Below are 139,266 nucleotides of genomic sequence, written 5' to 3' on the forward strand. Positions count from 1 at the left end.
ATCAATGAGGTTCCCACTTGTAATATCCGCAAAATCTCTTGTATTTATTACTATATTTTACTGACTAATTTATAATATTTTTATATTAAATTATTAACTTAATTTTACTATATATATATATACACAACATTTTATAGAATCATTAACAGAAAATAAAGTATTGATTTCTCAAATGAGATATTATTTTATTTTTAAGTGAAATCATATTATAAATTATAATCTTATCTAAATTCAATTCTTTCATTCAAAAATATATGATAATAGTATTTTTAAGGTTTAGTTCAAATGATTATGAAAAATCAGAATATTTTTTCAACCAGGGCGGAATATATGAAAAAGAATAGTTACACGTATTTGGTTAAATCGTTTCAGAACTCCACAAACAGATTATATAATCCCATCTTGCCTTTTTTAAATTTTGATTACCAAAATTATTGAGAAAACTTAGATGAATAATGTGCACGGAGATGCATTGTAAATTAGGTAATCAATAAGTCAAGATTCTTTCTTAAATTGGAGTTTAATTGTAATAAAGGATAATAAATTGTTATTGATTATATGTATTTTTTTTACAGAAATACCGCCAACATCACTAGATTTGATTGATTTTGTAAAGATATTATATCAGAATACAGATTTTTAATCAACGGTCGGTTCTCTTGATAGTATGAGGTCTCTCAGGATCTTACTCCTATATATATATATATATATATATAAATCAAAAATCAAATATTAGAGTGATACCTGAAGGGTCCGCAAGTCAAGAGCAAGAATCTTGATGCTACCCAATTGTGAGAGCATAACTTTAAACCGGACTTGATATTCTTTTAACGTCCTCCATAGTGTAATATAGTCGTTATCCCAAAGTTTGATGGTTACATTCTCCAACTCACAACTTTCAAATCTTGCCAAGAAAAAACCAATAGCATAGAAATTACGGAGTTTGGGTGCCAACTGCCAACACCACAACTTTTCCCTTAGTTAAATTTACAGAGTACAAGGAAACCCTGATTTTGAGGTTCAACAATAAGGGACTAGATATAACACAACAACCTAATTTCTTCCGCCAAAAATCAATGGTAAGATTCTGTAAACTTGTAAGTGCAAGGAAGTAGTCACTCATATTCTCGGGAAACACCATCAATCAATTCTAAAGTTAATAAAGCAGGAAAATCCCAAACCCGTTTGGGCAAAGTGCACCATTCTAGGTAGAGTGTCTTCAAGGTAGGCAAGCCGAAAATTTCACGCAACTCAAACCGGTGACGTCTCAGAGTTGTCAAGGCAGGCACAAATAAAAAAAATGATTCTGCAAATTTGGGGATTTTCCTAAAATTGTTGTAGTTCAACTCTAGAGTTGTCAAGTTAGGCAGTTTTACGCAATCGGATGTCATAATTTTACGAAATTCATATTTCATTGTAAGATTAAGTTCCTTTAAAGAACTAGAGCTGAATGTAGATAATAATGAACAACAGCGATCTAACTTGACATGCAGACGTTCAAGATTGTGTGAAATAGCGTGCCTAAGAGCAAGTCCAAGAGATGCCCTATCTCATGTCCTAAGTTATCATTTAGGGCATTTGATGGAAAAAGTTACTCCAACAATGTCCTAGTGATGCCTTATATCACTAGGACAACATGCTCAAGCCTTATTTTTGAGGCATCTCTCTCCTTGCCCTATAACATATTTTATTATAAAATCTCATCAACACTCATTTTCTCTTTCCATTTTTATATTATGCTTTAGTGATGAAAGAGAGTTTTTAATAATAAAATATTAAACATCTTGTAAGAATAAGGCACATTGTTGGAGTTCAAGTGGGTAAAATATGTCCTAAAATACTAGGACATGATATTTTATATTATATTTAGGGCATCAACTAAGACACTCTTGGACTTGCTCTAACATACTTTTTCATTGAATGTAGATTCAGGCCATTACCAGGACAGAGTTTGAGTTTTATTACCGGAGATTTATGGTTTCGTCCGGGGAAGAAATTTGGAAATATTGTTGTAATGTTGCTCATTGCCATCGAAATTGAGAAAGGGAACAGTAGTCCAAATAAGCTTCCATCGTTTCGAAAGAACGCAGGTTGGGACTGCGAGATGAGTGTCCATAAATAGCATTATTAGATGGATGAGATCATCTGGTAGCTTGCTGATTCGATCTTCATCTTCCACTCTCACCTTCTTGTGTCTATCCGGTCTACTTATTTTCTTTGGGTCTACTTATTTTCTTTGCAAGTCAAGGAGTGGACTTCCTAGATAAACTTTGGAAATAAATATTTGAAACTTGAACGCTGAGATATTTTTGTTTTAATTCTCTCATTCTTTTTTTGTTCAAAGAAAAAATCTCTCATTTTTGTTCATTTGACGTTTTTATTTTCACACCCATTTTTAGATTTTTTTATTATAAAATGTAGTAAAATGAATTATTTATGATTTTTTACCCAATATTTAGATTATATATTATCAATGAGAAAAACTCTAAAAATTAGGAATTTTGACTATATATTAATCAAATTCAAAAATATGTATCCAAAATTAAAATTATCAATATAAATATATTATGAAAATTTTATCATTATTTATTTGTTTCCTTTATTCTATAACACATTTTACCCCCAACATTGTCTAGACGAAGACGAAGGTAATATATGATAAATATTTTTTTTCTTATTAGTCAAGATATATAAAATATGAAATACCTTATTTAAATTAATCTTCAAACATATCATCATATATCAATATATAAAAATATCTATAGATGTACCCATATAACTCCACACATGAACATGAGATAGACTTTTTTCTCTTTAAATAATATCGAGGCAGAATAATTAAAAAAAAAGAATAAAAAGTTGGTTGATTTTAGCTCTAATCTCCTATATATATGCTCACAAATTCTTGCTCGGGGATTTTGGACTGCATATTCTGTCTTCAGACTTTAGACTGTTATGGTCTGTTTGCAGCTCCGTGCCTTATCTTTTGTAAGGGAGATATAATGGTGTTGCGTATTTTCATATCAGGAACCCAGTTCGCCAAGAAAAGTCTAAATCAAAGCTGCCATAATCAAGTTTGGGTGCTAGATTTATGGGACTTGATGGCTTGAAATTCAAGCAGCCAATTCACAGGCAACATAAGACCTTCGTGGAAAACAATTTACACAAGACTTCGCCTGTAGCCCCGCAAGGAGATCCTCACTTGGTTGACGGGGGATCACACATAAAATGAGGTTCAACGAGCAGTCAGAGTGCAAAGACATTTTTGGAAGACATGTCAGGCTCCAATAGGGATGCAATTCAGGACGTGCAAGAGTCATCTTCTAGATCTGTTTGCAGTCACCTGACTATTCCAAAGCAATCAGCCCCTGAGAATTATCAAGCTATAAAGATCAAAACTTTCCGAGAAGTACTTCAAAAAAACATTACACTGGCCTTGAGCAGACATATGAGAATACCGTTCGGACACGATCTTCTATCCCTGCAAGTACTCAGAATCGTCCCAAGCCATCAAAATTTGGCGGGGACGAGAAAGATACTTCAAGATTTGTAATTTTGAAACCAGACTACAGAATGGCACAGGATGCTGGTCACTGCTTTTCATCACATGATCCTTTTGGTGCTAATATCTAGCTCTCATAGTAGGAAATCAGAAGGGAAACCGAGTGATTGAACAAATGATGAAGACATTCTCGAAACATCAGATTTTATTGATGCCCTATCATTCTCAGCATCTCAAGTTAGAGAGACTAAAACAACTGGCAAAAAAGTGGTCAAGGAATTAGGAGAGCCTACAAAAATTATTAAGGCAATAGAATCTAAAGAAGCTGCTAAAAGGTTCAGTGGAGAATTGCAAGAGGTCTTTAGTCGCATTAGAACTGATTTTCCATAATATGTTAAAGAGATACTCCTTCTGGTCCTTATTATAAGTCACTAAGACTTTTTACACACAATTCTAAGTGCTTTGACCACAAACTTAAAATTATTATTTTTTTAATTTTTTTTACTGAATTAAAATATGTGATATATAGTTTAATTCAGAAAAAGAAACTTTTAAAAAAAATAATTTTAACTAGGTGGTCAAAGCACCTAAAATTGTGTGCAAAAAATTTTGGTGCCTTATAATAAGGACCGGAGGGAGTACATGGTACGCAATGTTATTCATAAGTTTGATACAAAAGAATATTTTGATAAATATAGTTATAGAGACCTTTAATTTTGAAATATTTGTTAAGTCAAATTTTACAAACAACAAAAAAAAAAAGAATTTTACAAACCCATATGGCTTGTTTAAACCAATGACTTCCTCCATTTCAAACCTCATATTCTTCTCTTATAATATTATGTCATAATAATTGTTAATTATGAACAATTCGCACAAGTTTACCATTCAAAAAATAAGAGTTCAAATCCATTAGATTAATTTGCCTCTAAACATACAACAAAATGAAGCTTTTATCTTGCAACATGTGCAAACGATTTAACATTAGTCAGTCCATATAAATTTTACTTTATATTTTCCAATGAGAAAAAAAGAGGACCAAAAAAATATTTAATATGATTATTTATAAGTTTTCGTATGTTAATGTTAGGTACATTATCGTTTTAAAAAGATAATATTTTTATTTTTGTTATACATTTATTTATATGTGGCAAAAGATTCTACCGAGTTTCACTCTCGAGAAGTTTCTCAACATTTCCAGACACTTCTAAACACTCTATATATTCTTCACTCCATTATTACATGGTATATCAAATATCTTCCTATAATTTTCTTCGCCCAAGTCTAATCCCATTCATTACAAAACCAATAATTTTTGGCCTTCAACCCGGCCAGTTCGCACTCGACATAATCTTTGACAATCGGGAGTCAGGAGGGTCAGCCCAGAAAGAGACTAGTGGGTCGGGGTTTGTCTCCGGCTTTTAGACTTAGAAAGAAGCGAAATCCCGCCGTCTTTTCTTAATTCATCTTGTGTCGGCTAGATCTTGGATGACTTTACCTATCTTTGGTCAGATTTGCACTGTCATACTCGTCTCCTTAACTTTTCTTGAGTTAATCAGGTAAAGCCTCATCTATATTTTTCATTCTTCATAGTTGTATACACAATCAGGCCTCGGGATTAATTCAAATAGTTGTCAATTTAACGTGTTTTCATCTTAGTAGTTATCTTTCTATTTCTATTCCAAATTTGATCAAATATTACATTTTATGAAATATTTTGATGATAAACTTATGTTTATATTTCCATTTAATTTATTTCATGCAGACCTTCCCTAAACAATGAAGAAAATGCTCCAACAAGAATTTGGGTCTTAACATTCCGGGCACAATTCTTTGTAGCATCTAAGGGTAATTTCTTGTATTTATTCTTTTATGTAGATGTAGATGTAGATAATAAGTTGTAATGTTTGTTATTAATTGGTAATTCACAATATATCAAAATATATATTATACCACGTAATATTTATCACTATATTCACATTAACCTAATTCTGCATCCCTCTCTCAATTGGGGAAACCTCTGTTGACCTTGGCTATCACCCCATTACAAAGGTTGTATATTAAAGAGGACCTGTTTAAAAGAAAATGGCGGCATTATTTTTATATAATGTGTTACAACGTTTATATGTGCGGCCCAGTTTAGCTAGTATGTTAAGGTAGCTGCGCTATATAGATCAGAAAACAAAGTATACAGAGCTTCAAATGCATTGGCATAACTATATAGATCGATGAGGAAATTAAATGAAGGACTAAAATGTATTGGCATAACTATGTCTCACTTAAGAGTGCCTCAATATTTACACTAATTTTATCATGCCAAGTTCAAATGGTGTGAATCCCTCTTGGGTCTTTGCAATATTGGTAGCTTCAGTTAAGTTATGGGATGTTGTATTCAATACTCAGAAACTAAATATTGCATATAAGGATATAAGTAATGAAGCAAATTTTATATTGGTTAAATACCCTTTTTCTGTTGTCACATAGGACACACCACTAAGCATTCATTATATTCAGTGCTTTAAAAGAAGAAGCGCCAACCCTTCAGACGATTTTCAGGAAGCATTGAAACAGGTACAACAGCTCTGCTAATGTGCATTTGATTTATATTTAAAACAATTTATATATAGGTTTTATCTTTATCTCATATTCTCTATTTATTCTACTTGGTGTAGGCAATGCAGGCAATAAAAAAGAAGGAAACCAAACAAGGGACAGATTCTTCTTAAAGGCGGTAAAATCTTAGAAATACCTGACTATTAGGATCTTTATACATGTTCAAGGCAAAAGTAAGAATTCCATAGCATTGTTCCTGAAACTAGAGTTTCATGCATTCTTAATTATGTACTGCTATGATCTTAACATTAGATCGGCAGTCACCTCTGATGCTTGAAGTGCCAATGTGTTCCAGATTTTACTGTATATATAGGAAGGCTTGTAAACTTTAGATGTAATGTCTACTTATCAAAAATATGATTTGACGTGGAAATTTTTAGAATTAAAATATTTTAAACGCTAAACAAATAATATAATCGATATATTTGGACTGGTTTTTTTATACGTCTAAAGTTATTTGTCGGAAACTTAGTTTCCATCAAATATTTTTCCTGTCATAGAAAAAGTACGATGTGTTGTCCAGAAAAGATAAATGTAGATAGACTATTTTTATACTAGAAAATTAATGAGCCAAAGAAGACACTTTCGTTATGAAGCCTAGATTTTAAAGGAAAAAAAAACTGCAAGAAAGAACACCACCTCTGACAATATTTTGAATTCTATTATTTCTGAAGCAAATAAACAAAAACTTCAAAGAATATCAACACCAGGATGAAATGAATCACACCATATGATCAAATTCATCAACTTACCAGAATCAAAACCCCAACACTTTACAAGCCTCCCCATATGTCTAAACTAACATCTGGACCCTTTTTCTCAAACTATCTATTCACTATCAAAAATTAATATCTCACTATATCTGTTGTCAATATATACTCCAACCAATGACTCACACTATTCATCCAACTGCAATTCGGTTACAAGCTCCATCAGCAGGTCATTTGTTAGCGACCTCTCAATTATTTTAGCTATCATGTCAATAGAGTTTTTCAGATCCCCCCAAGATGTCACCTTATCAATTACCTTTCCAGAGATTAACTCGATGACTTCTGCGTCCTGGATTGCCAGCAACTTAAGCAGCTCATCCCTCAGCTTACATTTCGGAGACTTTAAACCCAATTCAGCTGACACTTTCACCCATGGACATAATTGATTCATGCATGACTGTGAAATCTCCAAAACTGCTGAACGTATACGATCAAAAAGAAGCATCCTCTCGTATTTCGGTGCAGATGGCTCATCACAGTACGTTGTCTCAAGTTTGTGAAAGACCCACGGCCCAAGAGGATGATTAGGACCATTTAAACTCGGAATTAATGCATCGGTGTCCATATCATAAAGATCACATTCAGTTAACACATCAGCAATGTAGAAAGATTCCCAGCATTCAGAACCACCTAGCTCGTTGGCATCCAATGCTAGTCTTGATCTTTCCCCGGGAGAGTCATCACAGCCTGACTTTGATTCCCTGCTGAGCAGAGAGAGCTGCTCACCGAGATCTACCAAAAGCAAAATAGATGAAGACTAATCAGAATGGAAACACAAGTCTCTAAAATCAGAAAAATATAATTAGCTCACAACTTAAACAGAGCAGACAAAAAGATTGATGTTCTACAACTAAAAAACCTTCCCCAAGACCTTATATATAATCAATTCATATGATTGAAATTCATAATTTTTAGTATTTAGTCCCCCAAAAAGTCATCATTTTGTGTATCTGGTCCCCTCAGAAGGCCACAACTCAATATAATTATATAATTCTCCCAATTATTCTTGGAATTTTACATATCATTCACTTTTTTTATTTAAATATCTATATAATTCATTATTTGTTTCATAAACTTCGTCCTTAAAATTTTTGTGGTAAAATTTCACCCCCCCCCCCCGGATACATAGTTAATGCAGACAATACATGTAACAAAAGTAAGAAAATTTGGAGAGGAAACTTCTGATCACAATGACACTCTTTCAAGCATAATAGACAGAGGATGGAGATTGCCATCATACATGTTTTTTTCATGAAAGTGCTGATGCAGTATGCAATTATATGTGTTGATGCTTGTTCGTGGTGTTGGTAAGAATGCTTTACCTTCCTTTCCAGGCCATTTATTTTACAAAATAGAACAAATTTCATAACTAACAAAAATAAAATCTGCGAGGGTAAGAGTTCAATTGTTACCAAGAAGGTCAGTGGTAACTTGTATAGAGCATTCAGGACCCGATGACACATCTTCTCTGGAAGGAACTTCCAGAGCTAAAATTGGATTGGGGTCAGCCTCCTTTGAGCTTCCTGAGGATCCGGCTAAGAGCTGCAAAATAGAAACTTTTTTAGCAGGACCATATAGTGATCTTTTGTTAATATAAATTAGAGTAAATGCAAAACACAATGAAACATACACAACCAAAAAGTTATAATCCAAAAGCAAAGAAATAGATAGAGAAAATAAATGCTCCACATTTAAAACGCTAATATTGCCGGTTTTACATTTCCTTGTGAATGTAAGTTCTATGGATTCTAAAATTTTTGGGGGAGAAGGTTATGCGGCACAAAATCCCCAATAATATATAAATTAAATGCTAAACGATCTCTCTTGACACCTATAAGGAACGTATTCTTATGATCATAGGGTGTCCACGCATTGCGCGCGCCTATATAAAACTTAAGACTATTCTAATATGCATAAGATCGTAATCTTTTGTCCTTTTTTGTTGCTCAAAAAAGATTGAGATTTTCTAATGTCCCTTTTTATGTTTAATTGTTTCTTCAAACTATAATACGGAACAATTACCCATGTATTATGTTCATAGGGTGCCTGCGCAATGTGTTTGTTTATCTAAAACCAAAACCTTTTTTGTTATGCATAAATTCTTATTGTTTTGTCCATTATTTGTCCACCGCCCATTTAACTTCTAGATAGTCGGGTGGAAGAGTACATTGAATACAGTATGGAGCCCTCTAAATCCTTAAAGTCCAGCAATATAACGCAGAAACTCCCACCCCTATGGTTGTAATCTTCATGTGTATATTTATGCATGTAATCTTCATTGAGTTCATCCATGTAACAGCCTTCTCGTACATTGTCTTACTCTTTAAATTGCGAGCAAACTTCTAAAAACTGTTGTTACCAAATTTCTCTGACAAAAATCCTCATGTGGCTCCTTCCAGGATTCCAGAATAGTACATGCTCTAGGAATGAATGATTCTATATATGACTAGTGGTAAGAAAATATCTAATGTTTCTTTGAACAACTGAAAGATCACATTTGAGAAACACTTTGATGTAAATGAAAATATCTTTGAAGGAAAGAAAAGAATGGAGAACAATAAAAAATGCAACTTTAGTATTAATAAGAGTGATCCAATATGATAGGTCCAAGAAACCATCTATAGTTTTCAAAGTCATTTATAAATCCTATTTAATTTAAGTATCGTGTTTAAGAATTAATGTAAATACATGCCATTCCCGTTAAAAATTTAAGTATGTTATCAATTGTGGACATGTGAAAATAGAAAGTGTTCATTGTTATATGCATAATGTTTTAAGAATGGCAGTAAATATTGTCCTGTATATTTTCTATATGAGATTTAATAGAATATATAGCACACACAAGTTTGAATCCATAAAAGATCAGCAGAGATATAGTATTGACAAAATGAAGTATTAACATAGAGATAAACACAAATGCAATGCTGTGCAAAGGTCCTTTAGAGGATTATAGTTCTATTTATTAAAACATATCCCACATAATTAAAAGATGTCTGTCGCAGTTCAATTGTTGGCCAGAGGTCTAACATAATAATTAAAAACAAATATCATTCGGGGAAGTATAATAATCAAACCTTTGAATTTGAATGCTTTTGTGCACCATGAAAGGAAACACATTGTTTTAGCACGCTTCTGGAGGAATCTGAGTAACATTTATTAGAAGATGGAGATACAGCAGTTAAGTACTCAGGTATGGTGCTTGCTCCTGTACCAATAGTTCTGGTAGCAGTTGTAGTCGGAGGAGCCATAGTCTTCTCTTCTAGAGAATCTTTCTTCAGAAGATCCACCTCATCAATATGGTTTTCCAGTAAAGCATGGGAATTAGAGGCACTTCTGTGCCATGACTTCGAATTTATGTTGCTGGATCTTGAAGTTTTGAATGACAATTCTTGTTTCTCATTAAAACTCCCATGTACTTTACTTTGCCTCCGGTACCTGTCTTCTTTAAAAGTTAGCAACTTGTTGCCAGTGCGGTGTTCGCATTCTGCATTTAGTTTCACATTTCTGGTGCCAGGAGGAGGAAGTGATATTGATCTTGGTTTAATATCCAAACACTCCTTCCTGCCATCTGCACTGCTAATAACAAGAGGACCATCCAACCTTGCACTTGCAGCTTTCAAATTCTTCATTTCGCCGAATGTGCTCCCCATGCCACCTGTTCTCCCATGTTGATACCTCTGAGCCCTTCTCCGCCTCTCCAGGAGTCTTTTCTTGGCCTGCCTGCGAATGAAGGATTCTGTTGAATTATAATATGTCATCCTTATTACTTCTGCTGGACTTGTTATATCAATTCCTGACAAGTTATGAAGTCTCCCTGTACCAGGTATCTCCTTAACACAAGATGGAAAATCAGTTCTAATGGGACTAAAGGCCTCTTGCACTTCTCCACTGAACCTTTTAGCAGCTACTTTAGATTCTATTCCCTTCATAGTTTGTGAAGGCTCTCTTAATTCCTTAACAACTTTTTTGCCAGTTTTTTTAGTCCCTCTAACTCGAGATGCTGAGGCTGCTACACCATCAACTAAATCTAATGTTTCCAAGAAGTCTTCATTATTTCTCCAATCGCTCATTTTCACTTCAGATTTCCTACTGCGAGAGATATTAGCACCTAATGTATCATGTGACGAAAAGCAGTTGTTAGCATCCTGTGCCATTCTGTAGTCTGGTTTCCAAATTACAATTCCTGAAGTATCTTTCTCCTCCCCTCGTATTTTTGATAGCTTCGGACAGTTCTGAGTACTTGCAAGTATAGAAGACCGAGCCAGAATGGATTTCTCATATGCTTGCTTAAGGTCAATGTTATGTCTCTTGGAAGTGCTTCCGTGAACGTTTTGTTCTTTAGCTTGATACTTTTCAGGCTTTGATTGCTTTGAAATGATCAGGTGACGGCAAACACATCTAGGGTTTGACTCTTGCACATCCTTCAGATGCTTCACAAACAGTGGATTGGGATTCTTCATAAGCTCCAGAATTGCATCCCTATTGGGGCTTGACTTGGCTTCAAAAATGCTCCTGTGCTCAGATGGCTCTGTGTACCTCTTTTTATATGATTTACGGTCAACCAAGTGAGGTTCTTCTTGCCGGGCTACAGGCAAAGTCTTCTGTAAATTGTGTTCCACGAAACTCCTATGTTGGCTGTGAATTGGCTGCTTAGATTTCAAGCCATCAAACCCCATAGATCTAGTGACCAAACTTGATGATGGCATCTTTGATTTATACTTTTCTTGGCGAACATGCTGGTCTCCTGATATGAAAATACACAGCTCCATTAGACCTCCCTTACCAAAGATATTGCGACAACATAAACACACGGAGCAGCAAACAGTCCATAATTACTTGGTAATTAACCAACAACACTTACCAATCAGAAGCTCATACACAGTCTAAGTTCTAAAGACAGAATAATATGCAATTTAAAATCCCTTTACAAGAATATGTCACTAAAAGCTAAGGTAAGAAGTAACAATTACAATAACACTGGGATTCGAGAACATATAGGAAATTAAAACTACAATTGAACAGGCTCTTCTTCTTCTCTATTTTTTTTTTTGCTTCAAAAGTCTCTATCTGTTGTATTCTATAATATTAAGAGGCGTATTTCAGGTTCATGTGGAGTTGTGGGTACATCAAAATCTAGTATTAATCGAAAAGACAAACAACACAAACTCACTCTTCTGTAGTTTCATTTCTGAGACCGAATGAAGAAAATCAGAAAAAAGTACAGTTCACCAGTCCGTAAGTTCAGAAAAATATCTATTCTATACTATGTTATTAAAGATAAACATGCAAAACTTTGGTCGTTGATTTGTAATAAGGTACAGTATATTATAACTGTTGGATTACTTAAACAAAAACAAAACCGTTAGCTTGAATTTTCTATTCTAAAACAAATTATTAATTTGAACACACTTAAAAATCATCGTGCATCGCACATGTTAAGATGCACATGTTATAGGCTAGTAAGACATGCATATAAGAAAACTCATTCTCGTGTACACAAACAATTAAATCAGACAAGAACAATCATATTTGCACACATATTAACAAGAAAGAAAGGAAGAAACTGCTCACCTTGATCGTATTTTCCTGAACTCTCGGGGTTTTTTCTGAACTCATGGGATTTGAAGCTTGACATGGCTTCAAAAATGTCCCAGTACTCTGACGGCTTGGTGTACCTCTTTCTATATGATTTGCGGTCAACCAAGTGAAGTTCTTCTTGCCGGGCTAGAGGCAAAGTATTCTGTAAATCTACTTCCACGAAACTCTTATGTTGCCTGTAAATTGGCTGCTTAAATTTCAAGCCTTCAGACCCCATAGATCTAGCAACCAAACTTGAGGATGGCATCTTTGATTTCAACTTTTCCTGGCGAACATGCTGGTCTCCTGATAGATAAAAACACAACAAATAATTCCATGGAGCAGCAAAAATCCGAGACAAACATGTTCTTGTTAAGGGGAAACCTCTTTAGCATTTAATCATATAGTTGAAATATAATCAAAAAACACTTACACTAGATCTTTATAATTCTATGCAATTAAGTATACAGAAAAAGTTTATAATTCTATGCAATTAAGTATACAGAAAAAATTACAGTTCACCCCTCACTCAGTAAGTTCAAAAAAAAAATCATCTTCATATATGCAAACAATTAAATCACACAAGAACAATCATTTACACACACATGTTAACAAGAAAGTAAGAAACTGATCACCTTGATCGTTTAAGTCGAAGCTCTGCGATTTTCTGAGACGTCGAAGTCTGTCCATTTTCAAAGCAGGATCAAATGCAAGCACCTACATAAAATCACATGTGCACATCGATTTTATTAGTAGAAAACAAGATAAAGAACTATACATAAAACAAAATCTACATGCAATCTGCATTTATAACACGTACTTGTACAGTAAGAAGGAGCAGCACGAGAGAGATGAAACACAGAGAGAATGGATGTATAGAAAGGCAACTGAGAGTGAGATAATTGTGAGAGATGAGAAGGAAAAGTGTTGTGCAATTGTGCTGCTATCTAGGCTGGCAAGAGGTAAGGATCCCATTCATTTCTTACTTTTTCTTTTTGGAATATTCAATTCAGTTGTATATATTCTAAAAATAGTAAAATTTTATATTATATAAAATTTAAACTACACCAAATACTTTTTTCCAATGTACCAGCTTAAATATATTATATATTAGTTGGTCCCACAACTTTACTCAAATTACACATCCATTATATATTAGTTGGTGTCACTATTTTACCCATTCTTACGTTTCTTCATTAAATTATATTTTTTCTTAACTTTCGTATCGCAATATGTTTCCTGGCCCCACAAGGGGCCTACACTTTATACGTATACTACTTTAAAGTATTGTCCTATGTAATTATGATTTCTTGTATTTTTGATCGTGTACGGCCAGCTTTTCTATGCCGTTATGGTGTGTGTAAGCTACTGATATGTCCTCTTTTAATTTTTACATTAGATATATACACTAAAAATTTAGTGGAAGTAAATATGCATGCTCCTCATGTGGAGGTCTCATCAAATTTCTTAGAGCAAGGAGTTTCTCTAGATATATGACAAACAATACAATTATTTAAAATTACGAACTCTATATTGATTGACAACTCCAACGATAATCTCTATTTCTGTTCTCTATTATTATTTTTAAAATTCAAATTTTTTAACAAAAAAATATGAAAAAGAATGTGCAAAAGGGAGAGTTGAATATTTAATCATTAAAAATCAAATGAGGAATGGGTTAGGGATTACCTATCTATGAGGAATGGAAAATGGATCCTAATGTTTAGAGAATTATTAGGGACGCTTGTGGAGTGAATTTTTGTACATATTCCTCAAAATTATAGCTGAGGACCTTGTATAACCAATCAGCTGAAGATGCTCTTATAATTTAAATATTAATTCTTTAATATATATTACGTCTCATCTTATTTCTTATAACTCTATAAGAGTAATTTACACTTTGCACCTCATAAGTTTAAGCATTTTTTATATTTTTGGTTTTAAACAAAAAATTTTGTCGATACGCACCCTAATGTTTAAAAAGCGCTTCGATATGCACCCTTTTGACCATATTCCGTCAAGTTGACCGTTAAAATTCACAGCTTCAAAGATAACAAAATAATTTTGTACAGAAAGAATTAGTAGAAGGAAGTCTCCAAAATTACTGTTTAGAAAGGCAACTGAGAGTGAGATAGTTGTGAGAGATGAGAAGGAAAAGTGTTGTGCAATTGTGCTGCTATCTAGGCTGTCAAGAGGTAAGGATCCCATTACTTTTTTCTTTTTGCAATATTCAATTCAGTTGTATATATTCTAAAAATAGTAAAATTTTATATTATATAAAATTTTAACTACACCAAATACTTTTTTCCACTGTACCAGCTTAAATATATTATATATTAGTTGGTCCCACAACTTTACTCAAATTACAAATCCTTTATATATTAAATATTAGTTGGTGCCACTATTTTACCCATTTTTCTTACGTTTCTTTATTGAATTATACTTTTTCTTAACTTTCGCATCGCAATATGTTTCCTGGCCCCACAAGGGGCCTACACTTTACACGTGTACTACTTTAAAGTATTGTCCTATGTAATTATGATTTCTTGTATTTTTAATCGTGTACGGTCAGCTTTTCTATGTCATTATGATGTGTGTAAGCTACTGATATGTCCTCTTTCAATTTTTACATTAGATATATAAGCTTAAAAATGGAAGTAAATATGCATTCTCCTGATGTGGAGATCTCATCCAATTTCTTAGAGCAAGGACTTTCTCTAGATATATGACAAACAATTCAATTATTTAAAATTAGGAACTCTATATTGATTGACAACTCCAATGATAATCTCTATTTGTGTTCTCTATTATTATTTTTAAAATTCAAATTTTTTTTAACAAAAAAATATGAGAAAGAATGTGCAAAAGGTGAGAGTTATATATTTAATCATTAAAAATCAAATGAGGAATGGGTTAGGGACTACCTATTTATGAGGAATGGAAAATGGAATTTAATGTTTAGAGAATTAGTAGGGACGCCGGTGGAATGAATTTTTGTACATATTCCTCAAAATTATAGCTTAGGACCTTGTATAACCAATCTGCTGAAGATGCTCTTATAATTATTCAACTATTAATTCTTTAATATATATATATTACGTCTCATCTTATTTCTTATAACTTTGTAAGAGTAATTTACACTTTGCACCTCATAAGTTTAAGCGTTTTTTGGATTTGGTTTTAAACAAAATTTCTTGTCAATACGCACCCTAATGTTTAAAAAGCGCTTCGATATGCACCCTTTTGACCATATTCCGTCAAGTTGACCGTTAAAATTCACAGCTCCAAAGATAACAAAATAATTTTGTATAGAAAGAATTAGTAGAAGGAAGTCTCCAAAATTACTGTTTAGAAAGGCAACTGAGAGTGAGATAGTTGTGAGAGATGAGAAGGGAAAGTGTTGTGCAATTGTGCTACTATCTAGGCTGGCAAGAGGTAAGGATCCCATTCATTTCTGTACTTTTTTCTTTTTTGAATATTCAATTCAGTTGTATATATTCTAAAAATAGTAAAATTTTATATTATATAAAATTTTAACTACACTAAATACTTTTTTCCACTATACCAGGTTAAATATATTATATATTAGTTGGTCCCACAACTTTACTCAAATTACACATCTTTTATATATTAAATATTAGTTGGTGCCACTATTTTACCCATTTTTCTTACGTTTCTTTATTAAATTATACTTTTTCTTAACTTTCGCATCGCAATATGTTTCCTGGCCCCACAAGGGGCCTACACTTTACACGTATACTACTTTAAAGTATTATCCTATGTAATTATGATTTCTTGTATTTTTGATCGTGTACAGCCAGCTTTTCTATGTCGTTATGGTGTGTGTAAGCTACTGATATGTCCTCTTTCAATTTTTACATTAAATATATAAGCTTAAAAATGGAAGTAAATATGCATTCTCCTGATGTGGACGTCTCATCCAATTTCTTAGAGCAAGGAGTTTCTCTAGATATATGACAAACAATTCAATTATTTAAAATTAGGAACTCTATATTGATTGACAACTCCAATGATAATCTCTATTTATGTTCTCTATTATTATTTTTAAAATTCAAATTTTTTTTAACAAAAAAATATGAGAAAGAATGTGCAAAAGGTGAGAGTTATATATTTAATCATTAAAAATCAAATGAGGAATGGGTTAGGGACTACCTATTTATGAGGAATGGAAAATGGAATTTGATGTTTAGAGAATTAGTAGGGACGCCGGTGGAATGAATTTTTGTACATATTCCTCAAAATTATAGCTTAGGACCTTGTATAACCAATCTGCTGAAGATGCTCTTATAATTATTGTTAGGTCCAGATATGATTGTAGAAGGGGGGGTTGAATACAATCAATACCAAATTATCGCGGAAGTGAATCTGATTGAATATGATTTGTTAATTAGATTATAATTAATTAATATAACAATGTTTGAAGTCGTTATATAATTAAAATGGTTCAGTTTTAATGTCCACTAAAGTTCGTAGAATAAATTCGACAGGGTATATTCTAGATTTAGTGATTAAAACAACCGGGTTATCAAAGCACAGAAAACTGTGGATATAACGATCAAGCAAGTTACGAACAACATTCCCTAGCTGCTCCTCTTCATCACTATCTGTATCATCCCAGCTTTTCCCTTCTGCCAGATAAGACTTGCTTTTGTAATTTTGATTTCCAGAAGTACCCTGATGCTTTCTCACAAGTGCATCATACTTCTGCTTCAGCTCGTCGTAGGAATCTTTTCTCTTTCCTTGAACCTTGGGCTGTTTGCATTCAGTTGCAAAGTGTCCTGGTTCACCACAGTTGAAGCATTTGAACTTGCTTCTATCCACCATCCCAGTCTTGTATCCTCCTTTGCTCGTAGAAGATGAATAACCTCCTTTCTGAAACCTGTTCATAGTAGGTTTGTACTTATAGGAGGGATTCTTCCTGAATCTCATGTTTCCAAACTTCTTGGCAAACAGAGATAGAGATTGATCTTCTAATTGTTCTAGCTCTTCCATTGTATAGAACTCTTCGTCACCACTGGAAGAGGCAGTCTGACCCATCTCAGGTACAACAAATTCCTGAGTGGTTTTAGAAGGAACAACAACATCCTTCTTCTCTTACGGTACAGGTGACTCAACAACTAGAGCTCTCGAATGGTTCAGTGTTTTACCCCAGCCATATCTCTGTTTACTTTGAACTTGTTCAAGTTCATAAGTTTTCAACACTCCGTAGAGTCTCTCCAGAGATATCTCATTCAGATCTCTGCTTTCCCTGATGGCAGTGATTCTATGTTCCAGATGTTCAGGAAGTGTTAAGAGGAATTTCATGTTGACCTCTTTCTTGTCGTAGTATTTCCCATTTAAATTTAGATTATTAATCAGATTATTAAGTCTGATAAACACTTCTGAAATCCCTTCTCCGGGATTGGAACCAAACTGTTCATACTGAGCCATCAGTATCTCTTTCTTGTTTTCTCTAACTTCATCTGAGCCTTCATTGATGATCTCTAATGTATCCCAGATTTGTTTGGCGTTCGTACAATTAACAACAGCATTGTACATTACTGGATCTAGAGATTCCACCAAAATTAGTTGAAGAGCGTCATCTAAGTTCATCTGTTCACCCTCTTCATCTGTGTACTCATGAAGTTCTTTCGGAATGGTCTGATGAGGTATTAACACACCTTCTTCTTCGTGTGCTAATATGACTTTCATCGGAATAGAAACACCCTCGTTTAATATCCCGATATATTTTCTGTTGGTTGTGCGGAGGAATAATAACATGTGCCTCTTCCATAGGCCAAAGTGTTCCTTGCTGAACGGTGGGATTTTAATGCTACTGATCTTTTGTGTACTCATGTTTTAAAAGTTTAAAGTGAATAGTGTTTGGATGAGATTTGGATTACTGAAAGAAAAATATTTTAAATCAAAATTAATTTAAAAAAAAAATTAATTCGAATTAAAATATTTAGATTTGAAGTGAATAGTGTTTGGATGAGATTTGGATTTTTGAATGAAAAATATTTTTAATCAAAATTAATTTTTGGATAAAAATTAATTCGAATAAAAAATATTTGAACGTTACAGAGTGTGTAAAGGATCTGATACGGAAAAATGGTATCAACCGCTCTGATGCCAATTGTTAGGTCCAGATATGATTGTAGCAGGGGGGTTGAATACAATCAATACCAAATTATCGCGGAAGTGAATCTGATTGAATATGATTTGTTAATCAGATTATAATTAATTAATATAACAATGTTTGAAGTCGTTATATAATTAAAATGGTTCAGTTTTAATGTCCACTAAAGTTCGTAGAATAAATTCGACAGGGTATATTCTAGATTTAGTGATTAAAACAACCGGGTTATCAAAGCACAGAAAACTGTGGATATAACGATCAAGCAAGTTACGAACAACTTGAAAGCTTTACAAATGCTTTGAATATCAAAGTGATGAACACTTTCTAATGAAGAAACTAAGCCATATTTATAGGCAAAGCTTTGTACATGCAAGACAAACACTAGACAAGACAATTATAAAGAGGGTATGACAATCTAGGCTTGGGCAAGACAAACCAAGGCAAGGAAAGACAATCACAGATTGTCTACCAAGCTTTAACCAAGTCAGAAAGACAATTAGAAGGGAAGGTATGACAATCTCATTGACGGAAAGACAAACACTACAATCGGCAAGACAATTGAGGATTGTCTTGCACACCTTCAAGCATTCGGCAAGACAAGACAACAGGATTGTCTTGCTGGATGTGTGACTCTCGGCAAGACAAGACAAATGGATTGTCTTGCTGCCACACAAGTCCTTCGGCAAGATAATTCAGTTGAATTGTCTTGCACACCATTGAAACACTCGGCAAGACAAGACAATTGAATTGTCTTGCACCCTGTCTTCATCCCTTGTGACCAGTTCGGTAAGACAATCACAGATTGTCTTGCTGGGCGGTTTTGGTGATAAAAAATGCAATAATGTAGTAAATATAAAATAGAAAATTATTCACTTAATTAAGTTAATCATCATGTAAATTCATAAATTAAATTAATTCGAGAGTGAATTAATTTAATAAATAAATTACATAATTAATATAACTATTTGAGAAGTGAAATAATAGTCTATTAAATATTTAATCACCCAATCTTCAGTAGAACTGCTTCCTGTCTTCTTTAAACTTTAATAACTTCTTCTTGATTTGTCGAACGAACGAACTACCACTTCTGCTTGACTTCAAATATTTAATTTGAATAACTGATACACAGATGTACTGTCTGGTTCATCTGTATCTAGTTAAATCAAATATTCTTCGTCATATAAACAATAAGAATTTGGTTAGTTCGTCGAGTCTTCGTCTTGTACGTACATCTTCATTAAATGGAATCTTCTGATGAAATAAAGTATAGAAACTTTATGTCTTCTGAACTCCTGGACGTGCCACAAAAGATTATTTGTGCACTGAGGCTTGAACATATTAATGAACTTCTTTCAGTGGCGTGCAGCAGCATCCTGGAATTTATCTGACATATAATTCCCATAAATCATTTGACGTTCTTCGTACGGATTCCGATGAATTGCTATTTACGGAGCTTTCTTATCTGAGTTGAGTTGTAGCTCTTTAAATACAAATAGGCTGAACATATGCCTTTCAATCTCCCCCTATTTGTTTGTTAACATAACATGCAAATTTCCTAGAGGATAACTCAACTAACAGATAAGACAAAGATTTAAACATTGGAAAGTAAATAGCAAAAGTTTGTGGTTTTGCATTAAACATTAAACCATGATCATTAATAGATTACAAAAGGATGTTCCTTGAACATATCTAACAAATATCCTAATCAATCTATTTCACTCAGAACGAGTGACTTCTCCTTCTTCTAAATCTGACACATGAATGATTGGAGTAGAAGGCTCATTCTGAGTAGGCTCTTCAGCTGGAGTGGATTCTCCACGCTTCTTTCTTTCACGAGCCAGAGCTAGCTGGTGAAGTACTTCCAGTTCCACAGGGTCTTCACGGAAGTCAGATAGCTGAGATTTTGTTACACCCTTCATCCTCCGAAAGTATTGAGAAATATTTCTTCGAGTGCAGTAGGATGAGATTACATCATCAGCATCAGACTTGGCTTTAGAAGCAAAGCCCTTGGTTCTTAGTAAGGTGGATGCTAGAGCCAGACGTTTGGCAGGGTACTTTGGCAAAGCCTCTTCGTTTAGATAGACAGTGCAGAGGATTTCCTGGTGAACGAACTTGACACAGTATGGGTTCTTAACAACCTGAGGACTGTTGAAAACAGCACAATCCAACAGTTTTTCACGAAGAAGTTCATTCAAGTTGGAGCAACGCTTGACTTTGTTGCGAAGTACCCAGAGCTCAGATACAGAGAATGATTTGAGAAATTCGACAGATAGTCTGAATGAACCATTCCTCTGTGTGTAGACAATCAGCTCCCACTCTTCTAGCAATCCCCTAACAGCAACAGTTACATATTCCAGTTCTAAGGCAAAGGCATGCATAAAGACATCCTCATCAGGGTTCACCTCTCGAAGATCATAGATCAGAGATAAGAACTTCCTATCATCGTAAGTTTCCCTTTGAGGTCCATTGAATATTCTTCTTGCAATGTCCCAGCCTTTTCCTTCTTTTCTTTTAATCTCAAGATTCTTCTGCTTGATCGCAGCATCATAGATTTTCTGCTTTTCAATCTTGATTTGTTCCTCTGTGATCAACTTGTCTTCCAGAAGTTTCTGATAATCACGAAGCTTACGCTTCCTGGCTTCATTTTCTGCTTTGAACTTCCGGACATTCTCCTCGTGTTCAAGATCAAAAGGTTCTTCCTGAAACAAATAGCTTTCGTCAAATTTACCTTCTTCTTCAGCCTGACGATAGGTAGCATCGAATACGTCATCATCATCCATGTCTTTGGGATAATCATCATAATTGTCAGTGTTGAAGACATTTTCAGATTGATGTAATGGTTCTTTGCCTTTAGACCTTTTATAGCTTTTATCAGCTTCAGAAGATTCTTTGCCACTTGCTCTTTCTCCACCCTTGTCACTCCTGTCAGCATCATCCTTATCACTCTTATCATCAGCATCAGCATTGCTGTGATCATCTTTGTCATCCTTATCTTCCTTATCCTTCTCCCCCTTAGTTGAGGGATCCTCTGGAGTAGACTGAGCTGTTGACGGATTAAGCTTTAAGTGATGAATAACTTGAGCCAGAGTTTGCTCCAAGTTGCCAAGCTTTGTCAGACAGAGCTCCTGAGATTTATCAAACTTGTCCATCCTAGAGTGAATATCCTTGACATGAGCATCTAATTCCTGTTTGAGAGAAGAAAATGAAGGATCAAAAACTTTTTCCTGTAGAGTCACCAACTCTCCACTTCTGAATCTGGCATTCTCAGCATTCAACCTTGAAATCTCAGCTTTCAGAGCAGCCAATTGTTCCTGTAACAGATCAGTGTTGGTGTGTGCACTCACCTCACGAACACTCAAAGATTTATCACTATCCTCTCGTGCATGTGTTTCGCTCGGTGTTTGCCTGATTTCACTCGTGTTTGTCACACCGTCACCAGTACCTGTATTTACAACCATAGTTCCCTGAGATGGAACTGTAGGTTGTGAAGGAACAAATTGTCCTTCAGATGCCTGTGAAGGCTGATGTACTTGCAGGTTGCCAAGTAGAGCCTGATCCAAAAAGAAAGAGTGATCAGAAAGTTTTTCATATGACAATTTTTGAACATCTGTGCTCTCTTTAAGTGAAGAATTAAAAGACAAAGGTTCTACTAGCGTGAGTGCTAGTTGTGTGCTTGACTCATTACAGGATACCGCGGTCGGACGGCCAAATTCAATAAATGCATTCTGTGGAGAGAATGAATCTAGAGACTGTATATTTACCATTTCAGTGTCCAAATCCTTTTGGGAGGAAATGGATGCGGCTGCAGTTGTCTCCGGTTCTGCCACCCTTTGCTTCTTATGAGACAGAGCTGCGGGTTCTCTCAGAATTGCACTCCCACTCCATTTCCGGGCTACCTTTCGAACAACTGGTGTATGAGTAGTGTCGGTTGATGTGTTTGACGAAGAATCAGTTGTTGAAATGAAAACGTCAGCTTGGTTATGAACCTGGGTGTTTACAGGTTCATTGCTGGGAGTCTGGAAATCAAATCCAATGTCACAATCAAAATCTGTAATATCAATATTAAAATTATCATTGAGATTAGAAAGTACCTGAGCTACCTGTATTTCTGTCCTGAATTCCTGTAGCTCTGGATTGATAGCAGAATCAGCAGGCAGAGGCTGAGAGGTGGATTGTGGTTGAGGAATGGTATGTAGATGTGTAGGTGAAGGTGTTGGTTCAGACTGAGAAGGAATGATGGAGGCTTGTTGGTCTGGGAAGAAGTTGTAATGTGGAGTGGATTGGTTTGGAGATAAGTGAGGAGAGTTGTAGGATGATTGGTGAGGTGATTGTTGTGGTGAGTTGTAAGGAGGGTTGTATGGAGAGTATTGTGAGGATTGGCTGGAGGATTGGTAATCTTGTAGAAGTTGAAGTGGTTGGAAGTGTTGAGGAGGAGAGTGTTCTTGAGGTTGTTCTTCTTGAAGTTCAGGTTGAGCTGGTTGTTGTTGATCAGGTTGATATTGTTGCTGTTGTAGAGGCTGAGGAACTTGGACAGGTTGAAAGGGAACATTAAACTGTTCCAACATGTAAGGAGTCACAACAAGAGGCACATTCTCATGCTTCTTTTGATTAGCAAGTCTTGATTGAATCTTGGTGCAAGTTCTTAGAATGGGCACCACTGCAGAATCAACGTACATGGCTCTATCTGCATCATTCATTTTGTCACTTAAGAATAGCATTAAGAATCTTGGAAAGTGACACTCAACCTTGTCATTGTCATGAATGGATCTCTGAGAGACAGAACCCATTTTTCTGATAATCTCCTTGAGTAATATCTTCCCGAAGTTAATTCGACGATTATAAGCTACAGAGAATCCAAAGATTTGTAGCATGGAAGATATATTGTGAAAATTATGTCTTGTAGTTGGAGCAAATACCTTTGCCAAGGTATCGAAGAAGACATCCCATTCAGCCTTCAATTTGCTTTTAGACATTCTAGGAAGAAAAATCTGTCCCTGGTAGTGGATGTCTTGGAAGAATTGAGTAATCTCAGCACTGGTTGGTTCCACTTGAAAGTTATTCCTTGAAAACCCTAGAATCCGGTTCACATCATCGACAGTTATAACAATCCTTCGTCCATTTGGCAGATCACCAATCAACTTATAATTCTCGAGAGTTGTAGAGTTGACGGCATTAGAGTAGAAGTCGAAGAGTGGTTGCACTTGTATGGGAATATCAGCAGTTAGTGCAGTACTGACTAGGCTTTGTTGAGTCAGGAAACGGATCCATTTCTTGAATCTATCAGAACAATCCTCGAAGTTCAGGTTAGCACAATAATTGGTCTCAGCAATCTCAAATTCTCCGGCCATTTTTTTTAATAATTAAAAATTGAATTAAGCGAGAAATTTTCAAATAAAATGTTAATTCTCAATTATCTCGCAAAGTTCAATTATTAATTAAAATTGATTAATTAATTAATAAATCGAAATATTAAAATAATATCGAATTAAAAGTTAATTAATTAAAATGGTACTTAGTCAATTAATCCAACTCCAAATTTCACAAGCCAAACGAGTCCTTAGGCTTAAACAAATTACACAACCAAACAAGTCCTTAATTGAGAAAAATCCCCAAATCAACCAAGAACCCTAATTCCAAGACAAGGCACTCGGTTGCACAATTCAATCAGCAAAAGATGAAGACCCAGTTTCGTATACTGACTAACACACAGAAGCCGAGCAAAATCACACGCAAATCAGATGAAAAAATGGGCAGCAGTTCGACCGATTTTGCGATTAAAATCAAGTAACTAGCAAGCAACGAATGCTTGAGAGGGATTTCCAGCAAGTTTTAGGCTGAAACTTGAAAACCCAGAAGAACAATCGAGGGAGTTATATGTATATAAGCGTGTATGTGCAGTGATGAAGATGAAGAAGACAACGGGCAAGACAATGGAATTGTCTTGCTCGAATTGTCTTGAGGTATATATATACATACAGTAAGACAAAGGGGGGTGAATAGTCTCGGTAAGACAATTTGAATTGTCTTGCCGAGATCCGTTAAGGCAGACAAACGATGTGTCAGTAAGACAATTGGATTGTCTTACTGATACGTGAAGTGACTAAGGGCAGACTCGGTAAGACAATGGGATTGTCTTGCCGAGTTGTTAATAGCAGGCAAACGTCAGTTCAGCAAGACAATTTAATTGTCTTGCCGAGCCAAACTACAGACAATACCATTGTCTAGCCGAAAATCAAATAATAATAATAGGATTTTTGATTATTTTAAAAGATAAAACATTTTGCATTTAAAATCAAAAACCTGTAATAAAACAATACTAAATATTACACAAATATTTTGTAAATTTCAACTTTAATTAAATATAAATACTTATGACTTTAACTTTAATTCAATAAAATGAATTAACTTAAAATAAATATTTATGCTTAATTAATTTTGAAAAATACAAAATAAATACAAATAATTATCTAAATGCTTAGAGAATATTACAGGGGAGTGTATGAGCACTTAGAAAATTACTGACTGATATACAAGCATGCATAATTACTCAGAATATTATCAGATAATATACAGAAAATCATATAAAATCTAATAATATAGATATAATTACTCAGAAAATTCACAAAAAGTATACAAAAACATATAATACATATGAAAAATATATACAAGAGAACTATGTCATATTTAACATCCCTAACTCACAAACCAGCTTAGAGAAAGTGGATTCATCCAGTGGTTTCGTGAAGATGTCAGCAATTTGCTCAGTCGTGGGTACAAAATGTAACACCACTGTACCATTCATGACATGTTCTCGTATGAAATGATACCTGATATCAATGTGCTTGGTTCTTGAATGTTGAACCGGATTGTTGGAAATGGCTATGGCACTTGTATTATCACAAAATATAGGAATTTTGTTTACTACAACACCATAATCATTCAGTTGATTCTTGATCCACAAGATCTGAGCACAGCAGCTTCCAGCAGCTATATACTCAGCTTCAGCAGTAGAAGTAGACACGGAGTGCTGCTTCTTGTTATACCAGGAAACCAACCGACGTCCTAGAAATTGACAGCTTCCAGACGTACTCTTCCTATCAATCCTGCATCCTGCATAATCAGAATCTGTATAGCCGGTTAAGTCAAAACCAGTATTCTTAGGGTACCAAATACCTAATCCAGGTGTACCCTTAAGATATCTAAAGATTCTTTTGACGGCTATAAGATGTGATTCTTTAGGATCAGCTTGGAACCTAGCACACAAACATGTTGCAAACATGATATCTGGTCTACTTGCAGTAAGATAAAGTAAAGAGCCAATCATACCTCGATAGCTTGTGATATCAACTTTCTTACCAGATTTATCCTGGTCAAGCTTTGTGGCAGTGGCCATGGGTGTCTTTGCCGGTGAAGAGTCTTCTAGATTGAACTTTCGAAGAAGATCTCTGACATACTTGGATTGGCAAATGAATATTCCATCTTCCTTTTGGCTTACTTGAAGACCAAGGAAGTAGGACAGCTCACCCATCATACTCATCTCATAATTACTCTGCATCAACTTAGCAAATCTCTTGCACAAGTTATCGTTAGTAGAACCAAATATAATATCATCAACATATATTTGAACAAATATCATATCCTTATCATGCAATTTGTAAAAGAGAGTTTTGTCTATGACACCTCTAGTAAAATTGTTTTCAATTAAAAATTCAGAGAGAGTGTCATACCATGTCCTTGGTGACTGCTTGAGTCCATAGACAGCTTTGAATAGGAAGTATACAAAATCAGCAAACTCTGGATTTTCAAAGCCAGGGGGTTGTTCCAGATATACTTCTTCTTCTAGCTTTCCATTCAGAAATGCACTTTTCACATCCATTTGATAAACCTTGAAGTTGGAGTGTGCAGAAAATGCAAGAAATATTCTGATGGCTTCAAGACGAGCAACTGGAGCATAGGTTTCATCATAATCAATTCCTTCTTCTTGTGAATAACCTTTTGCAACCAGTCTGGCTTTGTTTCTTACAACAATGCCATCACCATCTAACTTGTTACGGAAGACCCATCTAGCTCCAATGGTAGATTTTCCTTTTGGTCTTGGAACCAGGGCCCAGACTTCTTGTCTCTCAAATTGATTGAGTTCTTCTTGCATGGCAAGAACCCAATCAGGATCAGCAAGTCCTTCTTCTATTTTCTTTGGTTCTAGTTGAGATAGAAACCCAGAGAATAGGCATTCATTTGTCGTAGCACTTCTAGTCTTGACACCAACATCAGGATCACCAATAATCAAATCAAAGGGATGATCTCTGCTCCAAATCCTTTCCCTTGGAAGATGTGTCCTTGATGATTCAGCAGTATTATCATTGAGCTGAAATGTGTGACTAGTTGATCCATCAGCTCCCCCTGAGTTGTTGCCAGGTTGACTTGATGATCCACCACTGGCACTAGTGGAATCTCCAGTGTTTCCACTATTTCCTCCACCATTGCCTGGATCATTACCATTATTGTTGTCATCTCTTGTTGCAACCTCAGGTGGTATATCATCATCTGAATCAGAGTCTGGATAGTTGTCAAACTTCAGAGACTCAGATGGATCAGCAGATTGTAAACTAGGTAGTTTAGTGTCATCAAATGTTACATTGACACTAACTTTCACTGACAGAGTATCAATTACAAAAACTCTATAAGCATTATTTGTATAACCAACAAAAATTGCTTCAGATGCCTTTGGCTCAAACTTGTTCAAGTTCTCTTCACCATCCTTGAGAACAAAACACTTGGCTCCAAAGACATGAAGATGTTTGACATAAGGTTTCTTGTTGTTATACAGATGAAATGGAGTTTTCATATGATATATTACTCAATTATTCAACTATTAATTCTTTAATATATATATATATTACGTCTCATCTTATTTCTTATAACTTTGTAAGAGTAATTTACACTTTGCACCTCATAAGTTTAAGCGTTTTTTGGATTTGGTTTTAAACAAAATTTCTTGTCAATACGCACCCTAATGTTTAAAAAGCGCTTCGATATGCACCCTTTTGACCATATTCCGTCAAGTTGACCGTTAAAATTCACAGCTCCAAAGATAACAAAATAATTTTGTATAGAAAGAATTAGTAGAAGGAAGTCTCCAAAATTACTGTTTAGAAAGGCAACTGAGAGTGAGATAGTTGTGAGAGATGAGAAGGGAAAGTGTTGTGCAATTGTGCTACTATCTAGGCTGGCAAGAGGTAAGGATCCCATTCATTTCTGTACTTTTTTCTTTTTTGAATATTCAATTCAGTTGTATATATTCTAAAAATAGTAAAATTTTATATTATATAAAATTTTAACTACACTAAATACTTTTTTCCACTATACCAGGTTAAATATATTATATATTAGTTGGTCCCACAACTTTACTCAAATTACACATCTTTTATGTATTAGTTGGTCCCACTATTTTACTCATTTTTCTTACGTTTCTAATTAATTAAATTATACTTTTTCTTAACTTTCGTGTCACACTCCATACGTATATAACTCCATGAGAAGGAAAGAGCAATATGTTTCCCGGCCCACAAGTGACCTACACTTTACACGTATACTACTTTAAAGTATTGTCCAATGTAATTATGATTTCCTCTATTTTTAATCGTGTACAGCCAGCTTTTCTATGCCGTTATGGTGTGTAAGCTGCTGATATGTCCTCTTTTTATTTTTCACATTGGATATACTTGAAAATGAAAGTAAATATGCATGCTAGCTGGTGTAGAGGTCTCATCCAATTCCTTATAATTCAGTATAAAAATTTTAATATATATTACGTCTCATCTTATTTCTTATAATTGGATATAGTTTTTTCATATATATAATATATTCATTAACTATAAATTTCTTGATATTAAGAATTATGAGTTGTTGGATTATTCAACTAGTCAATCTGTTTAATAACACGGATAGTGGAGTCAAGTTTAGGAGTCTTCTGTTCCTACTCTCTTAATCCCAATGAATTGTATAAGTTACTTTTTGGCACGTATTTTAAGACTTGTTTAATGAATAGTTTCACAATATATTTTTTTTTCAGAATAAAAATTTGATGTGTAAATTTTTATTCAAAAAAAATTTTAAAAACTTTATAGAACTATACTTTATTGGAACGTGAACCTGTACATCTCAATGGGGCCGAGGGAGTATTTTGTGGTCATGTTTTTGTGAGCTTTTCTTTATATCATTTGTAATTCCCATTCCGCAAAAATAAGATAAACCAAGTTCTCAAAGCATATGCATGTTCTTTGGTGTTGGTAGCTGATTAGAGTGCATGTCAAGGAACGACGGGCCTGAGTTATCCAGAACAAATTATACTACGTGATCAATGAAAATGAGGGTCTTCCTGTAGGCACATGGAGTGGGAAGCAGTGGAACCAACCGACCCAAAAGCTACCGTAAAAGAGAGGCTTGACAAGATTGTTCTTGCTATGATTTATCAGAATAGCCTAGAAGAGATGATGCTTTCTTTAGGGGAAAGGAAGAAAGCAAAGGAGGCCTGGGAAGCGTTAAAGACAATATGTCAAGGTGCAAAGAGCAAAGGTAGCAAAGTTAGCAAAGATACATACTCCTGACAGCAGATTTCGAAGCTTAAGCATGAAAGATACAGAACAACCGGAGGACTTCTTTATGAAGCTTACTGGACTTTTCACCAATATTAATCGAGCTCTTGGTGAAGAGGTGAAGAAATTGTTGTTTGATGTCCCGTCAAAATTCTTGCAGATAGCTTCAACTATAGAGCAATTTGGGAATTTGAAAAGATGACAATAGAGGAAGCAATTTGGGAATTTGGGTTGAATCGAACGACTTTAAACATCGAGGCCGCATCTGAACATGTGTTAGTACTTAGTAGCAGCATGAATAGGTCCTTGAGTGTTTGAGGTTCCATGCGGAAAATAGTAGCAGCAGTTCCTGAAACATAGTGACCAAACTCAGGTGTTTAGTTTGCTTTTACATCTTTACTGGTTTATTCTTGTAACTAAGACTTGACAAGTCATAATAAGTATTCCCACTTTTAGCAGTTTATACTAAAAAACGAGCTTTACTCAATTCTGAATGTTCATATTTTAGTTGATATTCAACATTATTAACATAGAGTACACTCTATCGAGAGCATCACTATCTACCATACGTGTTGTTAATAAAATCTGGTACAGGAGGAAGAGACAATAGTCGTAGCGGAATCTCAATCCTACCCATCGTAAAACGATCAATTGTGAAAGCTCTTAAAGAAGGCAGAGCTCCGTCATCAACTTGAAGTTCAAGACTATAGGTGGGTGTTATGTGTAAGAATTGTAGACATGGAAACGCATCTGCACCGCAAACCATTTTTTCTCCACAGTGGATGAAACAGAGGGAGGTAAGATTGGACAAACTCCCCAAAATGGGCATCGGATCTTCTGTGAAATCAACTGCTAGTGTTAAATCAGTGATTGAATCCGGCAGAAAACTTAGTTCTGCAACGTCTTTCATCCCACACACCAAGAACACCTTGTTGAGATGTTTGCAAGACGAAAGCGGTTGCATTGTTGAAATAACACCACCTAGTATGAGGACTAATGTTCCGAGACTTGTTAAATTTGCTAGACACTCCAAACTATATTCTTCTTCTTCTTCACTGTCTTCTATGTCGGAAATTACAAGTGTACGAAGATTGGTCCAATTATTGGTATCAATATGGCACCATTCCTAAAACATTACCACCCATTAAGCCCAAGAACTTTAGGAAAACTAAATCTCCTAGTTCTTCTGGTATCCCCTCTGAATCATTCACACTGGTCAAGTCTAGCACTTTGAGATATTGGAATCTCGTGTAGATCAACTTTATTTCCTCTGTTTTGAGGCTAGCAGTTTCAGTAGTTAATGCTAATGAGCGCAAATTTAAATTATCCGAATTAAGCTCAAGTAATTTAAAGTACTCACCGAGTCCATTGAAGATTGCATGACGTGCTTGTCCTTGCAACAAACGTCTGGGATTCGCGTGTTGTTTACCTGAGTCAAAAATTCCCAGTATCTTCTGCTCTCGGGCCTTCTCTATGACAAGATCACGTACAAGATCATGGACCTTGCACTCCAAAACTCGTCCATCGACAGTCTGTAGTTCTCTCTGAATCATATTGCGATTAATAAGCTCATTTACATAATCCTCAGCTACATCCTCCATGACTACTCCATCTTGTTCCTCAACAAATTCCTCTGCAATCCATAACAGCTTTAACTTGAAAACTTGGATAGTATGGTCTTCAGGGTACCTTGCAAGGTATAAAAAACATTGTCTGATGTGGAAAGACATGTCATCATAACTCAAATTTAGTATTTCTTGAATCTCCGAAGACTCACCCTTCAACTTTCTCCAGCTGGTCCTTCACATCGGACCAAAATTTTTAGGTCTTTTTCTGCAATAATAGCCCACTCAGGATCACGATTGCGAGGGGTAAACCTCCACATTTATCTACCATCTCCTTACCTAACATCTCCAGGTTTAGGGTTGGTTTTGCTTTCTTACAGAACAATTGCCAGCTCTCGTCTTCGCTCAAAAAACTTAACTCATGGACGAAACATGTGTCTTCTACACCCTCAGAAACTACTTTATTCCGCGTAGTTATAATGATCCTACTTCCGTTTTTCTTGTCAGGAAAAGCATTTTTAATCCTTCTCCAGACCTCTACATCCCATATATCATCAATCACCACAAGATAACGATCACCTTCTAGAAGTATCTTTCGCAGGTGCTGCAACAGCTCTACCTCTTCCATCTTGTTTAACAAATCTTGTTCATTTCCCTCAAAACACTTTATTATCTTCCTCAGAACATGTCTGATCTCATAATCCTCAGACACAAACCCAAGCACGAGTTCTAAAATGGCTTAATTCGCTGGAGTGGTACAGCTTACTAGCAAGAGTAGACTTGCCCATCCCCCCATTTCGTGAATGGATATTAAGCCAAAGGAAGGATCTTGATTATCAAGTTGAGCCAGCAAAGTCTGATAATCAACCTCAAAACCAATCACATCCTCCTTGTAATCAAAGGAAGCTGCTCTGGGCACAGTTCTCTTTCTCTGTTGCACAGTAGGAGTGGCTGTGATTATGTCAGTAATACGAAATTCATCTCGCCTACTTTTGATCCTCATGATTTTTTCTTTGAGTGACTTGATATCCTTACCGATATCATAAAGATTAGCTTCTTTCTTGCAGATGCAGAAAAAGCTCTGCATACGATCCAAAACACTATCATGTTGATGAGCTGCATGTTCTTCTTGTTGGATAATATACCTTTCCAAGATGATCAAAGTTTGATTCGAAACAACTCTGACACTGTCTGTCCACAGGCCGACATGAGGCAAATTTTGTTGCGATTCCACAGCTCTGACAGAAATGAGCAGGTAGCCCAGTTCATCTTTAAGCCACTCTATATCATCTTTCACTCCAATCCTAATGTTAACATGTTGAGTAACAAATTCACTAAGCTTTTCAATAGTAAACGATACGGCTGCATCAACCATTTGAGTGAGGCGGGTGATTTAAGGGACCGGAAAGGAAAAAAATGGATTTCACTGAAAAGGAATAAAAATAATCTTTTGAAATGAGGGGCTAGAATGGATTGAAGGCCATGATTTGTGATTTTTGTCAAGGTTGATTCATGATGTATATATAGTACATTTCAGAGATACAAGTCATTAACATTTCAGAGGATATCAGATGATTAAAGCTGGTTGTAAATAAAAAATTTCCTACAACCACCATATTAATTTAAGAAGATTTCTATGATCCTGCACATGGAAAAATTTCCTGCAACCACCATGAAGAGATGGTCCAACATGTTTACATAAATACAATGTTTAACTTGTTGAAAGCATTGACCATGAACTGGTGAGTAGGGTGAGCATTAGGTCGGTTCGGTGTGAAGCACACTATCTCTCGTTATCATTATACACACGTCATAATTAGATCTAACAACTGCCAAATAAATCCCTACTAATCCCCATCCCATATTTTCACGACAGAATCCGTGCAGCCCCGCAGTGCCCATCACCAATATATTTTCTTTCACTTCTCTTTTAGCAGTAATTGCCCATGGCCTCTAAAGTTCCCCCTCACATTAACTGATGTAATTTCTAAGCACACGACTAGTAACAGACAAAGGATTTGTGGCCACGGTCAGTATTATAGCTCTTTCACTTACCCGCATTTGTGTATGACATATTTCACAACCCAGTATACTTTAAAGGCACAAGTTCTGAAGTACTCTTAAAACAAAATAAAACAAATTTTTACCCATGCTTCTCTAATTGCAATGATACTGCATGTGTAAAGATTAGTAAAATGTAAGTGAGGTTGCATAATAACAAGCCCAACCACAATTTATAATAACATTAGTTTCCTACTCTATACAAGTACTTTGCATAGAGTAGGATACTCTTCAATCTGAGAACAAGAATGTAAATTATGACAGATATAATTAGAAGTAAAATATTGAACGAGATAAATAGAGAGACTGCAATTGAATATAACAAACTGGCAAGGCATCAAACAGATAATATTAGATGCAGCAGAAGCTCAATAAACTTTATAACTGAGAACGCTCTTCCATAGTTTTATAAAGACATTTTAAATAATGAGGTCAAGTGAAGGACCCAAAACAATATGATTGTCGGTTGACAAATTATAGTGAAAGTTTGGTAGCCTTTGCAGTTCTCTCTGAACTTGGAAGCAAACAGAATAGGACGCTCAAACATGCTACCAGTTAAGATCACAATGAGAAAAATATAGAAACTGGTTGGAGCCTACCTGGGGTGTCATAAAGTACTACACTGAAATTTAAGTAGCATGATTATCATTTCCAGGTTTTGCGCTTGAAGTCTCGATCTCTTTCTTCTCACTACCTTCCACAGCATCCGCTTTTGAGCAATGATTTTTAAGCACGGTTGAGATATCAGCTTCAGAAGCTCCAGCAAGTTTGAACCGCTCAACAGCAGTATCCAAATTCTTATCCCAACCTGTCATACCCAATTTGCATTCAACCTGGGACCGCTCGAAAAGCATGTTACCCCAAAATAGATGTATCTGTGATCGCATGACTGCTGCTTGTTCAGCTGCCTCATCAGGTGAAATTTCCCTTTGACTCGACTCACCTTCAGTACCACCCACCTGTTTTTTCTTTCTTTTTAACAATTCTTCTATCTTGCTTGAACTAGGATCCTTCAACTCCTTGGCTCTTTGTTCCTCCAGCTTCTCCCACATCTCAGTGGCAGATTGCATTTTTTGCTGTGCACTATCAAAAAGATCAATTGTTTCTGTCGGATCCCAATTAGAGAGATCTTCTTTCTTGGCAAGAACATATGACCAGTGAAGTTTTGCCATTTCAAATTGCTGCTGCCCAAGTGCCAACAGTCCCTCATAAAAGTCTGGTTTAATCGAAAGAGCCTCTTCATACTTCTGTCTAGCTAAAGAATATTTCTCCTTCACCCAATCGTAAGCAGTTTGAAGTTGGGTTGCAACCAAATCCTTTGCAGCAGAATCATCAATTGGAATCTTCTTCCTTGCTGCACACATATGAACATTTCCCCAGTTAAAGTAAGCTAAAGCAGCTACCTCTTGAAATTTAATAGCAGCCTTGTCAAAAAGACTTTGAGCCTCTTCACTTGTAACTGTTTCCTCTAGGGCCTCCGAACATAGCTCCATTCCAAGCTCATGCAGGTCAATATGAGCATCGGGATCAATGCCAACATGGGTACGGAACAACTGAGCGAACTCAAACAACCAATCATCCATCTCCACTTCCTTTCCCTCTGGATCTTGAGATGCTGATGGTTTCTCATCCAGAGTTGTCTTCTCTGTTTTTCCATCAGTCTCAGTTTCCACAGTTTCAACAACTGACTCACTCTGTGAAGACCCACTCTCATATTCCCCTTTATTCACTTCATTTTCAAGTTGCTTCTCCTCCTCTTCCTCTTCCACTATAAGTGGCTCTTGTTCTGGACTAACCTCAACAATATGCAACCTCAACAGTCCAAAAGAATCACTTTTATCTGTATCAGGTTCTTTTGCCATCAAGCTGTCAACAAACACTTCTGCCAATCTAAGCTCCGCTGAACATGTTATAGTGACCAAGTCTCCATCATGATCCTTGTACTTCATTAAAACCGACTTGGCTGGTGGAAAGCGTTTTCCCACGATTTCCCTCAATACTTTGAAACTACAATTTACTGGCATCTCTGCAAGTCTTATGTCGTGACCATAAATAAGTTTCAATGGTCTCCACTGTAATGTAACTTTGGAAGTTTGCCCATGACTCGGCAGTGACACTGATGAAAACGATGTTCGCTCCTTTTGGTTATCATTAACCATATTGACATTGGACTTGGAAGATCCATTTGAAGCCTTGGGGACAAGTTTTGGGATTTGGAACTTGACATCATGACCACTCTTATGTCCATTTTCAGCTGGTTGTGCTGAATATGACTTATTATCCGGCTTATTAGTCGGTGTAACAGAACCAGCTGTTGATGCAGCTTGCTTCTTTGGCACTGGCCGAGCTGGCAAACAAGGTCCAAGACCCGCAACAGGAGCACCTCGGACAGCAGAAGCACCAAGGGCTGCTGGTGATGGGCGGCTCTGAAGGTCCTGTTGCGCCTCTAACCGTGTCCCAAGTGCAGTCTTCAACCTACGAGAAATATCCAACCCATCACCATGATTCGGATCTGCACCCAACAATTCTTGGACATCCTGCAAAGCCATTTCATACTTCCCTATCGCCTCATATGCACGAGCCCTTCTTAAAAGAGCCCGTACAAACTGAGGCTGAACTTGAAGTGCCATAGTACACTCAGCAATCACAGTTTCATAATCTATCGGCTTCATTTGCATCAAACAAGCAGCTCGATTACTATGAAAAACAGCTCGGTCCGGGTGAGTCTTCGGAATAAGTTTAAGAGCATTATCATATTGCTCAAGAGCACTGACATACTCTTTAGCTTGAAATTTCTTATTTCCCTCTTCTTTAAGCTCATGTGCCCTTTTCAAGAAAATCGGAGAATCCAAATTGACCCCTCCATTCGATACAGTCAAAGGATTACTGTCAGCTAAAACTTTGTTCGGGTTTTGGCTAACACCACCCTTCTTCTTTTTACCTCCAGACTTCCCCATACAAATTTAATATATAGTCTTCAACACAAAATCCTCAAATTTAATCACTTGAATTCAAGAAAGTATAAAGATGCAAACTTATAATAGTAGCTGAAGTATACACTAGTTCTTTCACTCAATTATTCTATGATAATGAGTAAGAGAAAAAGAGAGATGAAAGATACTTACAAATGCTAAAGACTGAAACTTTCTTGTGCAGATTGAGAGGCTGCTAAGTTGAGATTGTAAGCACTCCCAAACCACATGAGCTGGACTCTCTCTCTATCTCTATCTCTCTCTCTCTGATTCTCTCTCCCCCCCCTCTCTCTGCGATTTTCGCTCCCTCTCTCCGTCTCTCCCTCTCTCTCTCTCTCTCTCTGAGGATGGGGTTTTGGGCAAAAGGTTGGAAACCCTAGGGTAGAAGGGAGCAACTAATTTAGGATATACTAGTATTATATAATGGAAAAGTGAGCACTGAGCACTGCAGCCTTGAAAATTTTCAATACATTTTCAAATGATAACCGAAAATTAATATGCTTAGAGCATCTCCAACCGTCTAAAGCCCTTGGCTAAAAGATGAGTTGGCATACTTAAAATAAAAAGATTTAGCCAACAGCTTCAAAAACACAACTCCAACCATGATGAGCTGTTGTCTATAAATTTAGCCAACCTCCTATGGATGGCTAAATTTGTCGAACCTCTACAGGTCTGTAAGAAAATCTGTAGGAAGATTGTACATCATTTATTACCATATTGAACTGATATATTCTATTTTAACAATTTAAAATATTAATAACATACTATTTTTAAATTATAGCCAACCAATATAGCCAGTACCATTGTAGCAAAATGTCTTACAGGTTTAGCAAATTTTACATAATGTCTTACAGGTCCAATTTAGCCAACGATTATAGCCAACGCCGTTGGAGATGCTCTTATAAATATTAAAGGAAAAAATTGAAAAAAAGGAAACTTTTTTTTTATAAAAGTGACAATATCACGTTCTGTATTTATAAAAGTGATTTTAATTTATATTAAAATAATTTTCTAATTTTAGATAATTATCAAAAATTGACTTTAGACCCCAAGTCAAAACATTGATAATAATGATAATCAAATCAATATATCAATATACTTATATAAAGGAGAAGCGAGGGGCGTGTAGGTGGCGCCTCTCAGATAGCTCCGTTCTATTTTTCTAATTTTCCGGAATTTTTGGGTGAAAGATATAAAAAAAAAATTGTTTCAGATTCATTGATATAGTATATATCTTGGCATAAATTAATCTGATTCTGTTTCAGATTATTTATGGAATATAATAAATTGAAAGTATTAGTCTGATTTTATTTCAGATTATTTATGGAATATAGTAGCTTGCAAGTTTTTTAATCTGATTCTATTTCAGATTATTTAATTATGGAAAAGAGTAGCGCACAAGTTTCTCGGCACCTATAAATACCCTTATAGGTTGTAGGGTTTTGGATCATCTAAACATAACCTACACTGTCTCTCAATATCACAGTTAAGGGTGTGCATTCGGTTCGGTTAGCCGAAAACCGAACCGAATAACCAAAATAATTTCGGTTCGGTTAATCGAAATTTATATTTCGGTTCGGTTTTCGGTAGACAAATTTTAATTTTTCGGTTATCCGGTTTTTTAACCGCGGTTTCATAGAATTTCAGTTTCGGTTAACCGAAATAAATTTCGGTTTCGGTTAACCGAATGCACACCCCTAATTACAATGATATATGTTTGTTGGTGATTCTTTTATAATATTTGTTTTGGTCGTCGAACGTATTTTTTGTTGTTTGCAAGCTTACTGTCTGTTTTATTGTGTCATCAGTTATGCTTTTTATATGCAGGTAGTGGTGTATCTAAGAAGTAGTGTTTGGAAAAGTTAATGACAATGTTAGTCAAGAACATGATTACTTTTCAAAAAGAAAAACACAATTAAAATTAAGATTCGTCGTGCTTTAAATCGTTAATTACATGTAGAAACTTATTATCATTTTTTCACATATGAATTATAGTCCAATTTTGCAATTTTAAAAATTAATATTGGTATTGCATCGAGATGTTTATAATATAAAATTTATTTTATTTTATAAATATTAATTTTGAATCATTAATATAATTTTTATAAGTCGCCGCAAATTGATTTTATTATATAAATATTAATTTTGAATCATTAATGTAATTTTTATAGGCCGCCGCAACGCGCGGATTCTCAACTAGTTGACAAAAATAATTGTAAACATGAAAATTCTTTTTCAATTTAGCCCAGAGGTTTAAACACCTGCTTCATCATTTTTACGCACTTAATTTTTACGCACTTAATTTTATAAATATTGACGTGAATATAGATGTCAAATAAAAATATGATACATGATATTTTGTTCTATTTTATATCAAACTAGTTGAGAAGCCGCGCGTTGCGGCGGACTATAAAAATTATATTAATGATTTAATATTAATATTTGTAGAATAAAATAATTTTGTGGATGTTTATAAAAATATATTAATATTTCAAAATTAATATTTGTAGGATAAAATAAATTTTATATTATAAAAATCTAGATGTAATATCAATACTAATATATAAAATTGTCAAATTGGACTATAATTCATGGTGAAAAAATGAAAATAAATTTATACACGTTATTAACAATTTAAAGTATGACGAATTTTAATTTTATTTTTAATTTAAAGTACGACAAATTTTAATTTTATTTGTGTTTTTACTGTATACAAAGTTCAACAACAAACATGTCCGAAAAACAAACCAAATATTATAAAATAATGACCAACAAACATATATTACTAACAGTTAATTTATTGATATCATCTATCAATATCATGTTATGTCAAGACTATATTCTTTCCTGTGTCTAGATTTGTCGACTCCAACACAGAGGTCTATAACTACTTTTACTTTCAACAACCTTTATTTTCTTTAATACTGTATAAACAGCCTTCACTTATCATTGCAGAAGAACGGCACCACCGAATTAGATATCGAGCAAGAGAACTACTAACACCTTCACTTATCGTTGCAGAAGAACGGCACCATCGAGTTAGAATTCGAGCAAGAGAACTATTATGAGAGAGAGAGATAGGGTTGTGGTATTGAGTAGGGCTGAGCAAAAATCTGAAAAAGAACAGAAACCGGTAAAAAACGATTAAAACTGATTCGAAAAAAACCGAAACCGAAACCGAAAAATTAAAAACTGAACCGATATCATGGGTTCGGTTCCGGTTATTGGTTAAAACCGAACCGAATAATTATTTAAATAATTAGATAAATATATTTATATATACAATTTATATGAATTTTAAAATTATATACTTATATATAATAAGCGTAAGGGAGATAATTTGGTCGCATGGTCACATGGTCCAAAAGCTTATCACCCGTTGGATCGTATATTGAACAAATAAGTACTGTTAGATTAGAACAAAATTAACTTCTAATTCTATAAGGCAACTGATATGCATGTTTATAATTCCTTTTCTGAATCCAAAACAAATTCTGTCTTTCACATGTTTATGATTTTTTTTAATCCAAGATAAATATTTCCTATCAGCTTTAATTGTAGAATCATATAAATTGCACCGTCACAAAATTATTTTTATCTAATATATTTTAAAATTAATAAGTCGGATATTTTAATTCAAAATAAATATTTTCTACCAGTTTTAATTGTAGAATCATATAAATCGCACTGTCACAAAATTATTTTTATCAAATATATAAATTAGTAAGCCAAATTTAAATCATATTATAATAATTCTTATATAAAATACATTTGTAAATAAAATCTAATGGAAGTTGATGTCACATATTCTTCTCAATATATATTAAAATTTTATAGAAAAAATATACTCCCTCCGTCCCTTTTTATTTAGTCCATTTTGGAAAAAAAAACACATACCAAGAAATAAATGATTGTATGAACTTTTTCATTAAATACTTCTAATTAATATTTTGAAAATGGTGGAATACCCCTACTTTATGTCTTGAAAACATGAATTTAACCAAGTTTTAAATAAGTCAAGCCTTGAAAATTGATATTATGGAGATATATTTGAAAAACTATCATTAAATTAGTTTTGAAAGTATAAATGGACAGATAAATAGGGACAAAATTTTACTTCCAAAGTGGACAGATAAATAGGGACGAAGGGAGTAATACTTTGGCATGATACATAACAGAAAAGTAATGGCTTGATTACAATAGTTTACCTGAAGCCATTAATGAGTGTGACGGTGTATTTTATATCGCATCGTCGGATGATCCAACATATGTAACCAATTTTTTTTACAGAAACAAGTAGAACCTATATATTTTTACAATAGTTCTGACTTACAAACAAATCATAATTTCAAAATTTATTTAAATGAAAATTTTAATTTATTATTTATAAATTAAATTCTTTCACACCACTTACAATATATTTAAAAAGTTTATAAATAATTAAAAAGTTCTCGTGCCTTGCACGGGCTATAAGTTAGTAAATATTAAGAACCACAAGTAAATGAGAGGGCTGGGACATAATTCTATGATGAGTTGCAATTTGTTTGAATTTATAAATCAACTCAAGTCTTCGCTTCGTACGAATTATGAAGATACCATGTGATGATATATTCATCCAATATCCCCCATCATCTTTTAAATTTACTTTGGCTCCTGGTGTTTCTGATCTCAGTAAGAGTTTCAGTTTTACACAAAGTGAAGTGATCATGTACAGCTTTCTTCTTCATGTCCACTAACCGATCAAAGACTCAGACGTGTTTTGAAATCTTTTTTAATAAATAAGTTGATTATTACGTATATAGTACGCGTATTAATTAGTCTTCTTCGTATATTATTTTTAATTTATAACTTTGTCGGTTTTATAATCGAAACCGAACTGATTAAAACCGAATCAGAGTTTTTAAAACCGAATCCGAACCGGCGGTTACGGTTTTGGATTTTAAAAACCGAGGATATATGGTTGCGGTTTTGGTTTTATCTTGGAACCGAGCCGAACCGGGCCTCCTCTAGCTTTCCCCCAATATTGAGAGAGAGGAGGTTGTGTTTAAATGATTCAAAATCCTACAATCTATAGGAGTATTTATAGGTGCAGCGCCCCTCGGGCCCTCGCTTCTCCTTTATATAAGTATATTGACTTCATATTCACAGCAAATTTCAAAATCAACATCACTGTCTAATAACGTATCCACTAGAAAAGGAAAGAAATTTTAAGAGTTATTGCACCGGAAGAGAGCTTCTTTTAGCTAACGCTTCCACCAGGAGGGAGTTGTTTAATTTCACGCTCCTCATGGTTAAAGTTGCCGAAAAGAAACAAAAAAGTACCCAAGAGGCATGTTCGAGCTGTGGCAATCAACAACTCTGTATTAAAATGTGACAACTTCCTGTAAATAAAATGCTTCTTAAAATGTGACAACCAATGCATTGCACTTTGCAACAGCCAACACATTCTTAAAGAATGATTAAGGGAAGGAAAAAAAATAATGGAAGACATGATTTACATACACCCGTCTTCAGGAATTTTCGAGTCCCATATTAACGGAACTTGGGAGGATAAGAATCCTTCAAACCTAATATGACAATTTTCCCAGTCTACAAACTAACTCTTATTATGAAATTTCATTTTACATGTATACCAATCATGCAGCAAGTACCAGAACTTTAATTGTTCCTCGACTATTTGCAGTCAGCATTGTTGGACTATCACTTTTCCAACAAACAGCACTGATGAAGTAAGAACCTGGATCGTCCTCGGCTTCTTCTGAATCAGCACCGAATCTATGCCATGCGGCTGGTTTAGAGATGTCCTACAATTTAAATCCAGAAAGAAATTGTTTATTTTCACATAACAGATTGATACTGAAGTAGCTGAAGTTCTCGTTACTTCTCTAGAACATATAAACCTTGTGATATGCAAACACTTCATTTGTTTCGCTGCCGCAAGCAAGGTATTCACTATTCACTGAGAGACCTACAAAATTCTTCTCGTTGGTGTGTCCTCTATATGTGCGCAACTGTTAAGACAAATGGTTTAACTTAATCAGATAAAAGAAAATAATCACCGACTACCATAAGCACCAGCATAAGTTGCAGCTATGCAATCAGAACTATATAAGAATTTAAGCATAGACGATGGGTGTTGAAGCTTAAAAAAAGATGAAAAGACTTCACTAGCCTAAAATTAACAACCCTTGAATTTGTCAATTTTTGACAAAAAGTGGCTTATTCCCTGATAAAGGCTAGATGCATCTACTTAACGTTGTTATAATCCAAAAAATAATGCTTTAAAAAATATGTTTCCTGGACTCTGGAATGGGTGTCAGACAAGGGGTGTCGATCCCAGAGTCCGATTTGAATTTTAATATAAATAGGATTCTTGGATATGGATCCGGAACGGACACCCGTGCAGGGACTTGGCATGAAAACTTAATACAAGTAAAACTTTATATAGACTGATTTATTGTACATTCATGAAAATAGTGTCTACTGCACAAAATTCACACACTAAATTATGTATGTTAAATTGTAGCACAAATTCGAAAGAATAACACAGAAACAAGTCTTTTAAGGACCTTGTTCTCCATAAACAAGTCGCAAGGAGACCTTAGTTTTAATTTTGAACTAGGATGCTACATGGTGAACTGTCTGGTATTTATAAGAAATATCTGACTCAGATTCCATACCCACACCCATGTCATGTCGAATGGACACGGGTATAAGGACAAAAAAATGAAGAGTCTGGGTAACAGAGTTCAAAAAGTCAGCTATTATCATTGAGGTTTCCTTCTCTTGCATAATTACCTCTTGTGATATGCAATATTCTTAAAGTGCATATATGTGTTAAACAACATAATGAAAATTAAAACTTACTGGTAAGTTTTCCTTTACATCCCACAACCGCAATGTGCTGTCAGTAGATGCAGAAGCTAGCTCATTGTTCGACAAAAATTTTACATAAGAAACAGCTTTTCTGTGACCGCTGAAGACATGTAAAGGTTGGCTTATATTTCTCAAGTCGTAGTAATGGATGTGATGATCAGCAGAGCCCACCTGCAAAAATTATGCATGCCAACGATCATAATCATAGACACTCAGATTATTGGTTACTAGAATTAGTATTCATACTTCAGAGAGATTTGCAACAGAGTGGAACTTACTGCCACATGAAAGCTAGATCCAGGATTATACTTCACAGAACATATATTTGCTTTCATGTCAATATTAAGGACACTCGCCTCCTGTTTTGTACACCATATTTTAACCTGATGGAAACCAGATACACATGAAAATTTTAAATTTAGTGCCTCGTACTCATTTAAACCAAAAATTAATGAATTAGCTGTATTTGCTCTGTTTCATCTTTTAGATTATATTTGATTACTTTTCCTAGTTACGGATTCATGTGTATATAGTTTATAACCCCTCCCTCAGATGGAATGGTCAAACTCTAAAATTATTAGGTTTTAATAATTCTGACTTAAAGAGATGTACATTATTCTTCATAGAATAAGTTGTCCAGCTTATCTCACTTCCCTATCACCAGATACCATAGAAGTTGCCTTTGTAATGTCTCTGAATAAATCATTGATTATATTGTCATATATTGGGTTCAAATCTTGAATCAATAACCACAACTCAATTCAAAAAAATGTTTAAATTGCACAAGAACTTTTACGTACCTTGCAGTCGTCACTCCCAGATACAAGCATTGAAGGCTCAATTTTAGAAAAATCAACACTCCAAGCTCTTTTCTCATGCTCCTCGTACTCCATCACACTCTAAGAAATATGTGCAAACTTTAGACTACTAGAATTTACAGCACGTCAGCAAAAACATATACTATAGATAAGTATTAAGAAGAATAACCACCTGGCGAGTATTTACATCCCAGACAGTTACAATACCCTCATAATCACTGCTGGCCAAGTGGTTTTTAGTGTACTTGTTCCAGCTTAGGCAACTAAGTTTGGAACGTGTAGACATTTCAACGACGGGGCATTGCACATCGGCTGATTCGTTAACCACCTACAATATGTATGTACTGGTGAAATTAGAGTATGTAGTTGACAAAATTTTGTGACAAAATTTTGTCATGCCGTCCACTTTACCATTTCCAAAATGTGAACCATAATGGACGCCATATTAAAGAGGCACACTTGGAATATTAGCTCAAGTAGTTACTTTACTAACTGTTGTTCTACCCTTGTCCAAACATTGTGGTTGGGGCGGGGTGTGACTGGACTCACTCAAGTCACTTTAGGTGTCCCTTCTGCCTGTGTACCACTACTCATGCTCAGAGACAAAGCTCCCACATCACTGGGGTCTTTGGAAGGACTTGATGTACACAGCCTTGTACTAGTTCTTCCTAAAGAGGCTGCGTATAGAGAATGGAAAGCAGACACTAGAACATCACACCTAGAACGGCCTTCTGTTTATATACTACCAAAACATGTTTTAAAATAATTATCTTTACAATCATATCAACTGGAAATATCCAATAAAAGCTAGAAACCCCTAGTAAAATAGGGCAGTAAAGCACATCATTAATCGGAACTAGAGTAGGTGTTACAGATATCTGATCCTTACCAATTCTCAGATCTTTTGAAGAAACACATGGCGATGGTAAATTTCTTATGTATTGAACCTTTAGAAAGATTGTCAATATATAATCCTAGCCCCTCTTCGAATAAACTTCACATCTCTATTCCAGGGTAGTTGCTAACAAGAATTTAAATTGAGGGAAGCATTTCCTATCTTTAGTATCATGTCATATTGTCTTGTAAGAAAGTTTACATGTCGATTCTAATGCCAAAATGGATCTAAAGTCTTCCACAAAAGCTACCAATTGTGTGTACTCCTAAAAGCGGCTTTCCACCTTCCCTAACTTATAGTCCAGGCAGTTGTGGTGTTATTATATGTTGTTATTAGCTTTAGCAAAGCTGAGAAATATGCTCCTATGGAGAGGAAATGCACGCTGGATGTAAGAGATATATAAGCCTTACTTATGGACGCCACTCGTCACCATATAGAACTTCAGACTTACCGAATTAAACTCGAACACTTTGATACGACGCGAAACTCCAGCAGTAGCAAATAATTCATCATCTCGATCAAATTCAATACTGCAAAATAAAAATGAAAAGCTGGCCGTCAACAGAAGTGTAAGTAAAGATATGAAGTCCTAATTAACAAAAGTAATTATAATGAAGTCCTAATAGACAAAGCAGTAATCACAAATTACGTCGACGACCAGAAGTAACAGGATCGATTAAACATCCATAGAAGCCATACAAGTTTAAAATGATACCGGAAACATATAAAAATATGTTTGAAGCACAAAAAGATATAACGAAGTAATAGAGTAAGCTGAGACAGCTATTAAATTAATTATAAAAAAAAGGTTTTATATTAGTATGCAGTAGTAGTATTTCATGAAAAACAAATGCAAAAAACAAAACCGGAAAAGGAAACTACCGAAGCAAACTAGGAATAACAATAACAATGATTCCTACTATTGTAGTCTAGTGGATACCCCTCTTCTCTTAATGTCAACAGCTCAAGGGTTCATACCTTACTAAAGGGAGTACAATAATTTCTTGTAATTAACCTTTTCCCAAAAGAAACCAAATTGACAATAACAATATGAATATAAGTTGTTTAATAATCGGGGAAGTGTTCAACATGACTGATCAGTAGAGCACAAGACTGCAATAGATAGTCTCCCTCTCTTCGATTAATTCACACAAATCTGATCTAGTAAAATGATATCCAAATTCCTATATCAATTTGATTCAATAAGAAAACTTGACTATCAGGTATCCAATGCAGAATCAGTAATTCTAAAGAAAACTGCCAGACAAATGCAACCAGAGAGCCACTATACTCCTCTGCTTTTTTTTTTATACAGCACACACACTTTTTAAGTGCTTCGACAGCATAGTTAAATTTATTAATTACAAACTTTTTCTGAACAAAAATATATAACAATGTTTATTAATTCACAGAAAAAATCATTCAAAAACAATGTTTTTTACTATACGGTCGACGTACCTAAAGACGCGTGCCATTCAAAGCAACATGTAATATAAAACAGAGGGAGTAATATCTTGTATGTGATTAACATAAGGAACTTTAGCTGGTTGGCTGCCATGGTCGTCATTGGTCCCACGTAGATCAAAAATAGGATTAAAGTATAAAAAATAGAAGAACAAAAATACCATTAACTAATTATATTAAACATACTTAAAATTAAACATAACACATTTGAAAGAAATATTCAGATATTTTTACAACATGCACTAAAATATAAATAACCAATTAATCTGATTCAAAATATAATTATACATTTAAATACAATTATGAAACGAAATTTTTAAAATATGTTGAAAGAAAAAAAGTAAATATAAATTTGCTAAAATAATAATTAAAATATAAATAATTAAATATCAAAGATACCCGTCAGTTGCATGGGAATATGCTAGTAAATTTGTGTTCAGCACTACTGTCAAATTAGCTATATTATTCTAAATAAGAGAAATATTTGGATGGATACACTCTCCATAGTTTTATGTGAGGTTCATTAGGTGAACTATTAATTCTTCAGTATTGAGGTTCTCAAAGACAGTGTGACTAAAAACAGGCAGAAATCTTGTCTCAAATAGTATAGAAATTCAATGAAGTAACATAATTGTCCATCATACAACCCTAAATATGAGGCTGAAGGTCAATGGAAAGAAAAAGCAGATAAATCCACTCTCAATGTGCCATTTAGCACATATATTAAGTCATCACCAAGATTTCTAGTTTAGGCCAAATGTTTCTGTTTGAATAGGCAGCTGAAAGTTTCATATATCAATCTCTAAGAACATGGTGAAAAATATTAACAATTTAATTAGGTGCTAAAATTTGTATTTAAATAGATCAGCTCACCTTGATACAATATTGGCAGCATGAAAAAGATCCCCATGCCTAAGTTCAGCTATGACCCGAAGCCGGCTATTTAAAACAAACACTAATCACAACTTACTCTTCCGAATATAAATTTGCAAATAAAGAAAAGACTAGTGTTTGTGTGAGAAAGGGAGAGAGACAGCATTAGGAAGAAATGTTGAATTTTTTTCAATCAACCATACATTTACTAGAAAATTTTATAACCTGTAGCGTGTAAAACTAGACAGAACAGACTGAAAATCTTCAAGTCCTGCACTAAAACCTTCTCTGCTTACAGCTGTTGTTTCCCTCTGTTCTTGTTTATGTGCTTGTCTATCCCGCTGACGCTTTTTTTGAAGATAACATTCTTGTAGCTCATTAAACTGTATCAATATATGTACAAGTGAACAGAATTAACCAGATATCAAAATAGTATTAATACATATTGCAATGCTAAGCTACTATTAACCTAGTAAACTTCTAAAGGCCTGTCTCTACCAGCACATCATAATCTAGTATTTACTTTGAAATCATAATGATGTTACTTTAACATTAATATTTCCTAATCTCTAAACATATAATGCAAAAAGGTGCTAACCTGTGCATGAATCCGCCTCTTCCGTGCTGCAGAGACTCCTGACTGCGTATTGTGTGGCGAATCAGATCCGCTACAAGCATCCTTCCTTTGGAAAATTTGTGAACTTCTAAGAGCCAGTGCATCAGCTCTCCTATCTTGCAAACTGCCTGATGTCATCCTGCTCTGACCTTGCACATTAGGGCTAGACATTATTCCACTACCGCGTTTATCAACCAATGAAGGCCACGCTGTTTTTGTTGAAGCATCCTCAGTAAGCATCTTCGGCTTTACTGCATATCTTTCTCGTGCTCGGTATAAATCTATTCTTTGTCTCTCAACGACACCTATGTCCTCCTTGATGTAACGCAGCTCAGCTTGTATCTATAAAAAAGTATTTACAATTAGAATGTTAAAAAAGAATTAAAATATTAACCATGCTTCCAATAACCTTTTGATAGTACTCTCAAAAAAAAAAAACCTTTTGACAGTTTAAACATGAAAAAATCATTGATAGGATGTGACATACAAGAAAAAGATATACAGGTATTCATAGAATTACTTTTGAGTGCAAGAATAAACAGACAAAAGTTAGATAATAATGCACATTCTGAAAAGAATCTTGTCAGAATATCGTGTTATACAGAGTTACATAGTTTATCTGCTGGATGCTTTTGTACATCAATTAGGTGCCATCTTTTTAGAGCATTGGCCCTGATTACACATTTCAACTTTATGTATACACCAACATAATAAATTACTTCAATATTACTAATTCACGATTTACCTGATAATTTCATCCTAAACACATAACAATGGAGTTGTCTTTAAGTTCAATAACAGCATGACATATAATTAGGATATTGATTAATGAATTCAAGTTAACCAACCCCGTTGAGCTCTTCAAGCTTTTGCCTTTTCAGACATAGCAAAAAATCATGCATTATCTGTAAATTTGTCTCAGCTTCTTCCTGCTCCATTTTCCGCTTCTTCTCTGCAAGCATATTTATGAGGATGTCCAGCTCTTTAACTGATACCTCGCATCCCTGTCTAAGTAGGCAAGGGTCACATTCTAAGATAGTGATATAATCGTGCATAGCTTAAGGATTGTATAAGTTTTAAGTGTATACAATATGTGAAAAGGTTAAATATAATATGTGAAGCAGCTCATAAGTGCAAGTAAGAAGTTGCTACATTTTTTAGCATGCTCTGAAGTTTAGAAGAAAACTGAGACATATATCTAGTATATCTTTCTTAACTAAAGATCAGTGCCAACAGTTTTCCTGAAAAAACCAAGGCACAAAGTTCAGTTTTACTAATGACTTTGCCACAATTGGCTTCAGCATATTCCACTGGCGTGGAACTTTTATGAAGTATCATATATAGTTATATACCTCATGCCTTCAATAAAATAAAGCAACTACTCCGAAAAACATTACACATTTAATGCAACAACTTCTCTCGGATTTGATATATGGTATAAACATCTTATCTCTCTCTTCCCATTTCAATTTCATTTTATTTGGTTAAGCAGATCCTTCTTGTGTGTGGCCTACTTTTTTTTCTTTTGAAATTACGTACGGTACAAACTATAATTCATAATTCTTTTTATCGACATACCCTGCAGCAGCAAATCAGGTGGTGTTGCTAATTTCATCTTACATACAAATAATTAAATACTAACATGAGAGTGATATATTCCTGTTACCCACTATGTAAGGCAACCTGACAGAGTATTATATTGCTCTAACAGGCTCCCTTACTTTAATTTTATTTTGCTTCAATAGCTAACTGACCTGTTGTAGTGCCTGACGAAGTTGCTCAAATGGAGTTGCAGTCTTGGCTATTTGACGAGCAGAAGTCTTTGTCATTAACTGCAAAATTAATTTACATGCTTATAGATATTGGTAGATACCAAAGCAAAGTTCTGCTTTCATTCACAAGTCAAAAGAAAAGTTAAAGAACCTTGTTATTAAGTACTTAAAATGTAGTTAGCAAAGAAAGAAGTACTTAAGATGAACTAATGTGTTTTTTATATGAAAGAAAAAAGCAATGATTCAGCTAGGTAGAGCTTCATCTAACAACCATACAACTTTGATCGGCCATCTTATATCTTAAATAGAAGTCCCTAAGAATTGTATTCTAATATTACATTTCAGACAAACGTAGAAAATAATGATTAGTTCGCAAATTGAGATATAGTTTCCAAATCAATGCAGCATGTTCAATTTTTGCATCAAGGTTCATCAGACACCAAACTACTGGATTTCAGCATATATATGGCTTGCCAAAAATATTTAACATTACACCAGTCGCATGTCAATTATAAAGCACATAAAATACAAAAGCGGTACCCCAGAACAAAATAAATTATAGGAGAATCTACATGTTGGGAATATTTAAAACAAAATAAGAATGTTCATCCGAAAGCTTTAGACATATAAAACAAATGGTAAATGGCATGCTATGTCTGCACTCTGCATCATATATGACACAATTTGACAATAACACATCTCAAATCATCAAATCCACTTCTGCTATTGTGATCAATCATTTAATCCTTTAATGATTTATACTATTAGTCCCAATCATCCTAAATATCGACTAGGAAGCAAATATTAATTTAAAATTGGACATCAAAGTAAAAACATCCCACCAAATAAAATTAAAGCAAGCACATGCCTAAACATGACTGCATTTTCATCACATTCCAGAATAAGCATGTTCGACAACAGGAAGCACTATTGTACTAACTACTTAAATTCCACTGAATTGCCAAAAAATAACAAAATCACTACCATGCTTGTAAACAACAATTAACTCAAAACCAAAACACAATGACTACAATTCTCCGAATTTCGAAACCAAACCTTATTGAGGATAAAATTAGGATGAATCTGCTTGGTGGTAAGATAATGACCGCAACTCGGACAATTACTCTTATTCTCCAAATGCATAACAATACACATATAACAAAAACTATGTCCACAAGAAGTCAGAAACGCATCCTTAATAATTTGCATGCATATCGGACACAAAAAATCCTTGTCCATCTCCATCGACTCCATCTCCACCGCCTCCACTCCCACCACCGAAGGCTGCGCCACCTGCATCGCCGCCTCGTCCCCGCCGCCTTCCTCACCAGCAGCTTGAGCTTCAGAACCGCCACCGATCACCATCGGATCCGACTTCACTGATGGCACAAGCGCACCTACCGAACTACTCCCTACCATAAATAAATCCCGACCGCTCGACCAAACTTTTAATATTTCGACTTACTCCGAATTCACTATTACATACTTAAAGTTACTAAAATTCTCGATCCGCTACTAATTAAAAATACTACTAGTATTGTAAATAATGTTGTCAAAGTCGGAAATTCGGCTGTCCGAAACGAAAGTAGAGTTGAGACACACATAAGAAGATATTTGTAAGAGAAGATTTGGTTTAGGAGAGGAGTTTGTGTGTGTATGTGTGTGTGGTTTGGAGAGAGAACGGGGAGATATTTGTGAGGGCGTAAAGGAACCACGTTAACGCGGGCGTTTTCATTTTGATTCATTGTATTATTTATAGTGCATACATATCTCATCTGTATGTATAGTGTATATCTTAATTGCTGACCGGACAAGCGTTGTTTTGCGGCCCTTGCTGCTGACTACTAGGCTTTTGTTTTTAATACGTGGGGTCTTGTGTGTGGATGTATCGAAAATTAAAGTTAAAGCAAGTAAAAGAGTAAACAAAGTGTTTGGTGGAATTTTTTATGGGTTTATGATATATAATTCAGATTCCAACCCGTTTGTTTGAATTCAAAGCCGGAACTTAAAATTGATTTCAACTCTATTTCATCATCATCTTTTATTACTGCTCTACTCTGATTATGCAATTAGTTTTCTTTATATATTAATTTCTCTGTTTATTCTTGTTTATGCTCACACACACATCGATTCATTGCTAAGTTTCTTCTTGCCCTGATTATATACGTGTGTATGTAAGTATGTATACTGGAGTTTAGCGTTTCCAGATTTACTTTTGGGATCAGTATTTTTAGAGTTTGTATCCGGATCGATTCAAATTTATTTGGAATCTTCATGATGACCTTTTGATATATGTATGTATGTGCGTCTTTTGCTGAAACCTGATCTATCCATTAACGAGTTTAATTTGATGCTCTGTATTTAATTCGTTTCTCGGAAATTTGAATTTAATTTTTTGGGAGTAAAATGATCTGTGTTTTCACGAGTTGTTTTGTATTGAATTATACTGTAATTGGTTCTTGGCTGGTTATTTTGGGGGAATGTGACTTCATAGCTTGATGTTCTTCTATAGCGGGTCCTATATATCATTGCCTTAGTTTTACTGTTGTACTATTAATTTTTGTTTACCAGTGTATCCATATGTTGACCTATTCAGCTAGCATTTGAATTTCAGACTATGTTTTTCGGTTGTATCATGTATGGTCCTTGGCCTTTCGTGAAACTGAAATGTATGCATGTGTTGAATCAACTGGACTTGTGTTTGGTTTATTAGGATTGATCGATATCCTTATTCAGCATGATACAATCTATCTATTATCTATTATATCATAATTCCTGAACGATGCCCAGTCACAAAGTCCACGTAATTCGTTAAATGACACGTCATAAAGCCACGTATTTTTTAATGCCACATCAGCAGTGCCATCTAATCAACTGATTAATAAATGTTAAGTTTCAAACAGTCCCACAAATCATGCATGAATTCTTACTTTTGATTTTATTTGTCTTAATTATCAAATCAGCGTTGATTGTCAGCTCTGATTATCAGTTTAATTCTCTATTAAAGACATCTTTAATATGACATCTTTTTGAAAATCACCACATCTTTTTGAAAACCACCATATTAATATGTCAGCGTTGACATCACCAGCACCATCTAATCAACTGATTTATATAAGTCAAGTTTTAGACAGTCCCACAAATTATGCAAGCATTCTTGCTTTTAATTTTAATTGTCTTAAATAAAAATCATTCCTTCCTAATTTTTAGCATATTTTTTTAAATGTAGTTATTGACTTCCTCTATCTCTAATTTATGAAGAAAAGACTTCTTAAGTACTCTCCAAGATATGAAACTAATCATCATTAATTATTTCTAAATTCGAAATCAAATCAATTCTTATCATTTATTTTAAAATTTCAAATTCATCTTACCATTTATGGGAAGACTTCCTAAGCACTCTGAAGATTTTATTGTACGATGTTGGATGAAAAATTAAAAATTTAAATATATAATTATCTCTTAAATTGCTGATTGCCTTTTCTTAAAATATTTAAAATTAAAATTTATGTAAAAAAATTTCAAACAATAATTTTCTTATCTTTATACATTTAATTTATTCACAACTACATGTATATTTTGTATATTTAAAAATACACGTAATTCGTAAAATGACACGTCATAAAACCACATATTTTAATTATGTCACATAAGCAGCGCCATCTAATCAACTGATTTATATAAGTCAAGTTTTAGAAAGTCCCACAAATTATGCATGCATTCTTACTTTTCATTTTAATTGTCTTAAATAAAAATCATTTCCTTCCTAATTTTTAGCATATTTTTTAAATGTAGTTATTGACTTCCTCTATCTCTAATTTATGAATGAAAAGACTTCTCAAATACTCTCCAAGATATGAAACTAATCATCATTAATTATTTCTAAATTCAAAATCAAATCAATTCTTATTATTTATTTTAAAAATTCAAATTCATCTTACCATTTATGGGAAGACTTCTTAAGCGCTCTCAAGACTTTATTGTACGATGTTGCATGAAAAATTAAAAATTTAAAAATATAATTATCTCTCAAATTGCTGATTGCCTTTTCTTAAAATATTTAAAATTAAGATGTATTTAAAAAATTTCAAACAATATTTTTCTTATCTTTATACATTTAATTTATTCACAACTACATGTATATTTTGTATATTAACCTATTTTTAATTGTAATTGTTAGCTTATTATCTATTTCGAATTAAACATGGAAAGACTTCCTAAGCACTTACAAGATTTTTTGTATGATACTGCATTAAAAATTCAATATGTTGGAATAGTGATTACTACCTCTTAAACTGCTAATCGTCTTTTCTTAAAATATTTAAAAATAAAGTAGTGTTAAAATATTTTCATAAGATTATACAAAAAAGAATAAGGTATTGATGCACCATTAAATATGTTATACTTTAAAAAATTATGATACGACTATTGTGTTGTTAAATTCATTTATGTGTTATTGTTTTCTTCATTATTTTATTTTTTTTCAATTTTAATAAAGTAATTCTTATATATAAAAAATTTGAGATACGTCATTATATATGTTTTACTCTCTAATTTTTTATTTTAAAATAAATATAAAATTAGTTCAAATTTATATATCAGAGCAGTAACATAGCGTCGTAATGGTAAGATGTGTGAAGCAGCATTTAGTTGATATTTAAGCATGCTCAATCAGCTGCATAATCGGTGTTTTTTAAATATTTAATTGGTTTGAATTTTTTTTAATTTTGTTTGAAGAATAATATCTTTTTTGGATCAGAAATTGTAAGCAATTTAGAAGGCATATGTAGGTCTGCTTGATTATATGCATGATTGGTGCTTCAGAATGGGAAGCGAGTGAATTTCATTTGTTTCTTTCCATTACCATCTAAAAATTTGAATTCAAAGTAAGTATTGCAAAATTGAAATCATATTGGTTGTCTCTCTTCAATTTGATATTCAAATTTCCTTGATTATAGCTTTCGTTGAACAATAGTATGACAAGATTCAAAACAATGATTTTATTTATGGTAATTTGTTTGATTGATTTCATATCTATTTATATGTATATGTCTATATATCTATATATTTGGTAGAGAGTGGGTATATATATAACCGTTATCAAGACTACATGCTTATATCTTTGATTGTTTGTATTCATCTTTGTTTTCCTTTTTCTTTTTCTTTTTTGACTTTATAGTTTGAGATTTTCATTCTTTTTTCTATATCTGTAAGCAATTCTTTTAAATTTTCAAACATGTTTTTAATTTACAAGATATATGGATGTGAATGTTAATGGAATCTCTTTTTACAATTTGTAGCTATCAAAGGCCGAGGAAACTACATTACAATGAAGAAAGCATGGCTGAGACAAGTTGTGGGACTCAAATAACCTAAAGGCATCGTATTTCCTACTACATTCAACTGATTTTTGGTGTTATCATATGTTTTACTGGCGTGATTATCATATTTATCATTTAATTGACACTAATTATTAATTTTTGTGTATGTGTATATAAAATACTTAAATGACCATTTGTCTGGCCGCTCAGTTCCTCTGATTAGCAATGTTATACGCAAAATTATGAAGAATAGCAACTGGGCCGGGTCTACGTGAGTACGTTTATATGGGCCAGGAAAGTCAAGATCAGTCCAGCCCCAAAGCAGCCCTGTCAAAAGATAGGGCGCGCCCTATCTTGAGGCGCGCCCACTTGCCAAGGAAAGTTCATTTTTATCATCATTCCGAAGGGCAGTGAGAGGTACTTCGTGTTTAGGGGGACGCCCTTGAGCACAAGTAGATCTCATTGTTGTATTACGAAGGCCCTACCTTGTAGTCTAGGGAGTTGTCCTCCTTGGGAGGTAGAGGATAGAGAAGAAGACACCCTGGAAGGTCCTATCTCTGTAGTCTGGCGGGTTGTCCCTGTCGGGGAGTAGGGGAGTGTCCTTGCATTTGGGGTAAGCTTAAAGGGCTAGGCCTCATCGTATTGGACCCCTTCCGGGAGGAAGATTCTAGAAGGGGAGGCCCAGCCCACATGGGTCTCTTAGGAGAAAGAACTACGTAACGGCTTGATCCCCTATAAATAGGGGTACGTAGGCAGATTGTAGGCATCGATCATTCTTGAGAGCTATTCCAGTTAGCAATCTAGAACCCTTTGCTTGCAATTGCAGCCACCTCCATAACAAACAATCAACCATCTCTTACATTCTCGCCAACAGAAATCTTGATCCACGCCGCGAACCTCATCTTTGTTAACCTACCAGTTTTCTCCGTTAACAAATTGGCGCTAGAAGGAGGGCATAGTTCAAGATTTTCCATCGAGGAGAAAGATGTCGAATCACGGCGAGACAACGCCCGGCGGGAACCAACCCCCCGATCCTAGATCAGGGATAGGCAATAACCCTCCCGTCGACAACACGCCGGTCGGGAACGCCTCCCAGGACAGAGCAATCATCATAACAGACGGAGAGTCGGGCGTTATGAGACGCCCCATCTCCGGCTCGCCGCCGGTATTCATAAGCAACGAGGAGTTACTCAAGGAGCTGCACTACTTGAGAAACGAAGCGAGAGAACAGCAAGCTCTCAGAGAGCGAGTTGCCCAACTGGAGTCCCTTGTTCCCGGAACACATCGTTCCGGGAAGCAGCCCTTTGAAGAGGAAAGTCAGTCAGGCCATCGCGATGATAGAAGGCCTGTGATTGTTCCACGAAACTTATTCGCGTCAGGCGGCCAGACTACTGCCGGAGGAGAGGGCGCCAGGGACGGAGGAAGACCCCCGCAAGATAGACGATCAACCGCACATCTGGAGGAAGCCAGTCGAGATGTTAACGCTCTGGCGGAAAGATACAGAGGAAGAGTCAGTAGGGCGGATCTTTTGGCCCTGATCAAAGATCTTGAAAGCAGACCTGAATATGCGAGTACCGGATCAAGAACGGCAGGCACGGGACGAGAAGGACATAGGAAGGAGATTCCGCATGGATCAGACTCAAGAAGCTATGACCGATCGCAAGAACAAGAACCCCGTGGTTTAGGAGGAAGATCGGAGCGAGACCCGATTGTGCTTGAAGGACGGCAGAGTCAGGGAGGAACGCGCGAGCATGCGACGTCTCCGGGCAACGGAAAGACTCATCATCAGGTTCTTTTCTTGTCTCCTCTTTGTAAATTATCGTAAAAGTTATGTTATATTTCGTTCTGGTAGTAGTAGGATATGTAATAATGAATGGTTAGGCAAATCTTGATCAGACCATTGCCGATCCGCACATTCAAGCCTCGTCTCAGGCCAATGCTCATGCCAATCCGCATATTCAAGCCTCATCCCAGGCCAATGCGCCCCCATCTGCTCAGACTCACGCTAATCAATCCAATCTTCTCGCCACGGCAAATGACCTCATGGCTACCGGAACACTACCATCAATGACTCTGTCACAGCCAAACGTTCAGACCATTCCAGGCATCGGAGCCATTGATGTCAACAGCCTGAGAAAGCTTTTGGCACATTTCGACGGAAGCCAAGCGTCTCTTTCAAGCCAAGCCCTATCACCATTCTCTGCTGAAGTGATAGAGGCTCCGCTGCCAGCCAATTACAGAAACACCACCTCCGATTTAAAGTTTCATGGCAACTCAGATGCTGTAGAGTTTCTTGGAAGGTTCAATGTTGAGATGGGTGTCTACCAGATACCGGATCCTGTCAGGTGTAGACTTCTTGCGGCCACATTCAGAGATAGTGCCTACCAATGGTTCCGGAAGTTGGAACCAGCATCCATCACTACTTGGACAAGCATGCAGACTATGTTCTTGACTCAGTTCCAGGCAACCGTCAAGTATGCTCCACCGGTCACCACTCTGGCAAATATCAAACAAAAGGAAGGAGAGACTCTTCATGCCTACTTCAAACGCTTCAATGCAGAGTCATCCAATGTTCGGGGGGCAACTGATGAGACACTGAAAAGCTTCTTGGTGGCTGGGCTTCGAGTAGGAACTGATTTTTGGAAGCACTTGCAAGGCAATGATCCCAAGTCTCTGGCAGATTTATATGCAAGGGCTGAGGCATACAAAAATGTTGAACAGTCACTGGCTGAGAGTCGAAAGAATGAGAGAAGCCCTGGTAAGGCTCGACAAAAGAGAAGGGACCGGTCCCCAAGTCCAGAACAAAGGGGGAGGCGACGAAGTCCCAACCGGGTCAACACCATGTATAGAAGGAACTACACACCTCCTCGAGATCATGAAGAAAGGGAAGATCGCTGGACACCGCTTGCCGCGCCAATTGATCACATCTTCGAAGTTAATCGTGACAAGGGACTCTTCCGCAGGCTAGCTCCACTAAATTCTTGGCAAGCCAAGAATAAGGACAAGTACTGTGAGTACCATGAATCAACCGGGCATGATACCCATGAATGTAGACAACTGAAAGAGGAGATCGAGTTGCTAATCAAATAAGGCCAGCTTAATGAATGGATAGTACGAGAAGCCCGGTCCCGACGAGATATTCGAGCCAAGGACAGAAGGGGGCTTGGCTATACTGGCGATCAAGAAAGGGGAAAGCAAGAGGACATCCAATTCGTTAAGGAGGGAAGCATTCATGTCATCTTTGGAGGGCCACATTTGGCCGGTGAAGGGACCAGGGCTATGGAGAGATATGCAAAGGAAGCAAAAGGTAGGCCCCTTACTAATATTCATAATTTGTCATCTAGACCGCCTAAGGTCTTTAGAGGCGAAGCCATTGACATTACCTTTTCAGAAGAAGATGCCAGATGGGTTCACCACCCGCACAATGATGCCCTGGTGATCGCCCTTCGTATTGGTCCAATGAATGTTCATCGTGTGCTCGTTGATAACGGAAGCTCTGTCAACATTCTTTATTATGGCACTTACCAGAAGCTTGGCCTCCCTGATAAGGATATGAAAGTTGAGGATGTCTATATTTATGGGTTTGGTGGAGAGGCTGTAAAGGTAAAAGGAACAATCCGGCTCCCGGTAACTCTAGGAGAAGGAACATGCTCAGCCACTCAGGTTATGGATTTTATGGTTGTGGATCACGACTCATCACACAATGCCATTATTGGGCGACCGTTACTGAAAGAAATGAGAGTGGTCACATCAATATATCATTTGTCTATGAAATTCCCAACACCTGGGGGGATTGGAGTTGTAAGGGGGTGCCAGTATGACTCCAGAGAGTGTTACCTGCAATCTCTTAAGGGTTTCAAGAAGAGTAGAGCACTGAAAGAACCCCTTGTTGCCAACACTGGTGGGGAGGTCAATATGACTTACTTCGTCCAATTTCCTGAGGAAGGAGATAATCTCGAACAATCAAAAGGGAAAGAACCAATGGATGTAGATTCAGATGCAGAGCTTAAGCCCTGCTCTATATGGGAAAAAGGGGAGACGTCTGGAACAAAAGACGAGTCTGATCTAGACCCAAGGCTGCCCCTAGAGTCAACCAAGACCGGTCCAGCTGAGGATACTGTTGAAATCCAGGTTGGGGAAGCCAAGGAGGCCAAAATATTAAAGATAGGGTCTAAGTTGAAAGGGGAGTTGAAGGCAAGCCTTATCCGTTTCTTGAGAAGCAACTTGGATGTTTTTGCTTGGTGTCATGCCGATATGGTAGGAATCGACCCAGAAGTAATGAGCCACCATTTAAATATCGACCCTACCAAGAAAGGGATGAGACAGAAGAGAAGGCCTGTTAGTGGAGAAAGGGCCCAAGCACTAAAGGAAGAGGTTGACCGGTTGTTGGGTGCTAAGCTGATCAAGGAGTCGTTCTATCCTACATGGCTGGCTAACCCGGTCCTTGTCAAGAAGCCTAATGGGAAGTGGAGAACCTGTGTTGACTTCACAGATCTGAACAAAGCATGCCCAAAGGATAGTTTCCCACTCCCAAGGATAGACCAGTTGGTGGATGCCACAGCTGGACATGCCTTGCTGAGTTTTATGGATGCCTATTCAGGATACAATCAGATCCCCATGCATGAGCCAGATCAAGAACATACCTCATTTATAACAGACAGGGGGTTGTATTGCTATATAGGAATGCCATTCGGGCTAATCAATGCTGGCGCAACTTACCAACGCCTTGTGAACATGATGTTTAAAGACCAGATTGGTAAGACTATGGAGGTTTATGTAGATGACATGCTGGTTAAGTCCAAGGAGGCGCAAGATCACATTCGGCACTTGTCTGAAATGTTTGACATACTTAGGAAGTATCGAATGAAGTTGAATCCCCAGAAGTGTGTATTTGGAGTTGAGTCTGGTAAATTCTTGGGGTTCATGGTAAATCACCGAGGGATCGAAGCTAATCCTGCAAAAATCAAGGCATTACTTGATATGAAGTCCCCTCAGAATGTGAGGCAGGTTCAGAGCCTTACAGGAAGGATAGCGGCATTAAATAGATTTGTGTCTAAGTCCTCAGACAGATGCAAGGAGTTCTTTAAGGCTATCAAGGAGGCTGGGAAAACGTTTGTATGGACGGATGAATGTGAAGAGGCCTTCCAAAAGATAAAGGAACAATTGGGAAAGCCACCTCTCTTGGCCAAGCCGGTAGAAGGGGAAACATTGGTCTTATACCTGGCTGTTTCAAGACACTCGGTCAGCGCCGTTCTTGTAAAGGAGGAGAAGGATGTCCAATTCCCGGTGTATTATGTTAGTAAAAGGCTATTGGATGCTGAGACAAGATACACTAACATGGAAAAGTTGGTATACTCTTTGGTCTTAGCAGCAAGGAAACTTCGTCCATACTTTCAGGCACATAAGATTGAGGTGAGAACTTCATACCCTCTCCGTCAGATTATGCATAAGCCAGAAGCAACGGGAAGATTGATGAAGTGGGCAGTAGAGCTAGGACAGTTTGATTTGGAGTATAAGCCTAGGGCTACTGTCAAGGGTCAAGCTCTGGCTGATTTCTTGCTAGAATTTGAAGATGATAGCCAAGAATGGGCAATAGTGCCATATAGTCCTAACGTTGAGCCCATTGACGGTCTTTTGGTGGAGGATGACACATGGTGGAACTTGCATGTCGATGGAGCTGTCAACTCTGACGGAGCTGGAGTGGGTATAGTTTTGGTTAGTCCCGGGGGGTGTCGATTGTTAAGTGCCATTCACCTAGGGTTCCCTGCAACTAATAATGATGCGGAATATGAAGCTTTAATCAATGGTCTGTCCCTAGCCATAGAGATGAAGGCCAAGAACCTTATCGTGTATAGTGATTCAATGTTGGTGGTTCACCAGGTAAATGGGGGGTTCTTAGCTCGAGGATGGAGGACGAATTTATACATGACCCATACACAAGAGTTAATGAAGAGGTTCAAAGAGGTACATTTGGAAAAGGTTCCTCGCGAGAAAAATGAAGGTGCTGATGCATTAGCCAAGGCCAGTTCTAGAAGGGACACCAAGTTATTAGGAACTATCCAATTCTGTGTTCAGGAGAAGCCCAGTGTGTCAGAAGCACAGAAGGTCACCCGGTTCAGAGAAGATCTGATGGAGGTGGAGGATGGAGTTGTGGATACTTGGATGACCCCTATACTTAAGTTCATCCAGGAGGGTCAGCTCCCGGAAAGTGTAAAGGAAGCCAGAAGTCTCAGATACAAAGCAGCTAGATTTGTAATATATGACGGTGTCTTGTACAAGAGAGGGTTCAACCAGCCGCTGCTGAAGTGCATTGCAGGGGAAGAGTGCAATTATATCTTAAGAGAAGTGCACGAAGGAATATGCGGCAATCACTCGGGGGGTAGTTCACTTGCACTGAAGATCCTTAGGCAAGGATACTACTGGCCAACTATGAGGAGTGAAGCAAGCAAGTTCGTGCAAGCGTGTGACAAGTGCCAGCGATTTGCCACATATTCATCTCGTCCTGCAGCAAGTCTGACTCCGTTACTCAGCCCATGGCCATTCGCTTTGTGGGGGATAGATCTCATTGGAGAGCTTCCAAAAGCCAAAGGAGGAGTCAGGTATGCAGTAGTGGCAGTTGATTACTTTACAAAATGGGCTGAGGTCGCGCCTCTAGCAACCATTACTGCTAAGAAGATAACAAGTTTTGTATTCAATTCAATCGTGTGTAGATTTGGTATCCCGTACAAATTAATATCTGATAATGGGAAACAATTTGATAGCAGAGAATTGAAGAAGTTATGTGATGACTTGAATATAAGGAGGAACTTTGCAGCTGTGTATCATCCACAAAGCAATGGACAGACTGAAGCAATCAACAAGATCATCAAACACACGCTGAAGGCCAAGTTGGAAGAAAAGAAAGGTGATTGGCCGGAGGAGCTTCCAATGGTACTATGGTCATACAATACTACGCCAAGGACGACTACTGGGGAGTCACCGTTTATGTTAACCTATGGCTGTGAAGCAATGGTTCCAGTAGAGGTCGGAGCAGGTTCCTTCAGGAGAGACCACTTCCAGGAAGAGGACAATGTTGTTAATCAGAGGCTACATCTAGATATGTTGGAGGAAGTCAGAAGGGAGTCGCAAGTTAGGTTGGCAGCATACCAACAAAGGACAGCCCGGTTCTACAACAGTCGAGTCAAGCCTAGACCATTTAAAGTGGGAGACTTAGTGTTACGCAAGATGATGCCAGGGATGAAAGTGCCAGGTCACGGAGTATTCGGGGCAAATTGGGAAGGACCCTACCGCATTCGGGCTGAGATCTTTGGAGGAGCATACTACTTGGAAGACATGCAGGGTGAGCCCATCTCCAAGGCATGGAATGTTGAGCATTTGAAGAAGTATTACCAATAAGAGCAATATGGACTCTGCTAATAGGAATAGCATGTAGACCTTAGATGAGGAAGAACACCCTGTGTAATCACTTTTCAGTATATGATGGCGAAACTCTTTCATTCGTTTTTACTGCCTGCAAACATAGGGCGCGCCCAAACATGGGGCGCGCCTACCTGGTAACGACTTAAAAAATTACTAAGTTATCAAAGACAATAACTCCTCTTAAGAATTCTGATTAAGAGTAAACCCGCGAGAAGAGTAGTAAAGCAAAAAGATCAATATATGTCAGACCGACTGCTCTTTCTGGCTTAAGTGAGATCAAGACTGGGCGCGCCAGGTGATACGGCGCGCCACGTGTTCCCTTATAAATATTTTATAACACAAGCATAATCAGGGAGATTTTCATATACATGGTGAAGTATAAGAGAGATGAACAAGCAAGTAACATCATAAAAGATAATACTTGGCAAAAGCAGTTAATAATTAGGTGCAAGAACAGCAATATGAGGGCGCGCCTCATATTTAAGATCCATCACAGTCAAATAAACAAATTTAAACAAGTTGCAGGGTTACAGGGACCCGCGCCCAAATGAAAGTTCAGAATAAAACAGAGATAAATATCAAGCCTGATCTTGAGAGGAGTCATGAGGGTTAGGCTGAGATCCAGTTGTATCAGCCGTCTCAACAACTGGAGGATCCTGAGAAGCACCCACGCCTGATTCAATCCTAGGGATAGGATCTTCCAGGGACTCTTGGTGATCCTGGCGCGCCTCAAGTGGGGAGGCCTGTTCTAAGAACTTCCTGGCAGAGTCAGAAGCGGTCTCCAACTCAATCTGCAACCTTTTCTCCTCTATAGCCTTGGCCTCTTCCACTTTGAATTCCTCAATCCAGGTGCGAGTAGAAGGAACAAACTTACTCCAGTCGTAATCTGGATCGACTGCCAAGAAACCCGTGACATAGCTCCTGAAACCATCAGCAAAAGCCTTTTCATAGGACGCGCCCAATTGTTTATTCAGATCTTCGGCTTTACTTTCCAGAGAAACCACCTTTTCACTCGCTACAGTCAAGTCTTGTGCTGTATTGTTCAATTCAATCCTCAAATTGTCGGCATCTTTCTTGAGCCTGGCAATGTCCCTCTCTGCATCTGCTTTAAATTGTTCCAGTGAAGACTTGGTTTTCTCAGATGCTTTCAGTTGTTTCTGTAATTTGCTGTTCTCCTCTTCTGCAGCATCTAGGCGCGCCTTAATTTTCTCAGTGTCAGAGGGGTTACAGGTCAAGTGAAAAAATAATTCACCTGCGGCGCGCCTACACGCCTCAGCCGCTTGTTCACCTGTCCTTTGCTGCCAGTTATGGAACCTCCCTGGGCCTAAATACACATCGGCCATCTTGGCAAACCAATCACCTGCAGCCGTGACTGGAGCCTCGTAAGGGAATTCTGAAGTAGTTTCCGTTCCCTTCAACTTCTTATTTTGGACAAGAGCATCCTCCTGGGCCTTTCTTTTTTCCTCCTTCTTCTTGGGAGGAGATCGTTTAAGAGCTGGCTGGCTAACAGAGACTTTACTCGGCTGCTTCAAACCGGACGCGCCCTGTGTCTTGGCGTGCCCTGTGTTGATCCCAAATCCGGCAGGAAGAGACATATCTGAAAATACACAAAAAGAATGTTACAACCAGAGATACAAGCTAAAAACATAGATATGATCAGATGCAACAAGCAAAGCAATAATAAAAAGAACAAGGAATAAGGAAGTAAATGTCAAAAGAAAGGAGGGTGACCATAATCAGGCGCGCCCTGATATTCAGCCTCATCAAGTTCTTCGTCTTCCTCTTCGACTTCAACTTCTTCAATCTCTTTAACCTTCCTCTTTATGGGGCGACCCCCATAGAAGTCCAGATATGGACATATATCTCCCACTGCGTTACTCAGGAAACCATATTCTTTCAAGCGATCAGTAGTGACATGATGATTGATAATCTTCGCCTCATAGGGAAGGTTAATAATATTCTCCGCACGCCTCTTGGCGCGCCCAGTAAGCACTGACTGTTTTCGTTCAGCTAGACATACAAAGAATAGTCTAAGTAAAAGAAAGACAAAAGAGAAATGAAGAAAGGGCGCGCCTAAAGATAAGAAACTTACTAGGAGAAGTATTAAATTGAGTCCTGACTCTCTCTTCTGGCCAGGTATAGAAGAAAGGTTCCTTCCATTTCTTCTCGTTGCTTGTCTTTCCCTCAGACCATCCTGTGGAATTATGAGTCTTCCAAACCACTAAGTAATAATAACCCAGACTGGACGCGCCCAATCTAAAGAAAAAACTTAAGTCCTCCATTGTAGGTGCACGGTTGTTATGATCTTGATAAAGCATAAACAAGGCGATGGCTAACTTCCAGCCATTGGGAGACAATTGGATTGGAGCAATATCAAACCACTCAATTATCGACCTGAAGTATGGATGGAGAGGGGGACCGATGCCTAGCTTTACTAACTTCGGTGTGAGAACCATTCTGGGAATGCGAAGCCTAGGATTGTAGTCAAAGATATGGGGTCTCATCCAGGGATGAGGGCGCGCCCAGATACATCCCTTATCATAATACCTAAGGCACCACTCAATCTCTGCCTTAGAAGCAGTAGAGGACAACCCCACGCATGCTAACTTACCCGCCTTCTTGCGCCGTTTGGCTTTGAGGGTCTCACGTACGTCTCCTTCCTCCTCCCAGTCGAAGTCCAACTCATTATCCGCTATTTGAGGATGAGCGTAGGGGTTAGGAGAAGGGGCTGGAGAAGGAGGGCGCGCCTCATCTGATGAGTCCTCCTCCCTAATAGCATGATAAAAGGTTCTGGCTTCTTCTTCGGCGGCAGCTTCTTCAGAATCCTCATCATATTCATCATCATCATCTGCGAATCCTTCTGCATCAGCATTATCCAGTTGGTCATCCTCAGATTCTATGATACGGCTCTTCTTAGGAAAATCACGAAGATCCTGGTCGTCTTGATCCAAAAGTTCATTTATATCAACTTGATTGGTTTCTGGCAACTCAGGAGAAGAGGCCCCACTTTCAGCCATGACTGTGGGGGGTTGAAAAGGAAAAGAGCGTAAAGGGGTTGGTGAAAAAAGAACTGGCGCGCCCAGAATTGCCAGCTGCAAAAGAAAAAGAACAAGTTGTAACAACTGGGCGCGCCGAGATAAGAAATAAATAAAAATAGAGGAAGAAAGAAGAAAAGTGGATGAGAATTAAAAAACAAGAAGACGCGCCTAAAGATAGGGCGCGCCAAGAAAGAAAGAAGAGGGAAAAACACGGCAGAGCAAAGAGAAATAGAAGTAACCCTACAACACACCTCTACACAGAACGGAAATAGGGAACTACATATTACTATTATGAGACGCGCCTAGTCTATGTCAAACAACTCAGACATCACAAACATCTACCTCAGATTAAAGATTCCTTAAACAAAATCAAACAGAGATACATACATATATACATACAATCAACAAATGAAGAACACTGAAGAAAACGAAAGGACACATGCTCAGAACTAACAAATGGCTCGGTGAAATAAAAAGATAAAGACATGGGCGTGTACCTTATGAAGAGGAGAGTACTGGGCTGGTCTCAAAATTTGCAGGGGAGCACGGACGTGGCTTGTAGAGCTCGGTGAAGATCGACGACGGCGAGAGGTCTTCGGAGTATAAAGAGGTAAAAATGAAGAAGTGAGAAAAGATAAAAACCCGTATTTATACTCGGGTAAAAAAGGGAATTAAAATAAAAAAGAAAAAATAACACGATTGTGGGATACAGCTGTATACAACAAGGACTTCAACGGTCATGAACATGAGGCGCGCCTAGATAGGTCAAAGACAGTTGCTGAAAGGAGGTGAAAGTTTTAAAGATCTCGTCGACATTTTCAATGACACCAAGATCTGGGGGGTAGTTGTTATACGCAAAATTATGAAGAATAGCAACTGGGCCGGGTCTACGTGAGTACGTTTATATGGGCCAGGAAAGTCAAGATCAGTCCAGCCCCAAAGCAGCCCTGTCAAAAGATAGGGCGCGCCCTATCTTGAGGCGCGCCCACTTGCCAAGGAAAGTTCATTTTTATCATCATTCCGAAGGGCAGTGAGAGGTACTTCGTGTTTAGGGGGACGCCCTTGAGCACAAGTAGATCTCATTGTTGTATTACGAAGGCCCTACCTTGTAGTCTAGGGAGTTGTCCTCCTTGGGAGGTAGAGGATAGAGAAGAAGACACCCTGGAAGGTCCTATCTCTGTAGTCTGGCGGGTTGTCCCTGTCGGGGAGTAGGGGAGTGTCCTTGCATTTGGGGTAAGCTTAAAGGGCTAGGCCTCATCGTATTGGACCCCTTCCGGGAGGAAGATTCTAGAAGGGGAGGCCCAGCCCACATGGGTCTCTTAGGAGAAAGAACTACGTAACGGCTTGATCCCCTATAAATAGGGGTACGTAGGCAGATTGTAGGCATCGATCATTCTTGAGAGCTATTCCAGTTAGCAATCTAGAACCCTTTGCTTGCAATTGCAGCCACCTCCATAACAAACAATCAACCATCTCTTACATTCTCGCCAACAGAAATCTTGATCCACGCCGCGAACCTCATCTTTGTTAACCTACCAGTTTTCTCCGTTAACAAGCAACACACCAATCTGGCTATACAGATTCATCTGATACAAATTTTAGCGTTGTCAATAAAAGGAGAATGATATATTGTTGTCTCACTTGGTAAATTGAATCTCTGCCTTTTCTGTGCAAGTTTGTGAAAAATTTTATTAATACTTATTTAGATTGATTATATAACAAATGAAATCATTTATTGGAATTTAATATCAATCATTAGAATTTACATATGTATGTATAACTTATGTGTATGTATGATACAATTGCTTAGATAGTTGTCAGTTGTCTACAAGCATCTAGAAAGGAATTACGAAAGTTTGGGTGCTCTTTTAACAATCTCAAAGTCCTTTGAAACAACTAATTATTGATTTGAGCAGCAGATATTCAAAGGAGTTGACGCGGAGACTATTTGGTGTGTGAAACTTTGGTAAAGCTCATCAGCCAGATTCTCAATACAAAGGAAGTAGTAAAGGGATCTGAAATGGTCAGACGGGAGTGAGAAATGTAGACGATGAGGCTAGCAATGCAGTTAACATTGAGGAAGTATCACGTGAGATGGGGAAGTCTAACAAAATGATGTCAATGTAATTGTCTCCCTATTTACATTGGTGTAGTCTTTGTTTAATATCTTGAGAATATATAATTTTGCAAGTTAGTACTTTTAGTCACTCAAGTTCATTGAGAAGTAGTTGTTTTAGTCATAAATTTTATATTGCAAGTTCTCATTTGGCTCATGCATTAATGTCTCGGGAGTAAGTTATAGTTTTGATCACATGATCTATTTAAATTAACCATTGACGGGTTTTTAGATTTTTTATCTATTGTTTTTGAAAGAGATAATAAAATTTTCATAATTTGTATTTTATAATATTTTTATAAAAACTTATAAGAACATAAAGGACTTGAGTACAAATACAATGACAATAATGAAAAGAATATGTGTTTCCATGTAAATTTAAGTATAACGTATCCCTTAGATTTAGGAAACATTTTAAGTATAGTGTATCCGTTGCAAATTTCAAATTTCAATGCAGATGGAAATATCATTATAATCCGTGATTTTAATTTATTGATTTAATCTCTTATTCATTGAGGTAACATATATAAGCAACAATGATGTAATTAGTTTACTTCTCTGTTAAAGATGTCTTTATTTTATTTAACTCTTAATCAAATGAAGTGTATAAACGAAATCTAGATATATTTATAATAAAAGACATATATATTATATATTTTCTTAGAAAGATTATATTTAAGTCAAGTGAAGTGAATCAATTATATATCTATGTTGACTATCCCTTAATTTATGCATACATTATGGCATTTATATTTAATTGACATACTCTGGTGTTATTTAATTGTCATCTCTGAATGCTTGATGAAATACAAACCCTGTATTCTGACTAATACATGGAACAACAGACCTAAAATCGATCTTAAGGATCTGAATTGCTAGCTTCTTTATGTATTATTTATTTATTTATTTGTGATAAAATAAAGTGTATAAAAATAATATATATTTAAAATAATTCATTTTTAAAATATTTAAATTTAGTTAAATAATTCATTAATATTCCCAAAACGATATAATTCATTCGTATGTCAAAATATTATAATTTAGTTAAATAACTCATTTTAAAATATTATAAGTTAGTTAAATTTTTTAGTTAAATATTTTCTAGAAAATCGATGTCTTAATGCATTACTCTGCCAAAATATATCACATAGATTACAATACATTATTATGCCAAAAAATTGTAACAAAAAATATCTATTATAAATACATTTTAGACATTAATAATTATGTAAAATAAATTCTATCGGTTACAAAATTTGAATTTCAATACTCATCAAACATCTTAATACAAAATCTCATTCTCAATTTTACTCGCTAAATTAAATCTGTTACTAACATTAACTACATAATTCAAAAACTCTTATTCATTTACTTTCTTTTTTGTTAAAATATTGTCTTTATATTTGTTGCAAATCTCTAATCTCACTGTAAATCATAATATCATAAAAAAAATTCGCATCTGCTATTATGCTTCCTTAATTTATTCGATTTTTAAGTTGGATGGAAAAATTAACAAGTATGATTAATCAATTTCTTTTGGTAATATTAAAATATATAGTTACTCATTCAATGCTAAACAACTAAAATGTATCATGTAAATTTAGGTATAGCGTATCCCCTAGATTTAGGAAACATTCAGATTCAGTTAAGTACATGACAGTCGTTGCAAATTTTAAATTTCAATGCGGTTTAAAATATCAGTATGTAAATTATAATCCATGATTTTAATTTATTAATTTGATCTCTTATTCATTTAGGTAACATATATAAGTAGCAACAATATAATTAGTATACTTCTCTATTAAAGACGTCTTTATTTTATTTAATTGTTAATCAAATGAAGTGTAGAAACGAAATCTATTTATATTTTTTATAAAAGACGTATATATTATATTTTTTTTAGAAAGATTGTATTTATGTCAAGTGAAGTGAATCAATTATATATGTAGGTTGACTATCTCTGAATTTCTGTATACATTATAGCATTTGTATTTAATTGACATAACTAATTGGTGTTATTTGATTGTTATCTCTGAATGCTCGATGAAATACAAATCATGTATTCTGACTAATACATGGAACATCAGACCTAAATTTTATGGATGATACTCGATTTGAAGGATCTGAATTGCTAGCTTGCTAACGTATTTTTTTTATCAATTTATTAATTTGTGATAAAATAAAGTGTATAAAAATAATATATATATATATATATATATATCTTTCAGAATATTTAAATTTAGTTAAATAATTCATTACTATTCCCAAAACGATACAATTCATTGGTATGCCAAAATATCATAGTTTAGTTAAATAATTCATTATAAAAATATTATCATATAGTTAAAATTTTTAGTTAAATATTTTATAAAAAATCAATGTCTTAATTCAGTACAATGCCAAAAAATATTACGTAATTTAAATACATTACTATGCCAAAAAACTGTAGCAGAAAAAATATCTATTTTAAATGCATTTTAGTCATTGATAATTCTGAAAAATAAATTCTATCTATTATAGATTTTGAATTTGAATACTCATCAAATATTATAATACAAAATCTCATTCACTATTTTACTCGCTAAATTAAATCTGCTACTAACATAAACTACATAATCAAAAACTCTTATATATTTAGTTTCTTTTTTATTGAAATGTTGTTTTTGTATATATTGCAGATCTCTATTCTCACAAAAAAAAACTGCACATCTGCTATTATAAAATACCTACGTCAATTCCAACTCTAAAATTGCATATGCTACAGTAACAACATATATACAAAGATTTTTGTCGCTACGTTTAATAAATATATAAATTTACAGTTACACTTTTTTAGTATAATAATGTATTGTAAATTTACAGTTACACTTAATTGAGAAATATTTATTAAACGTAGCGACAAAAATCTTTGTATATATATTAAACGTAGCGACAAAAATCTTTGTATATATGTTGTTACTGTAGCATATGCAATTTTAGAGTTACACTTAAACGTAGCATATGCATATGTAACATATATTAAATTTACAGTTACACTTAATTGAGAAATATTTCATACTTTAACTTATTACATGCATGTATAGGTATGTAGGGAGTCAATCATTGTTGACTTGAGTGGAGAACTCGCAGAATATTTGATTCATATTTATCAAGACGATTTAGAAACGGCAGTGATATTGGTTCTAGCAAGTATGAAGGTTCAAATGTGTGAAGGTTGGATCATAATTTGCATTCGTCACAATCATATACACATCTAAATATATTTAATTCTGAAACATGTTTGGTGACAATCTATACAACTACAAGAAATATCAGTTTTATCAACACACCGATATCAAAAGTTGATGTTAATTTAAATTTGAGTGCGGTATATAGCATGAGACATAGTTATTTATTTAATTTGCTCATTTATTCACACAGAATCGTATAATTATATATTTAATTTCAAAATAATATGAGAATAATTTATAAATTTTTTATATTGTTCCAGGCTTGATCGTGATGGATATGTATAGCTTCCAGATCTCGGATTATAACATCTCCAAGAATGCTGAATAATCGTACTACAATATTTAGATTTTTGTGAAATAATAATATAATAAGTATTTGAAATTATGCTCAAATTCTTTATAGATTATGAGGTTATCATCCGGACTATGTTTATTTTGGATTATATATATATATATTTTTTAATTTTATTCTTCATTTGGGATTATTTGATAGTTTAATTTTCTATTCTTAATCACAAAAATTATTTTACTACGCCACAAAAAACCAACTACAATATCAAGACACCCGTGCGCGGAGCGCGGGCAACAAAAGCTAGTTCTAATATTTCTTTATCTAAATCACATATCTTTTAGTTTGAAGTTTTCTATGACTCTATTAATTGATTGCAATAATTTAGTTAACTAATTAATTCTGAAATTGTCTAATTACATACATTAATTATTGATTGACATAATTTTAGAGTAATATTAATTGGGGAAGTTACATATTTTGAAATAGAGTACTAGTATTATATTCCCGTCTTTGTGCCATAATTGGTGGCTCTTGTATCCGTAAAAGGAAGGATCATTTATGATGACTTGTTGCCATTTTATGATGGATTTTTGGACCTTTTATGGTTAATGAATTAATTGGTGTATACCAAATTTATTGTACCTTAATGAGGTATATTATAGCTCCATTAATGGTTGATTGATTGATTGGTGTAGACCAAATTTGTATTGCTTTAATAATAAGAAGCAGGCATAATCGTGATATATGTGTTTGATAAGATTTTGTCTTATATTTGACTAGATATATCTTAACTATGTTTTCAATATCCAAACTTTATTTTATTTTAAATATTTGTTAGTATATATGTCAGTTACTTTCATATGGGGTTTTTATTATGTATCTAACCAAAGAGATCTCTTATCTCTTTGGTGTAGATTTCTTTAATTTGTTTAATATTAGTTCTGATTTACTCTTTTATTAAATAAAAACTTATATTATATTCTTATATTTTTATTTAATTATGGGTTTTTTAAACCTTTTCATCTGTCTTATTAATTAGTTTTATTATTTTATTGTCGGTATGTACTTATTATGTTCTTTTGTATTGTATTTTTCCAGGGCAGGAGAGTGGAGGAAATAATGATACATACTCCGGATTAAAGAAGACATCTGTTTTTTAGTCTGTTTTATAATGGATGTAATTTTTGTAGGGCACTCTTTTTCCCCCCTTGAGTTTTTTCCCACAGGGTTTTACTCTTGAGGGGTTTTAACGAGGCCCTTTTTTGTGGGTTATCTCTTCTGACTTGAAAGGCTATGTTATCTAAGCGTCCGGAGTATGTACATACTTTCGGTTAGATGATATACCTTCTTGAACGAAGGAAACTCAGTCCATCCGGATTTGTAACTTTCAATCTTGGTTTAATACAACCGTTTTTTGTGACCAAAAAAAAAAAAAAAGAAGCCGGAACTTAAAATTTTAAAACTTAAAAATATTTGTTTGTGTAATTAGTCAGAAATTCACTTAAAATCAAAAATAAGTCAGAAAATGACTAAAAGCAAGAAGCTAGTTTGAGGGTTTTTTTCAGTAACTTGAATTTTTTAACTTTTTTCTCATAAAAAGTAACCATAAGTCATAAATTATTAATATTACATCCTCTTAAAGAATAACTATTACAAATTATTATCCTAAATATAAAATCACAACTAATAATCTATATGATTTCACCAAATCGGTTATCCCTAAACTCCAATACACGTCAATTCACTCATACAACAAAACTCAAATATTAAATTGAATGAGCTACACAACTTAACAAGCAATAGTTTGACTTACAAATAATCTTGAAATTTGTGGGCGGTTTTTATAAACTTTCTTTCTCAAAACACAATATTCTCTCTGTCCACTCATTCCTACATTTCTTTGCATTGTTTGTAACACGTTTTAAGACTTTTAAGTATAACCTTATAGCTTATTTTAAAAAAAATTGCTTTTGAATAAAGTTTAAACATTAAATTTATATTGAGAATAAATTTTTTTTTGAAATAATTTATGAAATTATATGTTATAAGAGTATTAAAATGCGTATCGAGTCCTCTATTCCAAATGTATACTACTCAAAGATACATAGGGAATAATAATTTTTGGAATACTTTTTAGGGAAAAAATCCAACCCATAATTTATATTTTAGAAAAATTCAGAATTTAAAATAGAGACAAAAATCTTATAAATACCACAGTATTTATCTACGGCCGCCCTTTGCTACTGACTAGCGTGTTATTCTTATTCTTATGCTACACTTAGACGATGATCGGGATCTAAAATTCAATAATCATGTCTCTTAATTCATATCTAAAGTTGTATACTTGTGCGTCTATTAACAACAGTATTTAAGGCTAGTTCTAGAAATATAACGTAAATTACGAGTGATTTAAAACATTGATACGAATCTACAAAGATTCTCATATCTTACATATTGTAAACTTTAAAAAAAAAATCTTATTCTTATATTTTATTGGAATATCCGAAATTTATAGAATCAAAATATATTATTTAAAAATAAAAATAAGTTAAAAAGTACTTACCTCAATAATTTAAACTTATGAATTTACATTATCTTAGATCATATATCGAAGTCTTAGGGGTCATTTGTTAAGAGGAAATGAACTGGATCGTCTATATGCTTGCTATCCAGATTGTTTGTCCATCTTTTTAAAATCTTTTTAAAATTTGGACCAGACTAGGGTTAAAAATGGGGCGGGTTCGGGGCAGGGACTTCATTTCCCAGCTTCGCCCCATATATATTTTTCCTGCCCCGTCCCCGCCCCATTCCCCGCGGCGATTTATTAATCCACATCCCCGTCATGCCCCATCCCCGCCCCATCCCCGCCCCATTCCCCGCAGCGATTCATTAATCCCCATCCCCGCCCCATCGGGGATTTCATATAATTTCGCCCCGCCCCGCCTCGCTTCTATAATATTACACTTTCAATAATTACTTTAAAATTTAGTAATTTTTTTTCAGTATTTAATAAAAATATACAAGACATGTATATTAAAAGCAAAAAAACTACATATAATAGAAATTAAAGAGACATGTTATACATTGTAAAATTATAATTTTGTGTATTATAAAATAATAATATTAAATATAACAAATATATTATATTAAATATAATTATTTATCTATATTAAATATATGTGGGGCGGGGCGGGGATCTCCGCGAATATTCAACAAATACCATACTTGCCCCATATTTTGACGGGGCAGAAAATCATTCCCCGTCACCACCCCATTCCCTATATTAGCGAGACGGATCTGCCTCATTCGAGACGGGTTGGGGCGCATTCCCCATCTCCCCCACCCCATTTTTAACCTCACCAGACAGAATTTGTTCTCGACGACAATGCCGTAAATTTTCTACATGAACTATTCCTGAGTCGTGGACATATGCCTTAGCTGTTTTATTTATTAGTTACTTTTTACATGATTAAAATAATTTTGTAATTTCATGAATAATAAATTTTTAATAAACATTATATAATTATTATGATTAATATTATCGATTATTTAATATAATATAATATAATAGGTGAAGATCACCGTAAATAAAATTTAATTACTTATAAATCAAGTAATTTCATTCATTTAGTGATAAATATTGATATAATTTTTAATAAAAATAATATTTAAATTTAAAAAATAACTCCTCGAGATGATATTAACAATTAAATTAATTGAAATCTAAAATTTGCCATTCAGAAAGTCTTGTATGTTATATTTAACATTTATCATCCAGATTATATACTCGTCCGTCTAGAAAATTTTGTTCAGATTTAACAGATGATCCCTTAATAATCAAATGAACTTTCTCATCTTAAACTTTTACCATCTCTATCATTCAATTATGCTTAGACCAATAATTGAGTGTTTTGACTCGTTAAAGAAAATTTAAAATACGAAAATTGTAGAGAACGAGAATATCTCTCTACAAATGTCTCATCATGAGTGTTTGGATGCAGTACTTCTAGACTTAAAAGAGACATGAGCCTAGTTCCATTTCTTTGCTACCGTTTGACAAATTATATGAAGTGCTTAAATATTGTAATAAAAGCCCAAGAAAAAAGTTAAGATACTTAGCTTTTTTCCGGGACTCTAACTTCTTTCTCATCTTCTTCACTATTGCTTAATGTACCGGATCCCAGGCAATTGTTTAGTCTCATACTAAAGAAACATTGTAAAATCTGAAGTAAATAAATCTACACACGAGATCATATATACCAGAGATAATCTCAAAAAAAAAATTAATTCATTATTGACTCGAGATGCATAATAAATCTTAGATTTATTATTATAATTTATTTTAATAATAAAATTTTGTATTTATAAAATATCTCATGTATTAATAATAAAGGGTCTTATATTATTATAATTTATTTTTTAATAGAAACAAATTACTATATTATAAAATTACGGAATTATACCAACTTATAAGTTAAGTTATCCAAACACTTATAAAATTTCTGGTAACTTATAAGTTACGGTATCCAAACACTTCTGGTATCTTATAAGTTCACACCAATTTCTCATTTCTAATTTACTTCTTTACTTTAAGCAATAAGTCACTTATTTTAAATTTAGCCTAACGACCCCATTAAAAAATGGACTTATAATAAATCAGAATTTAAATAAAATCTCTGTTGACTTGAAATACTAAGAGAAAAACAAGATCATAATAAGTTTTGTGGTTTTGAGAATAATTCGAAATATAATCTAGGAAACATTATGCAATAAAGTTGCAGGAAATTGAAAGAGACTTTCAAAATATCAAGAATCATCAAATTACTGAGAAGAATTGAATACTATGAATTTTACGAGAAAGCTGGTTAGTGTGTGAAAAATTCTATGAGTTTTCGTAATAGGAATAAGGAAAAAGGTTGACGGTTTTCAGAAAAATATAAAAGAATGAGGGACAATTCTCTAAAGTATATTCTAATAAGTTAAAGATGATAATTTTACTAATTGATTCTCTAAAATGTATCTAAATATTATTTTAAAAATTATTTATCTTTAAAAGAAATATCTTAGTTTTTATATTAATTTTTTGTACCTGGCCAAATTTGTTTACCAAAAAGAGAAACATGTAATTAAATGTAATTGAAAAAAAATGAAAAATACAGAGGATAATGACCCTTTACATAATTGAAGAGAATATAATAATGTCGCACATATAAATTCAGGAGAGAGATAGAGAGAGAGACAGCGACAGAGATTTCATGGCTACATCGAAGCTTCAAGCTCTATGGAATCATCCTGCTGGCCCTAAAACAAGTATATTTATTTTCTACTTTTCATTTTATTTTATATTATTTGCTTAATTATTAATCTGTACATATTTGTACAAGTTTGATGAATTTGTGTTGGGATGTAGTAAAGATCCAAGTTTATATTGATGGGTTTTTCTAAAAATCAATTCTTGTGCAACCTATATATACAAATAGGCTTAAATATTTGACTTAACTGGTTCTTGATTAAATGCTGTATACTTGTTTGCTATATGTTCTCTTGACATGATGTGTATATAGGTGAAATCATGGTTGGTTTGGCAATATTATGAATTGGGTCAGAGGATTTCGAGCAATTGAGGGTTTTTGCAGTTGACCTTTTTTGTTATTTGAAACTCGATTTTTTTTTTTTTTGTAGTTTTATTGTTTGTTTAATTTAATTCAGTTAAAATGGAGTTGTTAATTGTTTGTTGAAAATGTACTTTTTATGTGGACTGATTGTAGATGTTAAAATTTGTTTGATTATGCAAACTGATTTTTTTTTTTTTTTTTATAATTTAGTTCATTTTTGGGCACCGACTTTTAAGTGGGGAATAAGCATAGCTAATATTGCTGATTTTGCTAAACCACCAGAGAATATTTCATATCCTCAGCAAATAGGTACGGATTCATTTATTTTATCTTGCAGATTTTAATTGTTGCAGTAATTTATGATAATGTATTTTGTTGATCCTGACTCCCTACGCAGTCCAAAAGCTATATCACTAACTAAAGATATATCTTCGTTAGATAAATTGGCGACTGACATATTATATATTTATAAAGAGTATAGTTCTTGTACTACACTGGAACTGCTAAGTTTGCTACATTTTCTTTTTTCTGTCATATTGAATACAGCGGTTACAGCAACAGGAGTTATCTGGTCGCGCTATAGTACTGTAATTACACCGGTGAGTTGATTGTTCATTGAAGTGTGAATTGGAATTTAACTCAAAATTTATTGCAACTGCTGTATCTTCTTTCCAGATGTATGGTTATTATTCTGGTCTTCATTAAATCTGCACACAATATCACATAGAATTGGAACCTTTAAATCATGATATCTTATGTTTACTAATTTCTCATTGTACCAGTGGTAGTGTTTTTTTTTAAGAATCGTTCTGGGATCAAAAGCTCATGTTTTCTTTTGAATGCTTTACTTTTCTAGTCCGTTCTAAGATTTTCTGCAGGTGGAAATTTAGTTTAAGCACTTTGCTTCTGTGCACACTAAACTAAGTAATCAATTAAGATGTGGAAGCAAGGTGTTTGTAAGTTAGGATCAGTTTCATGACCGTGTGGAAGCAAAGTGTTTGTAAGTTAGGATCAGTTTCATGACGTTAGCATGTGAAGTTTATTATGTGTCTGTTGCCACACAACATATGTAGATTGACTGGAAGCTTTTAGTAGTGATAGTATTATATCGAACCCTTTTTTGATGATTTATTTTGGTGTAATTTTATGGAACTAGTTTATATATTGATTAGATGTAAAATAGTATTTGAGGAAGCTAAAGAGTAAGGCTTCAACATATTCATACTAAATTGATGCTGGATGGGGCAGTGCAAAGGGTTAAAAGGGGGTAATATACCTATCTCTGTGGAGTACCGGTGGAGTCACTAATAAATCATAAGATTTATCCAATAATATCAATTCTTTTCATCTCTATTCCATCATGAATGATCACAAAATGTTATATATATAACTGTTACTCGGTTGTCTAATAATTTCTTAGAAAAGTAAATCTCTATGAATAGCTACTACCATAATAAATTAATGGAAACAAATTCTTGTATTATCTTCAAGGGTTCAGTAGAATTTTGGTCACTAAACTGTTTAATAACTTGCAATTGGTCATCCAACTTAAAAAACTTTCAGTCAAATCATTAAACACTTTAAAACTTTCAATTGGGTTATTTGCCATTAGGATTGTTCAAAATGGATGGAAAATCGAATCAGCCAATGACATGAATTATTTATAACCAATGTGGTAGCTACAGTTCATTTGCCTGTTGTATCCAACACATCCATTTAAAACCCAATATATCTAATATTTCCTCTTCTACAATTGGGGTTTATCTTCTTCTACAATTAGGATTCCTTAGCAAAATCACGGCTTCTTACATGTCCCATTAGCTCCTCCATAAGCACTAATCTCATTCCTTTCTTCACCATACTCGTGATTTCGTCTTCTTGAACAAGCAGCTGCTCTTTCTTATTTTCTCGTAATTTCTTGGATGGGAATTACACAGTGGTGGGGTGAAAGTGAGGCATGTAGAGATGGTATGGACCTAGGAAGCACGGACTCCTCAAAATGGGTGCCGTATGCATGTCCAACTCGGCGACTCAGCTGAGTACATGTCCAACTTGTCATGTGACATGTTAGTGGACTCGCCTTTGACATGGGAGTGACACAACCATGAACTCAGCCCTCCAAAAGGCCCATTAACCTGCTTTGTAAGGCCCGATGACTAGCTCAAAGCCCGATTACCTGCTTTCACAGCCCCTCTCATCTCTTTTCTCTCATCTAGGAAGATGGGCATTCTTCTAGGAATGAAAATGCATCAGAATGAATCTTCTAGGAAGCCATTGATATATATCTTCACCTTTGACTTCGTCAAACCATTCTGGAATAACAAAATTGACATGCTCAACCAGATCTTTTTCTTGAATTGCTTTTCCACAAACAAAGTCATTCATCATGATCAATTTGTGTCTCAGTTTTAAAATGCTCATTGTGCTTGATTTGTGGCTTGGTGTCAACTGTCAACATACTCATCATGCTCCAATTGTGGCTCTGATTCGATTTCAAGATCTGATTTTAACTTCAGAATTGTGCTTTTTTGTGATGCCTTGGAAACGATAAAATCACAAGTTTGCTGTATTGTTTTCAATCTAGCACTCATGTCCTTTGATAACTTCAATATTTGCGCTAGTAATGATCTTTCATGCTCAAACTCCAAACGAGCAATTAAATCATTATAATATTGCCATTTTCGTATACTATTGGATGATAAAAGTTAACATGGATGCACTAATGAGAGCGAATTCCTTAAAGTTTGCTGAAGTCCTTTAGCACAAGATATCTCACAATCTATAGCTCCTGGGGTTCTCATTGATGTTTTTTTTCCCTCAATAGAAACAGGAACTATAGGTTTTTTTTTTTGTAACTTTTAAAACTGAAGAGGCTAGGATCTGTGATAATGATGCTGTAGGCTGCTGTTGGAGGCAACTGGTGGGCTGACGAGGCAGGAAGGTGGTTCTGATACCACTTGATGCAGGCCGGTGTAGATCAAATTACCAATCTCGACAGAGAATCAGCGGAGTCACAAATAAATCATAAGATTATCCAATAATATTAATTTATATTCATCTCTATTCCATCATGAATGAATGATTACGAAAGTTTATACAGATAAATAATGACTAGGTAGCCAAGTAATTTCCTTAAAAAAGTAAATCTCTGTGAATAACTACTACCATAATATCTCTTACCTAGCTTCGCCATATTCAAGTATTTGCTTTCTCATACTCATATTCTGTTTGAGGTACAACATTTATGTCAGGGGCTTCAGCTGTTTTCGAAACACTGATTTCTTAGTTGCCTTCTATAATTTGCTATTTTGCTGGCCTCCCTTATATTTCAACTCGTATTTGCCTTCCCAACTTTCTCTACTAGAGCTGTATATGCAAGTGCACGATATAGTCAAATGAGTGTTTCGAAAACAGCTGAGACTTAAACTGACAAAATAAGTCAATTAGAGATTGTAAGAGACTTGGTTACGAATGATAGACCTCATAGTTACATAGGAGGGTCTATCTATAAATCAATACATATTTAACATGCCAATTGTTATTTTCCGGTCTAAACTATATTAGCTTATTTATCATTATTGATCTAAGAATGGGCTGTTGCAGTAGAAGAGTCTTTCTCCTATGTGCTCTTTCGAAACCTCTGAGTTTTTTTTGCTGATATATATATATGGTTTTGGAGTGCAGAAAAATTGGAACCTTTTTAGTGTGAATGTTGCAATGTTCGGGACTGGTGTCTATCAACTATCTCGAAAAATACGGTAAGACAAATCATGTTACTGAATTTAGCAGTTGCTCTGCCATGTTCCATCTTCATTACACAACTAGCAAAACAACCCGTGCAAGGCACGAGTCCTTTTCTAGTATCGTTATTAATATTATCTCTTTGTTCCGGCACATAATTTATAAATCTTATAAATATTTGTTAACGGTGTGTTTTTTATGCTGAAATTGAATTTTTTAAAACTCTTTTAAGATATTTGTTGTGGTAGTTGAAATGCAGTAATGTCGTGTTAGATTTTGTCAATTGCAAAAAAAAAAATCAAAAAATCAAAAAAAATGTATGGAAGTGGCTAATTATAGAGTAGCCTAAACTCCAGAATATTTAGATAAGGCTTAATTGATAATTGTGAAGAATCGGAGTAGGCTTTTTAATTCTTATTCTCGAATGCTTTAGCAATTATGTTAAACTGAAGCGACAAATTAGTACCTATGCATATACATCTTAGAAACTCATAGGTCAAAAACAAAGCAACAATAATACCAGACTAATACCGACTCTGTGTCAAGAATATTTTTTAATGCCCAACCAGCATTTCCAGATTAACCTACTACTGATAGTTCACAACAGGACTGGAATAGCTCTATTTATTTGGCTTTTCCCTTCTAGTACAAACTGGACGCAACAAACACAATCTACAGCTGCTAGACAATTTAATAGGGGAATTGGATCATTATAATTATTATATAATTATATATATATAATATATTGTCTGTCTCCTTATTTGGATTTTTTTGCTTGATTATTTGATTTTGACGGCCCATTCCCTGATCCTTGTGCTCATATAAAATGTCTCAATATTTCCAGGCATGACTACTTTACAAAGGAAGAAGCTGAAGAAGCTGCCGTTGCTAAAGAATGATTACAAAAAACTGTCATTTGTGCTCTACAGTAGTGGATTCATTTTGGCTTATCTATCAAAACTCCTGGATTCACTGGCTCTTACACTTGTAATTGTTTTACCATTTCAAGCTGGTGAACCTTTTACATTTGCAATTTCTTTCAATTATCAAATCGGTTTTACGTGAAGAAGATATCACGAATTCAATGGACCCAATATTCTGGATATAAGAAGTTGTGATATTCAGCAAAGAATGATATTTATTTGATGTATACTAGTTTTATTCCATCAGGTAACTTTAATAAAGTGGTTATGTAAAATTTGTCGAATCGGTAAGAGTTTGTGTTTTAATGATATCGACGATATTAATTGGCTTTATATAAAAATGGTATGTTATAATTTTTTGAAATTGTTATTAATAGAATATATTGTATTAATATTGGAATTTTTCAACAACTTTTTAGAGGTTGGTCAAATATAGTCAACATCAAGTGTCGGCTAAAATTATAGACAAAGGTGAAAGACAAGGGTTTTGTAGATGAAATTTATAAGTATTATCTATGAACTTTATTTTTGACAGCGCCATAACTAAGAATTTTATAGACTTGGAAATGCTAATGTCTGCTTCTGTTTAAAAAACACCGGAAAAGTTCTATATATAAAGATCCAAACAAGGATCGACGAGGAGGGATCAAGTCATTAACAATGTTGAAATGGCAATCAAGTATTACAAGCAATTGAAGCATCATTTTTGATTAAACAGAATTAGTTAAGGTACCACTAGCAAACCTTGTTGCTCAAAACATGTTTCATTAAATTATCTGTCAATAAAAAAAATGTCTAATTTTAATGAGTTCATCAACTCACCAGATCTGTTCAATCGAAGAAAATATTGGTTGGATCCATCTGTTACAAGGATTTGTATATCGAACTGAATAACCTCAAGAACGGAGCATCACATGAAGAAAAAGTCCCATCTGTCGGGAACTTGACTTTGCTTGATGCAACTCAGTACAAATCATGGAAGTCAATGGCAAAACTTCTCTAAAAATTGCCTCATTTTCTATACGCCTGTAAGGTCTCCTTTCTTTAAACTATAAACTGCCAACATCAACTTTTCTGGCCCTGAGGCCTAAGCCTTCACAGAATCTAATGTTTCAGGCTCACCATCTTTGATCTGATCATTCATTGAATCCGAATCATTTTCACCATCACGGGAGTTCAGATTTATACCTAAATCCACAGTGCTCTCATTCAAATCTTGTCGCCCTAGTGGATTCTCTGGAGTCTGGAATAATAATAATGTAATAATGTACATTAATCTCATAAACCACAGTTCAACTGCATCAACATGTGTGAACTTTTGTCCAAAAAAAAAACAAAACAAAACATGTGTGAACTAATGCACTTGGGCATGATAAAAGATAAGTTCATAGTTTTCTTGAGTTTGACTTTAAAGAATACAAGTTCCTGTTTAAATTTTGTATTTTTATTTAAATTCTTAATGATGACAATGTCCTCCTAGATAGTTAATGTTTCCCTAACATTGTCGGAACATGTAAAAACTTAACATAAAGTTAAGGTAGGCCAAGAGCATAAACGATGGCTGTATTTTGAGTACATTGATCATATAGCTAATAGGTGGGGGGGTTGATGCAAGAATGATGGTGCACAGATCAGCAAACAAAAGGGTATTACACCTCACCTCATTCTCTTCCATTGGCACATTGTTAATGTCGGGCTTTTCATCAACATCATCAGCTTTAGAGTTCAAATCTGTTGCCACGATATTCGTCTCACTAGGTTTGGCTTCATCCTCAACCTGTTCTGCAGCTTCATCCTCAACCTGCTCACTGGCTTCATCTTTTTGCTCTTCCAGTAATGCAATCTGAACAGTGGTCCAAACAAAGTTTACACATTACTAAGCAATGCAAAGTTCTAATAACAATTTAAGCAGAATTATAAGCAACAATAACAAGTCACCCAATTAAAGAATGTTGATGTGTTACTGTGCAAGTCACTGACAAGCGTGTTCAAAATATGACCCACTACCAAACAAAGTCGCAGAAAGAGCCTATAACTTTTCTGCATTACGTAAAAAAAGAAAAGTCCGGGTATAAGATTCAAGTAGCAGAAGTGTTTATATATAAAAATAGAAGATAATAAGAGAGTAGGATCAGTGAGCGGCTAATACTAATATATTACACTGCCTTCCACAGCCTCAATTAGCCCAACGTTGAGCTAAGGCATTACTGACAGACTGACATACTACACGCGATTAAGAAGATCACCAGCAACAGAAGATTGGCAAAATAAAGCAAAACACGACATTGTCGGTTAATTCTAAACTCTCGTAAACATAGAGAGATAAATCATTAGAAAATTACCACTCGTCATATATATTTCAGGTGACTCGAGAAACAGATGCTTGTGGCATGATATTCAAATTATGTGCTCACTGCCCACCCGAACTCTCCAAACGCTCCTCTATAGAAAAACAGACTAACCCTGCTCCCCCCAGTAGGCTCTCCTAAAATTTTGTAACAAGTTGAAAGAATCTCATTTTAATATCAATCCTCGGTAATACTTCCTTACAAGTGCACTTTAACTACTATTATGAACTGTCCAATAGTGCTTAGGGCAGAAGATTGTCAGAGACAACTGTCCGTCTCCACACTCATCAATCGGTAATAAGTTTTAGAACTACTCTCCCACACATATATGCTATAAAACTGACAAATCTATTAACCATCCCAAACACAAAAGAGTCCTGCTTCTCATTTCATCACTTCCAACATACATCTAAAAGTGAGGAACATATTCGACAAAATTAAGCCATGACACCACGAGCATACAACTGTGATATAAGATGAAAACAATAACCTAACCGAAAATAATAAGTGTAAATAAATGAGATACATTGTGTATTCAATTAAAACTGCACAAAAAGAAATAGCACACACAATTCTATAACCAATTATATACGCAAATACTAGAACAATAATATACAATAATTGCCACATAGATTATATCAGTTAAAACATCAAAAAGCCCCTTTACTCTAAAATATAAAGTTAGAAACCCTAGATTCAAATCTAACAAACAAATAACAAAACAGTTGAAATAAATTAGTCGCTCCTATTAATTTATCACACTCCCTTCTACAGCCTCAACTAGACCCTTTACTCTAAAATATAAAGTTAGAAACCCTAGATTCAAATCTAACAAACAAATAACAAAACAGTTGAAATAAATTAGTCGCTCCTATTAATTTATCACACTCCCTTCTACAGCCTCAACTAGACCAGCACCGAGCTATGGCATTGCTGAGATACTACAAGCCATTAATAAAATCATCATCAACATAAGATTAGCAAAATTCAACATTGCTGTCAATTCCAAACTCTCCTAAACACAGAGAGACCATCATTAGAAAAATTACACTCTTCCGTATATATTTTGGACTAAAAAAACAGATATTTGTGTAATAAAATCCAGATTATGTGGCCACCCCGACTATCCAAATGCTCCTCTACTGAAAAACAAATTAAACCTGCTTCCCCAAATGGGCTCTACTATAATTTTTCAAAAAATTCTTAAAAAAACCTTGATTTAACATCAATCCTCATCTAATAAACCCTCCCAATTACTTGCACTCACGCCATTATGAACTGCCCCACCTTCCCTCTATTCCAATACTGGAAGTGCTTCGGATAAAAGCCTACTGAGACAACTGGCCATCTCCACACTCATCAGCCACTAATAAGTTCTAAAATAATTTCACATATACACAATCTATGAAACCAACCAATCACAAAAGGGTCCTGCTTCTCATTCATCAGTTCCTACATATGTCTGCTATAGAGCCACGTCAACCGGTCTCCTAAAGGCGAACACATTCGACAACATAACACCCTGATACCACGACCATACAACAATAATAGATGAAAATACTCGTAAATTATTGTATAGGAACGACCAACCAATTCAACTTCTAACTAAAAAATATATAACTTTTCATCAAATTCAGATAAATTTCTTTGCTTTGAGGTCATACAAATACATAGAAAATAAGAAAACTGTGAAAACGATTCTTTGCAAGACCAAACCAGCCTCCACCTCTTTTTCTGTTATTTTATAACGGTACCGGCAATCACTAAATTCTAATGAATCCGCTGATACTAAATTCTAACGAATCTGCTAATGATAGGTCTATTTCTGCACTTTGGTCAATGGCTCTCTTCAGATCACGATTCTACTTCAACTATGATTCCATATCTCAAGAATTGTCAAATTCCTTTCCAATCCAGTTTCATAGAACCGAAAATAATAATCAAGAAATAAACTTTTAACAAAAAAAAAACTAATTCACTCTTCAACACATTATACATCCAATTAACAAATAAACACAGCACAAAAAATTACTAATGCACCACCACATATACAACAATTCAAATCTAAACCACAATCAACCACTTAACCAAATTACCAAAAAAGCCCCTCTAACAAAAAAAAACAGATAAAATAAATTTTCGTGTCATGTACAAAATTGTCGAGATAAAAATACCGGGACATATTTGAATTTACGGCGGGGCGGCTCGTCATCATCCGTCTGATCGGGATCAGGGGCATTAGCATTGAGCAAGGGAGTCCATTTGAAGAGCTTAAGGTGAGTAACGCCGTTAGCATTAGCGTTAGTGAAAGAATGAGAATGACGTGGATTAGAAGAAGCGGCGTTAGAAGGGGCAATGTGGACCCACTTTTTCTTCCACTTTCGAACTGGACCGGTGAAAACAGTGGCTGGACCGCCGTACCGAGTCGAGGATCGGCCGAGTCGAGCCCCCACGCCTTCCATTGGTGAGTCAGACCGAGTTGGTGTTTTCGAGGCGAGTGAGTGAAATTAGAGAGAGATTTGTTAAGTTCTTGTGATCGGCTGTTTTTTAATAACACCGTGTTTGTTTGTTTTGTGGGCTTTTAACAGTTTCAGATTTCTCATGGAGTTGAGGAAGGGTAAGTTCTTGTTATGGTAAAAGATATCAAATTTATTAATAAGAACTTATGAGAGAATTATATATAAATTTTAACTAAAATAAATTTTAAAATAATCAATAAATACATTTCGATATAGGTTAATCAATTATGTTATTATATTTTAATTAACTAGTTAAAATGTTTATAGATAAATAGATTTAAACTAGTCGGGCACTCGGGCAGTACTCCATCCTTTTAAGTTCCATTCTGATTTTGTCCTCGGATTTAGAGTATATTCAAAATATCAACATGGGTATTGGATTGAGATTTTAAAATATTTTTTTTCATTCATGAAACTCGAGAGTATTTGATTAGGATTGTTTGAAATCCATTAAAATATTGAAGTATTTAATTAGGATTTTAAATTATACTATAAAATCTGGTGGTATTCGATTAGGATTTTAAATTATGTTTTAAAATCTGATGGTGTTCAATTGGATTGTTTAAAATCCATTAAATTCTGATAATATTCAAATGCTCATGGTTTTTTTTGGATTTCATAAAGTGACGGATTTTGTGACATTTTTCGGTGTATTTTAAGTTTTTTGGAATCCCATCAAAACCCATCAGATTTTAGAGTATTGTACTTAAATCCTATCAATTCTGTGACATTTTATCATGAATCAACACAATATCAAAATCACACACAATCCATTAAAATTCATATACTAAAAAATATCCACTAAAATCTCAATCGAATACCGCCTCTAACTTTCAATCGATTTAAATTCCATAAAAAAGAAAAATGAATGTAATGATTTGGACTTGTATTATATTTTAGAAATAAGGATTTTACTTTGTAAAATGAGAGATTAGATTTGTATAATTTTCCGAAATTAATATATTATATACCTATTAAATACATAAAACTAAGAAAATATTATACAAATTTACTTTTTACAATATAAATACGTATTTTTATGGAATGTGCCTGTGACGGTGCTTTACGTTTTGTCTAATATTCCCCAAACACGGTCTCCCTGGAATCTAAACTTCTAAAACCCTGTGGAGGTTTCTGAAGTTCTAACAATTCAGCCACACATATTCAACAAAAGCTTGTCTGAATTTTTCATTCACATCTCTTTAAGTCACCTGTTTCATCTTCTTGTGTGACCCATTGAATTAAAATCGAGAAAAATCAAGTCTTTTTCATGGAAGCTCAAGCCATAAATCCTCATTTTCCCACAACTCTAAACTCTAAAAATCGTAACTTTATGGCAAAAATCACTTGCTTTCCTCAATCCCCAACTTGGGTTTCATGTAAAAGTCACAATCTTTCGTTTGTTCCAGAATTTGGAACCTCTTTGAAGAAGGATTTAAGTTTGAGAAGCAGCTGTGTTGTAAAAGCAAAGGTGGGTAGTGATGGTGGTGAGGAATTGGGAGAAGGGGTTAGCAGGAAAAATCTGGCTGTTTTTGTATCCGGGGGCGGTTCGAATTTTCGGTCTATTCATGAGGCCATTCTTGATGGAAGAATTAATGGGGATATTGTTGTTTTGGTGGCAAGTAAAGCTGGCAAGTTTCTTGCACTGTTGAATTTTTGTGTGTGGATGTTTTCATGTTTTATTAGTGTTTGATGAATTATTATGGTCTAATTCTCACAAAGCTTGCGTTGCTCGCATTAGAATAATATTTGTTCTTGCCTCTCAATATGAATAATTAATCTCTTTGCTGTGTGGGAGCACGTAATGAATATCTTAGTCAAATTTATAGCTCGATAAGAAATATTATCAGCATTGATCAGGTTTCTACGAGATCTGTTACATAGTATTTTGGCCAGTCATTGTGTGATCTTTTACACCAACAGTGATACATGATTGCATAATTGGAGTTGTGGTGTTGTTTATGATATCTTTGGCTCGTTTTGGATTATACATGTATGATCAATGGTGTATGAGTCTAGTTGTTATTGTAGTCCGCAAAAATATAAATGGATGTGTGTGGATAATGATGAAGGGTTTTTTTGTCATGAGCTAGATAGTAGGCGAAGTATGCAGTTTCAACTATGTATTAATAACGAGTCTCCAAATAGACCAATTTGTTTATAACAAAGTTTATGGTTAGTTACATTTGATATCTATCTTTATTTGTCTTTTCAGAAGTCGTAACTTAGACTTCTTTGTATACGCTGCTTTTTAACTTTCATATTGACAGTCAGGTTATAAGGTAATAACAGTTCGGCTTGGCGTGATTAGAGTTTAGAAGACATCCATGTAGCCGAAACAACTTAACTCTTACCCACTGTCTAGTTTTTTTAATGGATCCTTAATTTCCACCATTCAAACAATTCATTGACTTGGCCACTGTTGTGTATACTTGTTATTATCACAATAGTATTTTTCTTAGACTGCTAGAAGTTTTAATTTCTTCCTTTATCATTGATAGTATACCAGCTTTAAATTATGCTCCTCACTCAAGTCAGATACGATGTATCCGCGAATGGGTCAATTGATGATAATTGATATGTTCTTCACTAATTAATTTTCTTTTCTCGCAGAATGTGGAGGTGCAAATTATGCAAGAAACAAGGGAATACCTGTCATTGTATTCCCTAAAACCAAAAGTGGATCTGAAGGTTTATCTCCACATGATCTCGTAAGTGCTCTGAGGTCAGTTTCTTCTTCACTGACAAATATATTGCATAGGCATTTTTTTTTATGCATTTAACCTTCAGTTGCTAGTGTTAATAGTTTTCTAGTAGTATATTAATTAATCACTACTTTTTTGTTTAGTTTAGTTTTAGGCAAACCTTTTGTAAAGACACTATTTAGTATATTACCTTGCTCTTGTTTCATCATATTTTAGTTCGTCGATCCAATGGAAATAATTGCAGCCTAACCTTCCTCGAACCCAGCCACAAATCTCCGTCTGGCGTTAATTTCTGCCCAGGCTGTTCTTTGCACAAGCACAACTATTCTATCCTCTAATTCTAAGCCGAATTTATTTTTAAGGTTTAGGGGTTTTGATTTTGGGGAAGATGTAACCAGGTTTGATATCAGATTATGATATGTACAGGGGTTATAGCGGTTATATGGTAAAAGAGCAGTTCAATCACTCACTTTTTGAAAACTAGCTAACGGCGTTAACCATTAACTACGGTTATACACGTAATGTAAAGTTTTTAAAAGTTTGTGTACATGTTTTGCAATATATGGAACTGGAGATACACAAAGCGGATAATTCAGAAAGCTCGTGTAGTCGTGTACACAATCTGTAATTTACTCATTCATACAACAGTAAGCAATAAGGAAATATGACCAAAAAAAGTGATTATACAAGAATAACAGTGACAATTTTAACTTGATCAGTTAAAAGATCAAAATAGATGAAAATCGATTGATATAGAGACATTACCTGCATTTGAGAAATTAATAGCGGCAAAATTGTCAGTCCTTTGAGCAGATAGAATCTTCTTTGACCTCAATCTTTTAAACCCGTTATCAAGTTCCCTTTGTTTCAATTCCGGCTCTTGGCATTTTCTTCTATATGAACACAACATTTTGCAAGACAGTTACTAAATAAATGTGTCTCAACTCTCAAATTGCCTACTGAAGAACGTAAAATGGTTAGGTCCTCAAGGAAACAGGAATTATCATCTTCTTAAAAATTGATGTTTCTTTTTAAGAGTTATAAGGAACTAGACTTGTAAATGACTGGCTTGCGATCAGACTTCAGAGAAACTCGATAGACGCTCAATTTAGTTAGCCTGATAAATCTATTAGTGGATCTTGAACATGAACTATTAAGATGTTGCAAAGTAAGTTCAACTTAACTCGACTAGCTATCCTGATAAAACAAATATTCCAAGTCAACTTTGACTACTGAGGCATGCTTGAACTCCAATATAGCAACGGAGCTAAAAGAATCTGACATTAAACAACTAAAGAAACATATCAGTTAAGCAGTATAATATATTATTAAAACTAACATTAACAGTGATATGTATCAGTATACTGAGCAACAGCTAATTCAATATTTTTGAAGTAAGTTTGAATATCTAAAGTTCATTATAACAGTTTCCATACATTCACGAGTATAGTTTTAAAATTTAGTGTCACTAGTCCTACTATTTGGCTTAAAACAAGTACAGTAGTATTGAGGAAGAATGTACGTTGGAAATTTTTTAAATTTCTGTCTGTTGCTTACTTGCTTGTATACATATAGATATATTTGCACTTAAAAAGCAACATTTAGGGTCCAGCTATCAAACTCAAATGGTTCCACAACACACAAAATAATTAAGTCCAGGTTCATTCACAATTGCCTAACCTTTTAGCCCAACTGTTTTCACTTGTACACTGTAAAGGTTGCTTAATAACCAGTAGAAGATCAACCAAAGAGGACCGTTAATAATTAAAAAAGAATAGTGTAATTAATTATAATGAAGAATAAGCAGTAGAATCAGTATAAGAGATTGACAGAGAGCAATAGATACCAGCAAATTTATTAGTCTTTGCAGAGAGTTCCATCTGCTTTATTGAGTGTATATTAGCTGCTGAGGTTATACTTTCCGCATCTAGTTCATACCCAGTAAAGTTCTTTGAGCATTTTCTGCACCTCAAAATTTTGTTCACAAAATTTCTGTGATACATGAACTTGAATTCGCAAGAGGTGCAACACATCCAGAATGTCTCTTTATTGCTGTCTGAATTTCTGATTATTAAAGTCTGACACACTTGAGGTGCAGGAACTTCAGTTCTCGCTGGAGCTCTACATCTTAGATCATACGAAGATCTTTTTCTTTTATTTTGATTCATGTTAATATCTGGAGGAAAAAAAAATTAATAAATTGGTTAGGCCCACATGCATAACTGTAGGAAGAAACTGCCCAGTCTGGTATACTGTTTCTTTTCCAGGGTTGCATAGTTTTAGGCTCTCCTTTATAATCTCTTTTTTTTTTTTTTCAAAATTATAAACAGGTATGGATTCTGGATAATCAGTATCTGACTAGATATGGTGGTCAGACACTTCATCACGCTATATTTATAGACTAGGTAGTGGACCTTGAACATAACATTTTGCAAGACACTTGCATAACAGATGTGTCTTTACTGGCTAAACCTTGCTGTCAAAGAACTATACCAATTAATATGTAGAACTATTATTAAAGTCATTCCTTACTAATTCAGTTTCTGGAGTCTTGCAGAATTAACTTTTATAAGTTAATGCTATTTAGTAGATATATATAGTGATAAGTTCTTGTAAATTTTATTGTGGCAGAACCATGATTCTGACATGTATCAATACAACATTGTTTTGTTGGTAATAGATTTTACTTTTTAAACAGGAAGTTTAAAGTCGACAATGTTCTGTTAGCTGGATTTTTGAAGCTTATACCAGCTGAGTTGATTCGTGCTTATCCGAAGTCCATACTAAACATCCATCCCTCTCTTCTTCCATCTTTTGGAGGTAAAGGTTACTATGGTATGAAGGTGCATAGGGCTGTCATCGCTTCTGGAGTAAGGTATGACTTGTCCTTTGTGAAATTTAGTCATCCCATCACAAGAGACATTATCTTCTCTCTAACTTGCCCTCCGTTGTTGCTTATGTGCAATTTTTAGTCAGACGCTTCTTTTTTATGTGTCTTACATAGTTGGAGTGTGATGGTTTGAGATGTTTAACACTTTCACTCTCAATGTTTTTGGCAGCACATTTTGTCAAGTAATCATGTTGAAAGTTATGCTTAATGATACCATTAGTTGTAATGAGTTGGTGTAGGTTGACATTATAAATTCATGTTAGTCCCTGATAATTGGTTTACAAATTATAAGACTTCACCCACTTTTTAGTTTATTGTTCTGCGTATATTCTATGTTGATCGGGCTGGGGTATGGAGTGGGGACACTGTCATAACTCAATAGTTTGACATTGTCTACAAGGGACCTATTCCTTTTTTTTTTTGGGACATGGGTGAGTGTAAACATTATAATTTTATAGTAAACAAGTATTGGATAACATATTGTAGCGAAAACATGACACTCGAATATAACATGTTAGTGTAGATTTTTAAAAGACGTATTAACAAATGGTATATTCTTAAACATATTATATGAAAATTTTATTTCCAACGCACGTCTTTACATCAATAGTGAAGGGATTTCGTCCTTTTATTTTTTGCTCCTCTTTTTCCTTTCACCTTCTTCATTCTGCATCTCATTTGTGGTCTTTTAGTTGCTCAAAGTTCCGTATCATGCCGTGCTACACAAGTACACGAGGCAAAACTAAAAAGCCAGACTAACAGAGTGTATGACTAGAAAACAGAATTAACTTAATAAACTAGTTTCCTTGCAGAATAATTGTAGAAAGTTTCTTAGGAATGCTTTTGCTTTAAATTTTGTGAAGTTCAATATATCTGCACAAAAAGTAGTTTAGAATCACCTATGTTGGAAGCATTCAGAGGACTCATGACTTATCCATTTTATTTGATGTGTGTTAAGATAGATACTCAGGGCCCACAATCCATTTTGTTGATGAACATTATGACACGGGACGTATCCTTGCCCAGAGAGTCGTTCCAGTGCTTGTTACTGACACGGCAGAGGAGCTGGCTGCAAGAGTTCTTCAAGAGGTCTTCGAATTTTGAGCACCTCAGTAATGAATTTAAAGTCATAATGGCTCCTGACCTTTCTCTTTCACATTTTACTAACAAAGTAAATACTTTGTCAGGAACATCAAGTATACGTGGAGGTAGCTGCAGCTTTGTGCGAAGAACGGATTATCTGGAGGGAAGATGGTGTTCCTCTAATCCGGAGCAAGGACGACCCTGATAAATTTAGTTAGTGGATCACATTCTGTATCATCAATTTTGCACAAAAAGAAGCTCGCGTTGCATTTTTGTCTTTATGCATCATGCATCAGGGTGAATTTATGTTCCTGTGATCTGTGGATTTCCCCCTTACAAGGTTTTAAATATTGTTCATGTTAAGCATATTTATTAGGCAAATAATGTGACATTGTGTAACTTCGATGTACCATAAGAGGCGAGCCTTCTTCTTTTTAACAAATCATTAACATGAATTGTAGTGTTTTTTAAGCTTGGTAGTGCCAACTATTTCAAAATCAGTGAACCCTTTTGTTTCTTTTGACTGTAGTAGCAACCAGATGGGAACATGGTAAACATAATAAAAGTTCAACATTTATAAGGAACCATAGGCAAATACTGCTGATTAACATGAATGGCATAAAGACAATGAACTTTTTGTACTATAAACTGAAACAAGCAACTTTCGAGAACTCCTTGCTTGTTCCACATTTAGGACTGGAAGCCTGTTCCCATTCTGCTAAGGTTGGTCTTGATACCAGAATTTCTCCCAAATATGACTATAGCTAATGGTGGGAAGACGGTTAGAGAAGTTGTGACTTGCACAGTTGATAAATCTCATATTAAGGCCCTGTTTGGGTAAGCTTATTTTCTATCCGACTTCAGGCTTATAAGTCAGAAGCATATTCGTAGTGTCACTACAGAATTTTGCATATATCTTCGTACTCAATTGCTGGCAGAACCCTTCCACCATACAACCCTTTCTCAATCTGCACCTTTGCACAAAACTCACCATACAACCCTTTCTCAATCTGCACCTTTGCACAAAACTCACTTGTATCAACCGCTAATAACTTGGCATTAGATCCACAATATGCACCATTAACAATCCTCACAATTGCCCCAACTTGGGGTATCACTGTCTCGAGCTCTTCTTGATCCACTCTCAGCAAATGCTTCTTCTCAATCATCTCAATCTCTGCAACATACTTATCAATCACTTTACGAACCACACCCTTTTGCTTATAATAACCCTTCTCCGCCAAAGCCTTACTCATAACCTTCACAACGATTCCCTCACATAACCAATAATCCTTCCTTCTCCTCCTCTCCTTCGCCTCCTCTTGCTCTCTCATCAATTCACCCAAAGCTCCATCACTACATTCCTCCAATTTCGCGCCCTTACTCTCAATTCCATCCTCCTCAATTACCATCACTCTCAAACCCTCCTTTCTCTTCACATTGTCCACATTCTTCGTGATCCTAATCTTAACCTTCCTATTATCACCTCGATCCCTTCTCAAAACCTTAAATTGCTCCTCCACTCCAACCTGATCAACCCTCACCTCTTCACAAGCCCTCTCAATCTGCCTCCTCACTCCCCACTCCTCCCTCTCCTCATCCACCCTAACCCTCTTCCTCCCCGAACCTCGATCAACACAACCAACAAACCACCCCTCCCTCCTCTCCTCAACCCTACACTTCCCGGACCTCCCCAAATACCTAACAAACTCATGCAACGTACTCCACCTAGTCGCATTCATATGCACGTGGTGTCGATCACTGACTATCTCATTATACACCACATTCGCCGCAACGCTCCCACCCCTGCACCTCCTCCTCACACACTCCAAGAAGCTAGCCTCAAACTCCTCCGAGAAACTCTCGATAATCCCATTAGGGTTTTGTCCGAAAAGCTCCATCTGTCTTACGTGACCATCACTTAAACAATGGCACTTGAACCCATTCTCATCTCGAAAACTCTTTCGACACATCTGACAATAGTACTTCAGTTTCTGAAGCCCTTTGGCTTTCATCCTCTTCAATATTCCCTTTAATTTGATTCTGTTTGATTTTTTGTAACTCAAAGATAGAACACTATAATATAAGATGTACTAATGATTATAGTTCTTTTTCCGAAGGGAATTAGGTTCCAGGCCCATCAGGCCGAAATACACAAAATTCTGGATTAAAATATTAAAATCTTATAATTTGAATATACAATCTTAAATTTTATAATTTGAATTTATTTATTTTTAAATATTATTTGGTATAACTGAAATTTGCACTTCAAAAGATATGATTTTAGGCGTGTCTGACTTGTTTCTGAAAACAAGTACTCCCTCGGTTTCAATTTACATGTTCACTTTTGAAAAAAAAAATTGTTTCAAATTAGTTGTCCACTTCAACTTTCAATGCAAAATTATATTTCCAAATTCAATTCTACTCCACATATCTCTTATTTATATTTCCTAGATTAACCTCATACCACATATTATGGTCATTTAATGCATTCAATTTGTAAACGATCACTTTTCTTAAACTGTGTGATTTTTTGAAAGTAGATATCTAATTTTAAACGAAAGGAGTATATCAATATGTGTTTTTTCTTGAAAATAATAACTCAGTTCGATTAAGAGTTTATCCTCTGTCGTCTCAGGTGCTAGGGTTCGATGAATAAGAAATATCGAACGTTTCCTGAATACTTTAACCACAAATATAATATGTTATTCTTCGAAAGTGCTTTTATATTAAGAAGCTGTGGTTACTGTTTAGTGATTGAAGCCTGTTGGAACTTGGATCTACACGCTCAAGTTTTCAGTAGAAAATGCTGCTTACAGTACTGGCCATCATTTTACCAAATAATATCTAAAATAAAAACAGAAAATTTGTAATTTTTCCGTGAACATTTTATCAAAAAGTTACAATATACTGATTTATGAAATTTATTTTGAATCTACCATATACTAACTTGGATCAAACTGCCAACAATTTTATAATTTCCGGTGTTGCCAAATTTTTGGTAGCTTTTTTTTTTTTTTTTTTTTTTGTCACAAGACTTTCACGCTAGGGCTGGCAATTTCGGGTTTCGGGTCGGGTTCGGGTCGGGTTCGGGTCGGGTTGACAGTCGCGGGTCAAAAAATTTACCCAACCCGAACCCGACCCGAAAATTTAATGGGTCAGAATACCCAACCCGAACCCGAGCCGCACTACCCGCGGGTAACCCGACCCCGACCCGAAAATTAATATTTATTAATAAAAATATTTTTTAAATAATAAATAAATATTATTTTAATCCAAATAAATTAATTTTTATTAAATTAAATAATTTTATATTAAATTTAACTAATAAATTTTATAAAAATAATAAAAATAATATAAATATATATAATATTTATATTATATATTAATTTTCGGGTAATTTCGGGTCAATTTCGGGTAACCCGAATTCAACCCGAAAATGACCCGATTTTTCTGGGTTGATTTTGGGTCAACCCGAATTCGACCCGAACCCGAAAACCCCCAACCCGAATTCGTATTTTGCGGGTCGAATTCGTGTCGGGTTGTCGGGTCGGGTCCAATATTGCCACCGCTATTTCACGCCAGTGAATTGTATCGAAATACAATACCGAAAGGATCAGAGAACTTCTTTCATACATCAAAACTTTCATCTAATCAAAGGACAAGTCGAAAACCCCCACAAAAATTAGATAAAATTTTTGGTAGCTTTAATCAAGACAAAAACGATAGAAAGTCCAAACGAATTCAATCTTAACAAACGGGACTGGACCCTATTTTTAAGGAGCTCGACTTTGACCATAGAAATTTGTTTTATAAGGTTATTGAGCTTGACTCGAATCGGTACGAAAAATTCACACAGAGAGTTCGAGTTCGGGAAAACTCATCTAGCTTCGTTTATAACCCTACATACAACAAACAAGAGCATAAGAAAATGGAGACGCCATTAATTTGCAAGTAACAGAACACACCAGCCAAAAATGAAAAATCAATGTCTCTAAAATAGTAGTATTAAAACGACAATGGCCAGAAAACATTATATGAGGAAGCAAGCACTATACAATTTTTTTATGTTTCACATCTACATATCCTTTAGCTAAACAATCAACTATGCTGCAACCAAAATACATTTAATACAGTGAATAACTCGGGATTCTTTAAGGTGGCTATCCTTGCAGATGCTGCAAACAAGATATACGAATTACAAAGGCCACAAGCTGGTTTGGCCACTCTATGGGTTCTTCAAATCAGCTTCCCTAAGTATTGTTCATAGGTTACAGAGATGATCAAGCAGTTCAGGATCCTCCAAATTGGCTCTCCTGGATGATCTGCGCGAGCTTTGTGAATAAAGCCCGCTGCTCCTCGAAGCTCAGGTTCATCAATATCTATACCATAGGAAGCCAGCTCAGTACCCAAATCCACTGGTGCTATAAAATTAACATAAAGAAAATATGATATATGTGCTGAGGGTAAGAAAGGGTTACGATACTCCTCCCTGCCTTACCTGGTCCAGAATCATCTCAACTGATACACTCTGAGGCGTAACAAATGACTGATGGTATATGTATGCGAACACAGCCATCACCATCTGCAAGAGTGTTCAAGTAGTTTTAACATCTAACTGACCAACAGTACATTCAAATCGATTTGTACTTCACAAATAGACATATGAAGACAAGAACCATTGAGCAAAAAGACTTGTACAATGTTTTAGAATATCAAACCATTTAAAAACATCTTAAAATTTGAGAATTGGAGATCGGCATAGGAAGTGCATAAGAAAGTGATATAGAGCAGATGAGGACAGTTATGAATATACAGTAGTTAGGATATTTGCCTTTTTTAGCCAGAGAAGGCAACGGAGTATTATAGGCTACTCATCATAAGCCTAAAAGACTAGAGAATAGTTTACTAGTCTCCTCATTAACAGGTGCCACTTTCAATACAGATCCAACAAAGTAAAAAATTTGTGATTTAATTTTCTGTTATAAAGCATAAAAAGCCACCTAAAACATCTTGAGACATACTTTTGTTTATACAAAGGTGCAGGGAAATTACTTAGGCTCGGACAAATTTTGCCCCGGCTGCTATTAAACTTTAGAGATGTATAAACTGCAGTGGTAATTTTTTCCAGGTATTTTGTTAATAAAAAAGCTTACCTGACAATCCATTCTATCAGTCATTCCACCATGGCCAGGAATACTATCACCAAAATCCTGCAGCAAAAACCAAAAGCAAAGCTAAGCAATTGCATAATATTATCTACATAATTTGGATTTTTTAGGAGACAAAGAACCTTAATCTTAAAAGCTCTTTTGAACCCACTAGCAAAAAATCCTCCAAAAGGTGCAATTATCGATGCAAAAAGACCGAGCCACAATGCATGCCATTGTACAGGTAAAACTTGAATTTCTTTCCAAGGGAACTGCAGAAGAAAATGTAAAATATAGTTGATTTAACCTTTACATAGTTACACACACAACAGTTATATACTAAAATATAAAAGCCTTTACAAATTTTATTTTATTTTGGCTATGGTAGGCTATGGAAACCACACTGGCGTTGCTCATTGACAGATTGAACTTCTGACACTCAATTAAAGGCATACAGATAGTTTCAGTACCCCTTTGGTACTTAAATCCTAACGCCTTTACAATAAAGTGTGGCTATGGTAGGCCAAGGAAACTACAATGTCAGTGAACTCAATCAAAGGCATAGAGATAGTGTCAGTACCCTTTTGACGGGCGACGATTCAAAAAGCTGATCGAGGGCCTAATTGAATTGTTACTCGTATTGTATAAATCAAATTATCTTTACTACTTGAAACATTAACACCTGCTTTTTTTCTGTAACATAAAAGGGTGGCATGTTTATGAAAGCTCCATAGTAGACACATTTGCAAACTTTCACGTTGACACGTTATGACAATATTACAAAATTAGTAGGATGAGGGAGCACACATCATATATAGCGGGATCCAACACTAGTATGTGGATTTTCCAGACCAGTGATGATACAGTGGATAATATTCAATAAAACATGTACAAGCTATTATCAAATTAGGTTCTGACATAAGAGTTGCCAAGCAGCCTGAACTATAAAACCAGAAACTAGTATACGAAGATAATAAGGTAACCTGAGGCCAGAAATTAGTATACGAAGTAGGTAAGGTAACCTGAGGCTACTGGAATTGATGGTATGCTAGCTAGCCAAGTACTACAATCACTAGTGGTATTGCTTCTACTGAGATGCTTTAATTCATCAGGGAGGTGCGTAAGTTTCAGAGGGAGATGGCAAATTCTGAGGACAAGATTCATCACTAAGTAAACCACCAAAATTAGGTACCTGTGAACAATACATATTTTGTATTCTTAACAATGTATGCTATATACATGTTGCATACAAGGTTTTTACAGCTATTACAATGCATAACTACCACAAGAACTTGCATCTGTTGACTGAAGATTCATCAGTAAACCTTCTTATATACAGGAATGTTCTAAGTATTTTTACAATTAACAACTCATTTTTGACATGCCAATACGCAGAACATAGCTATCAAGAAGCTATAGAAAAATTACGTAAACAGGTGCATGAGCATCTCATTAAACATTTACTCACCCAATCAGGAAACCATCCGGGTACAGCAAAATATTCTGGCTTAAACAAAGGACCTGGATCACAATGAAGCCAACCAGTTGATAAATCCTGCCCGTATTGTCAGGTTAGTACGATTTCTTAATATATCTTATATAAACTATAATGATAATTTTCTTTAAAAAAAACCCCACCTTCCTAGGACATGTGAGCCACTGAGATTGACCCAAAACATTAGCGAGCTGCATACATAAAAGAGCATAATTTAGCACTCAAGCATTATAAGCAAAGAAAATTATACCTACGAAGTATAGCAAACTTCTACTTCACACATTTAGAGTGATTTCTGCAGGTGCCTTAAATAATCATGTCACACCGTAGACATGTAAACGAAAGTTCTATTCTCTTCTGTAACATATTAAAGGCTATATAACTTTAAAAAGGACTCAAAAAACCTGACAGAATTGCATATACAAACTAGTAATAATAAAGTTACCATGCTAAAGTGCGATGCCTTGGTTTTCTAGGTGATGTAAACACAAATTTGACCTTCATTCTCACCATACTCTTCATAATCAAACAATATCTAGTTTTCAAATCTTATAAGCAAACAAACTTTGTGAACAGTGTTTTACCCCAAGTCCCCAACTATAAGACGCCACTTATATTAAAAAATGTCAGTATCTTACACCTAATAATGTGAATTCCTTAGTGACGTATATAGATAGCCATACAGAGTATAGAGGGGCCAATCATGGCACTTCAACAACTATTATATAAATAATACTCCCTCCGTCCCGGTTTTCTAGTCCTTTCCTATTTCTTTTGTCCCAAAAACTTGTCCACATTAACCTAATATGGTAAACTATATGTTAAATTTGTTAATTTTTCTAAAAAACAATTCAAAATTTTGGTAACATATATCTTATTCATTACTCCCTCTGTCCCTTTCATTTCTTAACATTTCTTTTTCACTGCTTGACACGCACTTTAATGCGCTTATAAAACATAGTTCTGCAACTTTTTTCTAAAATTATCTTTTTCTGAATAAAAATTTAGACACTAAACTTTTATTCATAAAAAGAAAATTTAGAAAAAAAGTTATAGAATTATGTTTTTTAGGCGCATTAAAGTGCGTGCCACGCCCCCGTCCCCCAATGTTAAGAATTGAGAGGGACGGAGGGAGTATAATCGATTAAAAAGGTGGATTTTGACAGCGGGACAAGAAAAACTGGACGAAGGGTATACAAAGTCAAAGTCAGTAGCGTGCATACACACTTAACTTCTTTCAGACTCAAATTAAATCAGTGGTTAATATATATAAAAAATTAATAAGAACAACCGCCTGTTTTGAAAATAGATGATAAAAAATATAATTCACTAGCTCACCACAAATGCAGAAATTATTGTTGTAACTGATGCTCCAATGAAACCTTCCCATGTCTTCTTTGGAGATAATTTGATCAAAGGGGTTTTGCCAAAGAAGAATCCAAAAACATAAGCAGCAATATCATTGATTACAATAAGTGATGCTGGAAGAAGAAACCTGCATGATATTGAATCTGTTTGAAGTTCTAGTTTGTGTATCTCAATTGCATATACTCATAAATTCACTGAAAAATAAAATATTATACTATTGCATGGTCAATTTATGACCAATATTTAGTAAATGAGTTGAAATATTGAATACAATTCAATAAAATTGCACACAAATCCCTATAAGAATGTTGATTACAATTAGAAGTATGGAGACTGAAGGACCCATAGAAGGTCATATGCATCTTAACTGGTCACTTGTCAGTTAAAATATCCTGGAGAAAACCACGGTAGCAATTATCTACACAAGAGGGTGAGAAGAAAGAAAATAAAAAGGTAGGAATCTAGAGAATGATAGGCGGGAAGAGGGGGGGGGGGGGGGGGGGGGCGTCATCTACTCCCGAAATATTAATGCTTAACGGATATGTTTGAGTTACTAAAATTATATACATGATAGACAGAGTAATGTTAAAACCTTACAGCAACAGAAACATATCAATATCCATAATTTATTTAAATTGACGAGCGAATACAAAAACTTATATAATAAGATATGTAAACAACAATTTGAAAAGATTAAGGCGATTGAATAGCATAGGAAGAAGCTAACAAGATAACAAGCACAGATACTTAAATGTGAAATATGTAACTCGTAATACCAGAAAATCCCCTCAAATATGTTGGCTACAGTGAAAGAGGATTGTGTAAACACCACAATGAGAATCATATGTGTCCATGCATATTGACCAAACTGATACTTGTACATCTTCTTCTTGAGAGTAAGGATGAACCACATAAAACCTGATGCCAATAGGAAAGGATAGAAGATGTGGTCACTAATATGAACGTAAAATATATGCGCAAGGAAGTGCACAGATAATTTATGAAGTTAACAAGAAGAAAAATCTTAGCACATGATAAACTTCAACTAAAGTCGAACTGATATGTAGATATTACATTTAAGCAAGAAACACAAAAAAATTGTTGCTATCAGCATTTTCTAAAACATTTCAAGATCAAGGGAAAAGATACCAACCTGCAATATACAAGAAGTAACAAGTGACCATATGATATTTGTTTAATCTACCCACAATTTGATACAAAAACTTGTCTGAGGTAACAGTATTAACAAGTCGTTGACTGAGAATGCGGCCATAGACAAACAACATAGCAGTGAAGAAAAAGTGCCTGCAAAAGAGTAGCAGTAATTTAAGAAACAAGACCGACCTTCAACATAACAAGATTTAGCAGCACTCTAAAATGGATAAACAATTTGAATACATTAAACTTCATTCATAAACCAACACCTACTAGTGTCAATGGGCAAAATGATTCAGAAAATGCAAATATGTACTGCTCATTGAAAATAGAAAAAGATGTTGCATCTGTTTGACTCTGATATCTACAGCAAGCTCACATAGCCACATAGCCACCCAAGCTCATGGAATTTCTTAAGAACAGAAGCATCATTTACTTTGTGACATGATCAAACGAAGATTACTAAACAAACCAAGAAATATTGCTATACACAGGCAAAGGTATATGCTTACCAATTTAATTGTCTAAATCCAGGAAGATGACTATCTTCATGTGTTTTCCTTAAAAGACTGAACAACTCTTTAGCCATGAAAATTTGGATGATGACAACCATAGCCCAAATATAGAGATGGCCCATGTATATTATGAAGATGAAGCCCCCAATCATCCATACGGTTGAATATGTGCGCACTAACATTGACTTGTACTTATTTTTATCACCGACCAGAAGGTGAGTTCCATTTGTTTTGCCATCATCTGGAGGAACCTGGCATCCGCAACGACAAGGGCATAGTGTCAAAGACATTGGACAAATCAAAGAATATAAATAAATTAATTTTAGGACTTTTAGGATTCTTATTTAGCTATTAGCACTTAGCAGAACAACTTAAAAGGATACGGCCAATATTTAATATAAGAAATTGCTAATGGTTTCTTCTAGGATTCAACTTAAAAAAGATAAGGAAAAAATTGATCTATATTGTAATATTATTATTATACCATGTAAGATCATGATTACAAGTTTAGGTTCCTTCTTGACAGATTCCTGAAGAGCAGATATAGGGACATAATCTCTAACCATTACCTTTAGAATTAAGTGTGTCCAATGTAGACTTATAATTTCTAGATTAAACACTGGTCAGACTGTAATATATACTCCCTCCGTCCCATTTTATGTGACCTCATTTCCTTTTTGGGATGTCCCAAAAAGAATGAACCTAGAATACTTACTATTTTTGAACACTACTTTTCACTATTACACCCACTAACTCTATATTTTATACTCTCTTATTATTAAATAAACACTATTACACCCACTATTTTTCTCCACTATCTCAAATCTATTATTAAATATTGATAGGTCCCACCACTTTACCCAATTTTCAACTACATTTACTACCTTTTTCTTAATCTCCGTGAAAGTCAAACCCGTTCACATAAAATGGGACGGAGGTAGTATGATCTTAATGGACACTTACAATGTGATATCTGCAGTCTCTGTAGGGGCCGTTTGGCTTAGCTTAGAAGATGTTACTTATTTCTAATAAGTAAGATGTTACTTATTAGCGAAAAGTTACTTTATAATTAACTGTTTTAACAAATTTATTGGTATTTACAACTTATTAGGTATAAACTAGTAATATAAAAATAAAGAGTTTCCAAATTAACTTTTAAAGCGATTAAATACATTTTTATAAAGTCAAATTTCTAAAATTGAAATAAGTTTGTGAAAAAAGCTAATATTTTCAACTTCTTATATTCTAACGTATACATCAGAACTTAACTTATAAGTTTTAAGTTTATTAATGTTGAGAATAATTCAAAGTCATTTGAATATTTTTTAATTTTTGTTTATTAGTTTGCTAGCTCATATTTTTTTGGTAACAGGATAGAGTTCGAGTTCTGCTAAATCTTAGCCAATAAGTTTGTGTGTTGCCTATGTAAAGCTATTTCCTATATGTTTCATATTATTATGCAGAATGAATAAGTAATCTTGTTTAGTACTCTACTTTCTGCATCACATATATTTTACAAAAAAATCAACATTGTATCAGAGCTACATCCATTCTAGGAAACCGGGCGTTACTAATGCTCTGCCATGTGTAAAAAATTAAAAAATAAAGCTAGTTCCACTGGTGCTGATAATACCAGACTTCGGAGGTTCCCAGGATGGTAATCAAGAGGCAGAGGCAGAATACGATGTAGGTACAAATGCATATGAAAGTTACAGGCAACAGGTTGATGCAGACTGTGATGAGCAAGAAAGCATGTGGAGATAAGTGCTCCAAATCTAGAAATAAAATATCCTAAGAACTTGTAAGACTGGTGAGAAGTGCATAAACATATGAAATTGGTGATATGTGCACCTAGAAGAAATTGGTGGAGAGAAGTGCTCGTAATTTGTGAAGAAAGTGCTTCAACAAAATGGTGAAGATGAGAAGTACATCATCTTCAAACAAATTTAGAACTTTGAATTAAGAGGGAATGTTGAGAATAAATCAAAGTTATTTGAATAATTTTGAATTTTTATTTAATAGTTTGTTAGCTCCTATTTTTTTGGGCAATAGGATAGAGTTTGAGATTTGCTAAATCTTAGCCAATTAGTTTGTGTATTGCCTATATAAGACTATGTCCTGTATTTCATATTATTATGCAGAAGGAATAAGTAATCTTGTTTATTACTCTACTTCAGCATCACATATATTTTTACAAAAAAATCAACAATCACACAAACAGTACATATAAGCTGATTCTGGCTTATAAGTCAGAGGCTGGGCTAAAGAAGCCCAGCCAAACACACATGTAATCAGTGTCATTCTCATTGATTCATACCAGTGAGCAGCTCAGAGATCATCACTCATCTCTTACGACTGCGTTAGAGTAGTCATGGCTTTAAGCCAGATTTGAGGCATATAGAGACATACTAGAAATATTTTAAACTTCACCTGACGAGATCATTTCTAAGTTTTCTCTTGTAAATATGTGCTAAAGTAATAAGAAGTTTATTCAAATTTTCTCATGCCTTCTTTATAAATATAACATTTAAGGAAGTATGACTAGTTTTATTGATTAACCATTTAAATTTTTCTTAAGCATATATACTAAAATGCAACACATTACCATCTTACCTCTTGTTATAGCTCTGAATAGAGAATTGTAGATAATAATATCAATTAAAAGGTAAATATTTTATCAGCAACATATTACCTCATTTGAACCTCTACGCCGCCGCAGTCGTGCAGTGGGTGTTGCAGGCGCACTGCTACTAGTATCTTTATGCATATCTAGTGTTATTAACTTTACAGCCAAGAGCAAACATAGATATGCAGTCTGAGATGTTTGGGATACCTGGAACACAAAGAACTTAAGAATACCTTAGTGTCACGGCTCACATGTAATGACATTTTTTATAAGCTGGTACCTTAGAAGAAGACGGCAGAAAATTAATCTCAATTTGTTTCATATGTTAAATTTGTACAATAGAGTGATGAACCATGCTTGAGAGATGTATACGACAAGCAAGACCTGGGTTGAATATAATTATTTTTTTGCAAGAACACCCTTTTAGAACTCTCATCTGCATTCAATCACAATCAGCAATACTGGACCAATATAGGTGACCTTTGGGCAAGTTAGGTCATAATGCTTTCTGTCAATATATGACTTTTTAGTTTATTTTCTTTTAACTGCATATCTTCCATATTTCACATTGTCAAGTACACTACTTTTTCAACCCCTATTTTCTCAAAATAAAATCGAACTATTTTGAGTGCTTGCAAATTTTCAATATGATTGTTTCCATGAAGCAGAGGTTTCACATATTACAAGTGTAATGCAATGTAGAACTAATTACCAGCCTTTCATTGCATAAAATGATGGAGCATGTTTTAAGTTGGGACAAAACATCATCGATTACTATCATATATATATAATTAATTAAATGAAAAATAGTACAGATTATAATTTTGCATTGGAGACCTTATATATGTGCATCATTTCTAACAAGAACTGGTACAAGGCACATGAGAACAGACATCTTGGTTATCACAGATCAGTTATAGAATGCATAGAGTTGCATTTCCAGTAAAAGTAGTGAAATGGAAGTGACTGGACTTCAAAAGATAATTTGGAAGCCTTTCTCACTTCTGATCCCTGGAATAACTAGTGTAAATGATGTTTATCTTATTTAAGTTCTAGTTTGCATCGTAATCAACCAAAGACTTATTTAGATTTCTTGCGGAAAGTATAATCCTCTCACAAGTTCCCGAGTTCAAATTTCCTGAACAATTACTCACTGTAAAAGCAAACACCTAGTATCATGTGTATAATATGCCAAAATCCTAGTGTAAAACTATCCGATCACAGATGTAGTTGACAAAAAGTAGCATGTCAGAACATATGCGCACGCCACACACACACTTATACACTTCTTTGATGTAAAAACTCCTGATATCTTCTATTTCTATTAGTGGCTGTGATACTCGATCAGCACTGCAATGTGCTATAACCGCAATTCCTAACACCTCCAATTATTATTTCCATCTCACAATTCAACTTTCACTTCATTGTATTCAAGTGGAAATGAATAGTAACCAATCCTATAGAAGCACATTTGCAAAGGGAAATATCATCTGAAAGCGTATTAGCCTAGACACTTATACTGCATCAAAATGCTGATCTACACCATGAATAAAACCAAGCTCTTCACTTATAATTAATAGTCCGAAACAATTACGCCAAAACTTCTTTTTCCTACATCCGTAACTAGCAATGTTACACCGTAAGCATTTATCACTTAAATCTCATACGTAAAAGTTCAATTCCATTCTTCTCAATCAGCGGAATAACCACCAGACCAGACAATCTTATCATCGAAAAAACTGCGAAAAGCATTTCGAGACCTATACCAACACCCTACACAAACTTGTCTACAAACTTTGCATTCTCAGCTACTAATTACTCATCAAACTAGTCATAAAACTTCAACAAAATCAAATCACACACCAATTGAATCCAAAAAACAAAACCTAAAGTGATAATAAAGCAAATCTGACTAGCAAATCAACTTAATTGAGAATAAAAAGCGTTAAGTATAAATAAATAGAAGTCAAGTTAAGAATAACTAACCTGTAAACACAATTCAAGTCTGTTCGGCTGTTGGAGTGATTGATAAGTAACTAGGCCTGGTAGTCTTTTCTTCTCCCAAGAAACCAAATCTGTTGTAATGCCCACCCTCTGTATACACGACGTCGTTTATGCGGGTATTATTGGAATTTAAAAAAAACAAAATGGAGAAAATGAAAAGTAAAGGAAAATAATTTGCTGCATGAATAAATTTCTAGTTTTCTGTTTTTAAATTTTAAAAAGTTTCCATTTTCTATGAAAAGCTTGAAATTCATGAGCATGTTTGTAAAAATCGGAAATCGAAACTAATTTGTTGACTATCAATTCAAGATTATCGCAAATTTATCAGAAATTTTTTGACAAATTATTTTCTTTTTCCAAATTGGATGAAATTAGTACTCCCTAAGCCCCGATGAGTAGTATACGTTCACTTTACACGTATTTTGAGCTTCCTGTGAAGTATCGTTTAATTTATAAACTATAAAGTAGTTGATATAATAGTGTTTTTATTATTATAGAATGGAGACTGTAGAAGAAAATAGTGGGTGTAATAATGTCTTATGTTATAAAAAGTTACTATTTTTGGAATGTATAGAATTGATGGGACATCCCTAAAAAGAAACTGTATAGAAATGAGTGAGAAGGAGGGAGTAACTTTTTGGCAAACCAACATTAAAGTGGGTTTTTAGTCAAAAACAGCTGAACTAAAAGTCATTAATAGCTACTTTTCAGCTTTTCTTATGTATTCGTCTTTTTTCCTTTTTTCCTTTCTTCCTAATTTTTTCTCTTTCGATTAAACCCCATGCCTCTTTTATTGTTAGTCCCATGATCACGTGAAAGGGAGTTGAATACGTCACTATTAAATTCTCCGTTTTAATTTAATTTGCAGAATGTTCTTTTTTGTTCATCTTTAATCGTAATTAAATATTCCAACAAGTTTGGAGAAATTATCATATTGATATTAATCTCGAAGGGTGCTACAAATCCAACTCGTAAGTCGGCTACAAGACAACTATCCACTAATCACAATTATGCTCGACTATACTATCAATCTATCTTTGTTATGCTCAGTTGAATATATGTGTGAGTAATATGCACGATACAAACTTGTGTGTTAGTTTCAAATGAAACGACCGAACTCTATTTATAGACTTTCATGTCTATTTAATCAGCAACTTTCAGTCCCCATAATATTATGAAGGCTTGATTTGACTTGTACCAATTGACCTAATCAATTTTTCGTTCAATAAATACGACAAACAGCTACGTACTTGTTGACATTTAGTGCACTGGTCTGGTTCACAAACGACTAATATTATTCTGAACTTCGTACTATCCTTAATAAATAACTTGATCATTTCATTCCATGTTAGACATGTTTCAACTACTAATTACGAATAATCAGTGTGGCGATACTAGAATCCACAGACACTTGATATTGAATATGTAGATAGCTTTTGATCCCTCAAATATTTTGGACTTTATTAATCACCGAGGTATGAACATAATAATTAATGAACTTCTCCCAATGACATGTGAATACTTTAGTTAGCTTGGTTGTTTTATTTTGTATCTACCTGATCTTCATTTTGTAGATTCATGTATCATACTTATTTATTGTTTCATGTCTTAAATATAGTTTTGAGTTATCGATATTACAAATTGCGTTACGTTATGCTTTACAATCTCCCCATATTTTTTTGTTATAGTTCGACAAACAAATTCTCTAAGCGGATAACTCAGCTGACACAAGAAAGAACATTATACTTTGAGATAGGAAATTTTTATAAGTATGTTCTGGATCACATATTACAATTTCAAGATTTCTAAACAACAGTACAAAATGCCTTGAAGTGTTCCTCTAGCCTCAGCTATTCTTCTTTGCTTTCTTTGTCTTTTTGCATTTAGTGCAGCTTCACACTACTAGAAAAACTGGATACAACATCAGGGTTTTAACATCATTCATAAAATCACTGATGTTAAATATCTTTTTAACATCAAATTTTTTTAACATGATGTTAAACCATATTTTAGACATCGGTTTCTAAAATAACTGATATCTTATTATTAGTTTAAAAAAAAAGTAAAAGAAAGCCCAGCGTAGTTTCTCCTTATTAAACAACACTCGGTTGTACTTGACCAAAAGATAAAACATATCATAAAATTCTCCCCCTTTTCTATTTCTCTCTTGCATTCTCTCACTCTGCCTCCCCTCTCTCGATGATCTCTCTAACTCTCTCTCCCCGCTGCCCTACCTCCCACCATATCCCTCTTTCATCTCTCCATCTCTAACCATCTCCCTATTTAATCTCTCTCTATCTCACTATCTCACCGTCGATCGAATCGAAGGAGTAAAAGCAGCCGTTTTTAAAGACTCCATTTTAATTGAAGACCCATCTTGGAGAAATACACCTCCGAAGTAAGAAAGGCAGCTTCAATTCGCAGCTCAATTGGTTCGATTGAATTTCTGGTTTTCAATTTGTTCAATTGGGGTTTAGGGTTTCTGTTCACAGCTTCATTTCTCGGTCTCCATCTTGAAGGTGTATATTCTTAGTTTCTTCAATTGATTTAGTTTCTTTAATTGTTTCGATTGTAGTTTATAATTCAAGTTATAATATTATATCTATTGATAGTATTTGTTGATGATATACATGCCAACACAAATTAGAAATATTTTTATTTATTTTTGTAGATATGCAGATCTTCTGGTTCAAGTTTCAGAAAGCAAAGAGAGTTATATACAGGTAGTTTTTTTGGTGTACCTAAAACTGAATAACTTTGTTTCTCTGGGTCAAGTATGTGTATCTAAGAATTCAATAAATCCATTCTTTTTATTTTGGATTATTTTGTTAGTTTTCTCAGGCGGATCATTTTTTTCGATAGGGTTAAATGGATATAAGTGGGTCAAGTGCGTCTGGATCGGAATTGGATCTTGGAGTTCAAGTAGTTTTTAATTGGAGTTTGTAGCTTTGGGTTTTAATTCTTTTGTAATTATTATCTCTGAATTAGCATTTTGTCAACTTGTCATAGACATTCAGTAACAAAATAGGGAATGGAAACAATTACAGATTATATATTTGCCTTCTTTATTCATTTTACTAACTTGTAATATTTATACTGCAAGTTAAATTATCTACTTTGTTTTTGCAGAATTGTGCCCTTCTTGTTGGACTATAGACTTCAAGAACTGTGCCCTTCTACGTTAAATTTTGTTGCTCAGGTGTGATACTCTTAATTATTCAAGATAATTTTTGTGAAAAATTGGTATTCTAGTCATGATAAACACTTTTCTATGTGCTAAAATTATTTATGCAGACCTTAACAACTCTATATTTAGCTTGATCTCTCCGTTCTAAGTTGCAACATGCTGTGCGAAAAAGGTCAGATCATTATCCATTTGTTCCTATAAGGAATATTTTAATAGGAGAGCCTCCTGTATTTGGTTCTTGTACATCGATTCTCATTTGTTTAAATTGTGATTTTATCTTGTGTTGCACTTTTCAGGGGGCTGCAAAGACACACAATGCAACTTATTTTGAGGATGAAATTAATGAAGTGTGACTTCAGACTTTCAGCTACATTGAAACTTCATGTAAAAGCGATATTAGTTGGTTTTGATTTTAGTAGAAACTACATTGAAGCAATATATCTTTTGGTAATTTGTAACTTGGAAATTTATTATATTATTCTAGTATTGTGCACATCAGGATGTACTTTAGACATCAATGACAAAAACATTGCTTAAGAAAAATTAGGCTCCAATAACTGATGTTATATATCTTAATAACATTGGTTGGTTTATTCAGTAATTGTCATTCCTTCCCTTTGACATCACACTCTTTTATGGGCTGTTTTCTTACAGGCTATTTAACTCTTTGATATTATTTTCTCTTTGCTACTTTCTCCTCCTTAAACTCAGCTTGCTTCTTCAGAAGATCCTCTAGTCTTGAGGTTATAGTGTTCAAAACAGCTTGCTCTATAGTGATGATGATTCTTGACGGATGCTCACATACTCTTGTGATATCATGCATGGTTTCCATTATTTTCTTCAACTGCCAGCATGGTCTCGAAATCTGTTTGTCCTCTCTCCAGCAATTGATATGCACTATTAGGTATAATATTAAAATTTGATTCTTACTCAAAATATATTAAATCTTAACTTTTATAATTTTAGTTTTAAGGATATAAATAAATATAAAATTCTGTCAAATATTCTGTTTTACTTTAAATTATTATAACATATTGAATATTATGGTTACAAATTACCAAAAGTTAGCTGCCCAAGTTTTAAGCTAGTTATTTAATAATCAATACTGCATTTCAAGTAAAATTATAAATCATACCCGTTTAATTAATCAAAATATAGCTGGATTTATAATAATAGTTGATAAATTTATGCAATTTAAAAATATACTCCCTCTGTTCCTCTCATTTTTTTTATAGTTTTTTCACACTGCTCGACACGCATTTTAAGGCGCATATAAAATATAGTTCTATAACTTATTTTTGAAGTTTTCTTTTTTTTTTGTATAAAAATTTAAATATCAAATTTTTATTCAGAAGAAAAAAAAAGTTTAAAATAATTTATCGAACTACATTTTACAAGAGTATTATAATGCGTGCCGAGCCCCGTCATGGATCCACTCGCAAATCATCTTATAAATATATTAGTAAGAAAAAACTAATAAGTCACATCAAGGATTTTCTTGAAACGTGAGTAGACGTACAGAAAGAGAAAGATGTATAAAGAACGTTTTGTCATGCGTTATTTACAATTATGAATGGATCTACGGTTCATTCGATTCGTGAATTACCATGCACATGGTGATTCTTTGCTAAATTTATCAGGTTTGTTATTTTACTATTAGGAGAACTCCTGTAGCTAGAGAGATGTTGTTAGTTGTTACTTGCACTGTTTGTATAACAAGGGTATAGCGAACTATACAAAAATCTTAATTAAAAATTTATGTCATATACTTAAAAAAAGTTATATATAATATGAATCCTGAGTACTATAATTACAATCAAGTTGGTGATGACCGGATAATCGTAGTAAAATGATATAACCAATTGTTATTGTATTGTCATCGTAATCTTTTAGTGATTTAATATATTTTAAATAATTTTATATGTTTTGAATTTAGTTAACTATTTTTACCTAACACGATGTAATAATTTAATTTTATATTTCATCAAGAAAGTTCCCAATTTATTTGGATTTTATCATTTTTTTGTTTAAAATCTTGTTTTCCTTTCAATAAGTTTCCAATTTATTTGGGTTTTGTCAGTATCTCCTTAGTTGGTATTTGTTTTGGTGTGTTTTGATGTTCTCCATGACCGAGGTTATAGATCGGCATGATTTTCATGAGTTTGATTCAGGTTTGAAGGTTATTATAGAATCACGTCTATTTTCATAGATTTAATTCTTTATTTATTTTTGAAAGTTATTATAGAAACTCCAATTCTAGCTAATAAAGGATCTATTCCTATTGGCAGTAATCGGACCAAAAGTGTCAATCGTTACTCCCTCTGTCCCAGTCAATTGTATACGTTTCTTTTTCACTGTTCGACACGCTTTTTAAGGCTCTTATAAAACATAGTTCTACAACTTATTTTTAAGATTTTCTTTTTTTGTATAAAAGTATAAATGTTATACTTTTATAAAAAAAAAGAAATTTTTAAAAATAATTTCCAGAACTATACTATATTGAAGCATTAAAGTCCGTGCCGCGCCCCCGTCCCCCAATGTATACTACTGACTGGGACGGAGGGAGTAATTGACAATATTGTCAATTCAATATGACAATATGATAATACGACACATTTCTTACCTGCCTGATAGATAGGATATAGTATGATTGAAATTTTTATATAATCTCTATATTTTTTATTTATAATATGTATTAATGATTTTTTGGTTGGACAGACACCCTAATCGCACTGTAGAAAAAGGAAAGACCATCTCAGAAGAAGATTGAGCACAGAAAATCGTAAATATACCGTACATATATCATGAACGATCCCAGTATTAGACGTTATCCCATCTTAACGATGGGATAAAACACATATACAGCTCAGAAACAAATACATAGCTCTTAGCTCTAGCTGTTTACAAGAATATAATGAAATAAACAGCTCTTAGTTAGCTATATGGCTGTAACACTTGATCTAACTTAACAATTAACGATCCCAACAATCACTCACACCTTCGCAAAATCAACCGTCAGCTTCCCGTCGTGCGATTTTCTGTAAAAATGTTTCACGTAATCCGAATATAAAACATGCTTGTAAATCGGTTTTTCTCCGTTCTCGAGGACCTCAGGTAGGGGACCGATGATTTCTCCGGGACTAGGATTAACAAAGATCGGTACAGATATTCTGTTATTGTTTCCATTTGCAGCGACACGGTGCTCAGCACTCTTGTACTTACCATTACTGAAGATTTCGAGAGCGTCACCGACGTTGATTACTATGGATCCTGGTATAGGAGGCACTTGAATCCAAAAATCGGTTTCCAGCTTTCGGACGTAGAGTCCTCCGATATGGTCTTGAAGAAGAAATGTGAATGTGGAAACGTCGGAGTGGCGACCGACTCCAATTGCGAGCTCAGGGTTCGGACAGATGGGATAGTAGTTGAGATTGATCCTCCTAGATCCCATTAGCAGTGATTCTTTCGAGTCTAGGTCTTCTACGTTGAGCCTCTGCATTAGGACTTTTAGGAGCCACTTGATGACGAACTCGGACTTGTTCATGAATTCCATTGCCTCATTCCTGAAACAAATCGGTTACTCTCAGACAGGCTCCGTTTGTTTTACAAAATATATTGTCGTGATTATCTAAACATATAGTCCAATTATGAAATTATCATAATTATGAAATTTTGATATTAATCTATTACTCAGGTTGCGTTTGTTTTACAGAAAATATTGTCCTGATCATTATCTAAACATATAGTCCAATTATGAAAGTATCATTATGAAATTATGATATTATCATAATTATGAAATTACGATACTTATCATAATTATGAAATTATGATACTTATGCATATGATCAAGTCATATGCATAGTACGTAATACTAATTATCATGATATGGACTAAATTATGAAATTATAACGTACTTGCATGCGGCTGGCCAATATTTAGAAGATTCGTCATCCGAAACATAGAAGAGACTGAGGTAATCTTTCCACTCAAGAACCTTATCTGCTTTGGGAATAAAGCTTGTTGTAAGCCGAACAGCTTTCGAAGGAGAATTCTCTTGCGTGTACTTAATTTTCTCTTCCACAGGCAACTCGAAGAATCTCCGGGCCGCTACCTTAACATTTTCAAGAACTTCAACAGGGACTCCGTGATTAACGATCTGAAAAAATCCCCACTTTTCAGCAGCCTCCGCGATACGATCAGCTACAACTGGATCATCCAAATTTGATATGTCGATTACCGGCACTACAAGGAAAACAGCATCAGACAAGCGTTTTTGCCCGTTGTCTGATACCAAGAAAAACCGTGGTCTATTGCGATGCCGTCTGATACACGCCTCAGACAACGGTACCGACCGTTGTGTGAGATCAAGAAACACAACGGTTTATGTTTAACCGCGTGTTGTGTTACACCCAGAAACAACAACAGATAAGTTTAACAAAGTGTTGTTATAAACATTTCACAACAACAGTCATATTTCGAATTTGTGTTGTTATTAGGACTATCCACAACAGTTTGTGGATATATTTACTTGTTAATAAGAGTATCAGACAAGATTGTTTGAGTTATAGAGGCTCGTGTTTTACCACCTTGTACAACGGGCTTAGAGTAGTGGTCACTTGTGTAAGGCTCCTTATAACAATAGTTTATTTGATGAAACAATTGTGTGAAAGCTCTTCTACAACGGTTTTTGTTCCAAATGCTTGAATAATGTTGATTTAGACAATGGTTTGTTACTACTATATACTTATTTGTATATGTCTTAGACAACGATTTTATTCTTAAAATTGTGTTGTTTGTAGGGCATAAGACAACTGTTTTCTTTTTCTTTTCCTTTTGTATTTAGTTATGTCACACAATGGTTTTACATAACCTAATCAAATCATGCTGAAGAATATAATTAACAAGCCATAAATTAGTAACAAAAGTTTTTATTACCAACTATAGTAACAACGTACAATCACATACAAAAATTTGTTTCACACAATTGACAAGAGCCTATATAGAGTAGATAGAAGCCAACAGAAAGCCCTTTGCAAGATAGAGCAGCTTATTGGAGTTTGACCTCCATAATTGTTGCAAGAAAAATAATAACTCCTAGTGTTAGACAATAGGGCTTTAAGATCTACTCTGTATTTGTTGTCTTCTTGACGACAACTCCATTTAATACTAGGGCCAGTAGCTGAATCGACACATGCTTTCCATCCTTGGTTGGCCAGAGGCCCCCATAGAGCAGCTTTTTGTTCATCTGACTAAAAATGAATAAAGCAAATGAGCACATGAAGTTTTTACCATACAAAATTCAGATAAACCACAACCAAATATGCAGCTCAGGCAACTCTTTACTCTTACACACAGTTTGTCAGAGAACAACACTCTTAAGCAGGTTCATATGTCTCGGTTTTATGGCATTAAATTCATGCACAAGATGATCACAAAGTCAGCTATTAGAAGCACAATTCCCCAACTTTTGGCCCTTATGACAAAGAAAAACCTAGGTTATCAGTGCACCCACACTTAAAAACTCCAAGTCTTCTTAATTACGTTCAAGCGTTTCTAGTTGTTACGACTTTGCACATGAATGAAGTCGGTCAATTCAAGCTTAGTCCATTACTAAAATTATCGTCCTTGATGATTCGAATAGTGTGCTTAAATTGTTCGTATTTGTCAATTGCCAATTTTAGTAAATTCCCAGTTTGTTATCTAATCAGACTTACTCATATCTTTTACATGTCTTAATCTACTGCCTTTGACCACAATTAAGTAGTATAACTCAAACCTTAACTGCCATACTATTAATAATTATAAGGTAATTTAATTTCTACACAAACTAATCATCTATCACAAAAATCTCACCTAACCTAAAACTCTCACACATGTTAGAGTAAAAACTAACAAAAAAAATAATCACAGATCGCAAATACTACATATATCTATAAGAAGAAAAAGAATTCCCAACAACCCATAATCTAATAAGAAAACAAACACAACCAATATAGAGAAAGATAACACTGAAGGCCAATGAATGTTGATACACATAATCAAGAACACATATCATATATGAATGACACATATATTTATAAACACATATGAAGCTGAAAATGCATACCGGCAGAAATGAAGAAGAGGCGCGGCTAGAGGGAGTGAAAAGAGTGAGCAATACAACAGCAGCAGCATCTAGAGCTCCTCCTGGATTCTGGTGGAGGAGCATCATTCCGGCAGATTCAAACAAGGCAGCTACTCCGGTAAGTCAAAACTAAACAATAAAATAGCCTCCCTTACAAAAAAACAGAACAGAGAGAGAGAGATGAGGGGGATGAAAATAAATAAAGAAATCTATGCTTCTTTTTATCATATCTTTAACTGAGCTTGCTCTCAAAATGTCATCTCTTTAAGCACATTTTCTCAAAAATTAAAAAGGGGACCTAGATATTCTGATCCTTAAGGAGAAGGTGTTCAAAAGCAGGCTGATGTGAGATTGGAATAAAGTAAATGGTATCCCCATCTGGGCTCTGCTCATTCAAAACAACACCAATTAAGAACTATACTTTCCTATAAACAAAATCAAAATACTATACAAATGCAAAAACAAATGTGACACAAATGCTAAATACATACATAAAAATGTGAGTAGATGTAAAGATATGACCTGAATGGATTTGATGGGGGGCTTGTTGAGTCGATTTAAGTGCTTCTGATGAACTTCAAGCTTCTGCCAAAAAAGGCCACTCCCTCTAGGCACAGGGCTACTCCAACACAAAGTGAAGAAGAAAAACAAGAAAACAAGAGGATAAAGAGAAGAGAGACAACTACAGAGAAGAGAAGAGAGAGCCGGACAGAGAAGAGAGACAACGAGAGAGAATATTGGACAGAGAGAAGAGAATAAAGCTAGATGGTCAGAGAGAGAAGAGAAGAGAAGAGAGACACCTGAGAGAGAGAAGCATAAAGGGGGAAGGCCGTCGACCTGCCGATTGGAGTTTGGAGAGAAAGATAAGGGGGGGAAATCAAAATTAGGGTTAATGCTGAAGGGGGGAAACGAAAACTTATGCAGGGGAATGAAATGGTTCAGCTGGAAAGTTTAAAATAAAAAATTGTATTATTATATTTTAATATATTGTCTAGTTGAATTATGAAAAAAATGAATGTTTTAAATATTTATTTATAGTTGATTATCGAAATATCATTAAAAATAGAATTTTAAGTATATGATAATTTAATAATATTAAAAATAAATATTTTATAATTATCTTATACGATCTTTTAGCAAGACTATAGTAGGATATTGTGTCTGGTAAACAAAATAATTTAAATTAATTTAAACAATCAGTAACCACCAAAAAATTCAGTTATTAATATATATTATAATAAAATTATGTAATATTATTACATATTACATATTATATACTGAAATATAAATTAGTTGAAACTAAAATATTTTAAGAGTCAAATATAATTGAAATATAAATAACTGAATATTTTTATGGTTACTAATTGTTGTTTTGGGGAGAATCACCAGGCTCATTTTTTCACCTAGATAGATGTGCTTATTTTGTTTTGAGTAATTTTTTGTTATTTATATAATATTAATAATTGAAAAATATTACAAAATAGTATTAGTATGTCTTTAACGTTAAAATTTAGGAAGTACACAATAGAAATTTTGTTTTATATACGATAAGCACTTTATTAGTTATTAATTAGTAATTAGTTTTGGGATTACCATTGTATTAATTTTAAAACATATATTTATATTATGCATATATGCAAATATATATTGTTCATTTGGACAATAAAAATAATTTTGTAGTTCGGATGTAAGTATTGGTTCAAACAACGCTTAAGGGAAAATCCATTGTCTAAATTAGGCTCAAACAACGCTTAAGGGAAAATCCGTTGTATAAAAGTACAGTAGACAACGGTTTATGGGAAGAAAACCGTTGTATAATAAATTTTCACTTTTATGAGTTAAAAATTCGCATTTCCTTGATCAATTCTTATTTTTATACTTTTTAACTAAAAAAATATAGTTATATTATGCATATATGCAAATATGTATTGTTCATTTGTAATACCAAGGCAAATTTTACTTCGGATGTAAGTATTGGTATGTGTTCTATGTTAACAATTCAGAAAGTACTGGATGGAATCTTTGTTATGTATAAGATTAGCTTTATATTAATTGATAAATATTTTTTTCGGTGATCTAACCGTACGGATGTCGAGAAATAACAATATTAGTCATGTATTAAAAATATCAAAAACTTTTATGTTTATTTTGTATGTTTTTTTAACAATATTAATCAAACGTAAATTTTGTCTTATTGTAAAAAGGTGTTTTTTGTCCTATAGTGTCTAACAGACAACGGTTTTTATACGCACCTATGTTGTCACATTGAAAGTGACACAACTGTTACGGAAGTTATACCGTTGTAAGAGAAAACCATTGCCTAAATTAGGCTCAAACAACGCTTAAGGGAAAATCCGTTGTATAAAAGTACTGTAGACTACGGTTTATGGGAAGAAAACCGTTGTATAATAAATTTTCACTTTTATGAGTTAAAAATTCGCATTTCCTTGATCAATTCTTATTTTTATACTTTTTAACTAAAAAAAATATAGTTATATTATGTATATATGCACATATGTATTGTTCATTTGTAATACCAAGGCAACTTTTACTTCGGATGAAGTATTGGTATGTGTTCTATGTTAACAATTCAGAAAGTACTGGATGGAATCTTTGTTATGTAAAAGATTAGCTCTATACTAATTGATAAATATTTTTTTCGGTGATCTAACCGTACGGATGTTGAGAACTAACAATATTAGTCATGTATAAAAAAAATCAAAAACTTTTATGTTTATTTTGTATGTTTTTTTAACAATACTAATCAAAAGTAAATTTTGTCTTATTGTAAAAAGGTTTTTTTTGTCCTGTAGTGTCTAACAGACAACGGTTTTTATACGAATCTATGTTGTATCATTGAAAATGACACAACTGTTACGAAAGTTATACCGTTGTAAGAGAATCCATGTTCTAACTTAGGCTCAAACAACGCTTCTCAGAACACAGCAAACAAAACACTTGTCTCATTACAACAACGGTTTCTCAGAATATTGTCTGAAGTTTCTTCAGACATCGGCACTAAAAACAGTTGTCTATTGTGCATCATCACACAATACCACTGTTAAGATACCGTTGTCTGATTGAATTTACTAGACAACATTTTTTTAACGGTTGTAGGTCGTGGTGTTAGACAATAGTTTTTCGAGGACGAAAAAAAAGTGTCATGTCTTTGTTTCGGCCAACGCTTTTTTCAGCGTCCGTTGTCTGATTAGTGTTGTCTGATTCCAGTTTTGTTGTAGTGCGGTATGGACTCTTTATCCAGGACTTTTGTGACGTCTATTCGCTCCTCTGGAGGCTGAATATACTGGTCCGGTAAAGCGTCGAGGCGTAAATCGGAGATACCCTTTGCTCCATGGCCTTTTGTTACAGCGAAATTTCTAAAATCATTTAAGGAAGGTGGAGCCATTTACTATGAGGTGATGGACTGTGATATTTGGTGTTTAAGTAGTGTCTTTATAGACGGAGAGGATATTCATAAGCGAGAAGCAAATATTTGTAAGAGTTGTTTGGATGATTATGAAAATTAGAATGGCGTTAATGAAAATGAGAATATTATGAAGTTTCGGTTATAAAATATTTATGCATCTTATGGGAACGAGGTTTTGATGACAACTAGATTCCTGAATAATAGATGCCTTTATTATTAAAGCAATGCTGCTTGAAATAACTAGCTAAAAAATATTGTGAGGGTGTTTGCCCGGGCTTAGAGCCCGGGCTTTAAGCCATCTCTGATTTAAGCTGAAAAATGTCTTTTTGTGTAATAAGTCAAAAGTCAGGTTAAAGTCATAAATAAACCAAAAATTGACTTACAGCCAGAAGTTAGTTTGAGGTACTTTTTTAGGTGGCTAAATTTTTTTGAACTTTTTTTCTTGATAAAAATTATTCCTAACTCATAATTTACTCATAAATCACTTTTATTTTTATTATTATATTTTTAATAACTCTCATTAATAAGTCAAAATTAACCAAATAGACATTTTAAGATCTCAGTTTATCAGATAAGGCACGTTAAATCATAAGCTACGTTAAGTCATACTCCCTCCGTCCCAATCAATTTTATACAGTTTCCTTTTTGGGACGTCCCATCATTTCTATACATTCCAAATATAGTAACTTTTAATAATATAAAACACTATTACACCCACTTCTTTCTTCCACTATCTCCATTCTATAATAATATAAACACTATTACACCCACTATTTTCCTCCACTATCTCAAATCTATCATAAAATATAAATGGGTCTCACCACTTTACTCACTTTTCATCTCACTTTACTCATTTTTTTACACTTTTTCTTGGTCTCCGTGTCCAAACCAAATGTATACAACCTACCGGGACGGAGGGAGTAAGTCATAAACTCAGTCAAACGGGCTCAAGCAAAAAATGAAATGTATAGGTATATAGTTCATCGTCCTATTAACATGCATATATTTAAAAAAAAAGCCTTCACATATTTTTGTACAAGTGCAATAACACTATTCATATTTCAGAGTTCTGTACTTGTGATATTTTATATGCTGAGTGATGCATGTGTATTTCTTTTTTGACAAATATGTCTTATAGCCTTACAAATTAGTATTTGAACCTGGGACGACAGATGATAAGCTCTTAACCACTTGAGTTATCCAACCGTGCTCAATATATTGAGGAGTAATTTAAAATATCTTAATATTGTACCTTTATCGGCATGGCATTGTTCCCGACGTGTGTTGCAGCTTTGTATCGACTTAAGTAACAATACTTACAAATTTTCAGATTTTTATCATCACCATAAAATAATATATGATCATTCTTACATGTATGTATTTTTTCATATCCCAAACTCAGGTTCTCAACCATCTTTTTCACAACATAATAATTAATGGAAGGGAGCTTATGCCCCACCGGAAACACGTTCCCAAGTAAAAGGAGCAACTCATCAAATGCTTTATCAGTATATTGGATACGACAAATTTCAATTGTGTGTACTTGATATTGCCAGAATTAATTTATTGGCTCTCCAACATTGTTCACATTGTCTAAAATTTTGGTTCCTTGCTCGTTTGGGTTCTTGGAAATGTTATTCTCCTCTTCTAAAGCGTTCAGCCCAAAAACAATCCTCAACATCACATATTCACATATTCATTGTACACGTCTTCGTGATCATTCATTTGTTCATTTCTCGACCTGCTAGGTTCGCCATGATAGTGCCATATAGTTTAACTCCCGAGAAAATCGGTTGCAAATAAGTGGAACTCGGCATGTGGGATGAGTTGGTGTTATTTAGATCATGCAGTTCTTTAGAATTGCTTCTCACAAATGTGAAGAAATATTCAACCCTCTCATTATATTCATCCGTAAATCCATAATTAGCGGGAATTATTCGTCGAGTGATCCAATTTTGATCGTAAGACGTCTATATACGCATGAATAATATACATATCAATTTCGATATGCATATAAACAAAAATACATACAAACACAAATAAAACACATATATAATTAAATGATTCATATTAATGCACATATAATTAAATTATAGAAGAATAAGTAAAGATTTATTATATATTTACACTGATTCAAGTGATAATGGTCGTTATTATGTCATATTTTGTGTGAAATCATAGGAAGAAGTATGTTTTGAAAAAGAAGTGGAACTTAGAAAGGGAGGCAACAATATTTGGTGATTATACAGACTAACTTACGATACATAGAACAGGTTTCGTTGTAAATTCATTTAAATATATTATTGTCGCTGGTTTCATTTCTTTTGATTTATCATCGTCAAATTATTTTTGTTATATATTTTCATTTTATGTTATTTTCATGTATCTGAAATCTTTTATATATTCTTGAATTTTATTTTACTATTTATCATGAACTTTAGTTATATTTTGAACTTAATTAATTTATATTAATAGCATTAACAAAATCAATAAAAATTAACAATATTATGATATCATTTAAAAGGTTTGAGGGAATTTAAGATATATACAACTACTTTTTGGTATATTTATGGCAGAAATACGATTTCTTTAAACAACTTCAACTATACAAACTTTCTGTAGGAAAACCCAAAGGTTTGTATTTTCCGTTTCACGCGTATAAACGATAGGTGACAGGGAAATAGTTTTGTCGACGAATAAGCTTGTTTTTTAATGGTTTTCTAATCCATCATCTCGTCTCTTAATTTATAGTTTGTACACTACATGTATTTGGAATATGAGACGACGATACGTGCGTTAATGTCGTTATCGGTGGTTAAGCCATCGCGACGTCGGAGACGGAAGGATGTATGCAATGATGGTGATGGAAAAGAAGATGAAGGGATGGGAATGATAGTGTAAGGTGTGAGATAAGAGCTGGGCGTGGGAGCTTTGGTATTGACGGTAAAGTAGAGCCTCCACAACGGCGACAGTTGCGAGACATCGAGAGAGAACGCTTAGATATGCAATTGAGTATTTTGGAAGCATGCTGGTTGCTTGTTGTTGATTTCATGGTTGTTTTTAGTTGATTTCATGCTTACTTTTTTGATATTAGTATTGGCCTGGCACGAGTACTCATTTTCGTCATTTGCAACCAATTGCAATTTATTATGCAAATAAACGTAATTTTTAATAGGTTTTTTCAAAATTGCATTTGAAGTTGCATAAATGATTGTTAGCAGTTGCAGATGTGGTTGCAAATACAACCTCCGTATTTTTGCAAATATTTTTTGAAACATAGTATTTTTGCAATTTATTTTACAAGATGACTGTATTTTTAAAAAAATTCTTTTACAATTGATATTTATGCAAAAAGATCAAAATTTGAATCGGTATCATCAGGTCATTCATGTTGGAATAATATTCTAGCCCACAATTGTACTATTTGAGTGGTGAGGACAAAATCCTGAGCTTTCTTGTTTGTCGGCACGTCCTTTCAGTTATATAAAAATTACCGACAGCTTTGGTTAATTTTTCTGGCTCATATACTACTCACGTTGTTGTGCAGTGGTTTTGAATTGCAGACATTTTGTTAGTTTCTTAGATATTTTTACCCGAAATAGATTTTTTTGTAACTTCCATGCAAGTTATAGGGCAATAAAGCCTAAAAGTTACCGCCGGAATATATAGATGTTACGTGTATATATGAAACAAAAAAGAACTAGAATCATTTGTGAGAATATTCACAGTTGTTTTTTTTATCGATGTTAATCTGAACTCTGAAGTCGCTTCCGATCAGGATCTTACAGATTGTGTCCATAAATTACTAATCACAAAAGAGGGCAGATATGGTAACGAAGTATATATCTTAGCCGTCCCGCCGAAACGCTCAGAAATAACATAAAATTCTCTAAGGTGCTAACAGCATCTCCGACGGCGTTGACTATAATTGTTAGCTAAATGGCACCTGTAATACATTATGTAAAATTTGCGGAACCTGCAAGACATTTTGCTTTAATAATATTGGCTATATCGGTTGGCTATAATATATAAATAGTATGTTATTAATATTTTAGATTGTTAAAATAGAATATATTAGTTTAATATGGTAATAAATGATATGCAATCTTCCTACAGATTTCTTACAGACCTGTAGAGGTGAGTTGAGTTTTTCGAGCTGTTGGCTAATTTTTTTTTATTTTTAGTATGCCAACTCACCTTTTAGCTAAGGATTTTCGATGGTTGGAGATGCTCTAAGCTAGTGACTAAGATATCTCTCATACTGCTACATAAAATAGAGAGTACTAGGAATATAAAGCATCTCCAATAAGCTCTTTATTTGAGCTCTTAAATTAAAAACTAAAGAGCCATGCCAAATTTTGAGCTTCAAGAGACTCTTAGAGGCTCTTTAAAAGCTTAAGAATCTCTTCTCTCTCCTCAATTGTAGGAGCCCCTAGATAGCTCTTAACTAATATTGTATTATAAGTTTGTTCCACTTACTCTCTTTCTTTCTATTTTCTTTTGTCTTTTTATGAGTTCAATGTACTTTTAATAATATAAAAAAATAAAAATAAAGAGTGGATATAAAGAACATTGTTGGAGTACATGTACACTAAATTACTAAGAGCTAATAATTTATATTATATTTAAGAGTGATTCTAAGAGTCTATTGGAGATGCTCTAAGCCATCTCCAGCAGATCAAAATTAGAATTGATTCTAAATTTTGGTTCAAATTTCCTATCAATAGTAGATTAAATTTTTTATTCAAATTATTATTTACATTTGATATTACATAATTACTATATTAAACTATATAATCTTAAAATTAATGTCTAATTATCACATGGGCTATGTTTAGTATATTTGATAAAATAATCAAATTAAAAATATAATTTTTTATTATACATAAATAACATAAAAATTGGATACTTCTCTGTTTATGATAATATAAAATAATGTATATAATAGAGTTATCTCTTATTAGATGTGTAAATACAATCCAAACTTACTTTTTTTAGAAGATATATTCTGTTTATATATAATAATATAAAATAATATTAACAACTATAATATGACAATTAATATACACACATCTCATAACATTTTGCACGTAATTATTTTAGCTTTCTTAGCCAACACTCCTAGCACTAATATACGAGGCTAGTTATATACTAGAGCACCTGTGATATTTTAGTTTTTTTAGCCAACACTCTAGCACCGGAGTCTAGTTATATATCGGGGTACCTCTAATGATTTTAAAAATAGTTTGTAATGATCATTTAAAATTGTTATAAATTTATTATGTGAATATAGAAAATGGGAAGTTAAATCTTCTTTGAAAATTTGGACACATAGTCAATAATATTAAAATTGTAGACAAACAAATGATTTATTAAAATTAAGATTTTGCTATATAATTTTTACAATTTAAATCATAATACTCCTCCCCGTCCCACAATACATGTCTGTGGAAAAAAATTTTGTCCCATAATACCTGTCCACTTTTAGTTACCAATGCAAATATTTTGACATTATTCCAAAATTACCCTTCTTGAAAGTTGTATAATAATTAATAAGGGTTGAATAATAGTGTACGTTCATGCATTTAGCAGGGGTACAAATGAGAAATTTTTATCTAATTAATATTTTCTTAATATGCGTATTTTTTCACAAGAGACATATATTGTGCGATGGAGGGAATATTTTTATGTATCTAAATTCTAAAGTAAAGATTATGAAAGGTGGGAAATGCTCCCAAATGTTACTCGTTACTAAATATATATCTGTCTATCCCGCATGTCCGATTCTCCCCGGTTTAAAACTTTTAGTTTTGTCGAAGACAAATACTTTGATGCTTTCTATAATATCATCTTGTTGTTCAGCTTTGACTAATTAAATTGTAATTTAATCTATATGTGAATTAATTTTATATTTTTTTTCAGCCTATATCGTTATCTAGTATCTGCTCTCATGCAATATTGTTCGATGCATCAGTCCAATACTCTCCTGTAACTGTACGCGAATAGCTATCACTACTAGAAAAACAGACATTTCCGACCAAAATTTCCGACCGACCAAAGTGGTCGGAAAAAAAGCGGGCATTTCCGACCGACTTACCGACCAAACACGATCGGTCGTAAAAAATGGCGTCATTTACGACCGCCATTACCGACCGCACCAAATCGGTCGGTTATAATGGGCGTGGGTCCCGCTCACCAACGTTCTTCAGCTGACATGGACGCCACGTCGGTAAAACCGACCGATACATTTCCGACCGTCTGTGGTCATTTCCGACCACCTTGATTGGTTTAAAATAATTGGTCAGCTTTTAACTTGTTGTCGACTTGTAATTGGCTGAGTGGGGAAGAGGTGGAGCCTAGCTTATTTCCGACCGATTTTGGCGGTCGGAAATGGCCTGCTTCGTTTCCGACTGAATTAAAACCTGGGCGGTCGGTTTTGACTTTTTAGAAAAATAATAAATTTTATTTGACTAAGTAAACTATTTAAAAAAAAGTAAAAACATTGTACATCCAGAAAACCGACCAGATTCAATATATTTCCGACCAAACTCATAATTTTAACACAGAAAACCGACCACATGCAACACATTTCCGACCAAACTCATAATTTTAACACAGAAAACCGACCAAATTTAACTCATTTCCGACCAGATTGTCAAGTGCAGAAAACCGACCATTTCGTTTGGTCATTTCCGACCAATATACAACTCTGGCGGTCGGTTTTGACTTGTGAGAAAAACAAAAAAAAATTGTTCAGCTAAGTAAACTTAAAAATTAAAAATTAAAAAAATTGAAACTAGCTTTTAGTCAGTTAATAAATTAATAAAAAATTATTCATAACTTAATATTTGATTTTTAATTTTTTTTATTTCCATAACAATATATAAATACTAACTAACTAAAGGGGGCTGATGAGCTTTATTTCAGATAGTGAAAAGGGGGCTGATGACTCAAGATGAATACGATGAAGCAAGTACAAAAGCACTAAGCTTATTTGAATATGGACAGGTTATTAGTTTTCTTCTTTTTTTTTTGCTATGTTTGTCTGTGCAGCTACCGTCTGATTCCTAATAACAAAGGCGTGGAACTTAATATGATAATTTGATAGTCAATTTTTTTAAATATGGCAGACCCTGTTTTCAATGTGTGTTGCACAGTCACTGTTTAGGAGCGTTTGAACTTAAAATTATAGGCTTTACTAATAGAAGCAACTTGGTCATAAGTAATTTGGTTGAGTGGCTTTAGCTCATTTATATTTGAGTCTGAAAGTTTAAAATTTTATACAACATGTATAACACAGATTAAAAATACAAGTGGGGTCAAATTACTTATGCTCTTAAATTTTACTTCATGCCTGTTTAGAAGACTATCCAAAAACGGCAACTGGCCGACGGCTAAACAAAAGTAGAGCCATGTCTTCTTTTTTCCTCGTTACAGATATTGGAGCCCAACTTTTTTCTTGCAGCTTATAAACTTTGACAATAGTTACTCTTCTTCTCTTATTTTTTTTCCACTTATGGAGGTGAATTGTGAGTGTGGTGGTATCAATTCTTTCACTCTTTTCTCCTTGGTAGTTGGTATCTTGATAGCGTTGGCTTTAGGTCAATTAAACAAAACATGGAGCAGATTTGTACTTGAGACAAATCTTTCACTCTTTTCTACTTGTCAAATTTGTTTTGAACTGAATTAAGATCGTAATTTGCAATTTATAAGTTATTGATGGTTTGTGGATATAAATGGCAATGAAAATGAAACTTTTTTTGTGTGTGTGTGTATGTGCAGTGTATGTATATGTTTCATGTTTATATAAGTATTATAGTACTAAATTTTCTAATTTAGTGTGCATATAGATCGACATATATGGTGATGGCATATAAATTTTTTAATTATTGCAGGCAATTGCGGAGGCAACTAGGGATGTCACCGATGGTGAGAGTTCGGAGAATGACATTGATGGGGATGATGATGGTGATGGCGATGAGGAAGATTGAAATGAAGCTACCTAGTTAGATGCATTATTGGTAGGGATGCTGATTTTGTTAAAACATTGCTTTTGGCTTTTGATTGTTCAACTATAACGTATATGATTGTTGGCTTTGGTTGGCTTTTGGCTGATTGTTCAGCTGTAACATTTATGTCGTACTGAATTTTATAACTGTTCTTGTTTAAATATATGAATGCTTGTTGGCTTTTAAATTATGTCGTACTAAATTTTGATGGATATGATTCTTGATTTTGGTTTTGAAATTGGATATTGTATGTGCATTGTTGGTTTGGTAAAATAACAGGGATATGGTATAGTTTGCAATGTAAATACTGCATTTTTTTGAAATTTTATCTCCAGAAAACCGACCAAATTTGCTCATTTCCGACCAAGAATTGTAAAAAAAACCCAGAAAACCGACTAGATGTATACATTTCTGACCAAATTCATATCCTAAAACCCAGAAAAACGACCAACTAATTTCTGACCAACTCATTTCCGACCAGATGTATGCAATTTGGGTGGTCGGTTTTAGAACAGAAGCTCCCCCAATGGACCCTGAAAGCCATTTCCGACCAACTCATTTCCGACCACTGTGTGGTCGGTTTTAGACCAGAAGCTCATCCAATGGGCCCTGAAAAGGCATTTCCGACCGAATCATTTCCGACCATAATGTGGTCGTTTTTACAACTGGGCCCCACAGCTGAGCCCTGAACTTCTTTACCGACCAACACATTTCCGACCGTCATTGGTCGGTTTTGAGACAATCCACGTGTATGACACGTCAACGGTGGGCCAGATTTATCAGATACGATCCACGTGTATATGGACATGGAAACACATTTCCGACCGACAGAATCGGTCGGTTTTATAACTCATTTCGGACCGATACGTCATTTCCGACTCGGTTTAAAGGGACCGACGTGGTCGGTCGGTCGGTGGTCGGAAATGACCTCAAAACCGACCGATTTTGCTTATTTCCGACCGATTTTGGCGGTCGGAAATGCCCGCTTTTCTTGTAGTGTATGAAAAGAATACTTCGTCTCAGTTATCTTCTATGAGTATTTTAATAAGTTAACAGGTAATTAATGTTTTCGTTATCTGTTTATTGAAAATTATAAATAATTAGTACGTGCAACTTTGTGGAATACGACGCCGAGCCATGTGAGTTTAAAATAAGGAATTAGGACTCACGGTTGCTCAGTGTCGGGAGTTCAGAAGTCCAAAATTTAAGACACATATAGATTATACTCCCCCCTCACGTTTAATTTTATGGATTTTTTCACCCAATTTAACACTCTTATAAGATATGATTATATAATTTATTTTAATTTTTTTTTTCTAAATAAAAATTCAAACAAAAAAAGAAAATATTAAGAATGAGCTATAGCACTATATTTTACATCAACATTTCATGTACGGGTACAACTTAGGGGTGGAGGAAGTATATTTAAGTGCTGACACAAAATTTTATCATGATAAATCGTAAGAATAAAAATAAGTTGTTAAAAAAAAAATCTCTTGCTAGGAACCCACAGCTTTTTAATATTGAGCTTCTCTTACTGTGGGACCAGTTTGATAAAATTCGATGAGACCCAATTATAAGTGGAAGTGGGCTTATACATTAGAATAGTGTGATCATATTTTTTATAATCCATTTTATGCTAATTATGTGATATTAAAAAAAACTCACGTGTAAGTGAACTTGGTCTCTCCAGTGGGATGCTCTTAGAGCATCACAGTGAGTTCTGCCCACTTCCTCTTTTTGCCGGTCCTATCTGTAGCCACATAAGCTTTAAATGGTTTCTGGAAGAAAATGGCCGAAGCACTCCAATGCTATAAAACCAACTCAAACTGGTCACATTGTTATTATACTGTGATTGTAAAACAATATAGTTAATATATATTGATGTTTAAACCGTGACTTGTAAGAGTATTTTGTTGTCCTTGTGTTTGCTGAGGCATAACATATTAAGTGGGTGTTTGGCACGGGCTTATAAGCCCGGCTTCTGAATTATAAGTTAGAAGCACTTATTTGTACCGTTTGTGTAAGAAGTCAAGAAGTACTTAAAAAAAGCTACGATTACTAGCTTTTGTCTCACGATTTCTACTTATTTCTCAAACACTTTTATCACTTATAAGTTAAGACTTGCTTCTAACTTCTACTTCACTTTTTTACTTTAAGCAATAAGCACTTATTTCAAGCTCACTCAAACGGCCCCTAATACTTCCTACGCTTACTTTTCACAAGGTCAATACACAGTAAAGACTCTTCAGAATTACTGCTTTGTACTGACTACCGACATCAGGTCTGCTAGCTTAGACATTGCTCCTGCATTGCACTTTCTTGACTGTTCTTCAAGCTCATTTGAAGCTACTTGAACTTTGCAACTCTTTTAAATATATATAGTACAATCATCATATGCTGAGTACTATATATTGAAATAAACACTGAACAGAACACTACTTTGATTTACTGGAATGGAAAACTACAATCTGAAATGATAACCACACAGTGTGTGACTACTAATAGCTAAGCTCCTTCAAACCAGGAAAGCATATCCTAACATTTCTCTAACTTATCAACTCACAGACCTAAGCAACTACAACTACTGAAGACTCCTACTATGCTACTCAGTGTGCACAAAACACGCTGATTTATTCAGCAAACATAAATAAATAAAACAAGCATGTTTAGATTAATAATCCCAACATACTCCCCCTTAATCTAAACAGCTTTAAGTTTCTTCACTCCCAGCAAACTTCGCATTTTCTCAAATTTTGCTGCTGCTAACGCCTTGGTCAATATATCAGCACGCTGCTCATTTGTACTCACATGTTTAATAACAATCAACCCTTGCTCAACGCAATCACGAATGAAATGGTACCTTAAATCGATGTGTTTACTTCGGCCATGAAATACTAGATTTCGAGCTAAGTCGACTGCAGATCGATTGTCTATATACAAAATCATTGGACCTGGTTTCACATCCATTATATGACTAAGAACACGCTGAAGCCAAATTGCTTGACACGCAGCAGCAGTAGCTGCCATGAACTCTGCTTCACATGAAGAGAGGGCAACACATCGTTGCTTTTGAGAAACCCAAGTGATCAAATTTTCATCAAGATAAAAAGCCATTCCTCCAGTGCTCTTTCTATCGTCCAAACTACCTGCTAAATCACTGTCCGAGAATCCTGATAATATGTAGTTACCTCATCCCTTTGCATAAATTAAGCCATAGTCCAATGTTCCCTTCACATAGCGGCAAATTCTCTTCACAGCATTTAAATGTAATTCTGTAGGCCTCTGTATATATCTACTGACAATACCTACTGCATAGGCGATGTCCGGTCGTGTATGTACTAGATAACGCAGTCCACCAACAATGCTCTTGTAGTGTGTAGGACTTAAATGCTCACCAGTCTTGTCTTCATGAACCTGCAGTTTGTATTCCATAGGAAAATTGACAGTGTTGCATTCCCCCATCCCTGCTTTGTCAAGCACCTTCTTAGCATAAGCTGACTGACGTATCTCAATATATTCTGCACCTTGAATAACTTCCAAGCCCAGATAATAAGAAACACTAGTACAAAAACGACTTTTAGCTACGGTTAAATTAGGCCTTTAGCGTCGGCAATCCAGCGTAGTATATGAACCCGACGCTATAGGGTAGTATCAATTGCGTCGGTTAAAAACACCGACGCTTAAGTGTATATTGCCACGGTTAACTGTCGACGCAGTAGACCTGTCAACCGACGCCTAAAGTTAGTTTTGTGCGTCGGGTGTGTACAATGCCGTAGCCTAAAGTTTAGTTTTATGCGTCGCAGGTCAAAGACCCGACGCAAGAAGTCGTACCTTAAGCGTCGGTGGTCATACCGGCGTTGCTTAAATTCATTTTTTGGCCTGTATCTTATGCGTCGGTAGTCAAACAGGCGACGCTAAAGATTACACCTATAGCGTCGGCTTTCAAACTGCCGTGGCTTAAAGTGTTTTTTTTTTTTTTAATTTATAGATATTTTTCTGCTTCTGACCCTTTTTTATATATATATTAACCCTGTGCATCATTCAGTAATGTAAATGAATCCAACACCAAATGCCCAAAGTCAATAGCACTAATAAACTAAAATTACACAAACTTAACTTGGAATTAATCAATGTACATTAAAATTAAATGTATTACAACCCATAATTCTTCTTGTCAAATTACATGTCCACACTAGAAATTATGAAATCAATACGTAGTAATAAGTCAGCTGCCTCAGTCTTCGCTCTCGTCCTTACCACTAAAAAGCTTGTAGTGGCCATTAAAGTCCGTCAACTATCTGTACATATGAACAAGTAAAGCAAGTTAGTAGTCATATGATTACAAATGAATACATATAATTTAATTAATGGAAGTTGTTTTCAAACCTCATTATAGACATTCAACTGTAAAAAACTCAGCCCACAGTTCCCGAACCTCATTGAGTTCCTTCTTTAAATACCTTCTTGAACCAAGGCCCTTGAAAATGCAAATGATGATATTAACATATTTAGACAAAATAATGAGTTCAATATTCCTATAAGAATCATTAACTATATATTTTGCTCTTACCTCTTTCCAATTGGTATTAGGATTTTTTTGAGAAAGCAGGAATACTTCATGCATGTACCTCATAACAAATAAACCGCACTCTGTACCTCCTTGTTGTTGAGGACACTATACAAAGAAACCAAGAATATTATCAGAATGAATAATGTCAGAGAACAAAATCATATTAATCAACAAGTACCACCTGAACATCTGCATGACACCAAAGAAATTCCTTTCGGTTATTCTTCCTGCCACCTTGTGCTACATACAGTTTATATGCCCTATACAATAAGAATAGGTTACATAATCTGCATCGTTTATATCATTTACTTCTTCAAATTAACATCAAATATGACTTACGTTCGTGTAGGTGTTGTCAACCGAATATCCCGCTCCCTTCTCAATGAATCAAACACGTAAATGACACTTTCATCCAAACAGAATAGAAGCAATATCCAATGATCACTACAACAATGCACACATAAATTTTAAACATATATAGAAATTATAATGTCAATGAAAATACTCAAATAAATTTATTTTGTTCTTACTCTTGGATGTATGGTGCAAAGATAAAACGCTTATCTTTGTTTGTAACTAAAAACTCTGTCATATACTGAGTGACTTCCTCAATACGGTTATATTCACGCTTGTGATTTATCACCAGTCTAGATGGTGACATAAATGCAAATCTATCATCATTCATCTCCTTGCACAAATTCTCAATGTACCTGCAACATTATACATCATATCACAATAAACATGCATAGTAATAAACAACTCGAGAGCAGATTTTTAGAAAAAGGAGTACTCTTACTTCGAATAGATTTCCAAGATGGGTATATTTAACCAACTCTTTTTCAAGAATTGATCAACATCTTCGTATGTCACATATATGGTAATTGTTCCATCTTCAAAAGTAAAGGTTGCATCTTTTGAACCACGTTGCTCAAGCAAGTAGCGTAAAGATCTACAATTCTGAGTTGAATTTTCATCACTCACGCCTTTCTTCAACTGAGTCGCTGAACCTTTACTCTCAGGCTTTGTGACAACTTTTTCTGGGCTTTTTTCATGACCTTTTTTCTTCTCCAACGATACGGGATCCTAATAAATCACAGTTAGAGGCACAAAAAGAAAAAGCAATTAAATGTGAAGAAAATTCAGTGCCTTAATATAAATTATGTACCTGTCCCAAGATCACGAGCTCCTTAGGCCACTGCACAAAACTACCCTCAGCATTTCCTATCGTTTCATGTTCAGAACAAGGCACTGGAAGGGGAGTCAGTTGAAATTCTGGTACAACATCATCAATTGAAACTCTAACATTTTGAGCAATAATTGGATTATTATGAATCATGTTACTCCCTTCATTGTTTGATGGAAATACAGTGCCCCTAGCCACAACAACTCTATCTTTTACCTTATCTACCACACAAAGCCGACAAAGAGTTGGTGTCTGCATTTTCATACAAGTAGATTAGAATTAGAAGATTAAATAAAGATAATGTAGACAATGATAGTATAAAAACTAACTAGAAAATTGTTATACCCTCAGCTCTGATATATGATCATCTCCTCCTACTGACTGGCAGCTGCTTCGAACAATACCGGGACTTGGGTTTCCGATATCATTCATGAAATTATCCTCCGGAAGTGAGAGACCCATCTGTTTTAAATGCTGAAACATCCCATGAAGTTTTGTGTTCATCATCTCGATCTTTTCATCACAATCTTTTTGAATTTTCTTGGTGATTTCTTGTGTGATCATGGCCAATTCATCCATCGAGACGACCCCACTCTGTTTGCTTTTTCCCGATCCAAAGACATCTTTGATTTTTGCTCCTCCTCCAACACCTCTAACACGTCCTCCATGCTCCTTACGTCCAAGTGCCCGTGAAAGTAGATCATCATGACCCTGTGGTGTCCAACTTCCCTCTGTAACTTGCTTCTGCAACTCTCCCTGCATGAGGGGATAGATTATTAATAAACAGTTTACTAAATAATGATGTCTAGGGTACATAGAAAGGGTAATTACAATTTACTAAAGAGCAAAATTAAATAATTTACCATTTTACCAAATACTTCCTTTGTCTTACTATTTGGGATGTAATAACTGCCGTCCTCGTTCTTTTTTGTACGTGCTCTAACCCAGTCATAACTCCGGTTGCTTCGATCACTTGATAAAATTGACGAGTCAACTGATTCTGAGTTTTCTAGACTAGTTAGGGGGTCCTCAATGCTTCGATCACTTGATAACATTTATCAGAGCAGTTACGAATGAGATATGATGAATACCTTGATAAAGAATAATATGCTAGCCCAAAGCTCAATGCTCCACGAGTTACAAGTTTGATTTGTCCTTGGACCTAATAACAAGCATTTAAATTAGTACAGCAGGTTGGCTGAAATATGGTAACTAGAGAACATTCCACAAGAGATAACAGGTTTTAAGACCCTCTATAGCAGTGTATGTGTGTGTACTAAACTTGTGCCTGCAAGAGCTAATTTATGTGTTGTACATTAAATTAATAGCTATTTCTGACAATTTAATTTATTCAGATTTGAGTTCATAAGGTTTAATTTATTAAAGAATGAAAAGCACTCTTAGATACAGGACTTAGTTCACATCTATATAATATATAATATCTATAATATATTTATATAATATTCAGATTTTCATTCTATTAAACTAACATATATATAATATATTTCATTCACATCTATTGAAGTACCTACTGAACTTCAATACATTTTTTGTACAAAGATTAGATAATCAGAAAAAATTATTGTATGTGTACAAGCTGACACAAGATCAAATAACTCCAGGAAGCAAGTTAATCAGATTTAATATATTTCTAGCACAACAGAATGAAAAGCACTCTCCTGGACAGAGGTGGCCACAATATAGTCTTTGCTAATACACACATATAAATTCTGTGTTGTACATTAAATTAAAAGCTAATTTCTAACAATTTAGGTTATGTACAAATCCTTCATTTACTATTAGACAGGCCTAGCTAAGAATGATCAGTGGTATATCTAAAATTGCAGAGATATGATGCTCTGTAGAGAATTTCTATAATATAAATAATATGCCACCTGGAATTTCTCCTGTTCTTTTCCTTCACTGGTAAATAGTTTGTTACACTCTAAGTGGTTGCAAATTTTTATTTTGTTCCTCAGGCTGCCAAGATTGTTATATACCAGTGGTATTACAAAGAACAACCAATGTTCAGCCTATAGCCTATAGTAAAAGTTTAAATCTCTGAAATTTTCAAGTTCAGTACATCTAATAAAAAGCTCATAAACTAGAAAACTTTGTCCTACACTTTTAATTTCATCCATAAATGTAATGCCTATAGTCACAAATAATAACTACATGATGTCAATCAAACAAATTATCTATATTAGAATAAGATCAACCTCTCTTGCAACCAAAAGCAAGTAATATCTGAAACCTTTTTCAGTATATTTATGAATATATAGCAAGTAATATCTGAAACCAAAAGTTGTATAATGTAGACAATTTCCTTGACAATTTCTTTAATGTACAATATTATATTATCTATATATGCTTCGATTTTTATGTATATGTTATGTGTATTGCAGACTCCTTAAGAAATAGGAACGAAGTTTAACCAGATAGCTAGCTTGTCAGCTCTCATCTTTGTCTGTTATTGCAGACAGAGCTGGTTAGAGTGAAAGTTTCAGAATAGGATTTACTAGTCATGCTCAATTTAAACAAAGTCCACCACTAATCCATCATATTAATCCCCAATTCTGATGCAGGTACATTGTTAAACCCAGACTGGGTTTTTTGACACTATTTGAAACTTACAAAGATGAAAAAACAAGTTAAACAAGAACCATCTAACAAGGATTGGGATATGCCTTCTCATACTTGAAAAAATCAGAGTGCATAATTTCATATTTGGAAAACAAAATCCAGCAAACCAACCCAGCAAAATCCCAACCCAGTACCAAGCACCCAATATGAATCAAACACCAAAAAACCCAACCAAGAAATACAACCCAACTAGCAAAATTTCAAACATACTTAACAAAATCACAGTACCCAGCAAATTAAACTACATACCAGTAACCCTTGTTTTGCAGCCGACCAAAAAACCCAGCAAAGAGATACAATCAATCGAGGAAAGAACCCTAGTTTGTAGCAGACCCAGCGATTGAAATTGAGCCCCAGAGAGATTTAGATTGAGAGAGAGCCGAGAGATTCGGTGGGAGATTGAACACAGCCCGGAGAGAGAGCCTAGTTCTACAGCCCGGAGAGGGAGCAGCACCTACCTGGGAGATTGAGATTGATAGGGCGTTGAGGGATTGAGCGCTGAGAGATTGAGTGCTGAGAGATTCGCTCCAGCAATTGAGATTTGAGAGTAATTTCGTATAGAGCCAATTGAGAAACTAAACCAGATGGGCCAAGTATGCGCGCGACCTTATTCAGTTTTTTAATTTTTTAATATCTCAAAAAATGTCTATTACGTCGGGTTAAAAGAAAGGCGACGCTAGAGAGTTGCAGCTACAGCCACGGGTATCCTGAACCGCCGCTAAAATATACCCTTTAGCGTCGGTGTTCGGGAAACCGACGCCAATAACTAGTTTTAAGCGTCGAGTAATGTTTAACCGACGTAAAAGATTGGGTTTTAGGTGTCGGCTGTGAAAAGAGCCGACGCTATAGATCAGAATAATTCATTTTAGGCGTCGGTTCTGGACAGAACCGACGCTTAAAGTAGTTCTGAGCAACGGTTATATATAAAACCGACGCAAAAGGGGCGTAGCAAAAAGCATTTTCTGTACTAGTGAAAGTTTACCAAGATCAGACATGTCAAATTCACGACTCATCTCCCCCTTAAATTTGACAATGGCTGACAGGCTTGTTCCCGTAATGAGTAAGTCGTCGACATACACAGCAACTATTAAGGATTCAACACCCTCTCGTTTAGTATAAACAGCGTGCTCGTAGGGGAATTTTATGAAACCCAAATTCAACAAAAACTGATTAAGGCGAGAGTACCATGCACGAGGAGCCTGACATAAGCCATATAACGCCTTAATTAATTTGTAAACAAGATGCTCATGCCCTTTTTTCACATAACCCTTTGGTTGGGAGACGTAAACTTCCTCCTGTAAAACACCATTTAAAAACACAGATTTAACGTCGAGGTGATGCACCTCCCAAGCATTTTTGGCGGCCACGGCTAAGAGTAAACGCACTGTCTCCAGGCGAGTCACAGGGGCGAAAACTTCTTCATAATCAATACCATGACGCTGCACGTACCCTTTGGCAACAAGACGGGCCTTATGATTTGTTACTTCTCCATTCGGATCTTTCTTTAGCTTAAAAACCCACTTGAGATCAATAGGTTTGTGACCCTTTGGCAATGTTGTTAGTGTCCAAGTCTGATTCTTCTCAATAGAGGCTATTTCTTTATCCACGGCTTGTCGCCAAACTTCGTCTTTGACAGCCTGCTCGAAATAAACCGGTTCATCAATCCCCATCAGCAACAATTCCTCCTGCAACTCCAGTTCTGTTGTGTGATCATAAATATCAGCAAGAGGTCTTAATTTTCTGGGTGGATCACTATCAGTTGTGGGGTGACTGGAGACAGCTTCATCACTATCAGTTGTAATGTCACTTGGAGCAGCTTCATTGTCCACTAGAGTGCAGCCAGTGCTGCCACTCGTTTGTGGTGTTGCTGGTATGTGATCCTCGGAGTCCTCTGAATCACTATCCTCCAGAGTAAACTGTCCTGTTTCACGTGATTCGACTGTGCTTCTTTGTTCCCATTCCCATTTTTGACGTTCATTAAAAACAACATCTCGACTAACATGAATCTTGCCTGAAAGGGGGTCGTACAACCTGTACGCTTTGGTTCCTGGTTCTCGACCGAAATGTACCACCAATATGCTTCTATCATCGAGTTTTGTTGTGTGGACAACGGGTACTTTCATATACGCGGTGCACCCAAAAACTTTCAAATGCTCTACACTTGGTTTCTTGCCGTACCAGGCTTCATGTGGAGTAAGAGTTGACAGTGCCCGAGTGGGTAGCTTATTCAGGATGTGGACAGCATGTCTAACAGCTTCCCCCCAATACTTCACAGGGACTTTCTTTTCTTTTAGTAGGCTTCTGGCCATTGCAACTACTGTGCGATTGCGGCGCTCTACGACACCATTTTGTTGAGGTGTATAGGGCGCTGTGTAATGTCTCAATATTCCATTATCCTCACAGAAAGTTTTAAATTCATTTGAGCAGAATTCACCTCCACGGTCCGTTCTTAGTACCTGAATGCCATGCTTCTTACCATTCTTAATCAATAATTTAAATTTCTTAAAGTGGATGAGAGCTTCAGCCTTATTTTTAAGCATATACACCCACATCATACGGGTATGGTCATCAACTAATAACATGAAGTACCGATTTCCAGCTGGAGTGGGAGGAGATATGGGTCCACAAAGATCTACATGGATTAGTTCTAATGCAGTTTTTGCAATGAAAGATGTTTGAGATGGAAAGGACTTACGTGTTTGCTTTGACATTAGATACCCACTACAAGTTTCTTTGGGTTGACTGATCAGGGGTAATCCATGTGCCATATGATGCTTTGACATCAGGTGCATAGATGGAAAATTGACGTGTCCAAGGCGCTGATGCCACAACCACGCCTCTTCTTCATTTCTTGTTAACAGGCACTGTTGTTGTACTCCTTCGATCTGAATTTTATACAGTCGATTTACAGACCTCTGAACTTGCATTAATAATCTCCTGCAACTATCATAAACCCACAGATTGGTGCCATTTAGAACCACTCTATTTCCTTCCTCAGATAGCTGGCCCAAGCTGATGATGTTGCTTCGAAGTGTGGGGATAAAATAAACTTCATTAAGTACTCTGGTTTCTCCATTTTTGCAATCAATTCTAATTGATCCTTTTCCCTCGATCTTTACTAAAGACCCATCACCAAATTTCACTTCTCCTTTGATAGTTCTGTCCAATTTCTCGAATTTTTCTCGTCGTCCAATCATGTGGTTGCTAGCCCCATTGTCTAGATACCAGGTATTTTCTTCTCTTTCTTTAACATCAATCAATTCCTTGCCCTCTGTAAGCATTATCACATCATCTGCTTCCTTTTCACGCATGACCATCAACAATGCAGGTTCATTGTCATTTAATTGTGTCAGGTTGACCTCACCCCTTTGCTGCCTTGCCCTCCTTGGTTTACGACACTCGGCTGCAAAATGACCATACCCATTACAATTAAAACACTTCACTTGGCTTCTGTCACGT

At 34.8% G+C, this 139,266-nt stretch overlaps 12 protein-coding genes and 3 long non-coding RNA genes across 17 annotated transcripts; 5 read left to right on the forward strand and 10 right to left on the reverse strand.

Annotated features, from left to right (window-relative positions):
• Positions 1 to 29,752: 29,752 nt before the first annotated feature.
• Positions 29,753 to 31,389, reverse strand: LOC108198297 (disease resistance protein RPP13-like). The gene is made up of 3 exons (XM_017366057.2): positions 31,101 to 31,389; positions 30,408 to 30,829; positions 29,753 to 30,322 (listed from the first exon to the last, which is right to left on the reverse strand). The coding sequence occupies exons 1-3, from the start codon at positions 31,387 to 31,389 to the stop codon at positions 29,753 to 29,755; spliced, it is 1,281 nt and encodes a 426-aa protein (XP_017221546.2).
• A 1,789-nt stretch (positions 31,390 to 33,178) lies between these two features.
• Positions 33,179 to 36,242, reverse strand: LOC108199459 (protein CLMP1). Its single transcript, XM_064082580.1, has one exon. It carries the CDS (start codon positions 35,777 to 35,779, stop codon positions 33,452 to 33,454), a length of 2,328 nt encoding a protein of 775 aa, XP_063938650.1. The 5' UTR covers positions 35,780 to 36,242; the 3' UTR covers positions 33,179 to 33,451.
• A 4,915-nt stretch (positions 36,243 to 41,157) lies between these two features.
• Positions 41,158 to 50,856, reverse strand: LOC108192291 (E3 ubiquitin-protein ligase COP1). Its single transcript, XM_017372815.2, has 13 exons — positions 50,165 to 50,856; positions 49,091 to 49,168; positions 48,185 to 48,340; positions 47,319 to 47,678; positions 46,946 to 47,103; positions 46,721 to 46,786; positions 44,835 to 44,913; positions 43,661 to 43,816; positions 43,471 to 43,569; positions 42,949 to 43,053; positions 42,662 to 42,841; positions 41,695 to 41,805; positions 41,158 to 41,598 (listed from the first exon to the last, which is right to left on the reverse strand). The coding sequence occupies exons 1-13, from the start codon at positions 50,525 to 50,527 to the stop codon at positions 41,431 to 41,433; spliced, it is 2,079 nt and encodes a 692-aa protein (XP_017228304.1). The 5' UTR covers positions 50,528 to 50,856; the 3' UTR covers positions 41,158 to 41,430.
• A 4,558-nt stretch (positions 50,857 to 55,414) lies between these two features.
• Positions 55,415 to 61,824, forward strand: LOC135148505 (uncharacterized). Its single transcript, XM_064083757.1, has 4 exons — positions 55,415 to 56,218; positions 56,311 to 57,439; positions 57,542 to 61,028; positions 61,194 to 61,824. Exons 1-4 carry the CDS (start codon positions 55,415 to 55,417, stop codon positions 61,822 to 61,824), a joined length of 6,051 nt encoding a protein of 2,016 aa, XP_063939827.1.
• A 13,856-nt stretch (positions 61,825 to 75,680) lies between these two features.
• On the forward strand, positions 75,681 to 81,030 carry LOC108197229 (mitochondrial pyruvate carrier 4). Its single transcript, XM_017364788.2, has 5 exons — positions 75,681 to 75,834; positions 76,350 to 76,448; positions 76,686 to 76,738; positions 79,824 to 79,897; positions 80,725 to 81,030. Exons 1-5 carry the CDS (start codon positions 75,780 to 75,782, stop codon positions 80,777 to 80,779), a joined length of 336 nt encoding a protein of 111 aa, XP_017220277.1. The 5' UTR covers positions 75,681 to 75,779; the 3' UTR covers positions 80,780 to 81,030.
• A 455-nt stretch (positions 81,031 to 81,485) lies between these two features.
• Positions 81,486 to 85,738, reverse strand: LOC108197717 (uncharacterized). The gene is made up of 3 exons (XM_017365408.2): positions 85,326 to 85,738; positions 82,464 to 82,646; positions 81,486 to 82,046 (listed from the first exon to the last, which is right to left on the reverse strand). The coding sequence occupies exons 1-3, from the start codon at positions 85,611 to 85,613 to the stop codon at positions 81,891 to 81,893; spliced, it is 627 nt and encodes a 208-aa protein (XP_017220897.1). The 5' UTR covers positions 85,614 to 85,738; the 3' UTR covers positions 81,486 to 81,890.
• Positions 85,739 to 86,722: 984 nt separating this feature from the next.
• On the forward strand, positions 86,723 to 92,803 carry LOC108197689 (phosphoribosylglycinamide formyltransferase, chloroplastic). 2 transcript variants are annotated; one of them, XM_017365378.2, is made up of 5 exons: positions 86,723 to 87,301; positions 88,284 to 88,395; positions 91,074 to 91,250; positions 92,228 to 92,354; positions 92,453 to 92,803. In XM_017365378.2, exons 1-5 carry the CDS (start codon positions 86,941 to 86,943, stop codon positions 92,564 to 92,566), a joined length of 891 nt encoding a protein of 296 aa, XP_017220867.1. In that variant the 5' UTR covers positions 86,723 to 86,940; the 3' UTR covers positions 92,567 to 92,803. The 2 variants fall into 2 exon arrangements, with proteins under 2 accessions (XP_017220867.1, XP_017220868.1); XM_017365379.2 differs by having other exon boundaries at positions 86,737 to 87,301; positions 92,228 to 92,377.
• A 102-nt stretch (positions 92,804 to 92,905) lies between these two features.
• Positions 92,906 to 94,400, reverse strand: LOC108199046 (KIN17-like protein). The gene is made up of 2 exons (XM_064083585.1): positions 93,365 to 94,400; positions 92,906 to 93,322 (listed from the first exon to the last, which is right to left on the reverse strand). Exons 1-2 carry the CDS (start codon positions 94,361 to 94,363, stop codon positions 93,245 to 93,247), a joined length of 1,077 nt encoding a protein of 358 aa, XP_063939655.1. The 5' UTR covers positions 94,364 to 94,400; the 3' UTR covers positions 92,906 to 93,244.
• Positions 94,401 to 96,326: 1,926 nt separating this feature from the next.
• Positions 96,327 to 106,781, reverse strand: LOC108200101 (phosphatidate cytidylyltransferase 1). Of its 2 annotated transcripts, none has more exons than XM_017368166.2 (12): positions 106,644 to 106,781; positions 104,724 to 104,864; positions 102,029 to 102,282; positions 101,515 to 101,666; positions 101,138 to 101,279; positions 100,332 to 100,488; positions 99,137 to 99,184; positions 98,967 to 99,053; positions 97,642 to 97,770; positions 97,505 to 97,561; positions 96,850 to 96,933; positions 96,327 to 96,730 (listed from the first exon to the last, which is right to left on the reverse strand). In XM_017368166.2, exons 2-12 carry the CDS (start codon positions 104,796 to 104,798, stop codon positions 96,641 to 96,643), a joined length of 1,275 nt encoding a protein of 424 aa, XP_017223655.1. In that variant the 5' UTR covers positions 104,799 to 104,864; positions 106,644 to 106,781; the 3' UTR covers positions 96,327 to 96,640. The 2 variants fall into 2 exon arrangements, with proteins under 2 accessions (XP_017223655.1, XP_017223656.1); XM_017368167.2 differs by having other exon boundaries at positions 104,724 to 104,879; positions 106,644 to 106,751.
• A 2,028-nt stretch (positions 106,782 to 108,809) lies between these two features.
• On the forward strand, positions 108,810 to 110,334 carry LOC108199142 (uncharacterized). Its single transcript, XR_001802288.2, has 5 exons — positions 108,810 to 109,180; positions 109,333 to 109,384; positions 109,791 to 109,860; positions 109,956 to 110,020; positions 110,145 to 110,334. It is a non-coding gene; the product is annotated as an uncharacterized LOC108199142 (long non-coding RNA).
• A 2,280-nt stretch (positions 110,335 to 112,614) lies between these two features.
• On the reverse strand, positions 112,615 to 119,448 carry LOC108198298 (feruloyl CoA ortho-hydroxylase F6H1-2). Its single transcript, XM_064082609.1, has 3 exons — positions 119,217 to 119,448; positions 113,763 to 114,088; positions 112,615 to 113,411 (listed from the first exon to the last, which is right to left on the reverse strand). Exons 1-3 carry the CDS (start codon positions 119,376 to 119,378, stop codon positions 112,841 to 112,843), a joined length of 1,059 nt encoding a protein of 352 aa, XP_063938679.1. The 5' UTR covers positions 119,379 to 119,448; the 3' UTR covers positions 112,615 to 112,840.
• LOC135148255 (uncharacterized) lies at positions 114,747 to 116,880 on the reverse strand. The gene is made up of 3 exons (XR_010286214.1): positions 116,495 to 116,880; positions 115,955 to 116,357; positions 114,747 to 115,097 (listed from the first exon to the last, which is right to left on the reverse strand). It is a non-coding gene; the product is annotated as an uncharacterized LOC135148255 (long non-coding RNA).
• A 6,875-nt stretch (positions 119,449 to 126,323) lies between the features above and the next one.
• On the forward strand, positions 126,324 to 127,595 carry LOC135148389 (uncharacterized). The gene is made up of 2 exons (XR_010286556.1): positions 126,324 to 126,407; positions 127,295 to 127,595. It is a non-coding gene; the product is annotated as an uncharacterized LOC135148389 (long non-coding RNA).
• A 3,977-nt stretch (positions 127,596 to 131,572) lies between these two features.
• LOC135148252 (uncharacterized) lies at positions 131,573 to 132,685 on the reverse strand. Its single transcript, XM_064082595.1, has 6 exons — positions 132,512 to 132,685; positions 132,321 to 132,425; positions 132,163 to 132,241; positions 131,982 to 132,086; positions 131,798 to 131,888; positions 131,573 to 131,709 (listed from the first exon to the last, which is right to left on the reverse strand). The coding sequence occupies exons 1-5, from the start codon at positions 132,664 to 132,666 to the stop codon at positions 131,802 to 131,804; spliced, it is 531 nt and encodes a 176-aa protein (XP_063938665.1). The 5' UTR covers positions 132,667 to 132,685; the 3' UTR covers positions 131,573 to 131,709; positions 131,798 to 131,801.
• An 88-nt stretch (positions 132,686 to 132,773) lies between these two features.
• On the reverse strand, positions 132,774 to 134,039 carry LOC135148506 (uncharacterized). Its single transcript, XM_064083758.1, has 3 exons — positions 133,510 to 134,039; positions 133,147 to 133,416; positions 132,774 to 133,064 (listed from the first exon to the last, which is right to left on the reverse strand). The coding sequence occupies exons 1-3, from the start codon at positions 133,978 to 133,980 to the stop codon at positions 132,774 to 132,776; spliced, it is 1,032 nt and encodes a 343-aa protein (XP_063939828.1). The 5' UTR covers positions 133,981 to 134,039.
• Between the last annotated feature and the right edge of the window lie 5,227 nt (positions 134,040 to 139,266).

Source organism: Daucus carota, chromosome 8 (assembly GCF_001625215.2).
Source record: "Daucus carota subsp. sativus chromosome 8, DH1 v3.0, whole genome shotgun sequence".
NCBI classification, from domain to species: Eukaryota; Viridiplantae; Streptophyta; class Magnoliopsida; order Apiales; family Apiaceae; genus Daucus; species Daucus carota.

Bases quoted from the DNA above. Each gene is read 5' to 3' on its own strand.
- LOC108198297 (XM_017366057.2), bottom strand. From the start codon at position 31,389: ATGGAAGAGGTAGAGCTGTTGCAGCACCTGCGAAAGATACTTCTAGAA. The intron at 30,830-31,100 runs GTAAGGAGATGG...TATGGATTGCAG, and splicing joins CCTAAACCTGGAGATGTTAG to AGGAATTTGTTGAGGAACAA. The intron at 30,323-30,407 runs GTGAATGATTCA...GTAATGTTTTAG, and splicing joins AAGTGCTAGACTTGACCAGT to GAATGGTGCCATATTGATAC.
- LOC108199459 (XM_064082580.1), bottom strand. From the start codon at position 35,779: ATGGGGAAGTCTGGAGGTAAAAAGAAGAAGGGTGGTGTTAGCCAAAAC.
- LOC108192291 (XM_017372815.2), bottom strand. From the start codon at position 50,527: ATGGTAGGGAGTAGTTCGGTAGGTGCGCTTGTGCCATCAGTGAAGTCG. The intron at 47,679-48,184 runs GTTGGTTAACTT...ACTTTTTTATAG, and splicing joins AGCTTGAAGAGCTCAACGGG to ATACAAGCTGAGCTGCGTTA. The intron at 43,817-44,834 runs GTAAGTCTGAAG...TACATATTGTAG, and splicing joins AAGTGTTCGAGTTTAATTCG to GTGGTTAACGAATCAGCCGA.
- LOC135148505 (XM_064083757.1), top strand. From the start codon at position 55,415: ATGTCGAATCACGGCGAGACAACGCCCGGCGGGAACCAACCCCCCGAT. The intron at 56,219-56,310 runs GTTCTTTTCTTG...ATGAATGGTTAG, and splicing joins ACGGAAAGACTCATCATCAG to GCAAATCTTGATCAGACCAT. The intron at 57,440-57,541 runs GTGAGTACCATG...ATGAATGGATAG, and splicing joins CAAGAATAAGGACAAGTACT to TACGAGAAGCCCGGTCCCGA.
- LOC108197229 (XM_017364788.2), top strand. From the start codon at position 75,780: ATGGCTACATCGAAGCTTCAAGCTCTATGGAATCATCCTGCTGGCCCT. The intron at 75,835-76,349 runs GTATATTTATTT...TTTATAATTTAG, and splicing joins TCCTGCTGGCCCTAAAACAA to TTCATTTTTGGGCACCGACT. The intron at 76,739-79,823 runs GTGAGTTGATTG...TTTGGAGTGCAG, and splicing joins ATAGTACTGTAATTACACCG to AAAAATTGGAACCTTTTTAG.
- LOC108197717 (XM_017365408.2), bottom strand. From the start codon at position 85,613: ATGGAAGGCGTGGGGGCTCGACTCGGCCGATCCTCGACTCGGTACGGC. The intron at 82,647-85,325 runs GTATTTTTATCT...ACCACTGTTCAG, and splicing joins GTAAATTCAAATATGTCCCG to ATTGCATTACTGGAAGAGCA. The intron at 82,047-82,463 runs GTGAGGTGTAAT...TTATTATTCCAG, and splicing joins TGCCAATGGAAGAGAATGAG to ACTCCAGAGAATCCACTAGG.
- LOC108197689 (XM_017365378.2), top strand. From the start codon at position 86,941: ATGGAAGCTCAAGCCATAAATCCTCATTTTCCCACAACTCTAAACTCT. The intron at 87,302-88,283 runs GCAAGTTTCTTG...CTTTTCTCGCAG, and splicing joins TTTGGTGGCAAGTAAAGCTG to AATGTGGAGGTGCAAATTAT. The intron at 88,396-91,073 runs GTCAGTTTCTTC...CTTTTTAAACAG, and splicing joins GATCTCGTAAGTGCTCTGAG to GAAGTTTAAAGTCGACAATG.
- LOC108199046 (XM_064083585.1), bottom strand. From the start codon at position 94,363: ATGAAAGCCAAAGGGCTTCAGAAACTGAAGTACTATTGTCAGATGTGT. The intron at 93,323-93,364 runs GTGCAGATTGAG...TTTTGTGCAAAG, and splicing joins CAAGTGAGTTTTGTGCAAAG to GTGCAGATTGAGAAAGGGTT.
- LOC108200101 (XM_017368166.2), bottom strand. From the start codon at position 104,798: ATGCATAAAGATACTAGTAGCAGTGCGCCTGCAACACCCACTGCACGA. The intron at 99,054-99,136 runs GTGGGGTTTTTT...CAATACGGGCAG, and splicing joins GGCTCACATGTCCTAGGAAG to GATTTATCAACTGGTTGGCT. The intron at 96,731-96,849 runs GTAAGGCAGGGA...CCTATGGTATAG, and splicing joins TTGAGATGATTCTGGACCAG to ATATTGATGAACCTGAGCTT.
- LOC108198298 (XM_064082609.1), bottom strand. From the start codon at position 119,378: ATGGCTCCACCTTCCTTAAATGATTTTAGAAATTTCGCTGTAACAAAA. The intron at 114,089-119,216 runs CCGCACTACAAC...TTCCTTGTAGTG, and splicing joins TCCTGGATAAAGAGTCCATA to CCGGTAATCGACATATCAAA. The intron at 113,412-113,762 runs GTACGTTATAAT...GATTTGTTTCAG, and splicing joins TATTGGCCAGCCGCATGCAA to GAATGAGGCAATGGAATTCA.
- LOC135148252 (XM_064082595.1), bottom strand. From the start codon at position 132,666: ATGAATGATGATAGATTTGCATTTATGTCACCATCTAGACTGGTGATA. The intron at 132,426-132,511 runs GTAAGAACAAAA...GCATTGTTGTAG, and splicing joins TTTGCACCATACATCCAAGA to TGATCATTGGATATTGCTTC. The intron at 132,242-132,320 runs GTAAGTCATATT...CTTATTGTATAG, and splicing joins TTGACAACACCTACACGAAC to GGCATATAAACTGTATGTAG.
- LOC135148506 (XM_064083758.1), bottom strand. From the start codon at position 133,980: ATGTACCCTAGACATCATTATTTAGTAAACTGTTTATTAATAATCTAT. The intron at 133,417-133,509 runs GTATAACAATTT...ATGAAAATGCAG, and splicing joins ATCATATATCAGAGCTGAGG to ACACCAACTCTTTGTCGGCT. The intron at 133,065-133,146 runs GTACATAATTTA...GTGATTTATTAG, and splicing joins AGCTCGTGATCTTGGGACAG to GATCCCGTATCGTTGGAGAA.